Source organism: Xenopus laevis, chromosome 4L (assembly GCF_017654675.1).
Source record: "Xenopus laevis strain J_2021 chromosome 4L, Xenopus_laevis_v10.1, whole genome shotgun sequence".
Classification (NCBI taxonomy): domain Eukaryota; kingdom Metazoa; phylum Chordata; class Amphibia; order Anura; family Pipidae; genus Xenopus; species Xenopus laevis.
This window is the reverse complement of record NC_054377.1, coordinates 116,630,111-116,774,289: the sequence shown is the minus strand read 5'-3', so window position 1 is coordinate 116,774,289 and position 144,179 is coordinate 116,630,111. Positions and strand designations below refer to the sequence as shown.

General features: G+C 38.5%; 3 protein-coding genes and 1 long non-coding RNA gene across 9 annotated transcripts; 2 read left to right on the top strand and 2 right to left on the bottom strand.

The window, feature by feature from the left end:
• Positions 1 to 9,321: 9,321 nt before the first annotated feature.
• On the bottom strand, positions 9,322 to 54,423 carry ddr2.L (discoidin domain receptor tyrosine kinase 2 L homeolog). 2 transcript variants are annotated; one of them, XM_041590692.1, is made up of 17 exons: positions 53,764 to 54,423; positions 27,859 to 27,967; positions 24,906 to 25,008; positions 23,819 to 24,050; positions 23,094 to 23,241; positions 22,866 to 22,971; positions 21,567 to 21,750; positions 20,650 to 20,893; positions 19,471 to 19,533; positions 18,973 to 19,103; positions 17,244 to 17,472; positions 15,167 to 15,387; positions 13,633 to 13,760; positions 13,055 to 13,246; positions 12,418 to 12,652; positions 11,753 to 11,902; positions 9,322 to 10,897 (listed from the first exon to the last, which is right to left on the bottom strand). In XM_041590692.1, the coding sequence occupies exons 1-17, from the start codon at positions 53,791 to 53,793 to the stop codon at positions 10,748 to 10,750; spliced, it is 2,655 nt and encodes an 884-aa protein (XP_041446626.1). In that variant the 5' UTR covers positions 53,794 to 54,423; the 3' UTR covers positions 9,322 to 10,747. The 2 variants fall into 2 exon arrangements, with proteins under 2 accessions (XP_041446626.1, XP_018114282.1); XM_018258793.2 differs by having other exon boundaries at positions 15,167 to 15,390; positions 53,764 to 54,422.
• Positions 54,424 to 58,152: 3,729 nt separating this feature from the next.
• rxrg.L (retinoid X receptor gamma L homeolog) lies at positions 58,153 to 130,766 on the bottom strand. Of its 3 annotated transcripts, none has more exon segments than NM_001095479.1 (10): positions 58,153 to 59,198; positions 62,019 to 62,124; positions 63,379 to 63,470; positions 64,924 to 65,056; positions 66,117 to 66,246; positions 68,325 to 68,485; positions 70,619 to 70,798; positions 80,662 to 80,815; positions 82,034 to 82,284; positions 130,599 to 130,730. In NM_001095479.1, coding segments are annotated over 10 exon segments (1,413 nt in total). In that variant the 5' UTR covers positions 130,657 to 130,730; the 3' UTR covers positions 58,153 to 59,050.
• On the top strand, positions 72,055 to 79,098 carry LOC121403100 (serine/arginine repetitive matrix protein 2-like). Of its 3 annotated transcripts, XM_041590690.1 has the most exons (4): positions 72,055 to 73,871; positions 76,352 to 76,489; positions 77,454 to 78,130; positions 78,807 to 79,098. In XM_041590690.1, exons 1-3 carry the CDS (start codon positions 73,262 to 73,264, stop codon positions 78,104 to 78,106), a joined length of 1,401 nt encoding a protein of 466 aa, XP_041446624.1. In that variant the 5' UTR covers positions 72,055 to 73,261; the 3' UTR covers positions 78,107 to 78,130; positions 78,807 to 79,098. The 3 variants fall into 3 exon arrangements, with proteins under 3 accessions (XP_041446624.1, XP_041446623.1, XP_041446625.1); XM_041590689.1 differs by having other exon boundaries at positions 77,454 to 79,098; XM_041590691.1 differs by lacking the exon at positions 76,352 to 76,489 and having other exon boundaries at positions 72,057 to 73,871; positions 77,454 to 79,098.
• On the top strand, positions 126,067 to 132,767 carry LOC121403101. Its single transcript, XR_005967046.1, has 3 exons — positions 126,067 to 126,445; positions 131,122 to 131,370; positions 132,226 to 132,767. It is a non-coding gene; the product is annotated as an uncharacterized LOC121403101 (long non-coding RNA).
• The last annotated feature ends 11,412 nt before the right edge of the window (positions 132,768 to 144,179 follow it).

Here is a 144,179-nt window from a genome sequence, read left to right as displayed (position 1 = left end):
TATAGACCTTTCTGATAAAGCTTACTTCATTTTAGCCTTTCCTTCTCCTTTAAGTCAAAAACAAATGTTTCTGTAGCTATTAATGAGTTTCTACTGACAGTTAGGAGGACTTTTTTGCAAACTGCTTCAGGATGCTTTCTCCCAACTGCAGTTTTCAGATCTTTGGATAAGTGTTCCTGTGAATTTCCATCTGGCTCATTATTCCTGGGTACTTTGTGTTATTGTCCTGCTGGAGGACTTATGATCTGTGATGGAGACCTAGCTTTCTGACACTGGGGTCAGTATTGTGCACCAAAATGTCTTGGTAATTCCCTGATTTAATGATGTCCTGCACTGACTCAAGCCAACCTGTTCCAGAGGCACAAAAGTAACCCCAAATCGTCAGAAAACCTCTTTCATTTTTGGGATGGTGTTATTTGGTTTGAAGAGTTTGTTTGTTTCTGTGAAAATCAAGATATGTTGTACTGTACCAAAAAGCTCTAATTTCATCTCTCTACAGCATATTATCCAAGCAGTATTTTGGCTTGTTTTGGTGTGTTTTGGCAAACTCAAGTTCGTCATTTCTAATGTTTCTCTGGGAGCATTGGGCTTCCAGGGTCTTCTGTCATGGACCCCCCTTTAATTAAACTGGGGAGGATGCAATTTAAAACTACTATACCTTGTGTCTGACAGTCAACTAGAATCTGTCTGGCTTCAAATATTGCCTGCACCTGCCACTCATCTATTGATCTAGTGATTTTCCGTACAAATTAAAGAAGAAGAACCTGCCCCAAATCTAAATAACACGCTAACAAAAGGGTTACACTGAGCTCCTATGATGTGTATAAGACTGAACGTTGAACCAGTAGAGAATTATATCAACTGGCAGTTATTGTAGATAATTGTCCTATGTATACTTTGCTTCTTGATCAATCACATAAAACTGTGTCTAGCATAGGTTCAACACACAATGAATAAAATGTTATTCTCTATTTAATCAATCACAAGGACCATCTCTTATATGCAATTAGCCTTTATTTCAATCTCCATTTAATACTCCACATCCACTTTGAAAAATAAAAAATACAAAATTGTCAAGTAATGTCAAGTAAAAGAGAAAAAATCTATACAAAAAGTTCTAAAATGATGAAATTAAAGGACAAGTCCAGAAACATGAAAGGGTAGACTGATTTGCTTGTCTTTACATTTCTCTTTAATAGTCATGTCATTGTTTTTAGCATATACTTTATCCCAGAAGTCCACTGATTTCAAATACAACTGATCATTCACCGGACACTTCTAATAACTAAAACGAAAAACCTAATATTATAATTCCAGTATCTGCACACAGAACCGATCACATTATTAACAATATGAATTTACATTATCTAAATGAAGAGAATATATAACACATTTGTACATGGGGTTTTCACTTTACACTTAGTAGACCAAAGTTATTTAAATAAAGCCTATACATAGTCATCTTTGAATATAATACAGAGATATCTGGTGACTTTTTTTTACACAGTAACAGGTGTGAATCCTTTAGCCCCCTGCTTGCACTGAGTTCATTTTACCCAAAACTTTTTGGGGGATTGATGAGCTGGGGATGTTAAAGTTCGGTGCTGCCACTGAACTCTTAGGGGTTATTTATCAAAGTCCGAATTTATCTCAATATTTTCTGCTACAAACTCCGATCAAATCCACTTGGGTTTCTTATGCATATTTATTATTAAATTTTCCCAAAAATTTGAAGGAAAAAAATCAGATTTTCACGGTTTTGTCAGATTTTTCCATCCGATTTTCACGATTTTTTTTGGAATTTTCACCCGAAAACTTCAGGGTATTGCACGAAACCCAGCCGACATCAAAAAATCATTGGGACTTCTCCCACTGACGTATATGCAACCTCGACAGGTCTGAGGTGCCAGATTTTCGGATTCTGACTTTTCCATCCTCAGGGTTTAATAAATTCTGAAAAAATCGTCTGATTTGATAAATGTGTTAAATGCATCTGTGTCAATAAGTCTGGATTCCCCTGTTCAATTATTTGTAAATATGCCCCAAAATTCCACCTATATATTAATTTACATTTATAGACCTCCACTACACTATAGGCATATAGTTACATTCTATAAAAGTCTCATTACTGGTATATTACTGGTTATTTTACATTCCACAATGCTGTTTTACCCACCCACATATTCTTTTTATAAAAAATGAACCTGTCCATAACCTTGCTGTACTTCCTACATTCTGTTCTCATGTGCCATATTCTTTCATAGGTATTAACTTACTTCTCCTACACAGAACCTACACAGAAATTCAATATACCTAAACCTAGTACAGTGGCCACTAAGCATCACTCAATAATAAAAGTCTCTGTGAATGTTCCATAAATCCACCCCCGATACTCTTGTGTACAGGATGAGGTGCATAATTATTTTGCAACTCATTTGTAACAACTCATATACTGTATAACACAGAGTATACAGATCAGGACTTCCCACACTGTTTCCAAGATCTAATTTGACGAAATCAAATTCTGGCCCTAGTTATCTTGTGACTTTATTACACTGAACTGCAAAGCACAAGTTGGAGCTGTAACAATTTACACAGGTTGCCCTTGCTGCACTGGTCAATAGATACTTAGATTTACTAAAGGGTGAAACTGATAATTTGGTGTTAAGTTCACAAAAAATGGACTTCCCCAATTTTCTATAAGGTGACTACAGCAAGTTTGGAGATTAACATATCAGTAGTTACAATTATTTTTGCACCGGCGCAAATTCACAGCTCTTTTCCAGGTGAAATTCCTCCAGTGAATATTTTCCATTTTACATATACAAGGGGATTTTCACTGAGAATTTACACCAGGAGAAAATTCACCAGATTTCTCTTGAAAAAGTGTACTTACGATTTTTAGTAAATATGAGATGTGTTGTGAAAACACACCTGTCAAATTAAGGTGAACTTTGATGAAGTTAGACAAGGAGAAAATTCACACTTAATGTGCCCATTAAAGTTAATAAACCCAGGTTGAGGCTTCTTTTACGGGCTTCTTTATCATACTGTGTAAAACAATGCAAGACAAACGGTGTAAAAAGTTGTTTAAAATAGACGGTAAATTTATAAAGGTATGTATTCAGATCTTGCGTAATCCATTGAAGTCAATGGGAACAATTTAAGCAAGTAAGTTCCAGCAGATCGGAAAAAAGGGGGGGAAAAAAGAGGAAAAAAATCAAATGGAAGAACAACATATGTACGTCTGCTTCCCTTTACACCTTTATGTGTGGTGTTTATACAAATGGCCTGTAGATGTCACTGTGCCCACACTTATACTATGCATACTTCCTGACAGTTTAAAAGTGAAAGTTACTGTTGTGTAATGCCTGCATGACTCTGCTAATAAAGCACTGTTATACTCTACTCATCCTCGGCTACCCAAAACATAACAGTACGCTATCCCTTAAAATCAATACACAGCTTGATAAATGTCTGTTTTTTCCACAGTGGTGCCTGATGATGTGTGGTTTATTTGGTTGTTGTTTTTTTACACAGCCTCATAAATAGGCTCCTTAGTGTTCCTATTAATTACAGTGGGAATTGCAATTGGCTCAGAACTATTCAATAAGATAAAAGATCTTTTGGTTCTGTTATATAGCAAGTATATTGAATTTGTAGTATATTATATGAACAATCATATTTAATACTGGTAATATTGTTATAATTGTTGTAATAATATTGTTATAGCAAACCATACACAGAGTAGACTTTACAGTAGGGGTGTCCAAAGATTTTGCAACGAGGGCCAGATTTGGTGAGGTGAAAATGTGTGGGGGCCGAACATTCAGCCTGACATTCTTTGAACCATTAACATCATTTAATTAATTTAAACAAGGAATCGCATAGCACATTAGTGAAATGATCTGCCACTTGGTCTATATGAAGGTGTTAGCAATAGACACGTACTGGCATGTAGTTTACTGTACTGGCACGTCAGTACGTCTATTGACACCTTCAGCCCTAAAGAAGTATATGAAGTGGAGCATCTCTACATGCCAGTACATGTCTATTGCTATCACCTTCAGCACACAGGCAGCAGTATAGACCAAGTGGCAGATCATTTCACTAATGTGCCCAAATATTACTGCTACGGCTAGGTGATTCCTGATTGAGCTGTGCTGGCAGGCTGTATTATTATTAATTTCATGATGGAGGCTGAGGGCTGGTGTAAATTTGAAGACGGGCCACACTTTGGACATGCCTGCTTCACAGCATGTTAAATTATGCTTTTGATGGAACCTCCAAGCTTATATATATATTTATTTATTTTTTAAGGTTGCAGTATTTCCTACTGTCCCCTTTAGGCTACTGCCTTATATCTGGGCCCTTTTTCGTCTATATGGTAAACAGACCCATGACCTCAGGACCAGAGGTAACAGCAGCAAGTAGAGAGGATAGAGACAGAGAAAGACTTTACAGTGCCAGCTTCAGTGTCAGTAGCAGTGGATGTGAAATACTGTATATTATACTGATAAACTATCTCTACCACTACATAGGGTAAAGTTCACAAATATATACAATGATACTTGTAGTTGAACAACTAAATAAGCAAATTACCTTTTTACATGCATTGTCCGCAGTAAGGAATGTAATAAATTACATATAAACTGAAAAACTGGATATAATACAGTAAGTTATACACAGATAAGCAGCCAATCAGAAGGCTCCCTTTTTGACACACCAATATACACACCATGAAACACTTTCATTTGCTCTGACTTCTGATTTTTTGTCATTGTACTGCTGGAGTACCTTAAAGATCACTATCTAATGTCATTATATTACCAAAATGCAAGTTGATTTCTGCAGTATGAGAAAGCGCATGCACATAAATGGAGTTTTGTAAAAATATCCATTCTCTGATATCTAAATGAGGGTAACATCTAGCAGCTCCTGTTCAACAAGAAGAAGAAAACTCCCAGTCTCTACAGTTACTACCTGGTCTTTGGGAAGTACAGATATGGGATCTGGAATCCAGAAAGCTCTGAATTACAGAGTGGCCATCTCCTATAGACTCTTTATCCAAGTAATCCAAATTTTTTAAAAAATATATTTTTATGCCTGTAATAATAAAACAGTACCTTGTACTTGATCCAAACTAAGATATACTTAATCCTTATTGGAAGCAACACCAGATTATTACTGCTGGAATTTAAAACGTCTACCTAAAATTCATTGTGGGTAAGCATAAAAGAGCAAAGCAGGAATTCAACTAAAAGGAGGATATTAATGTCCATTTATGCAGTGCACATGCACATGTGGCATTAAATTTGCTTAAAGGGATTCTGTTTTCAAAACACATCAGTTAATAGTGCTGCTCCAGCAGACTTCTGCACTGATAACCATTATTCAAAAGAGCAAACAGATTTTTGTATATTAAATTTTGAAATCTGACATGGGACTAGACATGTTGTCAGTTTCCCAGGTGCCCCAGTCATGTGACTTGTGCTGATAAATATCAGTCACTTTTTACTGCTGTAATGCAAGTTGGAGTGATATCACCCTCCCTTTCCCCCAGCAACCCATCAGCAGAACATTAGGAATGTAACTAGATAACAGCTCCCTGACACAAAATAACAGCTCCCTGGTAGATATAAGAATAGCACTTAATAGTAAACATCCAAGTCTCACTGCAACTCCTTCAGTTACATTGAGTAGGAGAAACAGTCACTTAACTGAAAGCCATTCCATCATGAAGTGCTGGCTCTTTCTGAAAGCACAGGATCAGGCAACATGACCTGAGATGGCTGCCTATACACTAATATTACAGCTAAAAAAATACACTTGTTGCTCCAGGAATAAATATATAAGGTAGATTGAATTATTTGCATTATAACAATGTAATTTACAAATAACAACTACACCATAAAAATCATGACAGAATTCCTTTAAAAAGCTATTTTTAGGATTAAAGAATAAAGTTGGTCCTATAACTTTTGCAGAGCTGTCAAGAGAATCCTAGCAAAATGCATGATCACCTTAAAAAAACTTGTGCGACTCTGGCATGCTAAATTCTCTAGCACCACTTTTCCACTGCCATGTCATTTATGGAGTGTCTAGGTGCCTGTTATTGCAATTAGATTGCTGGCACGCAGGAGCCTAGAAACTCTGGAATCTTCTGCTGTCCCAGAGTGGAAATTGGAGGCAGCTCTAAATGCAATGCAAAGTTAATTCTGTGAGATTTCACAGGACTACTTCTGAAAGTAGTTACACACATCAGTATCATAATTATCATTGTATAGAAGCAGGGCTAGCTGTGTTTAGGTATAAGTTGATACCAAAGAGCTAGTTAATCAAGGCACCTTAGGCACACTACAACTGTAATATACATCAGTCAGCCAGTTCCAATTAAACAACTTATACATGCATAGTGTATGAAAAACTGTATATACCTTTACAAAGGATTTTATAAAATATATATTTATGTGTGTGTATATATATTTATATATATATATATATATATATATATATATATATATATATCGCTATATCTCTATATATCTATATATAGATATATATTTGTGTGTGTGTGTGTGTGTGTGTGTGTGTGTGTGTGTGTATATATATATATATATATCGCTATATCTCTATATATCTATATATATATATATATATATATTTCAAAAGTTTATTCTCAACATTATGGCTCCGTAACTTGAGCCGTCTTCAGGACTAAAAACTGTGCAAGCAAACATACAAAATGTTTGTATGTTTGTTTGCACAGTTTTTGGTCCTGAAGACGGCTCAAGTTACGGAGCCGAAACGTCGAGAATAAACTTTCGAAATGTAACTTTGTACAAAGCCCTGTTGGTGCGTTTTTTTCTTTTGCTATAACTATTAATGTTTAACCAGCACACAGGCATTTGATCGTTATTCACCGTGTGCACCGGCTCAAATTGTGCTGATATATATATATATATATATATATATATATATATATATATATATATATATATATATATATATATATATATATTTTATATACAATTATAACTAGCTTTCTTACAAAGTTGCAATTTGGCCATCATTTTCTTTTTAAAGGAGAGCTAAAGTTTAACAGCACATGCTCTGGGCAGCTGTCAGTTACCCCAGCTTAGGCACACAATATACTGTATACCAGTAGAACCCACATTTTATGTTTCTCAGGAGACCAGGACAAAATTCAGGGAATATATAAATGTGTTAGGCATTAGAAATTATTGGAACCACAGAAAACTGTGTAAAATGGGGAACATCCAAAAAAAAAAGGGTATGTACAATTGAGGTGCCACTGTATATGGAATATAAATGTCACAATACAGGGCTAATTAGTCGTTAGTTCAGATCCTCATTACATGGCAGTTCCAAAACCAGTGGAATTGGCATCAGAATTTAATCATCAGCCCTACTGATTATCACATTTGATGATGCAACAACCCCTAAGTTTAGCTTCTGCCCACACCACACTGAGCATGTGCAGTGTTACTGACACAAAACATCCAATAACAAAATCCAAGATTGTGCCCCCCTGTGCACCGTTTTGAAGGCCTGAATCATTACTGTTATAGAGATTATGAAATTTCAGGCTGGTGCAGTAAGTTCAGTAATATAAAATATGGCATTATAGCCATATTTGTTATTAGAGCTTAGTTCTCCTGTAAAGGTTGGACTACTCCCTAAAATGACCAATGAAGTGGTGTAACTATAGAGAAAGCATTGGGGCCAGGACTGTGGGGTCTGCTTCCTATATAGCTGTAAAGAATTCCCTCCTTCCCAGCCCTCTTCTAGCTGCAAGCGGGAAAGGTGAGCAGAAGACACTAGTGAAAGGTAGGGATGGGCTGGCAGGGGGCCTTTTTGAAGATTTTTTTGCAGGAGGGCCTGGCACACACTAGTTATGCCACTGGAATAATGTATTAGTAAATACCTTTCATCAAGTTTCAGATCTGTATATATTAATTGCTTAGGGTCAGACTGCATTGAGAAAGCACAACAAGAAATACATCTCATAAATTGTACAAAAAAAAAAGAAAGCGTCCACTACAGCTTGGTACATGTAAGTAACAATAAAAAAGTGCCCTTATATTACTCTAAAAACCAAATGGATGCTAACTTAAAACATTCCCAACAAAATCTAAGAACATAATAAATAACAATACTATACAAGGCAAGGTGGTTATTGAAGCATAGTGGATTGATGAAACATCCTACATCCTATCTGAACACTACCAACAAGCATTTTTGTTTTGTTTTACCACAGAACTAATAAATGTAAAAACCTATATATAAAAAATACTGGTCAGTTAAATAACTCTAGCTGGCTATAATATATCATAAATAAAGTAGAACAAAGAAATTGTCCTCATTTGCTGTGTAGGGTTAGTTGTGCACAGTCTGCTAACTTATATAGATCCATGGGCTGTTGTCATTTGTCCATTTGAAAAGGTGTGAAAATATTTTCACAGAAGAGTGAAAGACATCTATGTCCTAACGTGCTCCTATATACTATTAATGAGCTATTCGTAAACGAAGCAATAGCTGTTATTCATATAGGAACCCCCAGGTGATTGTGTAATCTGATGAGACTAGATATCAGAGAGATACAGACAGAGCAATATTATCTGAAAAGCCTGACATTATACACACAGTATTGTCCCTAACACTTTAAGGGGCAGATTTATCAAGGGTCGAAGTGAATTCGAGGGAATTTTCGAAGTAAAAAAATTCGAAATTCGAAGTAAATTTTTGGATACTTCAACCATCAAATAGAATACTATGACTTTGAATTCAATTCGAAGTAAAATAGTTCAAGTATTCATATATTCGATAATCGAAGTACTGTCTCTTTAAAAAAACTTCGCAAAATTAAAGTGCTATGTTAGCCTATGGGGACCTTCTAATGCATTTTTCTAAGTCACACATCGAAGTAAAATCGTTTGATAGTACGCTAAAATCGTTCGATCGAACGATTTTAATTCGATTGTTCGATGGCCAAATTTGGTGAAAAATCCTTCGACTTCGATATTTGAAGTCGAAGTATTTTAATTCGATGGTCAAATTTCGATGTATTTTTTTACTTTTATAATTCGACCCTTGATAAATCTGCCCCTAAGGGTCAGCACTGACAAATAAAGATCTATGGGGTCTCTTTAATAAAGCGCGGTAAAAATATGTGCACAAAATATAGACCAATTTATCGACGAAGTTTACTAACCTGCGGTAAATATAAATTTGCGAATTTTCTTGTGCATGAATATGTGTTCGCCAGTTATCGTATTCGCTGAAAATAACGCTATGCACACATTAATGCCTGGTTTACTAAACAGCAAAATGTGTGAACGACAAAATTAACGCCAGAATATTCGCTAAATTTTACGGCCATCTATATAGTGTTGGTAAATAATTTTTTCGCCAGAAAATTCTCTGACGAATTATGGCTAGGAGGGACCAAAGGCTTCGTCAGCCTAGATTAAACTACATTTATATGATGCACACAAATTGATTGGTGAAACTTGTTTATGAAGTTTATGATTCTATTGGCAGGGGGTAAGTCTTGTGACTGGATGTATTGAAATGTGGATTTATATGATGCATACATCTGTTTACTGTGTTGTTGATAATATCTATAAAGTTTAGCAGTTTTGCAGATATCTGGCCATAATAAATGCCATAAAACAAGACTATTTTATAGCATAAATATTCGCAAACTTAATTTGTCACCAGAAACTTTGCAACTTGCAGAAATTACCGCTAACGTAAGCTAGTTCGCTAACTAGTTACCGCCAGTGATCGCAATGACTTCTAATCACATCGCAGTTTAGCAGACTTGGCGGAAACATATTACAGAGATAACATGCGGAAACATATAGGTAAATTTACCGCGCTTTAGTAAACGGACCCCCATGACAGGAATGTCCCCATCTGTCACTGAATTAAGGATAAAGAGGGAAAATAGGTTGCTTAAAGGGATGGTCCATGGAGAAGTTGGGGAATAGTGGAATCATTATCCATTAACTGTCCAATGGCTATGCACGGAATTATAGCAGGGTGAATGTTATGAAAATTATTTCTCTGTAATCTTTATATAAACTCAGGGGGTCTTGAACAGATGTTGACCATAAGTATAAGTATAAGGCCTGTCACTTATACTTCTGAACACTGCTGTTCAAGATATTAAATAACCATCTGTAACATCAGAATTCAGTCTAAAGCCTTTGAATCATGCAACTTTCCGTGACTCTGAATAATTCACATTATCGCAACATAGTGCTTCTTAGATGACTGTAAAGTGCTTTGAATGCCACAATCCCCATAGGAGAGAAGTTCTCTATAGATACTTCTCTTTCTCTTTACTAAAATAGCTGTAGGCTTTGAGTTCCCTAACACTTGCGTATGTACACATTCTTCTAATTCCATAACCTGTATGATGGCAAAAAGCTGCAGGCTAGTAATGTACCTTACTTATCCTCAAACATATTCTAATTACAAATAAAAATGTCATTTACTATATTCCATAGTTAGTACTTATGTTACAAAGACAAGTATACTCCCTATTAAAACAATTAAGACTTTTACAGCTTTGGAACTCCCCAGTGACTTCCAATACCTTACAAATGGACGAATATTATTCTATATATGAATTAATCAGAAGTATATATTTGGTCAATCACCCACTTATCATTTCGCACAGACTCATAAATGGCCTCATGGATAACAAAGGATTTATTTACAAGGGTCCTTCATGCAGACCGGATTCTGACCGCAAACTTAGATATATCTCTTGAAAGCTGGGTCTGTCTTTGGTTTCTCGCCTCCAGCAGCTCAGCATCAGTTTGTAGACACGCTCTGGACAAATCTTTGGCTTAGGAAGGTAAACCTTAAAAAAAAAACAAAAAAAACAAAGTCTGAATATCAGTGTGATTTATTACCATCCCATGACATATTATGGCACATTTGCTAATATTAGATGCTAAAAGCAGTTGCAATCAATCTCAAATTAGTCTACTATAAGTTAGAAAATGATTGCAAAGATCTTATTAGTTGGTATACATGCACCAGTGCAAGTTAGCATCTATGTCCTTAACTCAATCACATTGTGTAACAGAGTAACATTCAAAGCTATTGAACCGAGTCGGCAGGTGAATATTTTTCTATTGCATCAAGAACGACATCTGTGCATTGATATGCCCTCGATAGTCTGTATAGTGACAATTATTATCCAATTATTTGCCCCAGGGGCAAACAAATGTATCAGTGAAAGACCCGCTTGTTTGGCGACCTCGGCAAATGGACGGATCTTATGACACAAGCACTGCAGTGTTCTGCTATAAGTTTAAAACAAGCATTATTCCCAGGCCCAGATTTGTGGAGAGGCCCCAATGGCGGCAAATTTTCAGGGGTAGCATGCCACATTCTTGTTAGCACTGGGGAGCCCTAGGTCCCCAGCGATTAGCCACATGCAGGCTCGCTCTGGGAGCAGGGCGTGCGTGAAAGAAGCAGGTGCTAGGACCTAGGGGCGCCAACTGCTTGATTTCCTGCCACTTGATTAGAAATGGTCATGTAACTCTTTGTTGAATTCTAATACCATGATAATACGCAAGAGCCATAAATATCCTGCAAATTATATCCTTATAAACAGTGCTTAGTCATTGTTTATAATCGGAGCTTAGGGATGTCATTTCTGTCACATGACTCACAAGAAGTTATGTTTATTGCCTTGTGCTTCACATACCTGTTTTCCTTGATCTCGGAAGAACTCCCCTGTGTTCTCTATTACTTGCTCATCTGACATCTCAGAGTATGGCTGCTCTCGACAAAAAGTAAGGGTCTCCCACAAGGTCACTGCGAAAGCCCAAACATCACTTGCTGTTGTAAATTTTCCCTGCATGGAAGGGGAGGTACACTGTGTTAAATGCCACTAGAATAAAAATTAGGGTCCACAAGGAAGATCTTGGCACAACAAGTAGCAAAGTACCCTAGGCCAATTTGTTATTTTAAGGAAGAGGAATACCCCTTGGTTACCTGCCTTGGTTAAAAGCAACTTAATTCATCAGGGGTGTCGAAGAATATGGTAACCCCCATTGGTTTTTTTTTCACTTTACCTGTCCTTTAACAAATTTGACAATTCCGTGTCCCAGAAGATAGATAATAACTGCCTTTTCCCATTTTGTAAATGGCTCAGACAAAAATATAAAGTTGCATTGTTAGTACTATGATAAAGAAGCCAAGGCCTTAAAAATATCAACAAGGCAAATAGATTATGCATGGCCTTTATGCATGGCCTTGATTTACTACAAGGACAATCATGGTGCCCAAACTGTACTGTGTGGCATTTGTCTAAAATTCTTAAAAATGATACAAGAAGCAGGTTATGTGATGATGATAATTCAGGCTCACCAGTAAAATGCTTTCCCATGACATCCAGCGAATCGGAAGTACAGCCCTCCCTTGTATTCGATAATAATCTCCGCTATAGAGGTTACGGCTCATTCCAAAATCGGCAATTTTGATGGTGTAATTCCGTCCCACCAGGCAATTTCGCGTAGCAAGGTCACGGTGTACAAAATTTAAAGATGACAAATACTTCATCCCAGAAGCAATCTGTGCAGCCATGTGCCTGAGATCCGTGTAACTGAGGGAAATAGAGCAGAAGCCATTAATCTAGGGAGATTCAGACAAGTTCTCATATTCCAAAGTACATAATGGTATTACCTCCAAAACACATTTTTATATGTGACAGAATTGTATTCATAAAGATTAATATCTATAAGTAATGGTTTGTGTTATAATATGTAAATAAGTGAAAAGTGAAGTATCCTTTAGGCTAGAGTCACACGGGGCTGATTCTGAGACCCATGCTGAGAATCAGCTGATCCGCTGCTCTGTACTTGGTTCTGATTATCTGTGCAAGGTGGATGAAACATATATAATACTGATGTTATCTGGTCTAAAATGAATGGTGTTGCGTAGTACCCAAACCTGTGATTAGTCAGGTCCTGCCAACTTCATATCAAGGCTCTGTTGTTTAACTTACCTGATTGGAGGGGTGGCAGCAGGCAGTCCCCCTTCAGGCTGGTGCCGGGAGAGGAATTGGTTGAGGTCTCCATTCTCCATATATTCTGTTATCATGCACAGTGGGTCCTCTGCAATACACACAGCTAGCAGACGAATAATATTGGGATCCTTTAACCTGGACATTATCTTGATTTCTTTTAGAAAGTCATTTCTATCAAATGGAAGCAGAATTAGACGCCACATTAGTGTGAGGTAACATGACTATAGTCATTTGAAAGCCGTGCTTATATAGGTATATAGTTCGGACAAAATCCTATGCTTGATCGATTGGTTATAATATTTAAAAAATGTTTAAATATTCATGGCATTTGTTTGCGCTGTCTTATCTACGCTTTCAAGTGAAAGCTCTTGCTGTAACTGTGAATGAAAATTTTATATCAGGGATGGTGGCATTGCAATGAATCTCGCAATTACATGAAATTACATGAGTAGGAAGAAACTCAACTTCTCTGCAAAATGTTTATACAGTACATACACCGGAACCACTCTTGTCTAATCATAGTTATAAAAATGTTTTATCTCTTTCCAGTAACAGACCTGGCATTCTTGTTGGCATCTGCTCTTAGCATTTTCACTGCCACCAGTGTGGGCTGACCAGGGCTAGTATCCAGGATTAAGTCTTTGTCTAGAAATTCCTCTACTCCTTCTGCCTCACAAAGATGCACCTGCAGACATAATGGGAATGTTAACAAAACACAACAGCCTATAGGTCCAGGGTTATTGTCAGGAGGTAAGAGAAAATATATGCTGTACATTAAATTATTTTTCTTATCTACATTTTGGTCTTTTTGTATATTCTCTATTATCGCTATTATTATGGAGCCCTGTAAATTTCTTCTTGTGTATGTAGTAATAAAACAATAGTGCCCTTAGTACCATTAAACAATATGGCAATATTCATTTAATGGTGATAAAAAACATCAGGACCAGAAAGATTCTTTGCAATAGATAAATACTAGACAGAAGCAATCTCCTACCAAAGGCCAGAGGAGCGTTCAACTTTTGCAGTGTTGCCTTGTCAGGGAAGGTCACCAGAGACACTTAGGACCTTAGACTGCGTAAATGAAATTATGTACCTGATTTTACTTATTATTATTATTATTATTATGTATCTATGAAATGTCACTGTAGTAAAGGCACTTATGAGGACCCACTCTAAACAACATGGGGTCTTCCTAAAGATAGTTGTGGGATAAGCTAGTCCTGCCACATTATGTCATGATGTGATGTCATTGCTATATGACGATTCCTTTGGTCATACCAGGAAGGGCTTGCCAGTTCTCTGCAATCTTGAGTTAATGAGTTTATGTACGGCGAGCCAGAAAACAAATCTTTTATTATTATCATTATTATTATTATTTATGAACAACCTTGATTGATTATGATTTGAATTTGACACTTTTGCAGTCCTTGTTTTAAATCCTATTTTTAATAATAAAATCTTTTTATTAAGAAATACGTGTGTGTAATACAACATGAAACAAACAATAATGTACAAAGAATTCTGAAGAATCAACAAACAACAAGGGGTTATTTATCAAAGGTCGAGTTGTTTTTTCCAGGAAAAAGTTAAGTTTTCAAGGGTATTTTTGAGTCAAAAATAGTTTTTTAGGGTTTAATAGCCTTCACGATGTTCACGTTTTTTCAGTGGGTTTTTACGTGAAAACTTGATCAATTTGAGCGATTCAAGTTTTTTCCGCTGAAAACTCGATTAATTCGAGTTTTGGGGTTGTTAACCCCAAACACGCTGATTTGAGTTCTTTACATTACAGTTTTTTCTTAAATTAGAAACCATTTGACTTGTGAGTTCATTCGAGTTAATTCGAGGTCTAAAAAAGCTTACATAGCTCTAAAATTCGACCATTGATAAATAACCCCCCTAAGTGAAACTCATAACCTTGCCTTCTATAATACACATTTTTCAGGACAAACCAATTTTTGGTGCCATTTTGATTTCCTAAACCACTTACATCAGTGCAAAAGAAATGTGAAGTATTTAATCTGCTGCATTTCAGATAAAACAAATAAAGATTAAGCACAATCATACATACAAAATATAAAATGTACTGACCTCTCCAAACTGACCTTCACCAAGTTTCTCTTTGAAGGTCAGGTGCTTTCTGGGAAACTCCTCCACTGCCACCTCTTTACCAGACAGGAGATCCATGGTGATGGCTGGGACAGAATATGTGTTACCACCTGTTACCCCCTGTAAATTTACTATATCTGCCTCAGCATAATGAGGAACTCCATCAGCACTAGCAGGCAAAGCAGATTTTCCAGCAGAACTACCTGCTGAAGTGAAAACAAGAAAGTAAAGACTATCGACTGCCTCATATATTTGTCATGTTGTTACTGCCCCAAGTGGGAGACAAAGTCAACATTTAAAAGCAGAGGATTGCTCACACACGTGGCATTATGTGAGTAATACAATCGATATCCTATAGTTCTTTCCTACTCTTTTTATGAATCCATAGTGCTACTGAGTTGCACAGATCAAATATTGCCATAGTCAACGGTTATATATTCCTGATATGAAAATGTAAGGAACCTACCCCGCCCAGCAAGTTTAGACATTGCACTATGCCACTATAGAACTGCCTACATCAGGAAAATCTCAAAATGTCACACAACCTGACCTCTGAAACAGAACACTTGCTATTGGAGCATTATAGTGATGACTGGCATTAAAGGGGCTGTTTACCTTTGGATTAAGTTTTTGTATAATGTAGAGAGTGATATTCTAAAACAATTTGCAAACGGTATTCATTATTTATCATGTGCAGTTTTTGAGTTATTTAGCGTTTTATTCAGCTGCTGAGGGTCCAAATGACCTGCATAATACAAAACAAAAAACACTTGTGCACAAGTGGGACATTCTGGCACCTTCCTACCAGTAAATCATAGAATAAAAACATTTTTGGGGTGGTCGGAGATAATAAAAAGGAGAATAAGTCAGAATATGAATATATATGTGTAGCCCACCAATGAACATCAAAGGAGTTTTGTTGTTGTTTCTGTGATGTTTTGTATTTGTATTTTATTTCGTTGTATTTTCTTTCTTTTTCATGTTTGTATTCTTTTACTATTTATGAAAAAAAAAAAATCTATTAATAAATTAGAAGTAAAAAAAAAAAAAAAAAACATTTTTGGAGACCCATTCAGAAAGTGTGAATTTATTCCATATAGTTCAGAATGACACCAAATGGCACACCATATGGTGTGCCATTTGGTGTCACGCTGAACTATATGGAATAGATAATCACTTTCAGAAGAACAAGTGGGTCTCCAAAAATTTCTTATTCCAAATTACCCTATTGACATGCACTGATTTGAATAAGATACTAGAATATGAATAGGAGAGGCCTGAATAGTAAGAGAAGTAATACAAAAGTAGCAATAACAATACATCGCCAAACAAGTGGATCTTTTCCCCGATATGCCACTAATGGCAGGTCTATATCGGGGGTAATCTGAACGTTTGGCCCTATGGCCGAACAATCGGATTACGACGAGCACAATGGGCTCCGACGGGTCGGTCGGGAGAAAAATAAAACCTTCCCGATTGATATCATATCCAGATATCGCTCGGAAAGACCCGTCGGAAGCATCCATACAGATTAGCTGTCAAATTGGTCTAAATGACCGATATCGGCAGCATTATCTGCCCGTGTATGGCCACTTTTACACAGCATTTGTTTTTTTAGATGAAGTCGGTGACATCTATCTGCAAGCTGGAAAGAATCAGAAGAAGTAGGCAAATCCTTCAAAAAACTATAAAGAAAAGAAACAATGAAGGTACAATGAAGGTCAGTTGAAAAGTTGCTTAGCATTAGACATTCTATGACATAGTAAAAGTTAACTTAAAGGTGAACCACCTCTTTAAGTGCATGGGCTGACACGGAGTAGTTGGTTGGAATGTAGAACTGCAACTCATGAGAAACCCCTGCAGGATGCTGGGAATTGTATCTTAATAACAACATGTGGAGACCTGCAGTTGCTGATCCAAGGAATGGCCAATAGCACCACTACTTACAGTTACTTGTACTGTATACAATGTGCTGGTCAACTTATTGTGTCTACTCTGATATATATTCTAAAGTAGAGCCAAAGACATTTTGTAGCTCCTAAAAAATGATTACACTTACCAGTTTCTTCCTCTCCTACTGTCTGGGCAGTGAATTCCGGCAACTTTCGTATGAGTCGTGTGGGCTCCTGGTAATCTGGACCTAATGGAAATATCCTTTCATAAGTTGAATTTGACTCCTGCTCACTGGCTGAAACAGAGTCATGGCGGCGATTGGTGTTGTACATGCTGGAATCACTGGGAAGGGAGAGGCTAACAGTTAGCTCCTCATCCAGCATCCGCCTGGAAGCCTAAACAGAGCAAATCATAACAGTTACTACCTTGTAACACTGAGGACAAGCAGGGTAGTCTGAAGTATATCATTTCCTATTGTATAAGTGTTATACATCTTTTATGTGTTATACATCGTAAAAAATCAATGCTCAGGCAGGGGCTTTCCAGATAAGGGGTTTTTCTATAATTTGGATCTCCATAGTTTAAGGGGGTTATTTATCAAAGTCCGAATTTATCTCAATATTTTCTGCTACAAACTCCGATCAAATCTGCTCTGGTTTTTTACGCTTATTTATTATTACAGTTGCTTTGCGGGTAAAAATAAGATTTTTACATTTTTTTCAGATTTTTTCATCCAATTTTCACTAATTTCACGATTTTTTTTCGGAATTTCCACCTAAAAACTCCTAAAACTTTGGGGTATTGCACGAAACCCTGCGAACATCAAATTATCATTGGGGCTTCTTCCATTGACTTAAATGCAACCTCGACAGGTCCGAGATGCTGAATTTTCAGATCCTCTGGGTTTAATAAATTCTGAAAAAATTCATGATTTTTTTAAAGTCTGATTTTATAAAAAAAAAAATCACAACTTTTTTATGTTTTTTGCATTCGGAGTTTAGCAAATAACCCCTAAGTCTGCTAAAAACAAATATTTAAACATTAACTTAACCCAATAAGATTCTTTTTCCTCCAATAACAATTAACTATACAGTTGGAATCAAATACAAGGTATTGTTTATTATTACAGATAAAAAGAAAATAATTTTTTAAAACAATTTGTTAACCCAACAAAACAATATTATGTCTTGTCTTGTTGATCTCACAACAGTTTATTATACAATGCACACACTATACGTCAGGTTTGAGACCTGTTATCCAGAATGTTTGGGACCCGGGGTTTTCCGGATAAGGGGCCTTTCCTTAATTTGAATTGCCATATCATAAGTCTACTAAAAACATGAATTAAACCCAATACGATTACTGGAAGCACATTCCAGTAAGGAATAATTATATCTTAGTTTGGATCAAGAACAGAGAAAAAGGAAATCATTTTTAACATTTGGATTATTTGCATAGAATGGAGCCTAGGGGTTTCTAGATAAGAGATGATGAGATCCCATCCCTGTAATATATTTTTTTAACAGTCCCATTGATTTTAATTTTGGTAATTTGGGTAGTAACTAGATTTATGATGGAGAAAACATAAGAAATAATAAAACAGTGTGATACGCTTTTATGTCTGCTTTCTAGGTCCTCATAATATATTTATTTGTAAGTGATTCTCATTTGTGATTCATATCTGTCACAATCTGAGGTGTCACAATATGATATAAACATAGCATTAGTGCAATTACTATTAGCATTTGCAATGCAGGCAACACCTCTGTTACAGTAACTCATATAGGGAGCAAGGAGAGCATTTGAGTCTCTCCAGATTTGCAAACACACCATCCATTTGCAAAACAAGGGTCATTTTATACATAGTGTCTTAGTCTCTTAGTTTAAGCATTTACCTTCTCAAGCATCTTCTGCCAGAATTGTCTCCAGAGGATGATAACAATAATTGCCACCAAAATGAAAATAATGGCTACTAGGCAACCAATCAGAATGCGGGTATTGCTGTCATCTACTTTAAGAGTGGGATCTGTAATAGATCAAAGAGGGAAATAAAAGTTGTTTTGTATATTTAGGGTATAGTATTAAAGAAAACATTTACAGTTCCTGTTATATGTATATATGTAAGTGATATTGCTAAGGAGCACATCATAGTAAATATACACCTGGTGTAACCAGTAATACCCCTATACACATTACACAGAAGGAGTTTAAACAACCCAAACGTTAAAGCTTTAACACAGATTTTCAATGTAATCTCATTGAGTTACTTTATTCGTTTTTAGGGAAATTTCTCACACATTTAGTGAGATCTCACATTACTTTTTTATTCCATAATTATACGTGCCATTGTGTATACAAAATATTGATACCTACTGGCAAGGATGGAGACATACCATATGTAGTTGGGACACTAGCTGACTGCGGAGGGCTCATTGAATTGTTGTACATGGCAGCATCTATAACAATTTTGAGAAAACAACAGATATCACAGATCTTAAAAGATAATTTGAAGAAGAGTATTTTTGCGATTTTGGCTGCGGAGGCGATGCATCACCCTGTTATAAATATTACTATTTCCTTTAAGTTTGCTTACATGCAGAGGCTGTTTACATTTCCAGCTTACAAACAACACATGGAATGCATATTCACACATTTGTTATACAAAATATATCAAACTTTAGTATACAGTAGGGGACCACAAAGGGCTTAAAATGCTTTTGATTCAATAAGCATACAAGTATAAAGGCCTATAAACTAAACAGTGAACGTAAAACATGAGGTTGTTTTGTCCCCTTGTTTTGAAGACTTCTTATTAGAGGAGAGGCAATCCTTTAATCTCATTGCCCCCCACAGTTTTACTATGAACATAGAGCTCTGCGTTTACCTGTATTTCTTAGTGGGGGTGCCTTATTCCATATATTAATAAAATGTAATTTCTTGAACCATTTTAGACATCTAGGGTCAGATTTATTAAGGTTCGAGTTGTGTTTTTCATGAAAATTAGAGTTTTCGAAGTTATTTATTTTGGTCAAAAATCTATTTTTCAGGTTAAAAAATACAAAATTTTTCGAGATTTATTATACCCTACCTTGGAAATACCTTGAATCCAAAATAAACACCATCTAAAACCAGTCAAGGTCATGTAAGAGTCAGTGGCAGAGGTCCCTTGAACTATTTGTAGATGTTAAAAGCCTTCATAATGTTTGAGTTTTTTCGGAGGGTTTTGCCCAAAAACTTGATTAATTTGAGATTTCGTGTTGTTAACCCCGAACTCACTGAATCAAGTTTTTTCCATTCAAGTTTTTTCTTAAATAAGAAATTATTTGAGTTGTGAGTTCATTTAAGTTCATTCGAGGTATAAAAAAACTCTAAAATTCAACCTTTGATAAATATTCCTCCTAGAGTCAAGGGAAAGAACTGCCAGCTATTTAGGTGTTAGGTCACTACTACTACTATAATCAAATTATTGATGTCTTGACCCGAGACATATTCAACATAGCCTGTTAAGCCTCCTACAAAGTTCTTCTTATCTTGCATACTCAAACCCCATATGTTCTTTAATTGCTTCTTACCAGACTGAAAGGTGATCTCACTAAACATCATCCAAGAGTCAGCAAAGTAGTACTGGCACTTGATTGCCCTTGCCATGTGATTGTGGAGTTGCACAGTTACATAGCGAGCACTGGGGTTGGCATCATCCAGCACTAAAACGGATGAGATGGAATTCGCTTCCCACTCGTTGGCATCAGAGCGGAAGAAGCACTGGACCTCTTTGAAGATTTTGACTCCCTTGGAGAACATATTGTTGCAGTGAACCTAAAATATATAGATAAATGTTACTTCACACAATCCTAGTGGGAACTGTCACAAGTTCTCTTTAGTGGGTCACATAATGTAGATGTTACTTACAGAGAGTTTTTTCTCAACTTTCTGCTCTCATCTGTTGTGAACTATAGGACCCAGCTTACTCACTCTGACTAACACAGAAGCTAGAGGTGTTCCATGGGATGCCCACCCAACCTCCTGACCCTTCTGTATACAGAGGTACTTACAATGTGAACCCACAAAAGGAGTATCCTAAACCTTGGTTTACATTTTCAAACAATAAAATCAATACTGTGTGTTTGACTCTGCTGAACACTGAATAATGATACAATAAAGGACAATATGCCACCAGAAGCATCTCAAAGTCACTTCTTAAGGTACAATGCAACAGAGCAGAGCAGAATGCTAAAGAAAGTACCATTCCCAGAAAGTGCACATTGAAAAAGAAGGGTGTGATATTTTGACCACTAAAATTATACTTTGTTTTCCAGATTTTAAAAGGAATAAGAATAATGGCCACTTCCTCCCAAAAACTGTATATTGATCATTCATTCTCCATCTAGAGAATGACACTCCAATATCATCATAGCAGCAAGGCTATAAACACACACATTTCCTGAGGTATAAAACATTTCACAGGTTTGTGTTACATTCTGCAACAAACCTTCATGGTTGTGAAGTTTCTTATTCTGTCAAATTCAAACATGATTTCCACATAACCATTGCTGAAGCTTTCATTGCTCCATCCTACGTAGTCATACCCAGGCCACATGTGGTACTCATGAGTCAACGTGAAGTCGTCGAGCCCAGCAACACCATCTGTCAGTTGGCCAAGTCCTTCGGTCATACTGAAATGGACAAAACATCAGAACAACTCATAATGCCCACTATCTAGTAGGCCAAAAATTTCAGTGCTTGATATTGACATCATATTTTTGTAATCAATTAAATGCAGGTAATTGTATATCAATTTATATAAATATTAATTTTCATCATGAAGGATTTCTTGTTGGGTGCTGATAATAAAACAGTAAAAATGGATCCAAATGTTGCACTTATTGATCCTCACTCTCATGTACTTGCATCCAAACCTCTCCTTGCATTTAAATATAGATGCTGTCACTGCATCCTTCCTGCTTCTTCTGCTGGACTGTCTGTTAGTGCATTTATTGACCCTGGGGAACCCAGGAATTATCACCACCTCAAACATGGTGGTAATTTCAGGGTTCCTACAGCAGCCACACTTATTCCCCTCCCCATATTGTTTCTGTCTGTCTTGTCTTGCTTATAGATTGTTAGCTCTGTTGGCCAGAGACCTCATTCCACTGTGTATTGAAATTCCTAGCACTTAAAGGGGACCCGTCACCCAAAAAATATTCCAAATCCTATTATATCATGTTAGTCAAGCAAAATTAACTGTATAAATTATTCAAATCTTATTATATCATGTTAGTCAAGCAAAATTAGCTGTATAAATTATTCGAATCTTGTTACCATCAGTCTGGAAACTCATAATTATAGCAAGCAGGCAGGAGCCGTTTTGTGGACACTGTTATTAAGACAAGTCTTGTATCATATCAGAATCTTGTTTGTGCACCAGAATGGGGGACCTGATGTCCATCCCCATGCTCTGGCTACACAATTAAATGGTTAAGAGAACTGGGGGGATTTAGGGAGAGCAGTGACATCCGAAAGTGCTGAGTAGAAACTGAAAGTAATTGCTTGCCCCTCCTCTATTCCTAAGATTGACTGCTGCGATTTTTAAAAGAGTTCACAACATCTATGCTTTAATAAAAAAAAAGAATTTGGATGTCATGTTTAATTTGAAAAGGACTTTTATTATACAGCTTTTTATGTCTGGGTGACAGGTCCACTTTAAATGTATATATAAATATATATACAATGATATTATTATATTGGAATTCTGGGAATGGGGAGATGCAAATAGTAAACTGAAACTTACCTGTAACCAATTGCTCCATCATATATAGTGTCATTCAGGTAAATGGCATAACCTTCTGGGAGAAGGAACTGTTGCCCTGAAGGAGCATTGTATGAAACTAATCCATCTACATAAAGAAATGGACAACCATTCAAAAAGTGCTCAAATCTTTTAGAAAACATTCATGGTATACAACTCTCTCTTTTTCGTTATGATATAAATACCATCATGGATCACTGGGTCTCTTACCAAGCCAAACACAGCCATACAGCTCGACCCTTAAGCAAACATTCATTGAGTGGTCAGTCACTGGGATGAATCGTAGAAATCTAGCTACAATTGGTGGCTCAAGGTCTTTTAAGACAATGTCATAAGGGTTGACATTCCCATCCAGAACCTACAGGAAACACGAGTGTAAAACACAATAGGATATTATATTGCTGGCAGGGGCATCTTAATAATGCACTAACAACACTGACTATTGTAAACAAACAATAAAAGACTAAAACAAAAACAAATGTGTAGTTTAAAAATTTCTAGCTGTTGGAATTTAGAGAAATGCATTTCTTCCGTTACTTGTACAGTGTTTTTAGAGTGAATTTTAGCAAATCCTATTTTATATAATGAATATGTTATAGTATATACAGGGGTTTCTCCAGTTATTAATATATAGTATTTTTACATTTTTATTACTAAGAAGTGGAGGCAGAATCAAACAAAAAATGAGTAGTTATATAAATACAAATAGATTTTCATGCAAGTTTCAGTTCTATTTGTACAATTTTCTGAAGACAAACCTTAATTATAATGTAATTTAGGACAAGCTACTGTATAGACTGTACAGTAGTGATGTTTTTACCAAGACAAAGGAGTGCCGCTTATTTTTGTAGAGAGAAATGCAATATCTGTATGGACTGATCACATCCATAACTGGAAATGCAAATATCTGTAAGGTACTTACGGTGCTTGCCTACCTGTCTACCATGCCGATTCCTCCAAGAAATCCATCGAGTTCCATCCCGACTGTAATTGATTTTGAACATCTGAGCAAACTCATTGCCATGTCCTCCTGCATGTCGCCCTTGGGTGCCCACCAAAGTTATAAAATGAAGAACACGTAGGTCAATTTGAAGAAACTCTGTGAGTTCCTCGGGATCTACTGGCATCTCTGGACACCATGCTCCATCACCTCCCTCTGAATCCAGCCTAAAAGCAAAGAAATATGTTTTATTAATTATGAAAATACTTATGCAGTAACAAACTATAAACGTGTCAAAACTTAAACCAAAATTGTCATCTTTAAAACCAATTAGAATGCAAAACAATTATGTAGTGCATATCTTAGACATACTGTACTGAAGAACCTATTTGTGAAGCTTTCTTCATTTGTATTAGTAGCTGAGCCTTGTGTGTACTGTGATGGTTTAGCATATTTGGTGATAAGTTTCTTAGACATCTTTTCCCCACTGAAATCTCATAAAAATGTATCACATGCTTTGACATTTTCAAAAAGGCAAAGCTTCAATCCCAAACAATGCCAAGACAGATGACTCCATATTTCTTTCAAAATTCTCTTGCTAAAATGTCTATATCATTAAAAATTCATAGTCAAATGTTTCATCCTTACAGATTTCATTCATTACGACTATATCATAATTATTTATAAACAGGGTTGAACTGTCTCATCTTTGGTTCCAGTCATAGGGGGGCTCTGGACCCTGAAAAGGGGAGCTAGAATTTGAACATAGTACAAAAACCCAACATGGAGGTCAGAAACGACAGGTCAGTACTCAATATGGAAAAGCTTAGTTTGTGCTTGCTCTGTTCATGAGCATGTAGCTAAACTTGTAAAGGAAATCTGTCAGATATTGACATGTGATTCAACACACTGGTAAATTACTGGCTAGCACTAAATAATAAACTATTTGACATTTATTTGTTGGATATACCATAGTGTTTGCAAGATTATATAGGTGCATGCTATACACACCTATTACAATTAATGAAAACATAATCTGTTCAATGTTTTTATTCTCTATCTGCACAAAAAAAAGTCCTTACCTTCCATATTTGGCTGCTGTGGATTCTGACCACTGACTGGATGCTGTAATATCTTCATCAGGGATTTGTCCTCCTGACATACCCAAAGGGTAACGACAGACAGCTAGTGAGTATGAAAGTCACAAAAGATAGTTGAGCTTAGATAAAAACAAACATGACATCATGACATATCTGTATACATGAATAAAAAAAGCTTTCATGGGCTTTTTAAAAAAACAGTGAGATTTTTTGTTTAATAAATCTGGTCAATTATTTTACGCTGTAGTAGCTATGGATGCACCAAAATGAGATTTTTACTGGTTAACTGCATTTTTCTTTTTGTTGCTGAGTAGCAGACTAGAAGAAAATGTATATTTCTGTAATTTCATAGAATCCATCTATATATTTTGACGTAAAGTTTAAAAACAAAAAGTAATTTAGTAGATATAACAACATGATGCATCAATTCCTAAGGAAGAAATGGAGGCTATGCATTGCCTAAACCACAGGTAATAAAATACTATTTCTGATGATTAACGTTATTCGAAGGGCAATAAAATGGATGCAAATAATGCAGGTGGTGTTGCTGTTCATTAAAGGTACTTTTGCATAGTTGTGCTAAGCATCATTGGGTTCACCCAGTCTGCAGGTGCAAGTGAATATATATTGATGCTAGGAAACCCTGGAGCTACTACTGCCTTAATGAATTATGGGCAGAGACATGCAAATTACTCTTCAATGACCCAGTGCTCAACCATGCATCCAAAACCATTGGTTAATAGTACAGATACAGCCTAATAATTCAGAACTGTTTGTTTATACATGTAGATATGACTTCTCACTTCTCAGGAGTAGGACTTGGAGAAACCATCACAGTTTGGGTGAAAATGGCTTAAAGGGGCTGAAGAGCCCTTCACATTACAAGACATGAAGTATAATGCCTACTTATAATGAGTTCACATACAGTACAAAGATACATGGTTAATTTGGTCAAGTTTAATGTGGCTCATGCCACACACATAACGCTGCAAAAAACTGAAAGGCTGTAACCCACATTTCTGGGTGGAGACTCCTTAATGTCTCTGTGGCCAACTGTGCATCCAAATCAGATGGTTAATAAAACAAATACATCCTAATAATACACAGCCATATTTCTAAACTTCCTGACAGCCTTTTTTCGTTTCATTAGATCACATCAGTTTTTCTTTAGATATGGTTTATTGAAATGTGTTGAGTGTCTGAATGTACCAGCTCAGGCTGGTGGGCCAAGAGAAGCAGACTGGTATAACATATTGATCAGGAGTGCTGAACTACACTGTATCTTACCCCAGTGCAGAATATTCCACAGTTCATTTATAAATGAAAAGCAAATGGAGGTAAGTAGCACACTCTGGTTTGTTCTGGTCTGGTTTGTTCACTACTGTGCTGATAACTGTATATTGCTTAGTGTTCCTGGCTTTAGCCCTATGACTGTTAAGATTGTTCTTCCTACTGGGTCTGGATATTGCAAGTATAGAAGGCAATAAACTTGTAACAGAATGTAGCAGATACTTAAGATATTTAAAGGGTATTTCATAGCCTTTGTATAAGTGAAGGTACTTCTGAATTCTAGGCATGACTAAGCTTACACACTGTGCCAAATGTCTCTGCTGGGGGTGGAAGGGTTCTCCAGGCACATAGGAACATTTTTAGAAATCTGATACATCATCATTTCTGACCAGAGCAAAAGCAAAGCCCATAAGAGTCACATGCCATAAATATGTAGACTTCACTATTACTGTAATTCCAAACTTTGTAAGCATATACATTAAAAACATACTTGGCATTAAAAATGTATAGTAAAACACAAAATGCTCCAGTTATCCATCCTTATGTTTAGTCATTCCACAGACTGGAAGCCGGTTGTTTATGTTGGCCAGTCTGTTATTTTCTGCTTCTAAATTTTACTCTGTAGGTTTGCTCTGGGGGCCTCTTAACAGGCAACTGGAACTGTCAGGGGTTTTATAGAATTTACAGTATGTAAACTAAATGAATGAATTGTATGAGATATGACAGGTTAACGGTGACATTTATCTTACATTTTATACATATCGGTTTATTAAAAGTTTATTTTTATGATAAATATGTCGATTTTAATTTTAGAAGATTCTGTGTGATGGAAGGGATGGCCATCGTTTTTGTATCAAAATGCACTAGGAGTGGAACTCTGCCTTAGATATATATTTGCGTTTATATTAGAGAGTGTTTCTTTAAGGTGGGGTATTCTAGGAGCTACCAAGCAATTCTAGCCCAATTCCGAAATACTGGTGCCACAGTTTCCTTGGCTGACTAAGAATATATTGCTCTGTAATTCTTGCACTAAGACTTTGGTGCTGTTCTTCCCCACTGTTGTGTGAATAGGGCGTTTTTCACAAACAATTACTCTTTGTATATGTGTTTTGGAGCATACAGGGCAATTTTGGATGTGATTTTTATTGTTGGCTGCTTTTGCCAAACCCCATGAAATTGCACCAAGTGTGAGCTATGGCAATCACCTGCAAGTGCTTGTCAGTCTCTTATTGCTTGGAAACATGGACAGCAAAGTTTTGACGTTGGTTTAAAGCAGTTGAACAAGATAATAATTTAGCAGGCCACTGGAGTGACTTGGGGTAAAGTGGAGCTACTCCTAACCTACTAAAAACTGTGGACACTAAAAAAAAATGCTCTGTGTGCATTAAGCTTGTAGTTTATATATTTATTTGGATTCTTTATTGCTAAAAGATGCAGTTATTTTTACTATTCCTGTAGTTGCAATTATGCAATTATTTAAGCAGTGGATGAAAATGTTTGCTTCAGTAACAGGTAGCTGACTAATAGAAGTCTGGAAGATTTCTTTCTTGGCATGGGACTGCTTTTGACTGACTTTGCTTGCATGGGCCCTTATCCCAGAGAAGTATGCAGACCAATGTTATTTTAAGAGCTAGAAAACACTCACCTGGATTGACCTGAGATTCCACTGAGATCAGGATTAGAAGGAATAAGGGTAAAATGAGTGGAATTTGGCTTTTCCCTTTCATTTTGCGGCACTTCTGCAACATTAAAACCTGCAGCAGAAAAAAAACAACAAACCCTTAACAAAACAAAAGTTAAATTAAAAAGAACATTTAGCACAAGCCCAATTATTTAGCCCATGAAGGCACAAATGTAACTTATCAGCCGTTCGGTACCTGTACCTTAAACTTTCTGTTGACAGGGAGTCATAGTCTGAAACAATAGTGATATATGATGTATAAATTCATAAGGAATTTGAGTATAGCATGAGTAGACTATAGCACATATATGACTTAGGGCTCTTACTGACGAGTGGTTATAGCTGCGCTCCCCTGCGTTCCGTTTTTCTGCGTTCAGCCGCAGGGTAGCGCAGGAATAGACGCATTACATTTTTTCCAATGGGCCTGTACTCATACAGGCGCGTGTAGGCGCTGAACGCAGGTCAAGACGCAACATGATGCATTTTTTCTACGTTCAGCGCCTACACGCGCCTGTGTGAGTACAGCCCCATTGGAAAAAATGTAATGCGTCTATTCATACGCTCCCGGAATGCTGGGGAGTGCAGCTACAACTGCTCGTCAGTAAGAGCCCTAAAAGTGACCATGGACAGGGGCAGTTCTTGTCTCGTGTTTGGAGGGGGGGGGGTGCACCTGAGGCAAAGGGCTGTTGGAGAGGGGTTGTGTCTGGGACAGTGAGCCCGGCGGGGTGTGGGGGCCCCTGATGCGGCTACCCGGCCCAACTCTGATTGGAAATACTTGCAGAAATTCATAGTAGGCAGCAGTGCAAACCTCAACTAAAAAGCCTTTATTTTCACATGCAGGGCAACAGTGATAGCAACTGCAATAGCAAATCCCTCTGCAATAACAAAACTATTTCCCACTTTGGATCTTGCATCATATTCAATCAATGTAATAAGAAAAATAATAGCAAACTTTGCCCAAGTTTTTGCATAACCCCACCATGCCAAGTGGTTTTCCACCTGCTACAAAAAAAAAAAAAAAACTTTCCACCTCATGTGAATATCTACAATCTAATATTCGGACCATGGGTTTTATTTTTCAATCAAAGGAGAAATAAATCACAAATAAATGAGGCTAGGAATACCAGACTGATTGGTAATTGGTGTTCTGTATAGAGAGGTAAGGTGTTTACTGAATATTTAAAGTCTGAACAAATAAGTATAGAGAAAGAGAAAGTGGCCTAATGTTAGAGCAAGGACACACAGAGCAAGCTGTGAAGAAGTCAACAACCACTAAGGGGTGCAAGGGGGCTGACATTATGGTTGTTATACTACTGTCCCAAAATACCCTGCCATTAAACATCTAACAGATTGTGTGTGCATATCAGTGGCATTTTACAAGTACACTTTGTCCTCTCTTAACACTAGTTAGAACAAAGACCTTAAAAACACAGGTCTATAAACAGTCTGGCCAGTCAGTTTCTTTCCCATATATGGTGCCACAGTTTTGTAAAAATCACAATTGGGGGTAGGCCAACAACACTGCAAATTATAATACCTTTGGTTGTGTCTCATACAAATTCTCTGAGAATTCTCAAGAGAATTTATTCCATAAAGAAACAATATACATGGTACAGGTATGGGACCTGTTATCCAGAATTCTCTGGACCTGGGGATTTCCAGATAACGGATCTTTCCTTAATTTGGATCTTCATACCATAAGTCTACTAGAAAATTACATAAACATTAAATAAACCCAATAGGCTGGTTCTGCCTTCAATAAGGATAAATTATATCTTAGTTTGGATCAAGTTCAAGGTACTGTTTTATTATTGATATAAGAAAAAAACAAAGGCCACCGCTCAAAAACTCACGCTCCCTTAACTGTTCACCAACAAAGGTCCGGGTGCTCAGGCCACAGCGTCCCCACTGTGCATACGATTTCCAAAACCAAGAAAGGACAATAAACCTACTTTACTTCGGAGTGCCGTCCTTTCTTGGTTTTGGAACTGTTTTATTATTACAGAGAAAAAGGAAATCATTTAAAAAAAATGGATTATTTGGATAAAATGAAGTCTATGGGAGACTCTGTAATTCAGAGCATTCTCCATAACGGGTAACAGATCCCATACTTGTATATATTATCATGGAGGAGGAAATATAGATGATAAAATAATAGATAATAAAATGCAAGAGTGAATGCTTCATCTTTATAATGGCAGTTTTTACAGTCTAAACCTGGAGAAATTTGCTCTTTGTAAATTGGCAAATATTCAGTGGCAAATTCTCACCTGGGGAAAAATGTGAATGGTCGTCAATGCAAACAGAATTCACCAATGTGAAGTTAATTCGACAAAACTTGGTGTTCTCACCTTTCAGCAAATTGGTAAATTTGTGGTGAATTTTTCATTTTGGTGAAAGTACCCCAAATTGATCTTTCACCCTCTAGTAAATAAGCCCCCACATTTGAAATAGCAGGTATGACCTTAAATGACACAATGCCATGCAAAAATGATAAACACTGGCCTAGTTCTTTCAGGCAACCAGGTCCCCAGGTGACTATGAGGGTCTGACTCACATTGCTGCCAAATTTTAAACTCATTTCCAAGGACACATTGTAACGTTTTGTACCATGCAAGAAACTTATTACAGAGGACACACAGCACTACACCCATCTTATATATCAAACAATCATGCATGCTTATTACTAGGGGTAGGCAGCATAGGCAGATGCCTAGTGGACACATGGAGGGGGCATTTATAAGGGAGGGCACTGAAAAATTGACTGGTGAGTTGGGACTGTGACTGAGTTTGCAAGCTTCTGCAAGTAGCTGTGAGGAGCAAGATTGGAGGAGGTGGGTGGTGGAAGGGTAACCAATGAGGGGTGAGTGTCCAGGGGAGAACGGTAGAGGGGAAGGTGGGGGAAGTGCTAGGCCAGGTGCAAAATACTTCTTGACCTTGGGTACAAATATTTCTTGACCTGGTTTTGCTTATTACAACTGTATTTCATTTTAAACATCCCTTATTAAATACCTCATGGCTACAGAGCAAGGGTTTCCAAACTGTCTGATTGGTCCTTCCTGGGGGCTTGGAGTAGTTGCAGATAGGGATCCTCACAAAGGCTGCTTATAGTGACACTTTTGGAGTATGACTATTTGCCTCCTCCAAGATACTTTGAAAAGACTAGCTGAAAGATGGCTTTTACTCCAAAACTGTCCTATATTTTCAACCTTGTTATGAATGAAGGAGGAACCTGAATGAAGAATGGACTTCCAAATGGGTCTGAACTAAAAATGTCCTACACAAGCACTGCTGTAGAGGAGGGCAGGATTCTAATGGGCAGTGGGTTACCATTAACAGCAAACAAAACCAAGGACAATTCTAGGGGCATGTGTATTTTTCTAAAAGAAAGCAGAAAATGTGCCCAAGTGTCTTACAGGTAAGGAATCCATTATCCAGAAAGTTCTGAATTACAGGAGGTTCATCTCCCATAGACTCAATTTTAAACAAATAATTCACAAAAATAAAAACCATACCAATATGTTTTTATTTTTCCAAACAGGTGACTAGTGACTGCTGATTTGTTGCTGTAGGGGACTAGGCCTGTAGCAAACCTTGCACCTTTTATTACATAATCCTCTTTGGATCAAAACCTGGCCCGGAGTGATATAGGGACAGTTGTCAATAATGATCTTATTTCTAGGTATAACAAACAGTATTAATTCTAAACATCAAGACATTGAAGGGGTTGTTCACCTTTGAATTATCCACACAAGAGACAATTCACACCTGATCTTCATTTCTCATAATTTGTGTTTTTCTTGAAGTATTTAGCTTTTTCCTGAATTTCAGCAGCTATTATCTGTTTGTTAGGTTGCTATAACATTCTAAACTAAGGTAACTATGCCTTTAACACAACAACGCTTTCCAGCCAACTGACCTGATTTTGCTGGGAATGTCCATGCAAACAGACCCTGGAAGTGGTTGGCAAAAACAAATCAAGGACATGGTCTGAAACAGTGATCCTCAACCAGTGGCTCTTGAGCAACATGTTGCTCACAAATCCCTTGGATGTTGCGCTCAGTGGCTTCAAAGTAGGTGTTTATTTTTGAATCTAGGCTTGGAGGCAAGTTTTTGTTCCATAAAAAAACAGATTTATGGGCAAACAGGACCTCCTGTAGGCTGCCAACCCCCATAGGTCTGCCAAATAGCCAATCATATCCTTTATTTGGCACCCACAGGAACTTTTTACATAATTGTGTTGCTCAACAACTCTTTTTACATATGAATGTGGCTCACGGGGACCCTTGGTCTAAAACATCCTGAATATTTTATGTATCCATGCAGAAAACAATCACAGAAGGGGTATGATGTAACTGTAATTCAAATAAGGCACAATTCCAGGGTAGGTTGAAGCATGCCTCTGTATGAGAGTTCTTTCAAGCCTCCAAACTTTTGCTTTACTTTCACTACAACTGCTTTACTAGAACAGAACAACCATACAGCAAACTCCCTGGGATTTTGTTTTGAAGAAATGGAAATTTTTACTTTGCAGTCATCTGATCTGTAATTCAGCACTTTTAAAGGAAAATAACAAGCTGGATCCCAGGGTCTGGTCACTGTTGCTATATTACATTCTGTGAAGATGATTTCACACCAAAAAGACTCTCAAAGTTCCCATGTTGGTGTTTGTTTTTCTCTTGTTTTTAAAATGTCTCTAAGTTACTTCATTAAGGCCTGCCAATAATATTTTTATGTGGTTAAATAACATCATATTCTTCTGTGATGAAGTTTTCAGACTTCTTATGTTGATTACATTTGACCACAAGCAACATCTGTATTATACAGGTTTTTTTTTTTTTGTTCAGAATAAATCACAGTGAATAAGAAAAATAGCTAAGTGGAATCGGACAGTATTAGCTATTGGGCAGACTTTTATACCCCTAGTTCTTAAAGTGCCCATACAAGATGTCATCACTATGTACTGTATATCATCATTAGTCTATGTTTATTATCATTGGCTCCTAAGGTGTTACACTTATTGGCCAGAGGACATTTATTCTGCTTTATCACCATGCTGCATAACCTCATAAACATTATACAGGTATGGGACCTGTTACCAGAATGCTCGGGACGAGGGGGTTTCCGGATAATGGATCTTTCTGTAATTTGGATTTTCATACCTTAAATCTTCTAGAAAATCATGTAAACATTAAAGAAACACAATATGCTCGTTTTGATGCCAATAAGGATTCATTATATCTTAGTTTGGATCAATTACAAGGTACTGTTTGAATATTACAGAGAAAAAGGAAAATTTTAAGAAATCTGGATTATTTGGATAAAATGGAGTCTACAGGAGACGGCCATTCCGTAATTTGGAGCTTTCTGGATAACAGGTTTCCGGATAATACATTAGTCTAAGGCCAGTTGGATGATTTCTGAAGCAGCTTGCTCAAATAATAAAGTACATTTTAGAAAAATTGTGTAGACCATCAAAGGGCCAGAGATAGAGAGATGAGTACCCAGGACACCCCAGCAGTCTACAAGAAATGGTTATTCCAAGAATATCACCCATCTGACGAGTCTGCCGAATAGGTCTCAGGTGGCAAAGCAGAGAACAGAAATGATAAATCATGTGCAAGTTGCTGTACAGGCTGTGAAAAGTATCAGTGTAAGAGTCACTGTTTGTTCGTGTGTAGGTGTAGGCCTATAAGTAGCACCTCCACAAAGCAGGTATTAATTCCTGTGCTCCCTTGTGTCCATGCATCCTGTATTTTGCATCTTGTATGGAATTCATTAGAGCAGACAGAACCAGTGGATCAGTGATATCAGTATGCGGATTTGCACTTGTGTTTGTAAATGAGCCCTATTGCATTTCTACAGGATTATGGCGCTGGAAAGCTCAAAGCTGAACTGATGAGTGTGATAACTCACCCTGGTGGTCTAGTGGGAGGAGGTCTGCAGGGACGCCTGCAGCCTCCTCGGCGGGGACGCCCGCCACGCCGCCGCTCCTCTGGGCCGCAAATAAAATAGTTAGGGTGCGTGGTGCGCCGCTTACTGAAATTTGAAAATATTTAAAGCCAAAACGCATTTCTACACATTGCCTGTTATAGGATCTTGTTCCTGGTGCTTCTGTGCTTTTGAGCTTCTGATTATTCTGTATTGATTCCTGTTGTGACCCCCTGCCTGGCTTCTGACTATTCTGACCTCTGGATTCTGACCCTTGCCTGAATACCGACTACCTCTTCTGCGTAAGCCCTCTGATTGACTTCCTGGTTTGACCCTTGTCTGCCTGACTACGTTTATTCTCTGCCTGCCCCGACCCGGCCTGATCTGACTACTCTTTTGCCTAACGTCTTGTACCACAACCTTCTGCCAAAAGACTTTGCTAAACAGTCGTGCCCCTCTGTCTATCTAGAACCTCTAGCTTTGCACCTCTCGTTTAAGTCCTTGTGGCATCCAAGTAGCTGAGGGCTCCTCCCGAGGCCAAAGGTGATCACACTACAGACCAGGGTGCTTACCATTTGTTCTGGTGTTGGGTGCCGACCGTGACAATGAGCATGTCTCAGCTAGCCCTAGAATTTATAATTGCTGACACAGGCAGACTATTTAATGGGCAAGTCAACCCCAAAATAAAAATTTGCCTAATAATATAATACATAATAGTAAGCAACTTTCCAATATATATGCATTGCAAATTTTCAGTGATAAGTTATTCGTAAAAAAAAAATTGCTATTGAAAGCAGTATTGGCTTAACTCCCAGTTGTTACTTTTTAAACAATGTTGCAAAAGTCTTAGTCCCCCAGCAAAGACAGGTCTGTTAATCACCTACCTTGTTTTACATTGTAGCAGCAGTCTTAAACATCAGGACAGAGAATAGAAAGGGACACACAAACACTGCTTTCAATTGCAATCCATATACAAATAACTTAAAAACCGTCGAAAAATTGTAATGAATGTATATTGCAAAGTTGTTTCGATTAATGTTTTCTTTTATTTGGCAAATTTGTATTTTGGGGTTGACGTGCCCTTTAATCATTTTAAAATTTCTAATTATCATGTTGTTATCAGAGTTTATGATGGGTGCAGCATTACACAGGGTCCTATGCAGCCTATAAAAGGCGTTATGTCTACTGTATTACGTTGTAAAAAGGTAGCTTGTGTGAGAAACATTTATGAGTATGTATACTGGTATATAGTCACTGTACATAGTGTGATGTGCCCGGCTTTACGGCTTCATGCCAGGCTGGTCCTAGCAATAGATTTTATTTGTGCTTACCTGCTTGCTTGTTTTTACTCATAATTCCGCGCTGTATGCCTTTTAGCCTTGGCCAGCCAACTCATTAACATATCACAAACACATGTAGGTGACTATGATTTTCCGGCGATCAAGAGCCATTGAACATTTCCAAGCAAAGGGTGCCAACAGCTGTCTCACACTGAACGTGTGCATGAGATGTGGGAGATGGTGCACACCATGATAATACCAGTTTTGTTCCCCCAGTGACCACACGTTAGCTATAGGGGGGATGTTAATTTAGCAATGGCTCCATGGTGTGTTATTCTCAGTATATCAGGTGCATCACATACACTGGTATGTATTATATCAGGGTTGAAGTCTGTAGGATATCAATAATCTTGAAATGAACAAACTCCTGCAGGGTATGCAACCACCACCACCCCACCGCCATGCAAAAACAATAACAAACCTTTGAGGCTCGTTTACATTCTCACCATTTTTTAAGCCGCACAAAAAGATACTATTTGGCCATGCAGAGAAATGTGACATTGGACTCCGCTGCAGGGATGGGGTTAAGCAATATAAGTACAGGCAACATCAGAAAACAGTCTTTGCTTGTGGGGACCTTTTCCAGGAACAAAGAGGCTCTGTATGGAGCCTGCAGCGAGATTAACACAGTTCCACCAGGTAACTCTCCAGGAAAAGCAAGATCACTCGCAAATATTGAAATCTCACACGTCTAAAAAAATATGCAAAAAAACGTTTGTGAGGGGGACTCTTAAAGGCCAAACACAGGGTTTACACGAACAGGCCCCATTCAATGCACCAAACCTGAGCTTCAGCTTCTGAAGGCATTTTTTAAATTCTGCAATGCCCCCTTGACCCTCCCGCAGTTTCTGATTTACAAATAGTGTTTGCTTGGCATTATACGTCAACAATATATGGATATCTAACTGTATAGTAATATGTACATACAGGGGTGTATTTATTAAAGGAAATCTATACCCCCCCCAAACAATGTAGGTCTCTATAAAAAGATATTGCATAAAACAGCTCATATATAAAACCCTGCTTCATGTAAATAAACCATTTTCATAATAATATACTTTTCTATTAGTATGTGCCATTGGGTAATCATAAATAGAGAATTGCCATTTAAAAAAATAAGGGCCGCTCCCTGGGATCGTAGGATTGACTGTGCACACATACAAACCAAATAAACCATACATGTTAGGTCACATGAGCCAATTAACAGACAGAGTTCTGTCTTTTGCTTCCACACTTCTTCCTGTTACAGTTAGAGTTGTAGTATCTGGTCAGGTCAGAGGCGGGCCAGGCTGGCTGGGCGCCCTAGGCAACCCAGCTGGCCAGCTCGCCCCCTCCTTCCCTGTAGCTCGATGTGTGCTGACTCTGGCGCACGCATGAACGCCGATTTTAATGGAATTTTTTTTGGATACTTCGACCATCGAATAGGATACTACGACTTCGACTAAGATTCGAAGTAAAATAGTTTGAATATTCGACCATTCGATAAGTCTTTAGAGGTCGAATTAAAATCCTTCGATCGATCGCTGAAATTCGATCGAATGATTTTAATGGCCAATTTTGCTGAAGAATACTTTGACTTCGATATTCGTAGCTTATTTTCTACTTCAAAATTCGACCCTTGATAAATCTGCCCCTAAATCTACTAAAAAATAATTTAAACATATTATCCAAATAGTATTGTTTTGCTTCCAATAAAAATTAATTTTATCTGAGATGCAGGTACTGTTTTATTATTAAATTACTCTATTATTATTTTTTATAGAAAAGGGAAATCATTTTTAAAAATTAGAATTGTTTTATTAAAACGGAGTCTGTGGGAGATGTCATTTCCGTAATTCTGGATAATGAGTTTACGGATCCCATAGTAGGCTTGCAATTAATACTTGTTTTCTAAGTTGGGCAAAAAAGTCTTTTATGACCCCACAGACAACAGTAATAACTATACCTAGTGAGCTACACATGGTGGCTGCAGCTCTTCTGCTGAGACATAGGCCTAATAATATTATAACAAAAACTTTAATGTAAATGGAGATTATGGTATGGTATACATTTTTTATTCTTCGTATATTATTTCTATGGAGTCAAACTATTTATTCTCAGCTCTGTATGGAGATGTTATTCAGGCACAGCTATTTTATAAGCATATAAAAATATCATAATATACAAGCATAATATATTATTAAAACAAATTTGAATATAGACGTTGAGTAGACTCAGTATTTATTTTTCTATAAAATAGAAGCGTATTTAAACATTTATCTGTATTTATTTTATGAAAATATGTGAATGCCTTTCTGATTGCTTTATCAACACAACATGAAACAGTATAAATATACTCCAAAGAAAACCTGCACTTTTAATTAGAAATACATTATGGGAGTACTCCTCGTGCAATCAGCAACAACTCAAAGTAAAACATCAAAACAGTTTATAAAACGTTTATTATAGTGCCCCTTTAAAGGAGCTGTTCACCTTTAAATTAACTTTTAGTATGATGTAGAGAGTGATATTTTGAGAATTTGCAATAGGTTTTCATTTGTTATTATTTGTTGTTTTTTAGCTTTTTATTCAGAATCTCTCCAAATTACCCTAACAACCATGCACTAATTTGAATAAAAGACTGGAATATGAATAGGAGAGGGTCTGAATAGAAAGATGAGGAATAAAAAGTAGCAATTACAATACAGTTGTAGCCTTATAGAGCATTTGGTTTATAGATGGGGTCAGTGACCCCCAATTGAAAGCTGGAAAGAGTCAGAAGAAGGCAGCAAATAATTCTATATTCTATAAATTCTAAATTATATAACATACTTAAAGTTAACTTAAAGGTGAACTACTAAAAAACCTGTTTTGTTTTAATGGAGAAATTTGAACTATTTGTGGAAAACAGAGTCTGTGGGAGATGACCTTCTTGTAATTTGGAGCTTTCTGGATAATGGGTTTTTGGATAATGGATCCTACACATCCTACAAGGAAGCAGGCAATTTAATTTTTTTTTTGTTGTAACTTCAAAGATTTATATTTTGTTATTTTTAAAAAGAAGCCAGGACTATTATTAAAAGCCAGAGGGAACGATGATTATGTTTTTCCATGTGTTTAAAGATGACTTACAGTAAATGGCTTTTATCCTTCTCTGACATTAATGTACAAAGCACTATTCCCACATCAAGAGGGGCATTTCTGTTTCTGTTCTCCAAACGCTGAACATGATTGTCAAATATAAACCCCTCTCTGAAGAGTTTATTCATCTGTCATGATTCAGACTAGTATAATATTTCTAACCAAAGGGGGAAGAGTTACAGCTAAGGGTAAGGTTACACTGGGAGATTTGGGGAGGTTTAGTCACCCGGCGACTAATCGCCTCTTCTTTGGGGCGACTAATCTCCCCGAACTGCTTCACCCTGTCTTCTGCCTGCTAGAATGAAAAATCGCCTGCGGCATGGCACTCGTGGCGCTTTGTTTTCGGAAGTCACACTTAGTTTTCCTCGGAAAATGAAGTGCTGCGAGTGCCATGCCACAGGCGATTTCTAGCAGGCGGAAGCAGTTCAGGGAGATTAGTTGCCATAAAGAAGAGGCGATTAGTCGCCGGACAACTAAATCTCCCCGAATCTCCCAGTGTGACCTTACCCTAAAGGTAACAAAGCTGAGTTAATGCTAGAGTGCCTAATCAATCATTGCTAGACAAAGGGGGTGACTTTACAAAAACTTTTATCTCCCTGATGATAACACTTGCACCAAACCTCCATTGAATGCGAGTGAGTGACATGTTTGGCTAATTCTACCTAATATTAATTTTGCCTGCCACATTTCAAATGTACATGTGTTTAAAGGGATAATGTCATGGGAAAACATGTTCAAAATGCATCATTAATTGTGCTGCTCTAGCAAACTTATGCATTGAAATCCATTTTCAGAAGAACAGATTTTTTTTTATATTTTATTTTGAAATCTGACATGGGGCTAGACATGTAGTCAGTTTCCCATGTGCCCTCAGCCTCGTGGTCTCTTTACTGCTGCACTGCAAGTTGGAGTGATATCACCCCCAGCCTTTCTCCCCAAGCAGCAACTGGAAGGTAACCAGATAACAGCTCCCTGACTGTCACGAACGGCACCCTAAATCCAGAACCCAAGCTAAGCTCCCTTGTCTAGGATCCCACTTCTGCCTATAATCGCCGCCTTTCACCTCGGCCAGGAGCAAAGCCAATGCAAAGAGAGGAGCAAAGCCAATGGTTCTGGACGAGCAAAGGGGTATGATCGTCTCACCAGGATGGAGGAACGCCACTTGGAACAGGCTGGCCGGGCCAGCACAAGAAGAGATTAGTCAGACAGGCCGGAATCAGGGTTAGAGAGCGTAGAATAGTCAGTGGACAGGCAAAAGGTCAAGATTGGAGAGTTCAGAGTTATCAGGCAGGCTAGGGTCAGGATTGGAGAGACCAAAATAGTTGAGTAGGCAAGCAAGGGTCAAAACACAGAAGATCAAATAAGAATATACACCCAGGAACTTTACTAATATAACCTAACAACGGGCAAGGATCTGCACACTGATTTTCCTTTAAATAGGGTTTGAATTTCATGCCATTGGGTGCTGACGTAATCACACCAGCGTGAATGCGCCTATAAAAACCGGAAGTGCACGCGGCACGTGCCCTAGAGGAAACCAGCACAGGAGATGCATGCGGCGGGCTTCCCGGCTAAAGGAATGGCGGGCGCCCCCGCATGCCAACAGATAAACCACTGGACCACCAAGGTAAATCCTTACACTGACACAAGATAACAGCTTCCAATAGTAAAAATCCAAGTCCCACTGCAACTCCTTCAGTTACATTGAGTAGGAGAAATAATAGCCTGTCAGAAAGCAGTTCCATAATGCAGCACTGACTCTTTCTGAAAACACCTGAACAGGTAAAATGACCTTAGACGCTGCCTACACACCAATATTACAATGAAAAAAATACATTAGTTAAAGAATAAAATTTTTAACTGTAGAAGGAATTATGTGCAATGATGACATAATTCCTTTAAATCCTAAAAAGCTAATTAAGTTTGCTAAGTAGACCAATAAAACATTCCCTGTTTTATTTGATTACAAACATGTCTGATATATTATCTTGTTGCAAATACACTCACCAGTGAAATAATGTCTTTGTAAAGCAATATATAACTGTATTATGGACACTGCAATATACACTTTCTGTATCTGTCAGGTTTTTGTTTCTTCTTCAGCCCCTACATTCCAAAATAAATGGGAAGTTGGACAGGATTTTCTCTCTCTTATATACGGTCTTGAGATGCTCTGACAAAAAGCAAAAGAGGTTCTTGAATATGTTTATTCTGTACTGAATAACTTCTCTTTTACTTCTTTGGAGAGTTCAAAAGTTTAGCCCTGGAGACAGCGTTGACCACAGGATCCTCTGTTCTTGTGATTGAGGCACATTCTGACAACTGATCTTCACCGCAGTTCATTGTGAGCCTTCCATTCTTTACTCTGTTTACCAAGTAAAATCAATACTTGCAAATGTCTCTGGACAGTTGAGACAAACTGAATCAGCAGAAATATTGTGGTTTTGCATGACATAGTCCAAACCTAATTCTGGCTCTTTATGGTTTAGTCAATTCTTTAACTATCCCATAAAACTGGTGGATAGCATTAAATATAATATTCTAATTAGGTACATGGGTATTTTTCCAACCTGGTCCTTAAAATATACAACGTAACATAGTCATTTAGTTTGTGAAGATTCTCATTCATCGAGGTCATGGTATATCTGTAGAATTCATTCTAAATTGAGAAAGCCAGTTGGATGACTGGTGAAACATCATCAAGAAAAAAACACTGCAAATCCGGTTGATTTGACTTATTTCTATCCATAGTAATTTAGGTTAAAAAGAGAAATAGCTTGCTGAAGTTCTACATTTCCAGAATAGGGATGTAGCGAACGTCGGAAAAAAAGTTCGCGAACATATTCGCGAACTTGCGCAAAAACGCGAGCGGTTCGGGAACGGTTCGCGAACCCCATAGACTTCAATGGGAAGGCGAACTTTAACATCTAAAAAAAAAATTTCTGGCCAGAAAAATGATTTTAAAGTTGTTTAAAGGGTGCAACGACCTGGACAGTGGCATGCCAGAGGGGGATCAAGGGCAAAAATGTATCTGAAAAATCTGCCTGTGTGTGCTTGGAAGAGATAGTGTAGGGGGAGAGCTGTTAGTGATTTCAGGGACAGATGATAGTAAGTTTGCTGGCTAGTAATCTGCTTGATACTGCTCTGTATTGGAGGGACAGAAGTCTGCAGGGATTTGAGGGACATTTTAGCTTAGGTAGCTTTGCTGGCTAGTAATCTACTGTTCTCTTTAAACAACTGCCATACGTTGACCATGTAGGCATTGTTTGCCCAGTTTTTTTGGACGCAGCCACTGAAGCACAGTTGCCAGAAAAAATATGCCATATAAATGCTGAAAATAGTCATTTTTCGCCATACGTTGACCTTGTAGACATTGTTTGCCCAGTTTTTTTGGTTGCAGCCACTGAAGCACAGTTGCCAGAAAAAATATGCCATATAAATGCTGAAAATAGTCATTTTTCGCCATACGTTGACCTTGTAGGCATTGTTTGCCCAGTTTTTTTGGTCGCAGCCACTGAAGCACAGTTGCCAGAAAAAATATGCCATATAAATGCTGAAAATAGTCATTTTTTGCCATATACGTTGAGTCAACGTATGGCAAAAAATGACTATTTTCAGCATTTATATGGCATATTTTTTCTGGCCTCTGTGCTTCAGTGGCTGCGGCCAAAAAAACTGGGCAAACAATGCCTACAAGGTCAACGTATACACTACTACAGCGGTGGATACGGATTACGTAAAATATATTATGGCTGCTTGAAAAAAGTCACTCCGGTGTTTTTTCTGGAGACGGTAATATTATGGATATTTAGACAGAATGTGAACAAGGTCACACAGCTAGATGGCGGGTTGAAGAAAACACTGTGCAAATAATGCCTACAAGGTCAACGTATACACTACTACAGCGGTGGATACGGATTACGTAAAATATATTATGGCTGCTTGAAAAAAGTCACTCCGGTGTTTTTTCTGGAGACGGTAATATTATGGATATTTAGACAGAATGTGAACAAGGTCACACAGCTAGATGGCGGGTTGAAGAAAACACTGTGCAAATAATGCCTACAAGGTCAACGTATACACTACTACAGCGGTGGATACGGATTACGTAAAATATATTATGGCTGCTTGAAAAAAGTCACTCCGGTGTTTTTTCTGGAGACGGTAATATTATGGATATTTAGACAGAATGTGAACAAGGTCACACAGCTAGATGGCGGGTTGAAGAAAACACTGTGCAAATAATGCCTACAAGGTCAACGTATACACTACTACAGCGGTGGATACGGATTACGTAAAATATATTATGGCTGCTTGAAAAAAGTCACTCCGGTGTTTTTTCTGGAGACGGTAATATTATGGATATTTAGACAGAATGTGAACAAGGTCACACAGCTAGATGGCGGGTTGAAGAAAACACTGTGCAAATAATGCCTACAAGGTCAACGTATACACTACTACAGCGGTGGATACGGATTACGTAAAATATATGAATGCTGCTTGAAAAAAGTCACTCCGGTGTTTTTTCTGGAGACGGTAATATTATGGATATTTAGACAGAATGTGAACAAGGTCACACAGCTAGATGGCGGGTTGAAGAAAACAGTGTGCAAATAATGCCTACAGGGCAAATAATGCCTAAAAGGTCAACTTATACACTACTACAGCGGTAGTAAAATAAAAAAAGTAAAATAAAAAAAAATGAATATTAAAAAAAAAAAATTAAAGTTGGTGCTGCTGAACTACTAGGAGCAGCAGATTAGCACACCAGTCCCACTCCCCAACACTGCTAGACTAATAGCACTGGGCTCTTATAGTAGTAGTAGTAGTAGTAGTAGTAAAACAACAAAAAAATAAATAAAAGCAGTCCTTACAAGGACTACTGTTATTGCAGCAGTCAGCAGATGAGATCAGAAGCAGGACAGCTGCCCACTGCAGCTACATACAGAGCACTGCAGTAGAAGGTAGATTACTAGCCAGCAAAGCTACCTAAGCTAAAATGTCCCTCAAACCCCTGCAGACTTCTGTCCCTCCAATAACAGAGCAGTATCAAAACGATTACTAGCCAGCAAACTTTCAACTGTCCCTGAAATCACTAACAGGCAGCAGCTCTCTCCCTACACTATCTCTTCAGCACACACAGGCAGAGTGAAAAAACGCTGCAGGGCTTCGGTTTTTATAGGGAAGGGGAGTGGTCCAGGGGAGAGCTTCCTGATTGGCTGCCATGTACCTGCTGGTCTGGGGTGAGAGGGCAAAAAAAAGCGCCAACAATGGCGAACCCAAAATGGCGAACGTCGCGCGACGTTCGCGAACTTCCGGCGAGCGCGAACACCCGATGTTCGCGCGAACAAGTTCGCCGGCGAACAGTTCGCGACATCTCTATTCCAGAACACTCTTCAGCTTTACTACTAGTGTGACCCATTTCTTAAAGAAGAACAAAAATTAAAATCACCGGGGGCCAAAATGCTAGGCACGACACAGTGATAAAAATTGCTTACTTGATACTCGGTGCTCCTGTTTGCTAAAAACTGCACTGACTCTGGGTATTGCTGCAGAAATCCATTGTCGCCATAGTCTGTCTTCTCTGTGTTTGAGTGTCTGGATAAGCTTCACATACGCCTGTCCATGCCAAAAGGAAAGAAGACAGAAGAGAAAAAAGATTGCACTGGATCATCTTCTACAGGAGTAACCGGGCCAGTGCAGTTTTGCCAACATATTCTGCAACACTTTCTAATAAATGGGTTTATACATTGAACATAAAGAATTGCATAAAAAGCAACCAATAACCAATACGCAAGAGGTGCATCCTCTGTGCTGCTGTCAGTTACCTGAGCTCAGCAGCTGACTCACAACATACTGTATATAGAGAATAGAAAAGTCACAATACAAGGCTGATTAGTAATTAATTCAGATTCTCATTACGTGGCAGCTCAGATTATTAGAGTTAAATCATCAGCCCTGTAGTATCAACTTCCTGGGCCGCTATCAGGTGGGCACAGGGGGTACGCCTGTACTGGGCCTAAAGGGGGGGCCTGGCTGTGCTGCACTTTTCAAAATAGCCGGACCCCACATGACAGCGCCGAAGCCCTGCTGCCTCTTCTGAAGTCATGAACCGACAAACTCCAGAAGAGCCGAAAAGCGGAAGTCCCGAACAGCCAAAGTCCCGAAGCCGCGAAAAGACCTGAAGCCACGAAAAGAGCTGAAGTTGAAGTCCTGAAGCCACGAGTTCAGTTCTACTGAACACCAATGTGTGTTTGTTTTTTTTAAACAAGTAAAAACAATTTGTTTATTAGTATTCACATGTTAAAAAATAGATACATACTGACCCCACATGGTTCACCTTACACGATTTGTACCCTCCGACACTTAGTCATTAGTTATTCCGGAGGGTACGAAATGCGTAAGGTGAACCATTTGGAGTCAGTATGTATCTATTTTTTAACATGTGAATACTAATAAACAAATTGTTTTTACTGGATTCAAGCCTCGGGATATATATCTTTGGATATAAATATTTTGTGCTGATTGCCTATTGAACCGGGGCATGTCCCTTTGGCTGGGCTAGAAGACATATGGACTCCCAACTATATAATGATTTGTGTTTTTTTAAACCCCTAGCCACCAATGTATTATTTTAATACTCCTGCCACCAATGTTTTGTTTTTTTTAAATATTCACTGGCGCTAATGTTTTTTTTAAAAAAACTTTTAGGGGGGCCCTGGCCACCAATGATTTTTATTTTCTTCCAATGATTTTTAAAAAGCTTTTATGGGGGGACAGTTTTTTTTGTTTTTAGGGGGGCCCTGGCACCAATTTTTTTTTTTTTTTTAACTTGTAGGGTGGCCTTGACCACCAATTTTTTTAAAAAAAGCTTTTATAGGGGGCCCTGGCAACACAGTTTTTTTTAACTTATAGGGGGGCCCTGACTATCAATGGCTTTTTACAACGTGTGTGTGGGGGGGTTTTACTGTTTTTAGTGCTGATATCTGTGTGGTCTTTTAACTGTGGTGTGGAGTGAGTGGGAACTGGGGTGGGGCTTGGGGACTGGGGTGCACCGGGTCCCTAAAATTTTGTTGTACAGGGCACCGTGATTTCTAATGGCTACCCTGTCATATATATATATATATATATATATATATATATATATATATATATATATATATATATATATATATATATGAATATGACACGTGAACCTCATTTTCTGCTTGATGATTTGCAATGTCCTGTAAGCTTGGCTTCTCAACTGCTGGACAGAGCACACTATGCTGTGCGTGCCACTGCTAATCCTTACAAAATCCAAGATATTGAGATTACTGTTAAGAGACACAGTTATTTATCTTTTCGTTTAGGAGCTCTCCAGTTGCTCCAGTTGTTCTCCCTTGCAACCATGCATTGATTTGAATGAGACTGGAATATAATTAGGGGAGGGTAATAAATATTAGCAAAAACAATAAATTTGTAGCCTTACAGAGCATTTATTTTTTAGATGAGGTCAGAGACCCCCATTTAAAAGATGGAAAGTGTCAGAAGAAGAAGGCTGACGATTAAAAACCTATAAAAACTAAATAATGAAGACCATTTGAAAAGATGCTTTAAATTGGTCATTCTATAACATAGTAAGTGGGTTATTTACTAAACTCTGAATGCCAAAAACCGAAAAATTTCAGTTTTTTTAGTATAAAATCTGAATTTCTAGTGAAAAAACCCACAAATATTTCAGGATTTATTATACCCCAAGAATGAAAAAAGTCTGATTCCAAAAGTCTGGCATCTAAGACCTGCCGAGGTTGCATATACAGTAAGTCAATGGGAGAAGATTTTTTGATCTGCGCTGGGTTTCGTGCAATAATCCGAAGATTTCTGAGTTTTCAGTCAAAATCAGAAATATTTTCGGGTGGAAAATCCGAAAAATTCGTACTATTTGTATTTTTCACAATTTTTTCATGTTTTTTTCTCTGGAAAAATTTATTAATAAATAAGGCTAAAAAACGAGAGCGGATTTGGTCTGAGTTTTTTTCAGAAAAAATTTAGATAAATTTGGACTTTGATAAATAACCCCATAAAAGTTTACTTAAAGTTGTACCACCCCTTTAAATTACTTTTTTTTATTTTAGAAGAGCAATACTAGGAGGAAAAATATGGTAGCAGAGAATTATTACTCATTATTACTCATTTAGCACTGATATCATAGTTTTACATTTTCCTTCATATACTAATTATTACTTAGTGGTCTCAAATGTTGTAATTACTTCCATCCTTGAAATAAAGTTCTGCCAGCTCATGTTCCTTCCATCCAGATTCTGAAGGTAGAACTTTAAGTTGATTGCTAGTGTCCTAACCACACATTTCCTCATAAGCCCAGTAAAATCCATTCTGATGATCCAGCTGCCTAGTATAGCAATGCCAAACTGCATCCCACACCACAAGACCACCTGGAGGCACTTTTGGAAATTTCTTTAGAAACACTGCCTTATATCATGGTAGATTATGGATCACCTCCCAGAAGAACTTTGTTTTTTTTAATGTATAATAACTATGATTAAAAAAGATGAATGCATCTGGAGGAAAAATGATTAATTATTTGAAGATTTTGAGATTCTTAAAAAGACTTTATTTTAGTAAATGAGAATTGAAAGACCGTTCTGTGAGAGCAAATGATGGATAATGATAATGAATGGTTTTTTGGTCTTTCATGGCCAATAAGTTTCAAGACACCGATATGGTTCCAGGGGAAGTCTGCTAATAAATAGGCCAGTTGTTGAAGTGTTAATCTAAGGAATAACTGCACTTTCTGTTGTACAGTAGTTACAGTATTTGCTAGTTGAGCCGGTTATAAAATTAAATGTCACAGAAGAAATAAATTAATGTTAAAAAATGACATTGGTTATTGCAGACATTTTTTTGTGAAATATACATTTATTTGAACTTCTTTCATAGGCTTTACTTGCTAGTACTTAGCTTACCCTACTGGGTACTGCTGATTATTCATTCTTTAGACACGCTCATGTGTTGGAATGGGGTGTTGGGGGCCCACCAAGAGACTTAACGGAGATCTAAACCCAACAAAATTAAATGATTGCACTTTACATTAATTTTAAATGTTTTGTGGTATCTGAGATATTAGCATTTTTAGATTGCTTATAGGGCCTACTCGAGGGAAACAATACTATTTTAACCAGAAAACGCCCCTAGCAAGCACAATGCTGCCTGCACCAAGAGAAAGCACCAGGTTCAGGTGACCATATTGAGACTTAAACATGCTTATAATGAGGAGTGCACCACTCATAGGAAGAAATACACGATTTAGCTTGCAGTGAAAAAGCAAAGAGTCCTTTTTACAACGCTCAGCATAGCACCTGGTTAGCACCACAACACACATTTTGGGGTAGGTGTATAACCCAATGTCTTCCTAAGGTGCCCTGCTCGTTATGTACTTGCATGTAGATTTACCATCTGGCCTGTATACCTGCCGAGGCCTAGGCCACTATTACAAATATACTTGCTGGTGAATTTGTAAAATTGTTTCCTTGCAAACCTAGTCCATCCTCTTAAACCTTGATCCACCCATAGGCTTTCCTAAGTTTTTTTGATCGAAGGATATTTCTTCGATCGTTTGATTAAAATCCCTCGAATCGTTCGATTCGAAGGATTTTATCGTTCGATCGAAGGAATAATCCTTCGATCGCACTAATTTGCGCTAAAATCCTTCGACTTCGATATTCGAAGTCGAAGGATTTTAATTCCCAGTCGAATATCGAGGGTTAATTAACCCTCGATATTCGACCCTTTGTGAATCGGCCCCTTAATGTTAAAATGATTATCTAGCAGACTTAAGGTGCAAAGATTCAAATCATGGAAAGATCAGTTATCTGGAAAACCCCTGAGCATTTTGAATAACAGGTCCCATACCTGAATAGTGTCTTGTTGTGCCTCTTATTTCACTTAGATAACATACAGCTATTGGGAAGTGTCCCAGCAGTTACGGCTTGTTTAGATATTTTATTGGCTGATTCTGTTTATCGCAAGACATAACATATTTGGCAATTTGATATATAGTCCATCATATGTGGCTTGTTATGGAGATCTCTTCTTGTCTCTTGTATGATGACAGATGCCATGCTGTACATCAGAAAGACATTTGTATTCCAGCAAGGGAAACACAACTTCTCATACTTGGACCCATGACTCTTCACCATACATTAATCTTATACACTGGTCTGGATATCTGGGGTTCTCCGTCTTAATTATATCTAAAAACAGCATTAGGCATTACTAAAATACGGGCCCTTATTTTCCCTTATAAAATACATGATGTAATAGCCTTCTTTGCTACAATAAAAGCTCTGTTACGGTGTCATTTAAACACGTACAATTCAAATACGTGGCACACCTTCATTGCCTTCATAAACTGTATTAGAAATATTTAATTTCTTCATAGTAGCTGAGGATGAAAGAAGACACAAGTTCATTATATTAACTCTTCTTTAGAAACTTTTAATACTGACCAATGGGAAAGAAAAGGAAGAACCTTCCTAGGTCGACACTACCATTTTCTGCTTCATTGATAGACATGTTCTTTCAATAGAACATGTGAGAAGGTGACTTTTAATATAATTTCAGTGAGTCAGACACCCATTATAGCTGATGACATCACTAAGCATTATTTATAAGGATATATTTTACAGGATATTCTAGGCTCTTGAGTATTATTTACCAATAACCCAAATGGGGATTCACATTAAGGACAACAATAAACTTTTTTTCAATATCCTGTCAACTTCCATGTTTTTCTAGATCAGATCATTTACATCAAACCAATTATTCAATGGTTTCCTTTTTGTGATTTTGATATCTCTGGATTTTTATATTTTATATTATTCCACTAACTAAAAGTTATTTTTTAAGGGCTCTTGAGTGAATGTTTCTGGGACCTTAAGAAATATTAACTAAGCTGTGAAATGTCGAATTTGAAGTATATTTGCTGAAACCCCCAAAAACTTGCCATAACATTTGCAATTTACAAAAATGCAAGTACGTATGTATATTTTGCCATATTAATGTTATACTGCCGAACATTATGCATTTAACCTGACATATTTATGCTACTGTAAAACAAACTATGCTCCAATTTATCTTTTAACCAAAATGAATATCTCCACATCAAGGCTGGTGAACTACCATTATAAATATACAGCAGTCACTTTACTATTTCATTATCTACATCATATCCTCTATGGTAATATCCCCCCACATGTCATTGCCATATGGGGAAAAGTGGCCAACGCATTTTTCGCATTCAATTGTATAGGGAAGATACACTGGCAAATTTCTGAATGATTTTTGCTGGATGAGACCTGCTAGGCTTATTCTCTCTTTCTAGGTGGGTTTGGTTAAAAGTAGTTTTTTTGTGTCCCATTAAATTTACATATAAAACCTGGGTAATCTCAAGAGCATTATTAGGGTCTGTTAGAACGGGTTGCGACTACCCAACAAAATGCAATGTAGCGGTGTGTCACGTTCAAGTAAAAAATGTTGGACTTTTGGCACAAACTAGGAATACGTTTGGGTTAGAGGGCTGGTTCACCTAACTTTTAGAGGGTTATTTATCCGAATTTATCTCAGTATTTTCTGCTACAAACCCCAATCATATCCGCTAAGGTTTACATTTTCCCGAAAATTTGTTTTGCGGGAAAAAAATCTGATTTTCGCAATTTTTTCGGGTATTTTATCTGATTTTCACAAATTTTTCAAATGTTTCATCCAATTTTCAGGATTTACACAAATTTTTCGGATTTTTCACGGGAAAACTTTGGGGTATTGCATGAAACCCAGCGCACATCAAAAAAATCTCCCACTGACTTATATGCAACCTCGACAGGTCTGAGATGCCGGATTTTCAAATTCGGATTTTTCCATCCTCGCGGTTTGATAAATTCCGAAAAATTTGTGATTTTTTAAGTCACACTTAATAAAAAAAAAATCACAAATTTTTGTGATTTTTGCATTTGGAGTTTAGTAAATAACCCCCTTAGTATGTTATAGAATGGCTAGTTCTAAGCAACTTTTCAATTGGCCTTCATTTTTTTTTTTATAGTTTTTTAAATTATTTGCCTTCTTCTTCTGACTCTTTCCAGCTTTCAAATGGGGGATCACTGACCCCATCTAAAAAAACAAATGCTTTGTAAGGCTACATATTTATTGTTACTGTCACTTTGTGTTGCTCATCTTTTCAGGCCTCTCCTATTCATATTCCAGTCTCTTATTCAAATCAATGCAGGGTTGCTAGGGTAATTCGGACCCTAACTGCCAGATTGTCGAAATTGAAAACTGGAGAGCTTCTGAATAAAAAGCTAAATAACTCAAAAACCACAAATAATAAAAAAAAGAAAACTAATTGCAAATTGTCTCAGAATATTACTCTCTACATCAAACTAAACGTTAACCAAAAGATGAACAGCCCCTTTAAGCGATGAGATGCCAGCATCACTTTAACACAATGGTGCTTCTAATAAAGCAATGCATATGTGTGATGTACTTGCACTGCTGTCTATCACCAGTTTTTGCTAGGAGGCAAATCTTTTCCATATTTTGCAACAGAACATCCCCACAGGCTATGCATTGTGCAGCTGTATGTTATATGTAAAGATAGCAAAGTCTGGAATGTGCTAACTTCTTGTGTTAACAAGCTGTAAGAACACATACATATACAGGTATAGGACCTGTTATCCAGAATGCTCGGGACCTGGGGTTTTCCGGATAACGGATCTTTCCGTAATTTGGGTCTTCATGCCTTAAGGCTACTAGAAATTCATTTAAACATTAAATAACCCCAATAGGCTGGTTTTGCTTCCAATAAGGATTAATTATATCTTAGTTGGGATCAAGTACAAGCTACTGTTTTATTATTACACAGAAAAAGGAAAGCATTTTTAAAAATTTGGATTATTTGGATAAAATGGAGTCTATGGGAGACAGCCATTCTGTAATTCAGAGCTTTCTGGATATCGGGTTTCCGGATAAGGGATCCTATACCTGTATTTCTATTTAATACAGCAGATATGAAGAAAACAGTTCATATGCAGCTACTGAATCTCCAATCCAGAATGCTTAGAACCTGGGGTTTTTTTTGGATGAGGTTTTTTTCTGTAATTTGAACAAGTAAAGAGTAATTCACTGGGAGTGACATGTGTTAGGCACCCCCTCCAGTACATATCATGTTAACCTTAGATTGGCCAGGGCGCTATTCCTGCTGCACACCACCATCAGTGTCCCAGAGACCCTCTTCAGATGTCCTGGATACCACACATGCGCAATAGAGTAAAGATGGGACATAAACTTTACCATACCTCCCAACATTTGAAAAACAAAAAGAGGGACAAAAATTTGCGGTGAACATAGCAACAGTTTATGTCACGCCCATTGTATGGCCACACCCCCTAATTCCCATGTCCATTTTACAAAATTTGGCAGGTTATGAAATTCTGAACACATTTTAGGAGATTTAGTGCAATGTTTTATGTGTTGTAACAGTTTTGCTAATAAAGGAGGATAAAGCTGCTAGCCTCAGTTCTCCCAAGAGACCTGCTTATTTTAAATTGTTTCTTTGTTTATCCTAAATTATTACAAAAGTATACAAGAACAGCTGCTGAGTGTCCTGGGCTCTCTGCCAAAAAGCCTCTTATTTTAATTAAGTTTCAGAAACTTTGTATCTTTTTCTCGAGTCAGTGCAGGAGATCAAAGACAAAGTCGGGACATTAAAGTAAGAAACTCTGGACTGCGGGCTGAGCTGTCAAAACTGTCCCTCAGAAAACGAGACAGTTGGGAGGCAAATTATACTCTGCTGTGCATGCCAGCTATCCGGAAGCATCATGAAAGCTGACAAAGTGGTTTGGCAGGAAATGTACCCTGGGCTGGTTCACTTTTCAACAGACAGAAGCACTGGCCTTGGGTTGATATTCATTTGGGGGGTGCCTAACACCTGTAAACATGAAATATACCCAATATGATTGTTTTGTCACCAACATGGATTTATGCAGCTACTGTAAGTTAGAGTGAAGTACAAGCTACTGTTTCATTATTACAGAGAATAGGGAAATCATTTTTTTTTTAAATTAAATCATTATTCTCTTAAAACGGACTCTATGGGAGTGGTCTTCCCGTAATTTAGAGTTTTCTGGATATTAGTTTCCAGATAAGAAATCCCATACATGTAACAGGATTATATTAACATTCCCTTAAAGGCTACAGGATGCCAGTTTTCTAGAGCTGGCTACATATTGAATATCAATACACGGAATAATAATGTCAGATTCTAGGCACTCTCTGCGAGCGGCTTGTTATGCCTGCCATGCAAACATCCCCTCCTTTTTAGTCCACACTTGATGCCTCAGTTTAACAGTGCGCACCTCATAGGATCACAAGCCATGAAAGCGTTAAACACAGATTTGTTATACACAAGAACACGTATATACACCAGCTTGTACACCAGGGAAAGCACAAAATCCTAAAAAAGCGACTAATTGCAGAGAAGAAATTCCATAAGCACATACACTATTATCTCACTCTGTACCACTATGCAAACCTCTGTGTAATTCAGTTTATCACATACAGTAGCTGAACAATAAATATAAAAATGCTGAACTCATGTCCCAATATTAAGGAATTGTGAGTTTCAGACAGAGAAGCAGCAGAGCCTTAAACAGTAAACGTGACACAGGAGAACTGGAATTTTCCTTCAGGCACCCGGAATGAAATTAGCAGCAGAAAATGTACCCAACACTTTCATAGAAACAGCAGGTAAAGCTGCGGTATCTGGGGTTAACTGTAACCTCGAAATTCTCTTAATATGAGGCAATAATGAGACGGATTTCACATCAGTGACAAGTGTATGTTGACTGTGATACCTGCTCCCACTTGGCATTAGTATTGAACACGTTTCCACAATGATAGTAGGGTTCAGAACAGGGGCGATCCTGGCCTCTCCGCCACCTGAGGCAGCAGCAGTTGCTGCCCCCCCCCCTCCCCTGGAAATTCGCTCTTAAAATACCAGGAGCAGCATTTTTGCTGCCCCTGGTACCTAGTAGGGCTCTGCTGCCTGAGGCGACAACTCAACTCGCCTCATTGGCGAAGCACCCCTGGTTCAGAACACACAGAATGATTATAAAGAATATCAGTAACTCTCTAAAAATCACAGAGAGTGGAATTAGCAATGGCTGATGCCACTACCCCTTATTCTGTGTCTATATTGCTGCTGATTTAATCACCAGTTCTGCAAGAGGATCCAGCCACTCCATGCCAAGCAGAATGTTGCCAGCTTAACTTGTAGAATAGGTGGTTGCAAAGGCACTCAGTTCTACAGTCAGTAACGATTGGGCAAAAAGATGGGATGCCAACGGTGCATTAAAAATACAGAAATACTAGACTGAAACACAGTAAAACTATATTTAATACCATAGCAAGAGTAAAGCATACATACCGTATCCAGAACTGGAACTCCACTAAGCATACACAGTCTCTACTGTTAGGATCAGCAGGAAAAAATCATATTTTTAACAGATTTCCCCGTCCGTCCATTTCTGTAAAAGAGATGGTGAAGTGGCTACTCCAGGCTGTAGTTGTCAGCACATATGTGAACCATCCACCTTTAATGCCAATGTTTCCTTGCTGCTGCACAGTAATCTCTGATAGTCCTGTCTTCTCTATTATAAAGCACTTCCATGTATTCCATTAAGCCTTGGGTCCCAGTGCCTTCTGGAGGTGACACATTTTTTCATCAGCTGGTGAAATTTTCTGTCTATTTGCAGCAAGAGATATTTCATCCGTTTTCTGCATAAAGAGAGGGGGAAAAACCAGAGGAGGAGCACTTTCCGAAGGAAACGTCTGCGGGGAGGTACTGTACTGTGCCTGATGTAAGCTGTCTTTGAGAAAAGTTTAGTTTCTGGCTATTGCAGACTGACTGCCAGAACTCCCAGCATGCAACCTGAGCAACATTTGGTTTCAATTAAAGGGGGGGGGGAAATAGTAGCTCACAATCACACTGGCCTCTCTCAGGTTTTTTTTCTCCTGACCCCAGAGATGTTTACAGTGAAAAAAAAAAAAGCCATATATTAAAATCGCAAGGCCTGCAGTTTCTCTTTCTTTCAGGAAAACACAGGAAATTACACTTACCAGACAGACACTTACCAAATGGCGGTTTCTAAAAGATACTGGAAACAATGCCAGTTCAGCTTGAGAAAGCCTTGTGTTGGGAAATAAACAGGCAGTAGAAAATAATAGATGGAACACGTAAAATAGAAGACAGGAAGAAGTAAACAAAATAATTATCTGAAAACAGAAGCCAATTATAGTGGGTGGGTGAAGCATCTATGGGAAAAATAAAGGGGATTCAGCCAATTTGATGGCTCCCAGGCACTAGGATTTACGGGAACCCCATGCATACAAAGAAATAAGATGGCCATGCACTTTAAGGTCTACTTGGTAGGCAGCTTGCCAAAAGAGAGGATTTTAACCTAATTTTGCCACCAACAGGCTGGGCTAAATTGGGATGATTCAACTGTTCAGCATCCAGTCCTACATTTGGATCTCAACAGGCTGAGATTCTAGTGCGGATTTAAATGATTCAGGAGCATCTGGTTATGCCTTCTCCATTTTCATCTGCCCAGGTAACAATCTCTTCTCCAGGCACAAATTACTGACATGAGGGGGTAACTGGGCTGTTACTGCAGATGCCCAGTGAGGCAGGAAAAACTAGGATGACCCACAAAAATGTTATGTTATAGGCATGGAAATGGGAATTAGGAAGCACTGTACATTTATACAATACCTTAATACTACAGATAGAGAAAACACACTCTAATATATAAACAGTTACAAAACTACAGTTTAATGTTTCTTTGAGGAAGCCATTATGTAGCCTTACTTTCGGATTTATATGGCAACCCCCTTGATACAATTGAGGGATCTGTTACCTGGAAACCCATTATCCAGAAGGCTCCGAATTACCATCTTAAATAAAAAATGTTAAAATTGATTTCCTTTTTCTCTATAATAATAAAATATTACCTTGGATTTAATCCAAAGTAATAAACCAATAAACCTTACCGGAAGAAAAAAAACAATACTATTGGGTTTTATTCATGTTTAATTTATGTTTAAATAATTAGTAAACCTAAGGTATTGAGATCCATTTTATTGAAAGATGCTTTATCCAAAAAACCCCAGATCCTGAGCATTCAGGATAACTGGTCCCATACCTGTACAAAGGTTTCAGGCAACTTGCATTCAATTCTTACGCAAGTCAGTTTAATTTTTTTTAATTAAAGGACCACAGTTTCTATCATCAATGTCAGGCTTAGAAATTTATTTGACTTGTGCTGTTTTGATAAATTATCACAATCCCTAAGCAGCACAGACCACACTGAGCATGTGCACAGTCTTGGTCTTGCAAAGATGTTTAACAAAGTTACAAGATGGTGACCCCCTGTGGCCAAATTTGAAAGAATAAATAATTTGTTGGATTAGGCTTGGGGTGCAGTAAATTCATGTTTATGTTTAGTATACAAAATACAGCATTTCTAGACTTATTCTATTTTAGACTTCCCCTTTTTATTTTGGCAAACTGGTCACTAGGGTCCATAGCAACCATACATTGATTTGAATAAGAGATTGGAATATAAATAGGAGAGGCCTAAAAAGAAAGATGAGTAATAAAATATAACAATAACAATACATTTGTAGCCTGACAGAACATTTGTTTTTAGATGGGGTCAGTGACCCCAATTTAAAAGCTGAATGGAGTCAGAAGGCAGCAAATAATTAAAAAAAAAAACTATACACATAATGAAGACCAATTGAATTGGTCTTTCTATAATATACTAAAAGTTAACTTAAAGGTGAACCACTCCTTTAAACTAAAGATGTTGTGCTTTACTTTGTCTTTTTCTTTCTAAGGAAAATATACTAATGAATGCGTGTTCATGTAATATCGCATGTACATGTATGTAATACATGTTATATGTAAAGACACTGCTTATTTTGCTAATGTTTGTATGCAGTAATGATAGTCATCATAATCTCAAGAGAAGTCAAGTTTTGATCATTGTTCCCCAGATACATGTTGAAGGTAATTCTGGAATTACTAGTGATTAAAAGAGCCAAAAAAAATCTTCCCAAGCTGACTTCTACATAGTGAGTTAGGTTTGAAAAAAAGACACACGGCCATCAAGTTCAGTCTTTTAAGTCTATATATAACGTGCCTAATTTCCGATCTACTGAACTGAAACACCCTGAAGCCATGTATTATTGTAACCATACAAAAGACAGGTACAAACCACTTGTAGATGGCAATGAACCCATTTGGAAGTGGATCCTGATTTCCCAGATAGATTTGTTCCCATTCTTTTACACAGGATACGAGAGTTTATATTACTTATCATTAACCCTAACTGATGGGAGGTGATATATTACCTGATCTGTGAGTACATGGTGCCTGATGTATTAGGGAAATGCATTGGAATAATTCCTAACTTTCATTTAAAAATGGTTCCTCCATGCAGAATTCCCAGCAGCTGCCTACAGGGAACGTTCTCCCATACAGTGTGTTTGCATTTACATTCATAATAAAGGTTTGTTTAGTAATTTATTCTATGTTTATCCTTTCACTGTTGTTTGGGTTCTTCTGCAAAACTTTCCTCGTCCATTCACCACTACATTTCCACTGTTGTACATGAGTTTCATCATCACATCTGGAAGTTCTCGAAAATATTTTTTCTTTAGACCTCTCCACTTGACAAAAGATTGCTGTTACAGCTGTGAAACTTTCATGTCCATGCTTTTTCCTTTACTTAAGGCACTGAACACTTCTCTTTAGTGCTCTGCTGTTCTCATCTGGCTTCATATTAGTCAAGCAGTTTAACAGAACTGTTAAATACAGCATAATGACTGGATATATGTTTAGTGACTCACTACATTCTTTCCATTTGGTAGGTTCATTTCGCATAGTAACATTTCGCATTTGTCCTTCTTTTAAAGACAGCAATAAGAAAAGTATCTATCCAACCTGGGAGCATGGGCATAAAAAACATGAATGAGCATGTAAGACTATAGGCATAGATTGTCTCTTGCACACTCTCTATAAGAATGTTTTTGCTTTGACCAGAGCTAAAAAGATGGCTTGGACTTACAAAGGGGCTCTTCATTTTTGAAGTCGCTGGCTGTACCAGGTGAGGTGCTCCAATGTCCAAAAACTGGTGCTCCAACCTGCATACTTAGTCAATGCTCTTTTGTATGCAAGAAAGCATTTTATTTGCTTTAGTAGCCACTGACACTACCTAGAGTTAAACAGAATGTTATTCACAAAATGTTATTCATTGTGTATCTGTGTTTTGGTATTTCTATGAAGGTATTCTTTCATCCAGGTCATGGTATATCTAGTAGAAGATGTTTCACTACTTCCAGTTGAACTGGAAGCTGCTCGGATAAGTAGTGAAATGGCTTCAATGATTAATCAGCAAGTCCAGTTGCTCTAGAGTTACTTCTACTAGATTTGTTGTCAGAATATCCAGTACATCAGAGATGTCCAGCCTGGATGAGGCCTCCTGTTCTCATGTTCTGCCCTAGGAACAGACTATGACTAACAAACATTTAGCAACACAACTTTAAACACCTCTTATTTATAAGCATGGCCTTCAACATTACCTCTTGTCTTGAAAACCAAGGACACAGGTTTAATAAAATACTATACACTGACGAGTTTATGTTTAGCCCTAGTAAAGATTGTTAGTAGGGATGATAGCTACTAATAGTAGAACTGTTTATGAACCCATTACAAGACAAGAAATAAATAAATGTTTATAAAACAGACACCCAACTTATGACTGGTTTAATAGATAATTATTTAAATGCTTTAAATACCATCTCAATGAGCTATTACAGGATTGAATGTTAAATATGCAGCGTTCTATAATGAGCTGTATTCACTGATTCTCTTTCTTAAAAGTCATTAGAGTCTCCCATACAGATGTTTTGTCCCCTCCTTTAGGTTTCCTTTTCTGATAACCATGTATTTAACCATATGTGCAGGGCTTTACAGGGAAATACAAATCTTTACATGTGTATATGTTACATTTTTAAAATTACATTTGTAAAAAAGCCACTGAACAATACATAACAAGATAAGTTTGTATCCACTGGGAGACTGTCGCATATTAAAATGCAATCCATAGAACGTCCAGCAATACCATTCAGAAAATAAAATAAAGGTCAAAAAAGTTCTCTCTCTTAGCCGAGGCTGGTTAATGTTTTCCGAAAGCATCCCAACTGATAAATAGATTTTAGATCATTAATCTTCTCTCTTTACAAGCCAGGTTCTGGCTCTTCTTCACTGGCTGCAAAATACCAGTTAAAAATACATCCCATGTGCCATGAGCCTAACAGTATTGCAGCTTTGATACACAAATTTGCTGTTACAACTCAAGCAGTGAAAAAACATGGGTGTTTGAATGCAATGGCTTTAACCCTCCGCACTAGCTCCTACTTTCTGCACAATGCAGGTGACCAGGATACAGCTATTGAATATGACACAACTGCAATGTCTGTGGTGTGCCAAGACAAACATAGGCAAGACCACTGTCACATCACTGTGGTACATAACCTGTATCATTTCCACTGCTAACCTGGAGATGGAGCAATTTGCTTGCAGGGATAACCAATGTATGCAAAGCTTTGTTACAGGTCCTTGTAGACTGAGGTATGAATCCCAATCATCATGAGATCTGGTGAGGTGTTTCTAGCATCTCCATAAGGAATGTATCAATGGGGGTGTCTCCAATGAGCTTGAAGAAGAAAAGGTGCTCCAGGCATTTAAGTCCAATAGATCTCAAAGCTGGAAGTCTTAACAGTAATTTTGCAAACCTGGAATGTAAAAAGGACCTTTAGGCACTTGGACTAAATAAGGAAGATATCAAACGCCTATTAAAGGTAAAACACAACTATTATGTGTGCACATACCTCATTCCAGTAATAGTTACCAATGAACTAAATGTATGACTATAATTATGGATATCATGACCTGCAGAACATAGAATCTGAATTATGCTGTGCATTGGGGTATCAAACTTTCTAAGGACACAGATAAAGGGTAGCAAATAAAAGTGATTTGGTAACGGACAGTGCAGAACATACAGGTGATATATAGAGGAGTTTTCAGATTGCTTACAGAATCTCCACTGCTACAATAAAACTAGGCAGTATAGCTGCATTTAGATTAACGTTTGTCGTTTTCTATTGGAATACAATAAGAGAAAAGAAAGGAATCGCAGGGAAGTGCAAAATACATTAATGTAGATACATTATTTAAAGGGTAAGAAATATGTAACTATGTAATGCAGCACCAGCCTGAAGGTCCAGAAGCTAAATGACAGCAAAGGTTCATGCATTTTTTGTTATAGATTTCTAATTATTTGCCTTTTTCTTCTGATTTTTTTCCAGCTTTCAAATGGGGGTCACTGAGCCATCTAAAACCAAATGCTCTGTAAAGCTACAAATGTATTGTTTTTGCTAACTTTTATAACTCCTCTTTCTACTGAGATCCTCTCATATTCGTATTTCAGTATTTATTTTTTTTATAGTTTTTTAATTATTTGCCTTTTTCCTCTGATTTTTTTCCAGCTTTCAAATGGGGGTTACTGACCCCATCTAAAAACCTAATGCTCTGTAAAGCTATAAATGTATTATTATTGCTACTTTTTATTAATCCTCTTTCTACTGAGATCCTCTCATATTTGTATTTCAGTCTCTTTTTCAATACAGTGCGTGGTTGCTAGGGTAATTTGGACCATATCAACCAGATTGCTGATATGCCAAACTGGAGAGCTGATGAATATAAAGCTAAATAACTCAAAAACCAGATTGCCGATATGCCAAATTGGAGAGCTGATGAATATAAAGCTAAATAACTCAAAAACCACAAATAATAAAAAATGAAAACCAATTGCAAATTGTCTCCAAATATCACTGTCTAGGTGAAAAACCACTTTAAGCACCATAGCAACAGGGCTGCTGAAATCACCAGTACATGGAGTTGTGTATAACTGCTTTGGAATCATAACAGTTGACAGTTTAGAGAAGTCCCTGTGTCTAAGCAACACCATTTCCAGTGTAATCCTTTGTTAGTCTTTACATGACAAACTGAAATATTCACCAAGCTGCTTATAGAAAATTCTAATGTCTCCCACAGCACCCAAAACTCTAAAAGTGGTGATTATAGAGAATAAAATCCTTTTGATTTGTTAATATAATATATCTAAAGTGGTAATTGTTATTATTAGTGGTATTGGTTATTATTTTGACAAAAGTTTCATTATGGAGTTTAAAACAGTAGCTATTATTGTGTTTTTATTAATCAAATACTTGTGCAAAGGGTTTTCACTTGCCTTGCTGATAAAACAGGTTCTATGGTCAGGGCTGGTATTAAACATTTTGACAGATTCCTGGCATGCCTATTCAGGGAAAGTTACTGTAATGCCTCCCTCCACCCCAACCCCTGCTCCATCTGAACCCCAAGGTAATTTTGGTTAGGAAAATTTGGCCACATGAGTAAAAAAAATAATGTTTATCATCTGTATTAATGTTTAGCTAAAATGTGCAAATAGGGATAGAGAGTTACAGAGTGCGTGAGTGCGAGAGTGCCCAGTTGGCACTTGTGTGGGCGGATTATTTATGCAGTACTCATAGATGCCCAAAAGATGGCAGTGTTAAATAGTAAAAAAAAATATATGAAAAATTAACCACTTTCAGGCAGATGTCTATAAGAGAAACCAGCCAGCACCCATGGACATATCTAGTAAAATAGTAAAAAGAAAATTATAATTATTCTCAGGCAAAGTAGGTAAAAGTCCAATAATAATATAAACACTTCTAATGTTCAAAATACCCAACAGTGTGTGCTCAATATATGTATTTCTAACTAGTACATGATTCATGATGAGGTTCTGCCTGTATTTAGAAGAGCTAAACACAAGTGATGCAGTTATAGGTATAGCAGTGCAAGATGGCAACAGCAATGCAAGATGGTGGCAGGCACAATTGTCAACCTGTAGTTGAAGAGAAATAAGTCAGACCTATTAGGAGTCATTCATTACATCTAAAAGCTTTCATTTCTAAACCAGTGATCCCCAACTAGTGGCTCACAAGCAACATGCTGCTCACCAACCCATTGGATGTTGCTCTCAGTGGCCTCAAAGCTGGTGCTTATTTTTGAATTCCAGGCTTGAAGGCATGCATTTGTTGCATAAATACCATGTGTAATGCCAAACAGAGTCTCATGTAGACTACCAGTCCAGATAGGGGCTACCAATGGTCAATCACAGGCCATATTGATATCCTCAGAACTTTTTTTGCATTTGAATATGAAAAAAGTTTGGGGACCCCATGTTCTTATCTCATGTACCAAGCCTTTTTTTCCCAGGAATTTTAAGGGCCAGTTACAGTGCAGGCAAGAGATGGCATTTGGCCTCCCAAATGGCTCTCTGTAAATGAACTCAACACAACACTATAGAAGCATGTTTGATGACATAATAATAATCTATTCGTCCTGTGGAAATACCACCTTTAAAAAATGCCGCACTTAACCATATGACAGTGACATCTCTCAGCACAAGGTACCACAACTCTATATAAAGCTGTCTATACAGCATCCTTGTGATGAGTATACACAAAATGACCACTTCTCACCTTCCTGGTTGGTCTGGGTACTTTTGCTTGGTGTAGGATTCAAGAGTGGCATAGACTTTTTCACGCAGTGCTTCAACCTCTGCAGCATTGGACAGGCCCTTAGCATCTAAAGATCAAAATGAAAGGGCCCAGTTATCTCTGTCCCTTGGAACATTCACGGAACAGGGAAACAGGGAAATACAAAAATCCTTTCTGGAAAAATCAATATTCAAATACATTGCTGGGAATCCAAGGTTGAAGTGAAAAACAGCCGTGCAATGTGTTTGCAATTTATATTCCAGAAAACTGGCTTCTGCAGAACATGCAACTACAAATGACTTTTACAGGGAAGCCAGGTACATTTGCCAAACCAAACATTTGGAGTGCTGAAGGGAGAAAACTGGCTGCCAATGAGTTAAATAAGCCAAACAACAATCTTTGCACAATATGTTAAATAAATGGGGCTTAATGCCAATAACGTTCCATATTGTGTACCAGAGAGGCTTGTTAGTGAATGCTGATCAACACTGTTCTTTGGAAATACAAGCGTAAGATCCATTATCTAGAATGCTTGGGACCTGGGGTTTTCCCTATTAAGGATCTTTCCATAAATGAGATGTCCATACCCCTAGTCTGTTGAAAATCATTTAAACATGAAATAAACCCAATAAGATTATTTAGCCACCAACATGGATTCATGCAGCTTAGTCGGGATCAAGTGCTAGGTGCTATTTTTATAATTATTACAGAAAAAAGGAAACAAATAAAAAAAAAAAAATTATTTGTTTATAATGGAGTCTGAGAGAGCTTTCTGGATAACGTGTTTTCGGATAAGGAATCCCATACCAGTATAATTAATGCTTTGCAAAAGGGAAATAAAAAAAACTTCTATAATTGATATTAGAATTCGAGCAGATCACCCTTACAATAGAGGAATGGGATCTGATCATTGTCGGACTGGGACACCATGAGCCCACCCAAAAACCTTAGGCCAGGGGCCCACTCTCAGTATTATAATTCTTCCTCTCCTCACTCAACCTCTATTCTCCTAGTCTCTTTTCTTAACATACTATAATACTATAATCTATTATTCCATCTATTTAGCCCTTTTGTTCTCATAGAAATAAAGAATGGCCATTAAATATGCCACATGTTTAGCAGCATGAGGGCCCACTGACACCTGGGCCCACCGGGAGTTTTCCTGGTATCCCGATGGGCCAGTCTGACACTAGATCGGATACCTGGAATTCTCATGACTTGTACAAAGGGTCTTCCTGTGATGTGAAAGTGTGAAAGACCATGTCGTAAGGCTAATAAAATCAATTTAAAGGCTAACAAAATCCCATAGCTGTACTTTTATCACTGAGAGGCAAAGTCTTACCTGGATTAAACAGAACAATAGCTCTCAGGCATCCCAGCTCTGATTTATCCATGTCCATGTCTTTCATTTTAGAAACCAACTCAGTTAGCACCCTGTTCATAGAGATTGAAATGCAAGGGTGCAAGAGTTATTGCCTTTTATACAAATAAATCAACAGGATCTTAATGTGCATTTTATTTTTTGCTTTGAGAGAAATTTTTTAACAAGTCTAACTAAAGTCCATGTTTCCACTCTCGGATATTATTTTGTATGTACATAACCCGAGCTAATTATGTAGGGTTCATAGATGCTGGTCATTATTATTATTATAGTCGATACGGACATCTATTATTGTCTGTATTGGTAAGACACTGAGGCTCATATACTAGCGTATTCAGGTCTGCACTAGGCATCATTCCTGCAGGCCCCCCGCATGACATCAGCAGATGAGACGTCATAGCGCAACACATGTGAGTGACATCACTTTCCCCTAACCCCCCCCACCTCTGCTGCCGGATTTAGTAGAAAAGCATCCGCCAGCATGGGAAGTATGTTTTTTTACCATATTGGCACCCAAGGGCCGCCCCTTAAAGCTGCTGCAAGACACGCGAGTGAATATATGGTAAATAGGCCCTTGACTATCAAGGGTGCTAAATTAAACCAGCGGTAACAATAGCAAACCAACCAGGGTTTAGTGTTGATCAGGCTATTATAAGTTAGAAAATGAAAGTAAAGATCTGATTGGTTGCTACAGAAAATGTACTGGTGCAATGTAGCTATTTTAGTTCAAAATAGTAAAAAAAAAATCCTACAAAATAAAAACTGCAGGTTATGGCCCTCAAAATAATGGGAACATAGTTTCAGAGCTGTCCAAAGAGGTTAAGCTCCGAAAACCCCTGTTTTTGCTGCTCAGAAGGATTCTAGGGATAGGTGGGTGAGACACAAGAGGCTAAGAACAGCATATTTTACAGTTTTCAGGAGGTCCCTGCTATTGGGTGTCATAGTGGTAGACAGTGGGGCTCATTAATAAACACCAGGCAAATCTGTATCTGGGCAGTATCCCATATCAACCAATAAGTGATTAGGTAGAACAATGAAAGCAAACATCTGCCACAGGTTACTGCCCAGGTGCAAATTTTCTTAGCAGTTATATGATTGCCTGCACTCTATGGCCATGCACCAGATGACAGCACCATAATCATATAATTTAACTGGACTGTATTGCTTCTTTCAGGATGCAAAAATCAGTATACTCAGTGGCGTAACTATAGAGGAAGCAGACCACGCAGTCGCAAGGGGGCCCAGACTGTGGGATCTGCTTCGTCTATAGCTAATAAAAAAAACCCTCCTCCCCAGCCGCTCTCTTAGCAGCGGAGAAGAAGGGCGGCACAAGTCCGGGGCGTAGTCGGGGCAGGGTGGAAGCGGGACATAGGCAGCAAGTGGGCGAGAGGATGAGGATCAGAGTGTGCCAGGCCACTGTAGTTAAGCTACTGAGCATACTATTATTGTTATGAGATGAATGTATTTTCTGAACTACATCGCTACTACAACTAAAACTTCATGTACCTGTCAAAGATAGAGCCTACTCCTGCATTGTGTGCGCTGCTTCTGTGCACATGTAACCCAGTAGCCAGAAGAATGCCATCCTGCACAGACACTGAGCGGTGCGAGAAGGAAGCTATCAGTAACTCATTCCAACCTGCAATGTAAAGACAGCACAGCTCAACCATCTGTTGACATGGCAAGCATATGTTTTCCAACACTGATACACACACGGTGCTGACTGTGTCTTTTACTATAATATATCTGGCACCATGTTAATGTTAGACCTAAGACACATATGCAGCAGGTAGTGTGATCCGAGAAGTTACAGAAGAGAAATGGACCAATGAAATTTCAGTCTAAAATGTTACCATATTTTGCATTTATGTGACTTGTACCTGTGATACACTGTAGCATCCCATAAATGCAGAATTTGTCAGATTGCTTTCACCAGCAAAGTTTCTGATTTGTAGAAAAATACGCACACTAAACACTTATAATGCCAAATATCATTAAATAAGAATACCTCCTATTTTAAGGAGGGGAAATTATTATTACATGGAAAACTATAATTGTGCCTAAAAATGGTATAACTTGGAACTTGAAGTCCGTGCTTCCCGTGCACCAGTGCTAGCTGTAAATACTGGGGTGGGAACATGGATTGTGGGGCGTGAGCAGGTTATTGTTCCGTACCAGACTCCCTCTATCTGTGGGCACCCCACTGTAGCAAGGTCTGCACTTCAGTTACATCAAAGGTGTATTGGGCTTTTTGAAGAACAACTCCAACAAGGTTTCATAACTTTTCTCTCAGGAGGGGCCCACATTAAGTCTGGGAGTCAGATTCAACAAACAACAACCACTTCCAAATCACAATTTTGTCAAGGGGAATGATGTTGTTTATGAAATGAAGGGGCAATTACTTCCCTTTAAACCTTTATGCCTGTGCTTTATGTATTTGCTCCCACCCAGTTGAGGTGTTCAGGCAGGCCCGGATGTGTGGAAAGGCCACAAAGACCCGGCGGCAGCATTTTAGGGGCGACATGCAAACGAGATAAGTCTTGTGTATGTGTGCTCATGAATATAAAGGGGGGAGGCTGATGGGGAAATGGGGGCAACAGCTCTACCATATGAATATTTAATTTATGGTAGGAGTCAGACTTATATATAACGCTTGTCTGCTTGTTCTTGCTAATGTTCGAGAGGCCTGTTATATTTACCTGCTCGCAGCAGAATGACTTGGTCTTCTAAAGGCAAATCTGAAAAATATGGAATTCTTTTCGCCCATTCAACCAGAGTAAAGAGCTGCTTGTCTGCGGCGTGGCATATATTGGTGACTGGGTCATTTGTCTGTGAACACAGAGCATAGAATATGGAGGTGCAAGGAAACTGTGAACATGTAAAATGTATGAAAATGAAATGCTTAGCAATTTCATTTTATGGTTTCAAAGTTATGTAAATATAATTGTTGTAAAAAGCAGTATGTGTGTGGCTGTTGACATTCTCTGCACTCCTGGCTCTAACTGCTGAAACAATGGCGCAGGTCAGCGTTCATTCCAAATCTCTACTAACCGAACTGGCCTTCAGGCTGCTTCATCCCTTCCTTTGCTTTGAGGCAAACAAAGTTTTATGGTGAAGAAATGCGTGGTGATTCATTGCAGAGATTCGCTGCAACTTTTTAAAAAGCCATGATCGCGACAACTAAGTGGCCATAGGATAGTGTACAAGTCACTGTGGTATTGCTATCAGTCCCCGCCAGTTCATTTCAAAAGTTGCACCGACGAATCGCCACGTGTGGTAACAATATCTATAACTAAATTTCACAATAGACCAGGAAGCTCTGGTTTGTGAGATTTCGAATTACTATGAAACTGCATCTGTTTTAACACTCCTCGAGTTCCTGGTAATATTTAGTGTATTTACACTTCTGAGTTATGGTCTCATGACCATAACATCTAAAGAATGCTGTTACTTGTCTGTTCTGTATTGCTTTGCATGCAACAGATTATGTAGAGCTGGTCCTGAAACAATACAGAGAAAACCACTGTTTCATGCTAGTACTGAAATCCATCAGTTGTAAAGACCCAATAACCATCACTTCCTTGCTAGAAAAGTACACCTATCTGAAGAGAATAGGCATATTTACTAAGTTGTGACTTTTCTCCTTATCCTAACTCCGCCAAAGTTTTTGCCAATACACCAGTCATATTTTTGCATCAACATTACATATAAACAATTTTGCTTTAACATAGTAAGTTAGGTTGGAAAAAAGATACACGTCCGTCAAATTCAACCTTTAAAGTCTATAAATAACCTGCCTAACTGCTAATTAATCCAGAGGAAGGCAAAAAATAAACTTGAAGCCTCTCCAATTTGCTTCAGAGGGGGACAAATTCCTTCCTGACTCCAACTTGTACTATGAGCTATCTTCCATAACCCTGTATTCCCTCACTTGCTAAAAAGCCATCCAACTATCTAATGTATCACGTATATGTGTGTGTTGGATATGTTGCAACATTATATATATATATATATATATATATATATACACACACACACACACATACATACACACATACATACGATCAAAAAGACCGCACACCAAGGACTTTTTGGGTGAAACAAAAAGTGGTTCATTTCAACGTTTCGGCTCTACTTAGGCCACCCATCCTGATGACGGCCTAAGTATTAGTGCCGAAACATTGAAATAAACCACTTTTTTGTTTCACCCAGAAAGTCCTTGGTGTGCGGTCTTTTTTGACCGTATGTATGTATATCGTTGACCTGCACACACACACACTATGAAGCAATTCCTTATTGGGATATTAGCATAAAGGATATGAAAGGGATACGAAAGCATCTTACACATTGACAGCCTAGATAAATTGCAATATTTTCCAGTATCAGTAATAATGCCTGGTGAAAATGTCAATGTTTGTCGACAAAATTTGTGTGTTTTGTGCCAAATGTGGTGAGATGTGATTTAAAAAAAACTCACATGAATTAGAAATTCGACCTTTAATAGATGTCTATATGTGCCCCTAAGTATAAATACTTATAATCCATTCTCTGCACAGATATCAAACATTCTACTTGCAGCTGTCTGTGAGATGCAATTAGAAACTACATTGCATGGAAACAAAAATGGAGTATATTGTACATATACCTGAATTGGTATGTTTCAGGAGACTGAACCACCTTTATGTCAATTTATAACCGACACAGCTGAAAATCCATGTTTAGTTTTTGTTGTTAGCCAGGTCACTAGCTTTCCTATGTTGCCAAAATATATTCCATGCAGACAAGACCCTGAAATATTTTGGGTGTATTTATCATGCCCCTGATAATATTATTTTTGCAGCTACAGGAAGGTTTTCCATGGGAAGTACAACCTGAATCTCATGATTATAGGTGAGAATAATCCTTACAGAATTTGGCAATCCAGCGTCTCCAAATGCTTCTATCTTTGGATCCACTGCCAGCTCTGCTTCCAGAATTCTCTCCACTGGCATTTCCTCACTTGTACTGCTAGTAGATTCTGCCTCTGTATCACTTTTCTCTCGGCTTCTTTGCCTCTCCTCTTGGACTGCTGCCAGTAAGAGCGATATGCACAAAATCAGTAATTCCACAGAATGTAAAGCTAAAGAAGTTGTGGCACATAGAGCCCAATCAGTGAGTACTGTGCAAGCGTATTTTTGTTTGTATGTGTATCATACTTGCCCTACTCATGATCTAGCTTTTCTCACGTGTTGCACGCTTCCCTACAGTCTGTTTCTGCCCTTCACCTTTCTTGTTTTCCCCATAATCTAACTCTATTCTCAACTGCAGCATCTACTGTACCTAGAGCTTGTCTGTCTGTCTCTGGAATTGACTACCATGAACTATCACTATCTATCCTTTAACTCTAAACCAGGGTTGTCAGGTCTAATTTTCAAAACCTGCCAAAGTCAGCTTCAAAACCAGCCCAAAACTAGTCAAGTGGCACTTCAAAAGTAGCCCAAAATAGCATGTGAAATGTGCAGTGAAAAAAAGTCTAAAAAAATAAATGAATATACGTATATGAAAATACGCCTTCTTCAAATTTACAGAAGGGGGCCCAGGAGGTATAGGGGCCCCATAGGGCCCTAATTAGTGATGGGCGAATTTGCGCCGTTTCGCTTCGCCAAAAAATTCGCGAATTTCGTGCGAAATTCACGAAACGGCGAAAAATTCGCGAAACGGCGCCGGCGTCTCGTTTTTGACGCCGGCGCCCGTTTTTTCAGCGCCGGCGTCCGTTTTTTTTCGGCGAATTTTTGCGGGCGTTTCGCGAATTTATTCGCTGGACGCGAATCGCGCAAATTCACCGCGAATTCGCGCCTGGCGAATAAATTCGCCCATCACTAGCCCTAATACATATACAATTTTTAATAAATATTGGTAAAGCAGCTCAACCTCTAGATATGTTGGCAGCCTGCACATTTTTGCCCCAAAATTGTCTGAAATTTAAGAAAATGCAAGAAAGCCTAAGAAGGGCGGGAGACTGGGGTACAGAGCCCAAAGTCTGGCAACTCCTGACTTCTACACAAGTTGGTCCCATTGCATGCTGGGTATTTTAGTCTTACCTTAAACTTTACAGTTGCCAAATTGGTAAACAAAAACTACATTACCCAACATGCATTGGGAGATGCAGGCTTGGCACAAAATACAAACCAGCCAAAGGCCCAAAAAGTATCCCAAATCCGTACCTTGGTAGTCTGTACTTTCAAAACCTGCCTGGGCTTTAAATTAGTAGCCCAATTTGGCTGGAAAACAGCCAACCTGGCAACTCTGCTCTAAACCTTCAAATGCCTCCTAAAGGAAGACCTGTTAAACAACTTTATATCATCCTTCCCTCATTCGTTTAGGCTACAAGCTCTTATGAGCTTATAACGTTATTGTTAAGCACTATGTAAGTTGCTGTCCTATATCAATAAACTATGGTGATAAAATGCAACAGTCATAATTTGCACAATATAGAAAAGTATAGCTTTGGGCTTTCTGTTGAATAAATTAAAAGGGCTGGCACTCTATATACATGTATTTTTCTATCTTAACTGAAGGCATACAATTGCTATTAAGTCTGGTGGCCTCACACATGTATTTATTTTGGAAGGCATTTTCATGGGACATTTTAACCACCACCGGTTTAGGAATTTGCAAACAAGGACAATGTGGCTTCATTTTGCCCTTTGGCTTTGTGGTTTCTAATTTCCTGCCCTAAGACATTATTTTAGTAACCTCATGAACCTAGTGGTGTTCTTTAATTTCCAAGGAAAGTCCACTCTAAACACACAGGGGAGATTGTTAAACTTAAATAAATAAGAACTTGGATTGCCAAGAAGTCATACAGCATTTAAAAGTAGTTTATACCATTTATGTGATACCTACAGTTGCAGTAGTCCTCAAATGTCCTCGTTTATTTGATTACAGCAGTGGGAACAAAGTCAGTTCTCAAATGTTGCCAATAATGCAGGTTCTTTGAGAAAACTCACTTGAGCACAAGTAGATAAAACAGTAAAAGAAGGATCTAAAGACATACTCAGTATATTCACTCTTGGCAGAGCCTCTGCCCTAAGCAGTAATGACCATTTTTAGATGGGACTGGATGCTTTGGAAAATAATGATGAGCATTTTATTATTAAAAAATAAAATGTTTTAATTCTACTTTTGCTGCCAGTGCCAGATAAACGAAGTGCAGACTCACCTTCCCGCTTCATACCCATGGCTAGACACTTCTGATATCGGCAATACTGGCAGCGATTACGCTGACGCTTATCAATCAAGCAGTCTTTGCTGTCTCGACATGTGTAAACCAAATCTTTCCTTATTGTGCGTTTGAAAAAACCTTTGCATCCTTCACAACTGTACACCCCATAATGTTTGCCTGCAAATAAGCAGAAATGACAAATATAAGACACTTTATCCAAGATTGCTCCATGTGCTTCACAGCACTCACAGGCGCTATCACACTGCAAGACACAAGTTGTGCTAGAATGCTTCTAAAAGATAAAATACATTAAAGAGAGTCTGGAACACAGATGTGTCCTGTGACTACTCACTTCTCTACGCAGACCACTTTAATGGAACCTGTAAAAAGAGACCTCTGAAATAATATTGCATCACTTTGAGTGGTACAATATAGGTAACTGGAAATACCGTCTATAGTAGCAAATTATTAAACTGGGAAACATTTTAATAGGGATTAAATAAAAATTAGGCATATGATGTTACAAACAAGGGAAAGTTTTGCTCACCACAAATTTTTAAAACCATTAGGCGGGGGTGCAATGAGGGTGTGACAAATACAAGATTCCTCTGCACTCAACCCATTATCAATATATTTAAGACAGAGACATTTTGTGCATACTGCTACTGAAAAATGCCTTTCCCTTTAAACAAAACAGGGATTGTTTGTCCATATATTGCAATATATTTAAGATGGCCAACTACGTCAAAGTCATCCCATATCTGGCCAGTCCTATGCTAAATTTTCATCTGATACATTAAGAATTCTATTGCTTCATTATACATTTTACACAGGGACTAAGTTTTACTTGCAACTTACTTGCTGCTTTCAAAGTAAAACTCCCAAACTTGGCTGCCCTTTTATTAGACACCAGTGGGATCACCTGACTATAGCTGGGAAGGGTGGGAGCTACAACATGGAGCTGGTCACTGCTCTTGTATAACTATAACAAACAAGGGAAAGTTGTGCTCACCACTAATTTTTAAAACCATTAGTAGCAGTATGCACAAAATGTCTCTATCTTAAATATATTGATAATGGGTTGCGTGCAGAGGACCTCTTGCATATGGTGTTACCACAACTGAGTGTTATATTGTTAGGTTTAAGGGCAAGGCCAGACGTGGCGTTTTTTGTGGCATTTTCACGTTGCATTTTTAAAAAAGAACAGCCAGGCGTAAATATGCTACTGAAACCACATGCAACCGTCAACATGCGTTTTTCAGCACGTAGGATTATTTTCCCAGCATGCACTTCTCATTGTTCTCATTGAATTTGGACGCCATATTTAAAATACTCTACGTATTTACGTAAAGTGTGGTTTGAATCATGCAGATCCCATAGAGTCTATTGTTTTGGTAGTTTCTGGACGTATTGGCGTTTCTGCTAAAAAACGCCAATACTGGCGTCCAGTAACCCAATGACACAGGGCACAGCCTAGGGAAGCAGGGGCATGACAGAGCTAGAGGTGGAGAAGCCCCTCCTAGTTGTTTGTAGGGGATTGGGTAGCTAAAGGAGCGGGCAAAAGTGACGTAGGGCAGGATAAAAGGGGGGGGACTGAGGTTGCCGCCCCCCACTCCATTTTGTAGCAGCAAAGGAAAACTCTGCTTACCATGGAGGTGAACCAGGAGCTGGCTGATCTGGTCAGGAGATTCCGAGACGCAGCTTCTCAGCAGGATCCAGGATGGCTACAGCAGCAGCTGCAGGATCTTCTGGGGAGAGGTGAACCCGCACGACCAGCCACCCGCCCAACCCGTCGAACAAGACCCCCAGCACGGCTAAGCCCCCAGGGCACTGGAGGATTGCGGAGTCGAGCCAGGAGGATCAGTGCAAGCCCAAGCAGGGGAGGACTGACGCTCCGATCCACGGTACCTGCTGCCAAGATGAAGCCGACGGCAGCTAACACGCGTCGCAGGGGCCCAGGAAGCAGGCAAGTAACTGAGCCGGCAGATCACGTGACGCAGGCAGCAGTGAGAGGAAGGAGGGGTAGAAAGCCTGCTCCTCCGGCAGCAGCGTCTGCATTAGTTACGGCAGACAGGCAAAGGGCTGTCTCCCCCTCCTCTCCTCCAGCAACAAGTTCAGGCCCATCCATCAGGCGTGTATGCGCCCTCTCACCGCACGCAGCTTCTGCGGTGGAGGGAGGGGGGAGGGGGAAGGAGCCCGCTCCGCACACAGCAGCAGCAAGGGAAGATCAGAGAGTAGGGCTCTCCTCCTCCCCTCATTCATTAACCATCACGGGCACAGGAATTGTAGAGGGATGGGACAGCCCCAACACACGGCAGGGGGGAGGAGGGGGAGAAGCACACTCCAAAAACGGCTGCAGCAACAGCATTAAGGGATGAGCAGCATGGAGAGCTTTCCCCCTCCCCTCTTCCAGGAGCAGCCACAGCTGATATAGACATCAGCCCCAGAGCATCAGTTCTCATGGACATAGAACGGGGGGAGCAGTCCATTCCATGTTCCCCCACACATTCTAACCCCTCCTAGGCCTGTTCCACTCCCAGCCCTAGCACATCAGCAAGGCGTCGGCTAAGCCCTGTTCGGCCAAGGACTTCACCACCAGTCAGGAAAAATGATTTTACCAGGCCAGGGAGGCCGGCATCCATGTCAACGGCTGGCCAGGCACAGGGTGGCAGAGTAATCACAGCTCAGATACACCACCGGGAGTCAGGAGAACGTAGGGTGGGCACGCCAACAGGGAGGCGAGGTTGGCGTCAGGACCCAACTTCCGCACGTAGAAGCACTGTAAGGGTGTCCAGACAAGGCAGGGATCCCATCACCCCCACAAGGGAAAGGTCACCGGCTCCCCGTAATAGAAGCCGTTCAAGAAGCAGGGATAATAACAGGAGAGTACGGCGGGAGCATAGCCATAGCTCTGTCAGGAGCAGCAGGAGGGACGTCACGGCTCAAGCATGCTCGCAGGCAGCTCGAGTCAGTAGGTGGGAACGCAGTAGTAGGTCTCCCTCTAGGAGTTACTCGCACAGGGAGGGGCACTCTTGCTGTCATTTTTCTTGCAGGAACAGCCCAAGAATGTCTGAAAGGGAAGCATCGCGAGCAAGGAGCGTAACGTCCAAGGATGGGACACGGAGGAGGCGGTCCACCAGCCATGACAGAGTTCAACCAGACACGGTTCAAAAGCAACATCCCCCCAGGAGCAACAGGATGTCGAGCAGCTTGACGGCCCAGGGCGCAGCCACGGCCAGTGGGCCTGGAGGTGAGCAAAGTGTACCGCACAAGTCACACAATCAGGGTACTGAGTCACTATTGCACAGCATTCAGCAGATTTTGTCAAGCTGGGAAAAGGGTAACTCAGGCGGGCCAGCTAGGGCATGGGCACCACTGCACACAAGGGAAGAGTCAGCCGGTCCAACTGTGGGTCAGGCAGGGGTGGAGGTCAGTACGAACACAATAGAAATGGTGGCCACAGGGATACCAGCAAAGGGGTCAGTTGTGGCATTGAATGAGACAGAGGAAGGTAAAAAGAGAGAGAATCGGAAAGAGATGCCATAGCACACGGGATCCCCGATACAGCCCGGCAGAATGCGTACCTATCGTTCGCAGGCCACTGGGGGTGCATATTAAGGCAGAGGTCAAGGAAAAGATATGGAAAGGAGAGTTTGTAGAGATTTTCTCCCTCCTTCCACTGGAGGAGATTATCGAGCTAAAAGAAGACGACAAAAAAGATAGTAAAAAAGAAGAAGAAGAGAAACAAAAAAGATATAGAAAGCTCCCCAAAACATTTGGTAACTGGCTCCGAGCCTTTTGTATCCTAGCCAGCATTATCGGGGAAAAAGCTCCTGAAAAATGCTCAGCTCTTTTTTGTTACGTAGATGGTATCTGGGAGGCCTTCCGGGTTTATGGTGGGTTGGCATGGTGGCGCTACGACGAACAATTTCGCCAAAGGCTAGCGGCCAACCCAACCATGAGATGGGACCAGATGGACATTACCCTCTGGCTCAAACTTATGATGGCGCAAAAATCATCTCCCTTTCAGAGGGGGGCCGGGGCACAGCAAGCTGGCACCTCGGCCCCGATCAAATTTGGATACTGCTGGCAGTTTAATGATAGCCAATGCAAGTGGGGGAATTCATGCAGGTTCAAGCATGAGTGCTCCGGTTGTGGGGGCTCACACTCATATAGCAGGTGTTTCAAGCGGGGAAAGGCATCAGGAAAGCAGGTTGAGGCTACCAAAGGGCAAGACACCAGTGAAGTTAGACGTGATGCTGCCTTGGCTAAACCGCTACGGTAAGAGAGGGGACGCAGAGGCCATTGAACAGGGTTTTCGGGAGGGATTCAGGATACCATTCAAGGACAGAGAGGTCTCGGGGCCCCGCGGAATCTCAAGTCCGCAGAACAATTTCCAGAGATAATCCACCAAAATTGTTTAAAGAAATTGAGTTGGGCAGGATGGCGGGCCCCTTTTCTAGCCTGCCCCTGCACAACTTGAGAATTTCACCCTTGGGTGTGGTACCAAAAAAGGAGCCGGGTAAATTCCGGCTGATCCATCATCTGTCACATCCCAAGGGTAGCTCAGTTAATGATGACATTGACAAAGACCTAAGCTCTGTGTCATACACATCATTCGATCAAGCAGTAAAATTGGTACAGAGAGCAGGATGGGGAGCCCTTATGGCAAAAGCCGACATTGAGTCGGCTTTCCGATTGCTACCTATACACCCGGATTGTCACCACTTACTGGGTTGTTGGCTTGATGGGGCCTTTTTCGTAGATCTCTGTCTGCCAATGGGATGCTCTATCTCCTGTGCCTATTTTGAAATGTTTAGTTCTTTTCTGGAGTGGGTTGTCAAGTCCACGGCAAGCTGTTACTCCGTTGTGCATTATTTGGATGACTTTCTATGCATCGGCCCAGCCAACAGTGATATGTGCTTTCACCTCTTGCAGACATTACAGGAAATAACAAAGGCATTTGGGGTACCCCTAGCTAGGGATAAGACAGAGGGACCCACTACATCCATTCAGTTCCTGGGAATTCAAATTGATTCGGTAGCAGGGGAATGCAGGCTCCCAACTAACAAAGTTATTGAACTACAACAGGCAGTAGAGTCAATGAAACGGGCAAATCGGGCCACTTTGAGGCAGATTCAATCACTGCTTGGTAAATTGAATTTCGCCTGCAGGATTATTCCAGTGGGCAGAGTCTTCTGCAGGAGGTTGTCTTTAGCTACAGTTGGGGCTCGGGCCCCACATCATCATATACATGTTAATAAGGAGGTTAAGGCAGACCTAGCAGTATGGGGACACTTCCTGAGAGATTTTAATGGGACACTACTTTTTCAGGCCAAGGAGAAGTCAGCACAGGACATGCAACTTTTTACAGACGCAGCGGGGGGTTTTGGTTTTGGAGCTTACCTGGCGGGACAATGGTGCGCCGCGCCATGGCCATGTGAGTGGAGGGAGTCTGAACTAGGCTCCAACATAGCGTTTTTGGAACTGTTCCCAATTGTAGTGGCTATGTACGTGTGGGAACACATATTAAGAGACTGTAGGATCGTTTTTCATTCGGATAATATGACAGTAGTTCAGGCCATCAATAGTTGGTCCGCATCATCACCCCCAGTTCTGAGATTATTACGGACACTGGTCCTCCGGTGCCTTCAGTTAAATGTACATTGTAGAGCAGTGCACATACCAGGAAAAAAGAATGTCATCGCTGATGCACTGTCTCGCTTTCAGTGGGAGCGTTTTCGGGAGGCAGCGCCGGAAGCAGCACCGCGGCCATGCCAATTTCCACAGCAGCTTTGGCAGCTGGCGAGCGTAGACTGCTGGAGCTTGTAAAGGTTTCCTTAGCCAAGGCAACATGGACTGCTTATGGTAAGGCGTGGGAGGAATGGAATCAACTGACTGGCTGGGCTGGCGGTTTACTACCAGGGAGGATAGGCGCGCTGGTCTCATTTGGTATGTGGTCTGGCTCACAGAGCAGGGTAAGTCAGCAGCTTTTATTGATAAGCGCATGGCAGGACTGGCGTTCCAGTTCAAACTGCGAGGCGAAGAGGACCTGACAAAGGAGTTCATCATCAGGCAAGCGCTAAAAGGGGTTAGAAAAAGTAGACACTCCAAAGATACACGACGGCCCATATCATTTCAACTGCTGACACGGCTCCAGGGAGTCTTGGATCAATGCTGTTATTCAGGTTATGAGGTGCAATTGTTTAGGGCAGCTTTTGCACTGGCATTCTTCGGAGCCTTCAGGGTAGGCGAGTTGGTCAGTCAAAGCAAAACCTCACAAGGTGGCTTGTTGCTCCAGGATGTCAAAGTGTTTCAAGATAAAATCACAATCCGTTTGAGGCAGTCCAAAACGGATTCATTGGGAAAAGGGAAGGATATTGTGTTGTTCAAAGTTGATGGTGGGGCAACCTGCCCAGTTGGCTGTGTCAGTCGTTTTTTACATTTGCGAGGAGTGTGTGGCAAAGTTTTTCTGCAGCATGAGGATGGGATGCCATTGACCCGTTTTCAGTTTAATAACATCTTAAAAAAATCTTTGGACAGTGTTGGAGTTAACCCAAAAGAGTTTGGGACACATTCATTTCGCATAGGGGCAGCGACTGAAGCAGCCGGTCTCGGTTTAGGAGAGCGGATGGTCATGAAAATTGGGAGATGGGAGTCCAAACGTTTCCTCAGCTATATACGGCCAGGCTTGCTGGTCTAGGAGGCTCTACATGGTTTTACACAGAGCAAGTCGAATCAAGACACTATATAAAAAAAAAAAAAAAAAAAAAAAAAAACATTTGTTGGGTTTTCTGTTCATGTCACTCATGGTTATTTTGTTGTGTTTCAGGTGGCAAAAACATGGTATGGTTGTTGGGACATTCGTTCATCAGTCGGGCCAGAAGGAGAGCCGCAGTTCTCCAAGGGACCGCATTGCAGCTGGGCTTTCCGGAGGACCGCATATCAGTCAAATGGTTTGGTTTTCCTGGTCTAAGATGGTCAGGAGTATGGCCTACCCTAGTCAGGTTGGCCAAGGTGGAACAGCGTCCGGATATACTGGTAATACACGTTGGGGGGAATGACCTGGGCTTGGTTGCACAAAGGGATCTAGTCATCATGATGAAGCAGGATGTTGATAGAATTCGGTCACTGTTCCCCGGCATAATATTAGTGTGGTCAGAGATAACCCCCCGGTTGGTATGGAGGTTTGCACGGGACATACCAGCCATAGACAGGAGCAGGGGGAAGGTGAATAAATTACTCTCCATCTTTATACGTAAGTCAGGTGGCATAGTTGTCAGACATAGGGATCTAGAAAACAAAACAAAGAGTTGCTTTTCCACAGATGGGGTACACCTCTCCGATATTGGTATGGCTCTCTTTACTTTGGCCATCGCAGAAGGGATTGAAAGGGCCCTGGAGTTTTGTTTGGCGGTGCGCGGTGCTCTTAAGGTGTCAAGTGCACGCGCGGGTGGCGGGATCATGGAGTCCAGGAACCAATAGGTGTGTGAGCACGGGAGTTGCAGGGTTAATGGGTAGCTGGAAGGCCTGTCACCTCAGGGGTAACAAAACACCACACGAATAGCATTTGGTTGGGTAGCAGATGGGTTACAGGCTACTATGGCAGCTGGCAGCGCTGTTGCGTTGTGCAGTTATAAAGTTCTACTACAATACGTAGGTATTCAGGTTTACTGTTTGTTATACAAATACTATTGTGATCGTATGCTATGTTAATATGTTATCATTTATAGTAGTGTGTTTTGTACTACAATACTACTTGTTATAATAAAATTGTTCTGCGGCCTTTTCATCCAAAAAATGATTTGTTGTATTTTATTAAAGGGGGACTGGAGGAAGGGGGGTTGTTGGTTAGCTGGTAAGGGCTGATACAGGTACCGACCTTGCCTCTGTCAAGTAACCCAATGACACAGGGCACAGCCTAGGGAAGCAGGGGCATGACAGAGCTAGAGGTGGAGAAGCCCCTCCTAGTTGTTTGTAGGGGATTGGGTAGCTAAAGGAGCGGGCAAAAGTGACGTAGGGCAGGATAAAAGGGGGGGGACTGAGGTTGCCGCCCCCCACTCCATTTTGTAGCAGCAAAGGAAAACTCCCACCCACCCTCCCCTATAGATATTTGATTGGATAAGGATACGGCGGGATCATGGAGTCCAGGAACCAATAGGTGTGTGAGCACGGGAGTTGCAGGGTTAATGGGTAGCTGGAAGGCCTGTCACCTCAGGGGTAACAAAACACCACACGAATAGCATTTGGTTGGGTAGCAGATGGGTTACAGGCTACTATGGCAGCTGGCAGCGCTGTTGCGTTGTGCAGTTATAAAGTTCTACTACAATACGTAGGTATTCAGGTTTACTGTTTGTTATACAAATACTATTGTGATCGTATGCTATGTTAATATGTTATCATTTATAGTAGTGTGTTTTGTACTACAATACTACTTGTTATAATAAAATTGTTCTGCGGCCTTTTCATCCAAAAAATGATTTGTTGTATTTTATTAAAGGGGGACTGGAGGAAGGGGGGGTTGTTGGTTAGCTGGTAAGGGCTGATACAGGTACCGACCTTGCCTCTGTCATGTGGTGGATTTCAGCTTGCAAGCGCCCTGTGTGAATTGCCATAGTGCTTTTTCCATTAGTTTCAGGGGTAGTGCAGTTTCTGCATATTTACGCCTGGCTGTTCTTTTTTAAAAACGCAACGTAAAAACGCCCGCAAAAACGCCATGTCTGGCCTTGCCCTTACTCATACCCAGTTATGGTCTTGGTAACGCCACCCTCCTTAATTATACGGTGACGTGATTATAAAGAGATTCCTTTTGCAACACAGACGCTGGGGGGCCTGCACTTTATCAGTCAAGCAGGGACAGAATTGTAATCTACCTATGAGCCTATGACTAAGGCTACAGTCAGATATGACTGTTTCTCAGTCTATGGATAAACACATGACAAGAAACAGCCTGACCACTCACCTCCGCTCCATAATGTTTCTGCACCTGCAGGTACGGAGTAAGCCTGGGTTCAGGCACATGGAGCTGATCTAGACCATGTGTTTGCACGCAGGCCAAGAAATAGCCATGTTTGGCCGTAGTCTTGAGACCAGTCAGGTGTCTAAGATTTTTTTAATGTTTCTTGATTATATCCCCTCCCACTTCAACTTGGCCCTTGTGCGTGACAGTTGCGCTATCTAGTTTCACCGGGAGTTACCTTCCCAAATCATGGCATTTTCTTTAATATTATATATTATGCCTTTTAAAAGAGTAATACTGTGGCTATAAACATAGTGCTCAAAGATATAATATTATACAGGTATGAGATTTGTCATCCAGAAAGCTCCAAATTGCGGGAAGGCCATCTCCTTTAGGCTCAATTTAAAACAAATAATTACAGTTTCTAAAGATAATTTCCATTCACTCTGTAATAATAAAACAGGACCTTGTACTTGTTCTAAACTAAGACAGTGCTGCGAAATATGTTGGCGCTATATAAATACATGTTAATAATATAATTAATCCTTAATTTCTTAGATTTGTGTTTAATTATTTCTCTATTTTTCAGCAGCTCTCCAGTTTCCGCAGCTATCTGATTGATCAGGTCCAAATTATCTTAGTAACCAAGTTTGAATGAGAGACTGTTATGAATAGGAGAGGACCTGAATAGAATAATACGTTCTGTAACAATAACAATAAAATTGTAGCCTCACGGAGCAATCATTTTGTGGCTGCTGGGGTCAGTGACCCCCCCATTTGAATGATGGAAAGAAGAAGGCACATACATTTAAAAACTATAACAAACACATAATGAGGACCACTTGAAAAGTTGCTTATAATTGGCCATTCTATAACCATGGTAAAAGGTAACGTAAAGGTGAACCACCACTTTTATTGAAATTTTGTGAGGCAAAAATACAAAGTACAGGCTCAATCTTTTCACTTGAAGTGGAAAATAATATAATGCATTTATTCATAAGGTAATATTGCCTATTTATTCATAATATCTTATGGTGAGATAATATATTGCCAAACAACTGGAGCAGACACTATGTAATACCTGAGGACCTGTCCCCACAGATGGCACAGATGTGTTTGGTTAATGCCCCTGGGCTGTTGCAGGAATAATTGTTCATGCATGGACTCCCAAGGCTGCTTAGACCTGGTGGAGGCTTTATGTCTTCCGAGCAGCTTACATTGTTCAGGATGTTAAACTGGGGGAAAAGAAAGGAGGAAAAGAAAGGAGGAAAAAAACCAAATTAACAATCAAATGTAAATATTTAAACTATTTCTCAAACACATTCCATTAAAATCTATACAAAACTTTCTATAAACTAGCATATTATGCTTCTCATGTCTTAGTAACTGTAATTTTAGTGGCAATATGCTACGATTATCACATATGACACTGCCTCCCATGTTTTGACAATGACATGGGGGGGGTTCAGAAGGGGTATAAGGCTGACGTTGACCAAATACTTTTCAGAGAGAGAGAAGATTAAATAAATAAGACATTATATCACTACAGGTATCTGGAAAGCTTTATCCAGAAAGCTCTGAATTAGAGGAAGTTTGTCTGTCTCCCATTGTCTCCATGTTAATTAAAAAATTCTACATTTTAAAACATATTTCTTTTTTCCCTGTAATAATAAAACACTACCTTGTACTTAATCCAAACTAAGATATAATCAATCTTTATTGGGGGCAAAACCAAATTGGGTTTATTAAATGTTTAAATGATTTTTAGCAGACTTGATGTATAAATCACAGAACTACCCCTCATTCAGAAAACCCCAGGTCCCATACTTGTACTAAAGCCCAGTCCAATGAAGACCATCTTGGAAAAGCAAGAAGGTATATTTGATATGATTTACTGAAGAAGTGCAAATAATTTGCACAAGTTTTTACCCAAAATACAACTCAGCTCAATAATTTATACTCAATTCTCAAACTTTAGTGTCACCACTTTGAGGAAAAGTGCATCACATGGTTGCAAGTTGTACCATTTGACACACATTAATTGTGTTCTGTTCAACTGTCACAACAACAAGCCTCTTATGGTGGCCATGCACGGGCAGATAAAGCTGCCGATATCGGTCCTTTAGACTAATTCAGCAATTTATCTGCCTGTGTATAGGGGCTTCCGACGGGTCTTCCCAAATGAGATCTGGCCACGATATAAATCGAGAAGGTTAATTTTATCCGCCGGCCGACCCGTCGGAGCCCATTGTTCCTCAATGTAATCCGATCGTTTGGCCCTAGGTCCGAATGTTCGGATTACCCTGCCGTTTGGCCAACTTAACACAGAAACGGATGTTTGGGCAAAGCAGGTTGTGAACTTGGACTGAAATATTTTCTGGCACAGTTTAAGAATAAACACCTAATGTGGCTCAGATGGGACTTGGAAGGAAAATGCAGTTAGAGGCACTTACTGGTGGACTCTCATGGCCAGGGTAATTGAGGATTGTTGGAGAAGGCAGGGAGTGTGGTCCCATGGAAGATGCAATCACTCTGTATGGAGGGCCGATGTTGTTGCCTGGAGAGCACATAGAATTCATATTTGTTGTCATAGACCTGGGGCCATTAAGAGAATTTCCCATGTATCCTGGGTGCGTATCTAGAGAATTCATCGCTGCCAGATTAGAGGAGCTGACTGACGTTGAATGTGCATGAAGAGGAGAATCTGTGAAGGAAGAATAATGCAAAACGATTACAGTAGAACCCCCGTATTATGTTTTTGAGGGGACCAGAAAAAAATGGCGTAACATCCAGGGAAATGTCAAATCAGGGAAATGTATTTTGCATAATATATAGGTGGGACCACAAAACAACAATGTAAAATGAGGGGAAACTTAAAATCAGGGGATATAAAATTGAGATTTCACTGTATTTTTAGTTTCCCCCATAAGTCTTTTTTACCTGTACCAGTGTTTTCACTTTTCCCATTTCAACATTTTTTTCTGCCCATATGACATTGTCAACCTTCCCCACTGTGCCACTGTCACCCCATGTCCCCATGTATCCACTGAGCCGATGCTCCGTCTCCCTCTGAGCCATTCTATTATCCATTCATTCTATTATCCTATCTCCTTCCATATTTCCCATTTTGGTATTAACCATACTTTCCACACAAACCACATTTGTTCTACACACACAGTATTGGAAAAGTATAAACAAAACCATTCACAGGACATTTATGTGATAATTTCCCATTTATGCCAATACATTCTGAGACAAGGTTTTCGGTAGCCCACCACAGTAAGTAATATGAAAACCTGGGCCGCAATTCGAATTGATTACTATCAAACCTGTAACCGAATCCGAAACAAGATGTTGGTCTTTCTAATGAATTCATGTTTTAAGTTTCATCTTTGCATTCCGATTCTAAGGATTTTATAGGTACAGGTAGGGCTTATACAAACTCACCGGGGGCGTAACTACAGAGGAAGCAGACCATGTGGCTGCAGGGGGGACCCAATTCATATACAATTTGGTAAAACAGGACAACCTCTAGACTGGAAAATTATTTGCTGTGGAGCCCAGTAATATCTAGTTACGCCACTGAGCCTCACCTAGTATTAGTGACATAAATACACATACACACAAATTTGTTTGTAGATACAGTATAATACAGCGGAGAATTACAATGGTTCTGAACTAAGGAAACAGTTGATAGTACAGTAATGTGTCTATTTGTATAATCAGACATTGTTCTAAAGGGAAAACACTACTTTACCAACACTGAGAATTGAATCTACAAAGGCACACGAGGTGAAGAAGTTTACCTAGTAAACATTCCCAGCACTGTGAAGCAGCAGGCATGCATTTTGATGACATTTGCAAGCCATACTTATTCAAATTACATGGCTGCCATTCTCCACAGAGCCAGGACATTGCTTGATAAACATGAGTGCTGCCTGCTCACCTCAGAGCTAGAATTACATGACTGAAAGGACATCTATTTTCTTGTGCCATGCACACAGAGGGGGAGACATGCTGATAAATATAAATCCAGGCCAGCCACTTACTCCCACAACAAATGTAGCCAACAGCAAATGTGCTACAAATAAATGCTGAAAGCCTTTAGCACCTTCCTACTATTTCTGTCGTGCCAGATTTATAGTAATCGGGGTGTTACAAGCTGTTACAATGATTTATTTATATCTTCAACATAAAGTCATTTCACTGGTCCGTGTCCATGTTAGTACTAGACAAATTAGCTCCTCCCTGTAGAAGGACCTGCCCCCAAACAATTATAAGTCATATGTTATGGAAGATGGTGAATTCTATTTCTGATAAGAGAATTTGTTGTAGCTGCTGATTCATTTCACACTAAAACAACAAGTTTGTAAATGAAATCAGTGATCAGCCATTCTGGTTGTTAAAAGGTTAACAGGAAGGCTGCATCATTCCCTTAATCACTTAGAATTTCTTCTCCTCCTCTAACGCACTCGGCCGCCTCTCTCAGGAATTTGCTTTGGCTGTTGACTTATGACTTATTACTAAACACACCCTCCAGCCTAACAGCCAATAAAGAGATAGCATTGCTGGTTCCCATAGAAACCTAACCACCTCTCATGAGCTCAGCTTAACCATTACAGTGCTTAACCCATCATAGTATGTTGTGCCTATGTAAACCTGCATCATTCTGCATTGCATAAACTGAAAGGAGTGGTTCACCTTTAAATTAACTTCTAGTATGTTATAGAATGGCCAATCCTAAGCAACTTTTCAATTGGTCTTCATTATTTATTTTTTTATAGTTCTTAAATTATTTGCCTTTTCTATTTCAAACTTTCAAAAGGGGGTCACTGACCCCATCTAAAATCAAATGTTCATTAAGGCTACACTTATAGGGGGTTATTTATCAAGTCCGAATTTACCTCAATATTTTCTGAAAAAACTCCAATTCTGCACAGGTGAAAAATCAGATTTTCAAGATTTTTTCGGATTTTTCATCCGATCTTCACGATTTTTTCAGATTTTTCACCCGAAAACTCAGAATTTTGCCCGAAAACTTCAGGGTATTGCCAAAAACCCAGCGCACATCAAAAAATAATTGGGACTTCTCCCATTGACTTGTATGCAACCTCGATAGGTCTGAGATGCCGGATTTTCAGATTCAGACTTTTCCCATCCTCAGGGTTTTATTAATTTCCGAAAAATTCGTGATTTGTTAAAAGTCAGATTTTAAAAAAAAAACACGATTTTTTTGTGATTTTTGCATTCGGAGTTTAGTAAATAACCCCATTTGTTATTGCTACTTTTTTATTACTCATCTTTTTATTCAGACCTCTCCTATTCATATTGCAGTCTCTTATTCAAATCAATGCATGGTTGCTAGGGTAATTTGGACTATACAACAAAGATAGGGACATTTTTTATATTTTTGATATATATTTTTTTTATTATTTTGCATTTGTTTTATCATTTTTTATGCTCCTGCAGTTTTTTTCACTTTTTCTATTTTTTCTTTCTTTATTAATCATAGATACTGCTAGCTGCACTACGAATATATATGTTTGATGTGTTTGGCATTAAGAATTACCACTATGCATTAGATAACGTGGAAATTATAGTTGCAAATTATAAAAAAAACAAAATTAAAAAAACAAATAAAAATAGTTACAAAACGCATCGCCACATATAGAGTATTTTGATTAAGTGGTTACACTTGCAGGTGGTTGCTTTTCACATTGGCGGATATTGTATGTCACTTTACACTGGTTCACAGTATATAGGCCTTGTTCAGTGGGGCATGTTATGCATCACATATATTAGATTATAAATTAAGTTATGTAATTAATTGGAGATAGCCATCATATTTTCATGGAGCGTTGATGTAGATGATATAATCCCCCCCCCCCATATAAATAGAAACACCACAAAATAACCCTCCAAGACCCTAGGAGCAATACGGTTCGTGAGGCATAATATAAGATAAGAAAAAAAAGGGGGCTACTAACACTAGTGACCTTAGCAACCATGGAGTTAATGCTCTAGTTAGTTACGTTGAGGGAGTGAAGTCATAAGCTTACAAGGGGTTAAACCACTGGACCAGAAATTATATATTTGCATCACATAGGTTTAGCTCTTTATTTTTAATTATTTTGACTGGTAGCCAGAGATATCAATTAAAGATCGTGTATTTCAGCTCCTGAGTTAAACCCAAAAGCTACAATTTGTAACTAACTTATAATCATACATTATTGTATTGATACAATATTTGTTGCTATTTTGAGAATTGTTTTTAACTTGTAATGTTTTTTATGGATAATGTTGGTCAATTATTTGGGGAACATATCTGAGAAAATAGCATTGTATCACATAGCAGGAATGTTTTAACTTTATGGGGGGTTAATGATGTTTAGCATAATTATATGTCATTTTGACACTGTGGTTTCCCGCCAGAAATGCAGATTTAAGGCATACTTGCTATGTTTCAGTACTTTTAGAAAGGCCTTGGATAGGGCTGAAACGTCAGACTGAGGTTCTGTAAATAAAGACCAATTTTATTCATCTAGAGTCCTGAGAGTGCGGATTCTTTTCGAGGTATTATATATATATATATATATATATATATATATATATATATATATATATATATATATATATATATATATATATACACACATATACGGTATATATATATATATATATATATTTTCTGAAAAGGGCAAATAATTAAAACAAACTATACAAACTAGAAGACCAATTGAAAAGTTGCTTATAATAAGTCATTCTATAACGTATGGAAAGTTAACTAAAAGGTGGACCACCCCCTTTAATGATTATTTACAACCAGAACTATTTTTTACCCCATGTAGATTCTGCGAATGACATTGCGATTGATGGACACTTACTCACCTTATGATATATAGTGAATAAAGTACCCCCTCTTGTAAAATATATGGATATTATAAGTTATCGAGGAGTTTCATGACCATATACAGGTCATGGAACTCCGAGGTAACTTATAATATCCTCATATTTTACAACTGGGGGTACTTTATTAATTATAATACACAAATTTTAGTGAGTCATGTGACAGAAATTACATCACTACTCACCGTTTATAACTGATGACATCACTACTTACCGTTTATAAGGATATAATTTACAAGATATTCACGGCTTTTGTGTATTATATAGTGAATAAAGTACCCCCTCTTGTAAAATATAAGGATATTATTAGTTACCGAGGAGTTTCAGGACCATATAAAAACACGAGGCCGAAGGCCGAGTGTTTTTATACAGGTCATGGAACTCCGAGGTAACTTCTAATATCCTCATATTTTACAACTGGGGGTACTTTATTTATTATAATACACAAATTTTAGTGAGTCATGTGACAGAAATGACATCAGAACTCTCCGTTTATAACTGATGACATCACTACTCACCGTTTATAAGGATATAATTTACAGGATATTCATGGCTTTTGTGTATTATAATGAAATATTTTTATCAATACAAGTCTAACTTTCAGAGACAAATGTATTTTACACTGTAGCATATTTACCAACACTCTAGTACACCTTTCATTCAGTATTCTCAGTTTAGTAACGTTCCTTCATTTAATTATTACTACAGGTAAAGGATCTGAAATCTGGAAACCCATTATATATACAACTCAGAATTATGGGAAGTCCATCTCCCGTTGATTCCATTATAATTAAATAACTTGAATTTTTAAAAATGATTTTCTTTTCTCTCTGTAATAATAAATCCGTACAGATGTGGGATCCATTATCGAGAATCCTGTTTTCCAGAAGCTCTGAATTATGGGAAAGCCATCTGCTTTAGATGTAATTTTAAAGAATTAAGTTACATTTTTTAAAATTATTTCCTTGTTCTCTGTAATAATAGAATATTACAGGAGTGGCCATACTTTACTAATGCAAGGTCTACTTTTAGTGATGTTGTCCCATTATGATCTACATCCATAAAAGCATTGTTAGCATTCTGTTCCATGGAAAATATTATTTCAATATTGATTTATGAGAAAATGTATATTGTTACAGTATATTTAACAAACAACTATTCCTTATGTGACCTAAACATAATAAATATCTGAATGAAAAGAATGAAATAGGAGGGTGATATAGACAAGCTGTTCATTGACATTGTCTTGAGATCTACTGATCACCAGCTAAAGGTCTACTGGTAGATCCTGATCAACCTTTTGGGGCACCCCTGGAATAGTACATTGTTATTGGTTCCTTATTGAAACAGAACAATTCTATTGGATTACATTCATGTTTAAATGATTTTTTTTTGTATACCTAAGATAGGGAGATCCAAATTACATAATCATCCCTTATTTGGAAAATCCCTGGTCCCAAGCATTCTATATACTAAGATAATATACACATCATCCTAAAGGCCCTGAAAATCTCAATGCCCAGTATATGGGGCCCTCCAACAGGCTTCCCCAAAAGTCAGCCAGATGTCGATTGGCCAGGCTTAAAAATCCCGTTGGTTAGAGGACCGCATTGTTTCGGTGATGAGGTCCTCGATCCGACTGGCTGCTTTCTCCTCATTGTGATTGTTGGGCCCTAGGGCCCAGAGGCAGGAACATTGAACTTTAAACTTCAATTTTGGGAAAACAGTCACAAACAAAAAATGTAAAGCAATTGAAAAAAAATCTTCTGGTAAAAAACCTAAAAACAACAGAATTTAAAAAAAAAAAGTTGGTTGGTTACTAGAATGGGAGTAAATATTGTATCTTTAATGACACTGCTGCTTATACATATATCACAAACCTGTTGCTGATCCTTTGCCTAAACTTTTACTTTTTCTCAGCAGAAACTCCTGATGCTGTATATGTGTTAGTTCAACTTGAACTAGAAAGTCAGCATCATTATCTGTGGGACACTCCACACCAGTCTGTCAAATGTTTTGTTTTTTTGAACACTAGGGGGCAGGTTTTGTTAAAACTAGTGACGGCTGAACATGCCCTTAAAGCAATGCACTCAAGCCACACTGACTGTAAGGATTTCTGCCACTCAAGAGTGAAAGATCTCTCAGTGTAAACCACTGGTGCAGAGATTCTAATCTGATTCTAAACGACACGTGTCTGGCCAAGATTTCCATATGTCACTGCTCGACTTCCTTTAGGTAAGTCAGAACTACTTAGCCTCTGATTAACTAATTGTCCTTAAGCAGGTATATCCCTAATGCATTGTAGCAAGTAACAAGACTATTTGTACATCAATCATCCTATGGCATGTGCAATAAAAACACTATAATGGATGAGATGGAACGTACTGTAGTATCAGGAGGGATAGATGTTAATGCAAGTAGGACTTTATGATAGGGCAGGTGATGCAGAAATCATGATGGGGCAGATGATGGTATACGGAGTATGTACTGAGATCAGATAAGGCATTAAAGGACACACAAACCCAACATTGTGTTCCATAAATAATTTGATTACATAAACAATTCAATGTCACTTTTGTTTTAGGAATATCCCTAAACAACAATTCTAATACACAAGCTAAAAAGGCATTGACAATGTCACTATTAACTGCAAGGGAATAATTAGCCTGAAACGGTTATCGTCGACTCCATACACCGCAAACACAGCAACCCACTTTCCCATTTGGTCTGTCCTTATAGTATCAGTTCAACAGTACATCACAGTAAGTGATCACAGTAAGTGTTGTACACCAACATCCACAGAGAGTCTGTCAGTAGAACAATTGTTTCTAGAACAGCAAACAGATATGTGTACTTAACGGGAACTTACTGCTGAATCCTGCAGGAAACTTCATGATTGGCTGGTACTGTGTATCCATTTTCAGTTCATGATTAAAGCACCACTCTTCCTCTCTGGCACAGGGTAAGGGGGTATAGCCCTTGTACTCACACGGAGCCTAAATTTCTCTCCACAATTGCGCCTCCTGATCAAAGCAGCCTGATTTGTGTATGTATTGGGCTGGAGTCAGGGCTGCCAGCTGTATCCAAGCATCGCTGCTCACAGACTTCACACACTCACAGCTTTAGCACAGCCACAGAGACACAGAGCAGGATGATGTGCCTAGTTCATAGGGGGTGGGAAAAGGATTAAGGCAAGGGAGGAGGGCTCAGTTTCTTGCTACTCAGTGCAAAACCAGGGCAAATCTTGTTAGAGAACCTGAGAAGGGTCAGTACAACTTGTGCTAAGCCTCCACACTCAATATTTTGCTACTTTCCTTGAACTTAAGTTAAATTACTAATAAGGATACATTTCCTTCATTTAGATTTCACATGATTGCCCCTGTTTAAAACACATACAAGAATTGGCAAATATTATTTTTATTATTCATTTATGGAAGCAGATTATTAAGGGTTTTTTTTGCACATGCTTATGGTGCATGTTGCTTTAGTTATGTAATAGCTTTAGCAAAGGTAAGAACTACTTTAAAGATTACAAGGTACAACAATGCTAAGATATAAAAAGCACACCCTGCCATACTTGTTCTGTTCTTAAACTACATTTCCCAGAGTTCTCTACCAGCCGCCGCTGGTGTCTCTAAATTACAATGAACAGGGGAAACTGCAACATGAAACAGGTTCATAACATATACTGTAATCAATGGGACAGTATAATGCAAAAATGGCAGCTTTGCAACAGTGTATGTGTCTGTGTGTGGGGGGTCATTTACAAAAAGTATGGACATTTTATAAGTTCTAGGATCTGGTAAGAATGGTGGATCATTCGAGTAAATTATATATTGTATGTACAACAAGCTGGTGTTAATTAGAAGCTCCTGTGCTGAGTGCATTTGGAATGAATCCAAGGGGCATTTATGTTGCTCTATGCATTAACTACCTAACCCCATGACTCTAAGGGCTCTTACAGACGAGCGTTTGAAGCTGCGCTCCCCTGCGTTCCGTTTTTATGCGTTCAGCTGCAGGGGAGCGCAGGAGTAGAAGCATTCCGTTTTTTTCAATGGGGCTGTACTCACACAGGCACGTGTAGGCGCCGAACGCAGGAAAAATGCAGCACGTTGCGTCTCAACCTGCGTTCGGCGCCTACATGCGCCTGTGTGAGTACAGCCCCATTGAAATAAACTGAATGCTTCTACTGAACGCATAAAAACGCAATGAAAACGGAGCACAGCTTCAAACGCTCGTCTGTAAGAGCCCTTAAACTATTCCCATATATAAAAGATATTATTACATTAGCAACCTATGGAGAATCTAGCATCAAAAATAATCAAACCCCAACTAAAGCTATTGCTTTGAGAACTGAGATTTAATGTGTATGTCATAATCCAGCTCTGAACATTCGCTGCAGTTTCCCAGCTGCCCAAGTCATAGGTCAAGATGCGTTGGCTTAAACCAGATGTATATCACACTTACGAGAATCAAAAGGTTCGAATTTCTCACCACACATACAATTGTGTCAATGATAGTCTGTGATTCATTTATAAATGTAAACAACCTCTGCTAACAGTTAAGTTATTATTTCCACTTCCTCGGGCAGCAGTAACTTCCACTAAACATTCCCTGTAGCCATCGATCAATCTCTATCATTGGCTTTGAGATATATTGTTGGCTATATGTGCATTAGTTGATAAGCGGTTTGCACTTATATTTTTATTGCTTTGCTTTAGTCTTACTAAGGAACGTGACTAATAATTAGCTCTGGGAGTCTGAATTGCCCAGAATAACAAATACATCAATTTTTTTGGCTGCTCTGTACATTTTCCAGCAATGTTTGGGCTGGAGATTCTTTTCAGATGACCTAGCTTCTAGTTATGCTTCAGGTAAAAGAAGGAACTTCTTTTCTAGACTGTTCCGATACAAAAATGCAAAATGTTTTGCTATCAATTCCTTGAATGTCAAAATGGCTAGCAAAATGTACTTGGCATCCTCTGTATGTTTGCTTTTAAACAGGTGACCAATAAATGCTACCTGCTAACTGGTTGCTATGGGTTACTGCTCCTGGGCAAATTTAGTGCTTTTTATTACATAACCCCCATAGTCTTGTACAGGGTCTCTGGAAACTCTTTTGGACTGTGCTATGATGAGTGCCCACTAACTGTTATAGAAACCAACCTCAAAATCCTTTTTACTTTTACAAAGATATGATCCACCTCCTCATTCTAATCACCCAGCTAGGTTATTATATGTCACATAGCTTTTTCCTGGCAACCATTGTACATGTATGGGATCCGTTATCCAGAAACCCATTGTCCAGAAAGCTCTGAATTATGGGAAGGCCATCTCCCATAGACTCCATTTTATCCACTGCCTATTAAAGTCTTCTGCCTAACCCTAGTCTGTGTTCACTGCCTTTAGTCGCTCTCCTTGCCCTTCCCTCTACTACTGTGCATGCAGATCAGATTTTCACAATTTTTTTGGATTTTTCACCCGAAAACTCAGATTTCTTATGCTTTTTTTTGCATGAAAACGCCGAAAACATCTGGGTATTGCATGAAACCCAGCACACATCAAAAAATCATTGGGACTTCTCCCATTGACTTATATACAACCTCAACAGGTCTGAGATGCCGGATTTTCTAATTCAGACTTTTCCATCCCCCGAAAAATTTCGTGATTTTTTAAAAGTCTGATTTTTTTAAAAAAAAAAAATCACTATTTTTTCAAGATTTTTGCATTCGGAGTTCAGTAAATAACCCCCTAGTTACTAGTTATTTTTTGCCACTAGATTATACTACATAATACTATTATTACAGCAGTAATTACTACAGAATAACAGTACCCCATGCTTCTAGGCAAAGCTACTGTAGGCATGGTATTTATTAAAGGGCAACTAAAGCCCCAAGGAGAAGATTAATTTGTCAATAGCAGAAGACTGCTGTACAGATTTTCACAGGTACCAGCTCTAAGTAATTAAGGCTTTGGTCCCTTGATCCCTACCCGGTGCTTGAGGAATACTTTTAAAATCATAAGACTGTCAGCACAGAATAACCTACATCCATGCACTTCTCCAGATATTTAAAGCAAAATATACAAAAAAATAAAACCCTTTCTTAAGGAGAGTTTATTTTCCTCTGTGTTTGTTTTGGTGTTTTATTTGGATAAATTGCTTACTGGCTGCTATAGAAGTCATTAGCCTGGGGAGGTTATGATGGAACATTGATATCAAATGAAAGAAGTATCAAGCCAAATCTAGTTGCCCATTACATTATAACATAAGAGAGACGTGTTGGGGCTGCGAGGAGCTTTATAGAAAATAAAGCTCTTAAATGCATTTTAAGTATACAACACTCCTATTCCCAGCCTCAAACAAGGGGAGAAACCTATGTGACACATGTGATTTTGTTTTATTTTCCCTGCAGCGATCCTTTGGCAATTCTGTGTCTGACTGCTTGAAGTTGTCTCCCAGCTAACTGTAGTGGAACAGAACTCATAAATACTTCATGTGATCTGAAACTGCTAAAGACTCGCATTCCGCTGGAGCTTGGGTTCGCTGACTCTTTTATTGTGCATTTCTTTTAACTTTTCTTTTAAAGGATGGGGGTGAGGGAGGCAGAACAATAACAACAATAATTAATAGATTAAATACAGAAACATTTAAATACAATTAGATGATTAAAGAGCAATGCAAACCAAGTACTAGGCTGTATAGGAAGTATTGCTGATTTTATAGGTCAATTGTGTCTTTATTTTTGAAGGCCCTGGCAGCAGAGAGATATTAAAGGGGAAGTTCACCTTTGAACTTCCTAGTCTTCCTCTTACCAGCCTGTACCTGAAATGCCATCTAGTTATGCATCCTCGGTTCTGACTTCCAAATAGCAATTAAGCCCTAGCAACCAGTCAGGATTTTTAATTCCATAAATACAATGGCGGATCAAATAACTTGTAAGTCTCGTGGATATAAAAAATTACTACTAATGTTAAATCTTTAAATATCACTGTGTATACGCTACTAATGGTAAAAAATCCAAATTCTCTAAAAGGGGGTTACCAATCTGTAACCTTGGACCAGCCCATTATATGGCTATCGGAGATAGTGGAGTAACTAGTATGCATGCTACTTTTCAACAGTAAAAGAATAAATACAACATGGGGACTGGTTGCTATGGGTCACAACCTGGAGAAAATTTTGAAGTAAAGTATGCCAAAAAAATAAATGTTTTAAATATGTACTGTATTTTTTATTGCTATCACATGCCATTCGTAATTGGACAGATGCAGCTGAAATACAGCTCCCAGAACGTTCAGCTGTCAAGTTGATGGGAGTCATAGTTCTACAACATCTGGAGAAAAATAGGTTTCCCAGCATTACACAAAACGACTTCCAAAATTACTAGGGGCAGAATCGTAGAATGATATTAATCAATGGAGTTCACCATTTAATAAATATGCTTTTAAAAATCCCATAGGAATAAATAAAAAATGAGTGAGTTTTTCTGTGCTGAGCTCTAAATTCACACTTTGATAAATCTGCCCCTAAACCTACATAAGAGCAGTTTTCCAAAATGTTCTGTTCTTCTTTAGATTTTTTTCTCCCAATACATTTACGGTGAATTATACAGCTGGAACCAACAATAAAGGGAACAATAGTTCTGCTGTTAGGGCATTGGAATATGGTTTGCAATTGATGGAAGGGAACCCTTGAAGATGGCAGTAGCTGTAGGGTTTCATACCCCCCAACTGTCCCCTTTTTAGCGTGACAGTCCCGCTTTTGACAGCTCAGCCCGAAGTCCCGCTTTTGTACTGGAAAGTCCTGACTTTCTCTGCACTGAACAGCCGAAAATAAAACAAAGTTTCTAACTTAATTGGTTTTTGCCAGAGAGCCCAGAACAGCTAACATGTACAAATAAGATACTTTGTAACAATTTTGAAATAAGCAAATAACTTATAGTAACAATTTAGATAAGGAGGGCCCTTGGAAAAAGCCAGACTCACAGCTTAAAGGGCAATTCACCTTCATTAGCAAAACTGTAATAACTGAAAAAAACACAGAAATATGTTCAAACTTTCATAATCTGCCAAATTTTGTAAATTGAACATGGTAATTAGGAGGTGTGGCCACAAAATGGGTGTGGTCAAAAAAGTTTTTTTCTTTTTTTTTGTCCCTCTTTTTATTTCCAAAATGTTGGGAGGTATGGGGTTTCCTCCGTGCATTGCATCAATAGGCTGCAATGTGTGTTTAAGTAACAACACCCCAGCATTTGGATTCGTTTTGTCAAATCAGACTATTGTGTTAAAAAACATGGCAAATTGCATCCAACATGAGACTTTGCACACTGCACTTGTAGAAGGAAATTACCCGTCATGTGATCATGTAACACGTAATATATTTTGTAAGAGAAACCCAGAACCTCAGCTAGAAAAAAAAAACTCCCTGACGACACCAGCGTTTAACAATCACAGCACTTGATAGGGGCCAGAACGGTGTAAAAAGACTGATACAGTGAGCTGAGCAGAGACAAATGACACACACAGAGCACAGAGGGACAGAAGGAAACTGCCAGGCTGCTAAACAGAAGCCACATTCTAAGCCAATGTTCCACTAACTTGCAGCTAATACATAAGTGTCTAATTAGGGATTAATCAGACCATGTCAATAGCTCACAGGAGTGTTCATTTACTAACTTTAGGGGACAGCTCTGAGGCTTAAGTTCTTGTCATTAAATCCTCTTTTATACCTTAATAATGTTTATCTACTAAGGACCCAGCTGGCAGCTAATGTTTGGAGCTAAACCCTTCTGGATCCTCTGGTGCTAAAACTGAACGGACATCAAACTCTTCACAGTCTCAGTAATAGGTTAAACTCTGGGCAAGGCACGGCTATCGATTTGTGCAGGAAAAAAAAAAGAACATAGCGGAGGGGCAACGTTTGAGCTGCCATTTTACCATTTTAAAAGGTCTGAACACTTCTGTGTCATAATAAGCTTTGTAGGTCAAAAGGCTTAGGGAAGCTAAATAGTCATGTCATTTGACATACTCACAAGGCAGAAGGAACATCACGTTAGATGCTACATCATAATAAAAATCTTCATTATAGACTGACCTTATAAATTCACATTTATTATAAGCAGGGCACAAGTGCTGGAGAAATAAGGGCTGCAAAGTTAAACCCATACAATTACTACTTATGCCCCTGCTTAGTACTGCACTGGGTGCCTGTGTTAGAAGACACCAATGGGCAGATGTATTAAGGATTGAGAGCTGTGTTTTCCATGAAAATGCAAGTTTTCAAGGTTATTTTTTTGGTCAAAAATCAATTTTTCGGGTAAAAAAAACCCCTCAAATTTATCGAGATTTTTTATACCCCAACCCTGGAAATAACTTGAATCTGAAAATACACCTAAAACCTGTCGAGGCAAAGGTCCTTTTAACCATTTGAAGATGTTAATAGCCTTCATGATGCTTGCGTTATTTTCAGAGGGTTTTGCCCGAAAACTTGATCAACCCTGGTTAACCCTGAACTCACTTAATCGAGTTTTTGAATTTTTTCTTAAATAAGAAACCATTCGAGTTGTGAGTTCATTCGAGGTATAAAAAAAATCTAAAATTCTACCTAATTGATAAATAAATAATCCCATAAATGTAGCATTTATAGGCACAAGGTGATCCCTGTATCTGACCTGAACATCTAATCTGAGCGGGCATTAAGTGCAGGGTGGCATTGCACCTTATTGTGTCCCCAGAATCATGTGCAAGTAACAGAGAGGTGCAACAGTCTATGCAACATTCGGGGAACTTTGTGCCTTATTTTTTCTGGCAATAAACATTGAATATTTTTAAAGTTAGGCATTCCTTAACAGTGACAATGTTCCCCATTGGGGGTTTAGGCTGACTGGTAACTAGAGTCTCTGGGTGCTAGTTTTAGCTTATAGAAGGGTGACTGTTACCTCATAAATCTGTATCTTTGTTTTGAGTAGGGTGGGGACCTGGCTAAATGTTGTATGGGTATGGGATTTGTTATCAAGAAACCAGGTATCCAGAAGGATCCAAATTAAGGGCAAGGAATCTGCCACAGACTTGATTTAATCAAATACTTCACATTCTCTGTAGTAATAAAACAGTACATTGTAACTGATCTTAACTAACATATAACTAATCCTTATGGGAGGCAAAACAAGCCTATTGGGTAAAAGGAACAGTAACCACAAAAAATAAAAGTGTTTTAAAGTAATGAAAATATAATACAGTGTTGCCCTGCACTGGTAAAACTGGTGTGTTTGCTTCAGAAACACTACTATTGTTTATATAAATAAGCTGCTGTGTAGCAATGGGGGCAGCCATTCAAAGGAGAAAAGGCTCAGTTTACACAGCAGATAGCAAATAAGCTCTGTCGGTCTAATGGTGTTACTGTATCTGTTATCCATTAGTTAACCTGTGCCATATAGTAGTTTTTCAATTTCCGCCATTGCTACACAGCAGCTTGTTTATATGAACTATAGTAGTGTTTCTGAAGCAAACAGATCAGTTTTACCAGTGCAGGGCAACAGTACATGATATTTCCATTACTTTAAAACACTTAAATTTTTTGGTGTTACTGTTCCTTTAAGTAAAATGTTTCAGTCTTATAAACTAGATTTAAGTTATGGAGATCCAAATTATGGAAAGACCCCTTATCCAAATAAAACCCAGGTTCCGAGCATTCTGTATAACAGGTCCCATACCTGTACCTTGAAAAGTATGTAAATCTCAGCCAACCTACGCTTTGCACATGCTGGTTTGTGTCTTCTTTTCTATTTGCCGGCACCCACAGCTTTTCTATTTGCATTCTCTCAAATGGACCAAATAGGTTCTTTATACATTCGGGGGTATTAAAATAGTGGGAGAGATCTAGGGGCATATTTACTAACACAGAAGATAAATATCTTGCTCATAGCAAACAATCAGCAATCACATTTGAACAGTCACCTACAAGTCAAAATCAATGATCTGACTGTTTGCTATGGGCAAAATCATCGGCATTTTATTTATACCTCCTTAGTATGGACACATTACAAATGGCAGTGAATCATGCCCACCCATGGGAGTCAGCATGTGTTTCACTACATGAATGGCAGAGATGCCCTATAGGAAGAAGGAAAGCAACAATACAGTGTTCTCCGTTTATTAGATTACGGAATACCCGTTGAAGTACATCACAAGCAAATTCATGAGCCATCCTTGTGTTATATGAAGTGATGTACAATGAAAGCAGAAGAGGTCTTATTTTCTTGTGATCTATAAAATGCAACTGCCAAGTACAAAAGGTCCTGATCTGTAACCAGACATCTTCAGTAAATTAACTTTCACATTTGTAGGTCCACCACACAACAAAGGCAAGCTCCAACAGTCATTAGCCACATAAAGACTTTTTGTCCTCCTTTCCTGACATTACTCATCATTTCAACAGCAGACAAATGTGCTGGCCTTGATATGACTGCTCTAAGGAACTTTCTGTAAATGAGAACTTTGGATGTGAGAGGCTGATACACATATAAAGGATATCTGAACTTCCAACAATCATGTTCTTTGTACAACTAGAATAATTGCTATATATGTTCTAACAACTCCTCTACTGTTAAGTGAAATACACCAATGAACATGTAGGTTTATAGACGCGTCCCCTGAAAGATGAATTATTTCTAACGTATATTTGGCAAGTTTATAATCTGTCCCTACATCATTGAAAGTTTTTATCATGTAGTCACAACTGGTTACATATATTATGACCCTGAGCCATTAGGGCCTATGGTCATAATAAAGCTTGTCATTTTTCACGGGTGCACCAGGCAACTTCAGGTCTTAAAGTCTTGATTTTATTGGTTACATTAATATGAGTCAATCATCGGCAGTAGTGAAACAACCCCACGCGTGGCTTCAGGCCACTTCCTCAGAAGCATATGGTCATAAGTAAACAGGGGAGGGCATACGGCTACACTTTATTTCCAAATGTAACTTGATAGAGTAAAGTCAAATGTCAGATCTCTCAATGGATCAAATAAAAAAACTAGCCAGTCCAGGCATGATTAATGTGGTGAACTGCCTTAAATACTTTGCAATATGTGAACAAAAATTTGAATTGATGATTAAATTTACCAAGCTTTTTTTCTCACTGGAACAAATTAAAAAGTATTTGTCCCAGTTGTTAATCCTCTATCAGGGATTAATGATTTCGAGTGGGTTATAGAGCTCAGCACTGCTGCTGAGCTCTAACACCCGATAGGACAGAATGTTATCCACAGCAGTCAAACATGTTTTGACAACTAACCCATCTGCTTTGATAAATGTTTGTAAATGTTTGCAGGGTCAGATTTGCCCTGTGGGCACCCGGAGGCATCCTCTGTCGCCCGCTCCCTCACAAAGGATAGCTCATATGCTCATCCTTTCTTCTTACCAGAGCACTAACGCCTAGGGTTACCACCTTTTTAGCCTGGTTGAATCAGAGTAGGGGGGAGGGGCCATGATGCAATGGGGCGGGGCTGTAATGCTGTGGTGGACATGGCAGTTATGTCAAGGGCAGGGCTATGAGGCGACGATTGGCAATTAGGAATCCTACCCGGTATTCCTAATTTGGAAAACCGGGCAGGTAGTTTTGATCCGGGTAGCCCTTCAAAAAACTGGGCTGTCTGAGTCAAAACCGGACAGCTGCCAAACCTATACCCTTCTGAGGCAAATATCCCTCATATGCTATGGAATACCCAGGATTGGCATATAAGGGATATAAAAACAAATCAAATCTCTTGCATGTCCCCAGTGCTTCAGACCCAATTTAGTTTAGATGCTACAGGGTGACATGCCACCCCTAAAATCTTGTAATGATTGGTATTCCCCAGTTTATACTTTAGTAAATCTTTGCTCGATGTGGTTAAAAAACAAACAAACTGGGTTTTGTGCAGAAGTCTTTATACAGTAATTGCTACTGAGGCATTGGGTTTAAAAGGGGCAGATTTAAACTCAAACACAGATTTTGCCACTCAAAATAAAAACAATGGAGTCTCTACACAAGATTTAATGATGCAATTTGTGTTATAAAGAGAGATACTTATATGAACAGTATTCAAAAGATTCTCTTAATTAATTACTCCTGAATACTGGAAGGATGTAACCTTTTATTGAACAGCATAACCCGCACACAAATTCATTTTGTTGCTGCTTATTTGCTCGCATTTCTCAGCAGTGAAACTTCCAAGCTTCTTGGACAGTTCCAATCTTTTGTTTAAATAAGCTCAGATAAGCAAAAAAATTGTGGCTCGTTAGTGGTTTTGGAATTGCATTGCGGCCATTAACCTAAAAACCCTTCTGTGTGAAGCTAGCCTTGATGTCTCTTCTCCTTAAATACCATGGAGGTCTACGTACAGACTGTTTGTCTGTTTGTAAAACAATTGCAATTAAGATCTGTACCACAGAATTATCTAGCAATGCTGCCTCTCTATGGAACACTGAAAATATATATATATATATATATATATATATATATATATATATATATATATATATATATATATATATATATATATATATATATATACACACACAGGTATCCATTATCCGGAAACCCGTTATCCAGAAAGTTCCAAATTACGGAAAGGCCGTCTCCCATTATAATCAAATAATACAATTTTTTAACAATAAACCAGTACCTTGTACTTGATCCAAATTAAAATATAATTAATCCTTATTGGAAGCAAAACCAGCCTATTGGGCTTATTTAATGTTTACATGATTTTCTAGTAGTCAAGGTGTGAAGATCCAAATTACGGAAAGACCCATTATCCAGAATGCCCCAGGAACCGGGCATTCTGAATAATAGGTCCAATATATATATTTGCAACCCAGAACTGTGAAAAAAACACAGTTTAGCAAACTGTTATAGTTGGATCTAAGCAGCTAATTGCTTACAATAATTAAGTTAAAAAATGAAGAAAAAGGACACAAAGAGAACATGTTTCTAATACCTTCATGTTAAGGTGTGTAATGACACAGAAATATAACATAGAAAAAAGTTACATTTCTTTATATCGATGTTACTTACTGTTTATTTGGCGCTGGCAAGTTAAAAACAAAAAGTTAACCTATTAAATTTAAAAGCAGTTTATCAGTTAGTTTGTCAGTGCAGGTACAGGATCTGTATCCTATGTACAGTATAAAAACAAGTTTTATTGTTTCACTGATTTGTTTTGTCTCTTTAACAGTATCTTTTACTTTATCATAACTAAACCATCTTGAAAATTTGTTGATGGGAAAAATATTCCCATTGGGAATGTTTTAGAAGCCATAAGGCCACAAGGATCCCCTATCAGGAAATTCCCAAGTTCAAAGCTTTCCAGATAACAGATCCTATATCTGCATGCAACACTGCCTCATTCCCTATGATCATTAGACTTACTTGTTCTATGAGCTATGCATTTATTGCATTGGAACGGTTATTAACGTTATTCTACTAGTTGGCCCTTAAGGTGCAATTTCCTGTTTTCACCTTCTTTTCAGTACACATTTTCACATACATACAGTATCTTTGTAACTGTGTATATTATATATATTTATAATATACCCAGGATACAGTTATATTTATAATCACTATAGATGGAAGACACTTAGCAGTTAAAGAGCAATATGAAATACTGTAGGTGCTAGGTCCATAACAGCCCCCCCCCCCCCAGCAAAGTGCAAGAACATACGCTAAAGGGACTTATTAACATTTGGGTCTCTTTTTTTTCACAAATTTAATTTTTTCTCTAAAACCTGTTTTTTTATTTCTCTAAAACAAAACTTCTCCTAATAAAAGCAGTTGAAATCCCATAGAAGTCAATGGGAGCTGCAGTGATCCTGTTGGAACTTTTTTTTTTTTTTTAGACTTTGAGAGGGTTTTGGATTTTTTTCCATTTATATTTCTCAAAAACTAACATTTTTAGAGATATTCGAAGGGGTTATCAGATTGTTCTGCACTTTCTTCTGTTCATACTTTTTACATTCAAATCTTATAATAGCTTTCATGGCAGTTGTTTAAAGTTTAATCGTGGTTTCAAAAATAATACCCCTAAAATGCGTCCTTCCATAAATGGGTCTCCCCGTATATCAATACTGATTGTTCTCACTGAATAAAAATGGAAAAAGCCTCGGGATGGTAGATCATAAAAGGTTTATAGTCTTTATAGAGAATTAAAGCATTGCAATGCCATACATCATGAATAGCGCACAATGGAAACAACTTATATCAAATCACAGAACATGCCACCAAGCAAAAAGAAAGGGGTATTCCGTTTGATGCTGTTAGGATCTCTAGAATACAAAGATCATTGGCCTGAATATATTCTGTCCGGTATTATTTATTTTGGTGGTATGTACATTGATTTGCTGCAATGTTTTTGCACTGGCACAATTCATGGTAAATGATTGGGTAAAGCTTTCATGCTTTGAAATAACGTTCTATAAAGATGATCTTTTTGCTATACTGAGTATTTTGATTTTTTTTGTATTTAGTATGCAGAATCAATATTGTATAGTATATTGTAATTTCTATAATGCTCTATATACATTTTTTTTCTGTTGACCTTTTTACTCCTGCCCCCCCCCCCTCATCCTTCATTGCAATGGTGGGGTCTGCTTGGAAAAAGGTGAGTGAATAAAATCTGCTCACAGTTTACCAGCATGAGTAGAATGGAGAAAGCCATGCATTTGGAGTAATATACTGATGCCAACAGGAGGCATTTTCCAACCCCGGATAAAGTGCCATTCCTTTTATTTTCCTCTTCACAATATTTGGAAATGTGCTTTTATCAGTGCTGCTGTGATACTAAAGATGTTTATCTTCTAACAGCGGAACCATCCCAGGGGATCACTTGTCAATTCCCATCACCAACCCTTGTATGAAACTTCCTATTTATAGCTCTTGGATTGTTGTGCTCTATCTGGGGCTCCAAGTTCAAGGTGACAGAGCTTCTTCCCCAAAGGGACAAAACAAATACTGTTGCATCTGTAAACAGACAAGCAACTGTGAAATGCACATATGCACCAATGAACAAACGGGAGCAGAAGGATACTCTATATAACCCAAATCTGCAGGTTTCCTTCATGTGAGGAAGGCATACAGTTCTAACTATAGAAGATGTCCCAAAAATATTATAAACTGTTACCCGTATATTTTAAGGGACAAATAAAATTATATCCATGGGGTATTAATGTGTTAGGCACCACCCCCCCCCCCCCGTGAATATAGAGCTAAACTTTGACCCCCGGGTCTGTGCTCATTTTTACTCTGTCCACTGAAAATAATAGCAATCTGGGGTACTTTTCCTGTCACACCGACATCTGAGCTCATGCCCAGCGATATCTCTCCGGTGTTCCATCCCCAAGTTGTTAAATTTGGGTGGCCAGGGTAATCTTTATTGGAGCTTTGCAAACATGGATAACTATGAGGCATTTGTCAACTGTACTATAAAATATATTTGGAATAGTTCTTCTTCTTATTTATATAGAGAACAATAGTCTCCTGCACTGCTTTACAGAGAGTAAGGGGATTGTTATACAAGACATAATTATTACATATACAGACATACATTTCGAAAGAATAGATGTACGTTACATGCATGGCAAGGGTAACCGGTGTGGTTGTAGAGTTCCTGTTGGTTAGGATAGTAATGGTAATAAGTGCTTAGTAAGAGATGAAAGAGTAACAGAGAAGAGTTTAGGGGGTTAAGGAAGATGATCAAGTTGCTGAGGGCAATTGAGGTCTTAGGTTATAAGTTTGAATGAAAAGGTGGGTTTTAAGTGATCGTTTGAAAGCCAGGAGGTTCTGAGAGTGTCTAAAGGGACAGGGACAGAGTAACAGAGGTTGGCTGCAATATGTGAGAAGTCAATGCGGGAGTGAGAAGAGGTGAGGAGGAGAGAAGGAGGTCATGTACAGGCTGAAGGTTACAACGGGGGGTGTACTTGTTAATTGGAGAGCTAATGTATGGTGGTACAGCATTGGTGAGCACTTTTGTGAGTACATGACTTTTCAAGAGAATTCTGTATGACAGGGCACCAGTGCATGGACTGGTAGAAAGGGGTGGCACTTATGAAGCAGGAGGATAGGTGTGTGAGTCTGACAACAGTGCCCATGATGGACTGGAGCAGGGGCAGTTTATACAGGGGGAGTCAACAGAGCTGTGAGTTACAGTAGTCTCTACAGAATATAACAAGGGCATTGATGAGAGTTAAAGGGGACTCCTAATCAGCAAATTTGGGGTACTGGGGTTATATGGTTGTTTTTTATAGTGATGTCAAGCATGAAAACAGAAGTTGAAGCTGAGATGATAACTTGTTCTGGTTTGTCCATGTTGAATTTAGACAATGACTGAATCCCCTATTGTATAATAGAAGGATATTAGAAGTCACAAAACAGTGTAAATGTACGTGGATGCAGGCCTTAACAAGCTCCAAACAACACTACACACTAAACTAACATCACTAGACACTTTATCAAGATATAACTCAACAGCCATGAATATCCTGTAAATTATATAGTGAATAAAGTAAATTATAAGGATATTATAAGTTACCGAGGAGTTTCATGTGACACATGACATCACTACTCACTGTTTATAAGGATATCATTTACAAGATATTCATGGCTTTTGTATATTAAATACTTATAAACGGTGCTTAGTAATCTTAGTCTGTCATGTTTCATTTGAACTTGTGTATTATAAAAAAATAAGTTCTCAACTTTCATAAAATATGAGGATATTAGCAGTCTCCTCTGAGTTCAATGACTTTTATAAAAGCACTTGGCCTTCGGCCTTGCGCTTTTATATGGTCTTGAAACTCCTCTTTGACTTATTATATGATTATATTTTATAATAGGGGGTGTTTTATTCACTATATATTTTACAGGCCATTGACAGCTTTTATATAATATAAAGTAATTATATGATTCTGCCTCCAATAAACTGTTTCTCTAATAGTGTTAATAGTTTATCTAACAGTGCCAGTGTTAAAAGAAAAAGAAAAGATATAAGAAAATTAGCTTTTCTAGAAGAATCATGTTGCTCAGCTCGCACTTCGCTTGTTTAAACAGAAGAGTTCCGACTACAATCAAATCTCCATAATGTTCATGAAAACAGAGCAAAGTTGCAGATTTCTTTCCCCCTGATAGAAGTAGGGTTGCAGTTATAAAGCTGCCTCTGCCACTGACCGTTCTCTGACCTCCAACTCTCCTTGCGCAAAAATTAGCCGAAATCTGTCACATAGGAAAAATGACATACACCAACAAAAGCATGGAATAAAAGCAGAATTATGTGCAAGCCAGTCATTTGCCTTTCACTCAGCAGGTACAACAGGAGGCCAATCATGTACTTGCAGATTCCAAAGCTAAAATAATAAAATGTTGCCGAGTGGCACTGTGACGGCCTTGCTACACTTATCCTGATGCGCGGCCATTTCTGGAACAAATAATGTACCAAGTTATGCGAACCACTTGTATTTAAGGCACTCTGTGCTAAGAAGCTTAGCTTGCCTTCTGTGGAAAGTCAAACAGAGTCCTTCATCCATTAACTAAAGTGGCTGCCCACATTGTACACATACTTTATCTGGGCACATTTATCTCACAAGGGAGGCTCATTTCCATATGAATGGGGGGCATGAAAAGTAAGCCAAAAAAACATGTTGATATTTCAGTGTACTTTGATGTTGTCAATGGTTTAGAACAGATTTATATAGACAGAAAAAATCCTCTGCACTCATTTCAATTTATAAGGACTTTACGCTATAAAAACAGCAATTAAATTTTAAACAAACAGGATTGATTGTATGTCCATATATTGCGATATATTCAAGCTAGCCAACCCATATTCAGCAACATTTAGTGGCAAGCACAACTTCCTCTGTTGCTATTAGATTATACCGGAGCTGGGATCAACTTATTGAAGCTCCCATCCCATCAATTCCTTTCTGGTGATCCCTGCACTAGAGTCCTTCTTTAGGTTGGGTAAATGCGGAATAACTGACAAAAAATCAAGCTGAGTGTCATAATGGAGGAGATTTTATAGATCAAACCATATCAAGATAGTTCAGGTCTGGTTCAGGGCACGCGTGTGATGAAGTGACACCTCTGCCCTGTATACGTCAGTGATACTTTACAACATCATGCATGTGTCTCTGCCATTTTCTGTATACTCCCAATTAATTCCCAGTGTGTAGCAGGTCTTCTTGTGTCAAATTGCAGGTTGTGGGTCCAGGTTTCAGAAACAGGACTACAGTATGACTAATTTGCAGTGTCCAATAAAAAGGGAATTATTTGGAAATTTTCACCTTTTAAAAAAAGCAAGTTGCAATTAAATATAGTCACTGTAAAAAATGTATAATGAAATTAAAGAATTCTCAATCATATGTAGGACCAGACCATGGAAGACGATGTAATTGGCCAGCTTAATTATATACAGTTAATGCACAAGAGCCATGAATATCCTTTAAATGATATCCTTATAAGGGCAGAGACACACACTGCTATTTTGGGAGATTAGTAACCCAGCGAAAAATCGCTTCTTCTTTGGGCGGCTACTCTCCCCGAACTGCCTTCCGGCTAGAATGTAAATCGCCACCGGGATGGCACTCAGATCGCTTCGTCTTTCTGAATCAGCACGAAGTTTCCTTGTGAAACCATGCTCATTCCCGAGTGCCATCCCGCCAGTGATTTACATGCTAGCCGGCGGGAAGGCAGTTCGGGGAGATTAGTTGCCCAAGAAGAAGCATTTCTGACTAATCTCGCGAAATAGTGTATGTCTCTGCCCTAAATGCTGCTTAGTAGTGATGGGCGAATTTATTCGCCAGGCGCGAATTCGCGGCGAATTTGCGCGATTCGCCGCCAGCGAATAAATTCGCGAAACTCCCGCGAAAATTCGCGGAAAAAATTCGCCAGCGTCAAAATTTTTTTTTTCTGAAAACGGACGCCGGCATGAAAAACGGGCGCCGGCGTCAAAAACGAGACGCCGGCGCCGTTTCGCGAATTTTTCGCCGTTCCGCGAATTTCGCGCGAAATTCGCAAATTTTTCGGCGAAGCGAAACGGCGCAAATTCGCCCATCACTACTGCTTAGTGATGTCATCAGTTATAATCAGTGCTTAGTGATCTAATTTGTCACATGATTCACTTCCCTTTGAAAAATATGAGGATATTAGAAGTCACCAGTTTCGTGACCTGTATAACAGCACTAATTAGGTGACCCTCAAAAACGATTGAACTATTGAACAATAAGTTTTATTTAAAAACAAAAAGATATCTTGGGCCCGTTGATAATTAAAATTATTTTCAGTTTATAAATAACTTTAAAGTTGTTTTTAAAGAAAATGTCAAGGACATTATCTGATTTTGGCAAATTTAGAGGAAAAAAAATAACACAAAAAAGAAAATACATTTTTTTTCAATTAAAGTCACTGACGTGCTTTAAATGTCATGGGAATATAGCAACTTTTAACTAATGTAATTCCTATTCGGATATTTCATCTGTTATGACAGAAATTTCCAACTAGAGCTAGAGCCCAAGTATTACACTTTATTGGCATCTTGTAGGGCTGCTAACTGTCCAGTTTTGATCCAGACAAGCCAGGGCTGTCCAGATGAAAAGTGCCTGCCCGGTTTTCCAAATCTGAAAATCTGGACAGGACTCTCCTTGAATGGTGCAGCGATCAGCCAATTGCTACATCATGACGTCACAAATCTGTCCCTGACACCCATCCCTCTGCCTGACATCCCCACCACACCCAGAGTTATCAAAAAAGAAAGGAGGCAACCATAGCATCTTGTGTTTTTCCAAGTCAGCACTTGGCATTATAGGGGTACAGTGCACTAGTGATGTGCGATTCAAGAAAAATTCCCCACCACCAGATGATAACCCGATGCACCTCCGACTTTATAGACCCACGCCCACCTGCCAAGATGTCACTGAAGAGGGTGGGGCCAAACAGGTGTGAGTCCATAAAATGTGTTCATTGGAGGTGGAAGCTGGCATGGGAAGGTCGGACAGCAGAAGAGCAAAATGAAGAGCTAAACCCAAGCTCAAGCCGATCCTGCCTGAGACCCAAACATGCCTGAACCCACCTGACCTGCACGTAAACCCACTGGTCCCACAGGTGTCGGGCCGCTCATGCAGTTCATGAAGAGACGCTAAACCACTGGGTATGAATTTATGGACCTATTTTTTTGTAGCCCACCAAAAATGAAATTGCAATGAGTGGGAATTTTATTTTTTTAGTTATTTTATTTGTGGTATTTGAAATCTTTGCATTGATATACCTAATACTATTTATGTTAGCATTTTATTTTGATATAATCTCTATATTCCTGCTATGTATGGTAACAACAAGTATTAATCCTCTTTCTCCTATAGCATAACCTGAAACTTCGAAACGTTTGTGCTATATCATTGGCAGGCTTGCATGGAGATGATGTAGCAGAAACACATACCTCCCAACTGTCACGTTTTTAGAGGGACAGTCCCTCTTTTGACAGTTCAACCTACAGTCCCTCACTTGTACTGGAAAGTCCCGTTTTTCTCTGTACTGAAAAGCCAGAAAAAGAAACAATGTTTCTAACTTAATTGGCTTTTGGCAGAGAGCCCAGAACAGCCACAGCAGAAGATTAAGATACTTTTGCAACAATTTCTAGATAATATGGCAGAGCCATGATTCTTAAATGGTGTACTGTATATGAGTGATACCAATTCCTCTCCATCACTAAAAACACTTATTTGTGTAACAAGAGAAAATGCAATTCTAAGTAACTTCCAAAATATACAGGAGTTAAACAATTTCAGTTTAGGAGCTATTTGTAAATGTAATCGTTATTGAAAGCAGCATCTGTCTGGCTGTGTATATTCTCTACATTCCTGGCATGTATGTGGCGGTGATTAACAGACCTGGATGAAAACGGACTTCTGCTAGTTTGCATTGAGTCAAAAACCAGAAAAGATAGGGAAAAACAAATACAACTTTAAGTTGGAATTGCATTTACTAATAACTTTAAAGTGGTTGTTTGCCTTTGAATTATTTTTTATTCAAATGTAGAAAGTTATATTCTGAGATAATTTTCATTTTTTTATTTATTTGTGGTTTTTGATTTCTTTAGCTTTTTATTCAGCAGCTCTTTTTTTATGCAGCAGTTTGCAGTGTCGGCAATCTGGTTGCTAGGGTGCAATTTACCCTAGCAACCATGCATTTATTTGAATAAGATACCGGAATATGAATAGGAGAGGCCCTACAAAAAGTAGCAATAACAATAAATGTGTAGCCTTACAGAGCATTTGTTTTTAGATGGGTTAAGTTACCCCCCATTTGAAAGATGGAAAGGCTCAGAAGAAGAAGGCAAATAATTAAAAAACTATAGAAAAATAAACAATGACAACTAAATTAGGGATGCACCGAATCGGGGATTCAGCCAGGATTCGGCCTTTTTCAGCAGGATTCGGATTCGGCCGAATCCTTCTGCCTGGCCAAACCGAATCCGAATCCTAATTTGCATATTCAAATTAGGGGCAGGGAGGGAAATCGCATGACTTTACAAAATCCAGCATATGCAAATTAGGATTCGGTTCGGTATTCGGCCAAATCTTTCACGAAGGATTCGGGGGTGCGGCCAAATCCAAAATAGTGGATTCGGTGCATCCCTAAACTAAATGACAAGTTGCTTAGAATTGGCCGTTCTATAACATACTAATTATTAAAGGTGAACCAACCCTTAAAATTCACTGAAACTTCACATAAAATATATATATATATATATATATATATATATATATATATATATATATATATATATATATATATATATATATAAATAATATATATATATATATATATATATATATATATATAAATAATATATATATATATATATATATATATATATATATATATATATTTACATTGATTTTAGGGTTGCCACCTTTTTTGCCGGTGTAGACCGGGCAGCGGGGCATGCCGTAATGTCAGGGGGCGTGGCTTTGATACAACCATTCACTAATTGCCGTGTCAATCATGGGGAATCCTGCCTGGTTTTCTTAATTTGGAAAACCGACTGGAAGTTTTGCCCTGGGCAGCCCTTCAAATTACCGGGCTGTCGGGGTCAAAACCGGACAGGTGGCAACCCTAAGTGATTTGCATGCTGGAGACATTTTACAATTTAAGTTCACAATCAGTTCTTTCAAGGTGTAGAGGGAAGTTGCTAAAACTCAATGGCTAGCAAAGCGTCCAAATCAAAATGTAGCATTCTTTCCAGTTAACAGCACATCTCTTCCCAGAATTACCCTTGTGAGTTGCATAGCTGAGAATTAGGAGTTGAGTCATAAATCCTTCAAGTCAAACCAAATCCAAAACATTGTTAAGCCAGAAGCCGACATATTAACTGTCTCATTTCATTTGCTTCCAATTTTTGCTCTGATAGCATAATAGTAGTTTTACTGACAGCAAAGGTGAACATCCCCTTTAAATTTTATGATGTGTAAGAAATCAGAAAGGAGGTGGCAGCATAAAGGCCAACTAGAATGATGCTTGATGTGATTACTGGCCTGGAACATAGCAAACAGAATGTTAGGTCCTGCAGGAACCTTTTTAATGGTGTTAAGGCAGAGGCTTAACTACATTTAAAAAGATTAATCGCCTTCCAACACTTTTCTCAGTTCAGTTGTTTCAGATAGTTCACCAGCAATAAAGGCTTTTTTCAATTACTTTTGATTATCTATTTGTGACCGTTTGACTAATACAGGTATGGGACCTGTTATCTGGAATGCTCGGGACCTGGGGTTTTCCGAATAACAGACCTTTCCATAATTTGATTCTTCATACCTTAAGTGTACTAGAAAATCATGTAAACCCAAAAGGCTGGTTTTGCTTCCAATAAGAATTAAGTATATATTAGATTGCATCAAATACAAGGTACTGTTTTATTATTATTGAGAAAAAAATAAATCATTTAAAAAAAATTGGATTACTTGGATAAAATGGAATCAATGGGAGATGGCCTTTCCTTAATTCTGAGCTTTCCGGATAATCAATCCCATATCTGTAGTAAAATGTATTTCATTTTCACCTTCTTATATCCATCTAAAGCAGCTCTGGGAGGGGGATCACTGACTAAACTGTTCTAAATGATATATTAATTGATACATTTGTTATCTTTGTCCCTGCTGAGCAGAATCCCTGAGTTTCATTAAAGGCAGCTGTTAGAATTGATACCATAGTTGCTTATACTCCACAGATGCTGCGGAGAAATGGATCAACTAATGGAGCAAATTGTAACAGTTCAAAATCTGCACCTGAATTACTCAGCTGCCAGACTGAACCAGAGACACCAGGAATATTCAACCTTAAATTTACATTTTGGGGAAATGGTAAAAAAAAAAAAAAAGATAAGTAATTGAAAAAAAGATGTGTAATGTATAATGTGAATAAACTGTATATTGTAAGGTGAACAATCTGAAAACAACTGAACTGAAAATAAAGTGTTTGGAAGGTGAACAACCCCTTGAAGGCTATTTATGGGGGGCTCTATTGTAAAGCAGAAACAGTTTCTCTTCAAGGGAAACCATAGGGTCCATAGAAAACAAGAGTCTAAGAGCCCAAGATCTAAGATTTCAGTGTATCATTTCTGTAAGCTCCACAATAAAATTTAAGGATCTTCTTTCTGGTCCATCACTACTCAGTAATTCATTTTATATAAAGTATGGACAATGGAATGTGCAATTTTGTAGAAATGGTAATCTATACTGAAGCCACCCAAGAAGCACATGCCTCTTATACAGAGCAATGGATTTAGGAACTGCACATGGAAACTTTATGTTAATATCTTTTTTTTGTACAAACAAAACACTGGCAGGAATAAAGCCTCAACTATCTCATGCTGCAAGTTTGTGTGGTTTGCAGTAATAAATAAAGAATTATGTGAATTGCTTATTCATATTGCAAGGGGGAAAAGTGTTTTATGATCAGTGATGGGGCTCAGTGCCAGCTGATTGTGTTTAAAATCCAAAGGTCGTTCTGCATCCACTTTATTGCTAATTTATTTGCAAAAGACTCACACTTTTTTTTTTAAAAAGCAAATTCTGGAAATAGACCGCTTTTCTCATAATTGGTCATTTCTGCAGAAATAAATTGGTTATATTTTGAAAAGAAGCAGAGGGGCAAAAGCAGAGCACAAATAACAGAACATTAGCTTACTTTAAATGATTGCAATTATAGACATCTTAGGTCCAAGAGAATAATATACTTGCCATACTGAAATTGAGCCTGTGTGACTACATCCATTAATGATTATAAAGAACAAGGTGTTGGTACCTCATTATATGCCTCAGTAAGATCCCTGTGTACAGGCTAAGTGAATATGATTTTCATGACATTGTTGCACCATAAGTGTAGCACACACATTGACAATGAGCTTATCACTTGCTTTTATTTGTATGAATAATGGCTGTACAAGTATGGGACGTATTATTCCAGATTTCACTGGACAAGAGGTTTCCTGATAAGGATTCTTTCTGAAATTTTGATCTCCATACATGAATTCTACTTAAAATCTATTTAACATTAAATAAATCAAGTATAATTGTTTTGCCTCAAATAAGCATTAATTTTATCTTAGTTGGTTTCAAGTACAAGATGCTGTTTTGTTATTACGAGAAAAGGGAAATCACTTTGAAAAAACTGAGTTGCTTATAATGGAGTCTATGGGAGATGGCCTAGTTCCTGTAATTCGAAGATTTCTGGATAATGGGTTTACAAATAATATAATATAATAAAATAATATACTGTTTAAAGCAGCTGGTCACCTTTACATGTAGGTTAGACAAAGTGCTAACAAATGTACTGTTACATTGGTTGCACAGAGCATTAATGATTTCTGTTATTGTTTAGTGTATAACCTGGGTTCAGGCCACCCTTGGGTCACGCTTACTGATACGTAAAAATGCAGCCATACCAATAATCCCACTTTAGTTCCAAGAAATTATTGATTAGAAAAGAAGTGCTCACCTCAGAGCTGCCCTACTGGCTTTCAAGAATAATCATGACAATAAGGAAGCTCTGTTTCCCCCTTCAATCGGTTCCACCTGTCAAAACTGCATAGTTACATAGCATATAAGGTAGAACACAAAAAGGGAAGCCTCAATCTTTCATGTCCAAAAAAAGACATTCTCAAAAAAAGTAGTAAAAAAAGAGTAATTGGACCAATCATCTTTGTCAAATAAATTCATTAGCTTTGTATTTCCTTACTAGTAATTCCCTTTCTTGAACCTACCTCATGTGTCTGCCAGCACCACCAATCCAGAGAGAGAAATACACAACATCACGCTTGTGTCTAGTAACTCCATTGGTTAGTATGTAGCATAAGGATGATCAAAGTGACTGGAAGGAGTGACTTTGGGAGGAAATAAAAAGTGACACAAGCTACCAGCTAGCAGTACCTAGGATCTTATTGAAAATTAGGAAATTGTTGAAAAATATATTTTTACATAGTGGGTCAAATATCAACTGAGCTGCTGCCAAAATGTAACAAAATAATGAGATCATTCAAAGAAGTCTTCAGTGAATTCGACAGAAATAGATCTTAAAATTTATATTAATATCATGAAAATACTACCGACCAGTAGATACCAAGAACTGCCCCTTCAAATTCTTTATGACTCATATTTAACCCCTTCTAAACAATACAGATTAGATATAACTTCCTCTCATATATGCCCGAGATCAAAACAACCCAATTCAAATCTTCTGAACTGTTTTTGACTGTGTCCCGTAATTCAAACTTTTTGGAGAAACATCAAAACTTACTGAAGGAACCTTACTAACAAATTTCCAACAATGGGCCGGATTCAATTCAGGGAGAAAAAGTTCTCTCTTGGTTTATCACGTGAAAACTCATGGACAAGATTCAATTTGACCTTTTCTCCTAATTTACTTCCAGTTTTTTCCCCATAAACTTCGATTGGGTTTTTGGACGATTAACCGTGAGATGTTTTTCTGAATTGAATTGCAAATTGAATCTCGTACAAGAGTTTTCACATGGTGAAACTTTTTCTCGCTGAATTAAATCTGGCCGAATATCTGCAAAATGGGCGTTATACAGTAAACTCCCACTTGAACACCATCTATCTATCGGAAAAATACACTGAGATTCAACTGGCTGCTGCTACTAGGAGAAACATTTGACCTCAATGGCTAGCAGAACCCCCCCATCACTAGACCTTGCCAAGACAAAACCCATAATCTTTTTCATATGGATTGGTTGGAAATAGTGACAAGAATATAATTAAAAACATAAATTTTATTTAAAAACCAGGTTTACCCATATCTACACATTTATACAACAGATGTGAATCATAACAATTCAGACCCTTCAATTCACATATTGGTATACTATGAAAACAATACAGCATACCTCCCAACTTGTCCCGTTTTCAGCGGGACAGTCCCGCTTTTGACAGCTCAAACTACAGTCCCACGTTTGTGCTGAAAAGTCCCGACTAGGGGTGAGGCCACAAAAATGGGTATGGTCAAAGAATTTTCACCATGCTACGCTCAACAACTTTTTTGTCCCTCTTATTTCCAAAATGTTGGGAGGTATGTATACAGGGCAACATAATAGTTGCAGAAGCAAATGAACATTGGCAACAAACTTATCAAGATACCCTAAAGATATTGCAATTACCCCACAGCATTCATGGCCAGTATAATTGCAGAGAAAACTTCTAAAACGTTGGCCATAAGTTTGCATTCAGTAGAATGGGAAGCATTTGCCAGTAGTTTTTGTCACAGTTCTCTCTAAAACAGTCACAGCAATCTGAGTGCATTGTGTGACACTGTCTTTACACTTCACCGCTTCCATGTTATTTACATGACGCTGTAAGGGGCATATTTATTATGGGGTGTTATAATGGCGGGATAATACACCACACATCACTGGGCTTCATCATGTAAAAAACGGCATAACTTTTTTATTTGTTTTTTGTTAAGATTGACTTCTGCCAGAAGCAATGTAAAATAACAGCGGGAAATCTGGCGTTCGCAATGCGCAAAATAAAACATGCCGTGATAAATTTGCCATTTATCTTACACAGATTTTTACATCGTTTCTGCGAATTTTGTTTTACACAACATAATAAATATGACCCTAAATGTAGAGTACGATAAATTCAGCAGTCGTGATTGGCTGATCTTATTATTACTGACTTTTATAAATACAAAAATGATTTTCTTATTTCACTAATCATACAAAGTTCTGAGTTCAGTGGTGGCTAGAAGTGATCATTCATATAACAGTAAGTACCATGCATAATAAATAACAAGCCAGCATTCTGGCATGGGTAGAAAGCAGAGAGTTAATGTGTTCCTTACCTAAAGGCCATTGACTCTTTCTGTTTATCTTTTGGTGGACCCCTGCTCAGTCCAGCTGCTTCTCCCTTAACCCATGAAGTAGACTGTTCATTCTCAGTAGTGTTCTGTACTTCACAGGAATACTATGGGGTAATAGACTACTTGAAGTTATATGTTCTTAAAACATGCATTCTGGCACGTGGGCCCTTGGACAGTAGCCAAGATTTCACCTGACTCTTTGTTGGGGTAATGTCACAAAGTCTGCAGCTGGGTTAGAAACCTATAGCACTCAATCAACAATTATGGGGGAATGTAATAAATGTCGGTAACGGAAAAAATATTCACAATGTGAAAAGTTATGCCTCTGTGCGAACAGGCCCGGATTTGTGGCAAGGCCACATAGGCCCGGGCCTAGGGCGGCACAATTTCAGGGGCCGCCCAGCCGCATCAGTAACTAGCACTGGAGACTCACGTCAGTCTTCTAAATGGCAATGTGCAATTAAAATTCGTAATGTGTAATAACAGTTTAAGGAAGATTATTACATTAAGAAACAAGACTTTTTCAGAGAAAAAACTAATCGGATTTTTAAAATTCAAATAAAATTTTATTTGATTTTGATTCAAGTTTGCGGCTCGATCCTATTCACCCGACTTTGAAAAATGCGATTTTTTACAAATAAATTTAGATTGGTCAAATTTCGAGTTCATGGGAGTTTATTGGCATTTTAAATAACTCCCATGAACTCAAAATTCGACCCTTGATAAATCTGCACCTTAAATTGTTGAGTGCTTGCTTTGATTTTCCAAGCAACTGTCCATGTGGCATTTTCTCTACTGGCAGAAACAATGTCAATATGGCCTGCTACCAACCCATGTGTGCTGTAACTGGCATGAAAGGCATCTGCCTCTAGTGTGCATTTTCTGGTTGATATCCTCTCCATGCATTGAGGAGGATGCATTTATCCAAGTCACGTGTGATATATATTCCTGTATACACATATACAGGAGTGGGCAGTGCACTTATACTGCAATTATACTGTTGCCCCTGCTGGAATGTGAAAGGGTTTGGACAAGATATTTTCCTACATGGGTCAGAAAAGCTCAACCCGACTCTACTGACTTTTGCGTGACCAAACAGTACAGCCACCCAACACCATGGCATCAAGCATGGCACCTTTGTTGCAGGTGAGTTTACTGTACAACTCTTATTGAAGCAACATCCCTGGAAGAACCAAAAAGAAAGCAAGAAACAAACAGCAGATGTAACAGGTAACTCTTTAGCAGTACTATAAACAGGAAGACCAAGCAGCCTTCACACAGGATTTCCTACTAATTTTAGTGATATACAAACACTTTTTGCCTTCTGAAACCATTTATTTTCAACAGGACTTTGAGTCTGCTCAGCAACAAACTGCAGCTGGCACTGTCTATTTCATCACAGATGTGGTGTGCCCTCTATAATGTTACACTTATTGCTGCATTGAGAGATTAGTTAATTTAGCAAGCCTTGCCCAACACCCCCGCTATCTATACTGCTGTGCAAAACTGAGCGTTCCACAGAGTCTGATGCAATTTTACATCATTAATGTCTGGCCCTAGCTCCATATGTATGTTTAAAGACATAGCAGAATCTTCTGCACAATGAAAGAACAGGGGGAAGGAGACACTTGGGAGGAAAAGGAAACAAACCATAAGATGCAGCCTTAGCTTTGCGATAAGGAACAGCTCACTCTGGGGTAAGGACTGATGTGAATGATGTACTATACAATTTCTGTAAAGTGATGTTGTTGGTGCTATTTAAAAATAAAACGATACAGAGGACGAATCTGGCTGGTAATTTGTTTTCTTATCTCCCAGAACAAGAAAGTATTAAAGTGCTGAAAATAGTTTAATTTTCTTACTTAGTGCAAGGAAAGACGTAAACAATAAATATTTCTAAATTAAAACAATAGCAAAAAGATATGTCCAGGCACTCTGCCTTGAGATTGTTGGATGACGCTTTATTAAAGACAATAATAGCGACCAACCCACAGGTAACAAACTCCTCATAATTGATTGCATTTTCCTGTCAATATGTTAACATGATTTAATGTGACTTCCAAAATTTGCAAGAGATTGTCCTTCTTTCCACCACCAAAAGGGTTAAGGCTAACAGCATTATGCAGCTGGACAGAAACGCAGGATGAAAACTATATATGTGGTGGCAGCAGTCCAAGTACAGATATGTACAAGCAATTCATGGAAGCATTCTTTAAGCAAGGAGTGTTCTGAACCAAGACACAACGAAACAAAACTGTTAGATTTGGTCTGGTGACAGCAGACGCTTTGGAACACTGGTATCTTTTAATGCAACACACAACAACACAAGAGATAACATGAGAATGTCCATTACTGTACATAAAAAAGTGACAAAACTACTGCATGAAGTTCCTTCAGAAACACACATCAGCAAATACATGGCAATATGTGAATAATAACTCCCTGACAAATTGCAAAATGTCTCCAAGAGAATTAATATACCTTTGCATCTGGGTTTGTGTTACATTCACTTACTTAACAGTTAAAGGGCTAATGGTATCTGTGTGCAAGCAAAGGACAGAAGAAAAGAATATGATAATGTCGAGCAGGGGTCCCTAACCCTTTTTTTGTTTTTCCCTGTGAGGCACATTTAAATAAAAAAATAAAAAAAGTTGGGGAGCAACACAAGCATGGGAGTGCCCAAAAAGGGCTAATCAGCTATTTGGTAGCCCCTTTGTGAACTGGCAGTCTACAGGGTGCTCTGTTTGGCAGCACACATGGCCTTTATGCCTCCAAAACTTGCCTCTAAGTCAGAAATCCAAAAATGAGAGTCTGCTTTGAGACTTGGTGGGCAACATGTTGCTTGTACGCATCTAGTTGGGGATCACTAATGTAGAGTATCAGAGGTACACTAATACTTTTTGTTTACCTTTGTTTTGTGTTTTAGTAATGATGATACAATATTCATGTTGGCATTATTTCCCTAGATATAGCTGTTACTAATGATGTTTGAGGTCCACATTGTCCTAGTACAGTGCTGTCCAACGTCTGTGGTACCGGGGGACAACATTTTACTGGCCTATGTGGTGGAGGGCCGACAATTGAAGTCAATGTTGGCCACTCCCCCATTTAAACCACACCCACTGTAAACCAGACGCATGTTACCACACTAACTTTTAAGATCATATCCACATTAATGATGGTAGCACACCAAAAAACCAAATGGTTGGTTGGTGCTCACTGCAGGGAAATCCCACATCACTCATATGTGAAAAATTGAAGTCATGTTAAAACATACCCTTAAATCCATATGCCTCCTCCTCCCCTGTGGATAATACAAAACCCCCCAACACATGATTAAACACCTTAGGGGCCCTTAACAACAATTTCTAAATGCTAAAAAAAACCCAGAACAAACTCCTAGCAGGCTTACATTCCACAGGTAGCATAGGGCAAGCAGAGAATGGTACACACAAGCAGCACTGGGCAAGCAGAGAATGGCACACACAAGCAACACTGGGCAAGCAGAGAATGGCACACACAAGCAGCACTGGGCAAGCAGAGAATGGCACACACAAGCAGCACTGGGCAAGCAGAGAATGGCACACACAGGGAGGGAATGCAGAACAGAGCAGGAGACAGGGAAACATATTCTAATATGTACTACATACAATGACACAGTGCTGGTGCCCCATTAGCATTTTGTATAAAGTGTGAACAATGTGGGCAGTTTCAGTCTGGGTCTCAGGTGTGAACAGTACAGGGTTTTAGGATATAAACAATTGAGGTGTCACAAGTGTGAACAATGCAGGGGGATCACAGGTGTGAACAATATAGGGTATTTTTCTGAATTTGGGGTTTAAACAATGCAGGGGAAAATTAATCTCTGTAGTGATACCTTTTAAATCTTTCATATGGTAATCAGACACAGCATATGGGGGGCCACAGAAGGGGGGGGTCACGGGCCGCATGTGGCCCGCCAGTTGGACAGCCCTGTCCTAGTACAATTCTTGCCTTTGCCCAAAGTCCACCTGCATCAGGAATGTAGGGAAATAATAAATAGCTTCCAAAGCACTGACTGGTGTTGCACATTAGAGTGCAACAATTGCATTAATCATATAAAGTCAACATTCCAGTGTTAGAGCCCAAAAAGTTGTTCGTTAAATCTCAGCTGTCTAGAACGACAGCACAAGTCCTTGCAAATCGGGCTAAAAAGAGAAGATTTACAGCATAAATACCAGTGGTGCATGAATAACATCATATTGGCAGAAATGACACTGCCATCACATCAAAACTCATCAGCACAGAAACCATGGTCTTCTCAGCACACATATTATTACACCCCTTATCTACACAATAATTGCAATATTAACACATGGTCTTTTTTTTAGCTTAAAACACAGAAAACAAATGGACTGACCAGAAGAGATCTTGCTTAATATGAGTGTATAAAGTTAATATGTCTCAGTGGGCCAAACAGACAGTTATCTGGCAGAGAGCTTTGCTTCTGTAGCAAAACTGTTTCTCAATTTTCCCTGCTATAAATACGTTTGAGCTGGCAGAGAAATACACATTAATCTTGCATAAAAGCTTTTATTCATTTTACGTATGCCATACAATGTATATATTATCAGCCAGAATCTCTGACTCCAGGCTCTGTTTTGTTTTACATGTGAGACATTTACGAAAGAATCTTGATTTTTTAATAAACCCAAATCCTTAACTTTCTCATTACAGCCAAACCTGGTTCACCTCTACTTTCTCTTAAACCTTTCCTATAGAAGCTTCTGTTTCAGATCATGGTGGTGAGCTGGAATACTTCATCCTTGCAAATTATCTTCTGTATGAGTAAATTTACCAGTTTTTGAAGACTTTTTAAATGCACCTTAACTCTTTATACCTCTAGTTTTTTTTTTATATTGTGTCTTGATTTGTATTTTTAAGTAAAGATAGAATATTGATTTTATAATTGGTCCCTGCATTGGATTAAGCTTCTTATTTTAGCAGGCTCTAGCCTTTTTTATGGGTTCTGTTTTTATCTTATGTTATCATATATCTTTGGTTGATATTTTTGCAGGCATATCTTATTGTGTCATCTGTACCAATTGTATAAAACAACAGTAGCCTGGCCCAGTATCTCATATCTAGGCTTTGGATCGCTCTACAGCTTTTGACCCAACTAATCACCTACTCGTCCTAGATATTTTTAATGTATTTGCATTCATTAAACTTTTTTTCTAATATTTTCAGTTCTGTCTCCTCCTTACTCTATTAGCATTCCTCAAGGCCAAGGCAATGTATTGGGTACCTTGCTCTCCTGACTTTACATCAAATCTCTAATAAAATGTCTACACCAGGCCTGTCTCTCCTGGATCACAGACTGGCTTTCTCCTCCTGGATGTTACAGCACTACCCTAAAATGCTAAATTGTTTTAATTTAATTTTATTATCTTCCCTAGGCCCTCAGATTAAATTTATTAACAATGTCTCATTTTATTCAACATTATTACCCAAGAGTAATTTTTGACCCCCACATCCAAACCCTTGCCAAATTTTGGCACTTTTATCTGTGCAACATTACCCAAGTTTGACATTAATTCTAAAAATTGCCCAAACACTTACCCAGTTTCATTATTTCAAGTAAAGAACTTGACAGCTAAAAAGAAAATATTAAACAGGGAAAAAAATCTTAGTACCGCTTATGCCCCTTTCCCTCCCAACAATTTTCAAGTGTCTAAAATCATAACTCGGGCCTATGCAGTCCCATCATTACAGTTGGTAGCTAATTAGTAGCTAGTTGCTAGATAATAGCTACCAACTCTGTCTAGAGGGACCTAGTCAGCTGCTAAAATTGGACCAGGTCTGGCCAGCTTTATACTGACAACACACTCTATATTATCTAATCTGTCATTTGCCAGGAACTGCCATAAATACGTTTATTAGGCCCACAGGCAAGGGTTTCTGGATGATGGCACTAGTTAAGTCACACAAGGCTCTGTTGCTCAAAATCTCCTAACCAAGAATCTAATTTTTCTTGCTTATAAATGATATTTAACAGAATAAATAACTTAGTGGATTCCAGTAAAGCTCTGGTGGATGGGGAGAGATAAGACTATCAATGAGTTTTAGTAACAAGGAAACTTCCTTTCTGTCTAGTTACAAACGTACCCATGTGTGACATAAACCTGTTATTATGGGACAGATTTAATAATGGTCGAGTTGTTTTGTCCAAACAAATGAGTTTTCAAATTTGAGTTTTCATGGGTATTTTTGAGTCAAAAATCTATTTTTCAGGTTAAACAAAATATAATTTTTTGAGTTTAAAAAAAAAACCCTAAAATTTTCCAATATTTATTATACCCAACCCTGGAAATAGCTCAACCTGAAAAATAAAACTTGTCAAGATCAAGAAGTCAATGCCATTGGTTCCTTGTACTATTTGAAGATGTTAATAGCCTTCCAGATGTTCGAGTTTTTTCGATGGGTTTCTCTAGAAAACTCGATCAATTCGAGCAATTAGAGTTTTTTCACACAGAAAACTCGATCAATTTTGGTTTTCATGTTGTTAATCCCGGATTCGCCGATTCGAGTTTTTTTACATTTGGAGTTTTTTTCTTAAATTAGAAACCATTTGAGTTGTGAGTTCATTCAAGGTCTGAAAAAAAAGCTTTAATAAACCTTTCATAAATAACCCTCTATATGTGGGAACATCTTCCTTCTATAATTTTGTGTTTTTATCTAGCAAAGTGCAAGTAACACAGACATACTATGAATCAGAACCCCAAGAAACATTTAAAAGAATACATAAATAAAATCTTGGTATAAACACAGAAAGCAGTTGCCAGTTATCACCTGTAAATATATGAAAGATGGTATAAACGTCGGCCTAATCCATATTGCTGTTATAGATCACAATGGTCAGCCACTTTCTTACTAACAATCATGCAATGTATAGAAGAACATAAAAGTGTTTTCCAGAGCTTTCGGGACTAAGGGAGAATAAAGAATTTATTCAGTTGTGGGTTGCTTACTCAGCAGTATGCCAAGCTCAGAAATGATTCCTAGAACAAGTCATACACTGAGATAAGGGACATGGGAATGGCAATGTGTGGGTTGAATAAAAGTAATTGTCCATTGAATTCAGATTTTTACTGCAGTTCTCCCCATTATGCCTTGCGGGTACATTTTCAACCATACATGTCACTGTATCCATTACCAATTATATCACACCCCTGCTGACCTAAGTCCCATCTGCAGAGACATTGCAAAGATCAGAATCATGATCATCATCGCTTGCCTAGAAAAACAGCTGAAAAGATTTTTCCGACTTTGGTCAGCTTGTAGTCTACTTGCTGCTGAAAACAATGAGGAGCATTCTTATAAGGGGGCAATTTACTGTACCAGAGCACTACATGCATATTGGGTTTAATTTAATTCTATAAGTTTTGTTTCCACTCAAAATATATTTAATTTTACATCAAATCCATCAGTGAGTTCAACTAACTGTATATTTAGTTACATGTGCCAATATCTAAGGCCTGCAGGCCCAGATTTGTGGGAAGGACACAAAGGCCCTGGCCTAAGGCGGCAGGATTTTTGGGAGCGGCAGGATTTTAGGGGCGGCATACCACCCATTGGGTGCATCCACATTGGTTCTGAAGGGTGGTGGGGGTGACGACCAACGGGGGGCCTAGGGGTGCCCGATGAGTAAATCCAGCCCTGATTAGCCTTTTAAATATTTCAGTATTTATTAAAAACATCAACTGCCCATTATTAGAACCAACACTGTGCATCCATCTTGTATACATATAACCACTCCCATATAATCACTCACTGCAGTGAGTGGTTATATGTATACAAGATGGATGCACAGTGTTGCACTGATTGGTGGATTTGGGGATAAAAGGTGCGATTCACTTTTAAACATTATCCTGATGACAGTCCTGTGCGGACCAAAATGCGTAGAGATGTGGTTGGAGGAATAAAGATCTTTTAACTATTTATGGAGATTGTGCCATGAGTGCTTTCTATTCGTGAACTATATATATAGTAACTCTAATGCAGACTTTCTCCAATTAGTGTGGGTGCAGGGTCAAACGTATTTAAAATAGATTTGTTGAAAAGACCCGCACAGTGTTGTATTTACTTCAAATATATATTTACTTCAATTATATATCTATCTATATCTATATCTATACTGTATATATATATACCTTCCAAAAAGCTACCTCGTAGCTGCCCTTGTGCACGTTAAATTAAGCCTATGCATCTGGAAACAAAGATTGTCTTTTTTATATGAACACTTATGGTCCCTGCACCCCTCTTATTAAAAAAATCTCTTTTGCAGTATTGGCCTTTGGTTCACACGGATTCTGAAATGACCAGATTGGTACATAAAGATCTGAGTTTTGGGTACAGGCGCAATATAAATTTACCTAAAATGTTGGCTTCAGCGGATCCGGTAAGCAAATATGCACGCAATACTGCTACTGGTCATTTGAAATGTGGAATATACAAATGTGGAAATTGTGTAATGTGTAACACCTTGATCACTGGAGATAAATTCCACCATCCACATAATGGAAAGGCATACCAGATAAAAAACACAGATTGACATGTCTGTCACAAAATGTCATGTATATTATCAAATGCCGATGTGGGCGTCTGTATTGTGGAAAGACCATTAGGCCACTAAAAGATCGGATTAGTATGCATAGATCGATCATACAGGCAGCCCTGGATATGACCAAAAGAAGGTAAAGCAGGACATATCAAAGCAAACAGTAGCACAGCACTGGTTTCAAGCCAAACACCCCATTTCCACATTTAAATGCATGAAGATTGATTGCATCAAAACCCCGCGAAGGGTAGGGGACATTAACCGTTTATTATTACAAAAGGAAGCCTTAGGGACATATGAACTAGGGTGTGTGGCTCCTAAGGGATTGAACACTGCGCTACACTTAAACTGCTTTGTTGCCAGTAGATAATTTCTGGAATACCAACATCTGTTTCTGTAAGGGGTTGATCTGTTTTTTCTAGGTGAGGGAACCCGTTCTTTTAAGCAATTGAATGCTGAGAATAGTTATTTATTACAATTGAGAGACTTTTTGTTACATTCGAATATATAGTGAACACGTGGACAATATGATATAGGTTTCAATGTATGTATCCACCCAGGTAACTGTATGGCAAAGATTGTTTTTAAGGCAACTCTTTTAGCACTTTTATAACACCAATTTTAGCACAGTATTTATATGTATCACCTGATATATGTTTATGGATCAGAGGAATTTTACCTTTTAAAATATACACTTGCTAAATGTTAATCCGCTGGTTTATAGCCAGCCATACAAGAGTTAACTACACTGTGATGTCACTGGCACACAACTTACAATGTGGGTGGAGGTTTGAAATGTGTGTGTATACCTTGAAAAAGGTCCCAACGGGGACCGAAACGTCGGTTGGGCATACCATGCCACAATACAATATATTGTGTATATATTGTGTATATATATATATATATATATATATATATATATATATATATATATATATATATATATATATATATATATATATATATATATATATATATAAATAAGTCCATATGGGCAGCACTCCGCTCTTGATGTTGAGACTCAGGTGCAAGGTAAAGAAATCAATTATGTAGATAAATGACCAGCAACACCGAGATTTTTCGTGAATAGTTCAAGTGTATTCAAAAAAACATGCAAAGCCGACGTGACGTTTCGGTCCACTCAGGGACCTTTCTCAAGGCTTGAGAAAGGTCCCTGAGTGGACCGAAACGTCACGTCGGCTTTGCATGTTTTTTTGAATACACTTGAACTATTCACGAAAAATCTCGGTGTTGCTGGTCATTTATCTACATATACATATATATATATATATATATATATATATATATATATATATATATATATATATATATATATATATATATATATATATATATATATATATATATATATATATATATACACACACACACACACACACACACACACACACACACACATATATCACAAGACCATGTGATAACACATGGAAACTATAGTATGTCAAGGCAAGTATTTAACATGTTTCTCAGATATTAGCCAGTATTAATCATGAATTATTATGACCTATTTCTGTCTGTAAGCCTGGCCCAATTTTGGTTGGATTGACAATATGTGGCATATGTGATTTTCTGAGCTCTGACTGTTGGGTGAACATTTCATTACGCAGCACCTTTCATCCATAATAATTTATAACACTTGCATCAAGTATCATGTGAACCAGCCAGGTGGCAACCCTAGACACATGTGACTGCTATGTGGGGTGCAGGTTTTGCCGTACAATCCTTCTGGTTAGCTCCAGTTCCTGTCAGATGAACTTAAATCTGTCTGGACTGTTAGATCTGCATGAGGCCTAAGGCAAGATATTAAATGTAATGGCCCAGATGTAGAAGGTGGTAACATATGGCCACCGTTGAAACCGAATAGGAAGTGCAGTTTATGACACTGATAACCAAACACAAATGGCTGCCTCCTCTCCCAGAAGGGAAAGAAATAAAAGCAGAGAAAGGTAACTGGGTACATCTAACAGTCACCTATTACCTATATGCTAATGTCCTGCAGAGTATTGTGAAAGACTGCCAACCTTTATTGAACAGAGACTGGGCAACAGATTGAAACATCCCTAGAACCATCAATACTGCAATGCAGACATCTACCCAATGTAAAAACAAAGGATTTCACAAACATACATCAACAAGCCAGTAGCTTATATCTGTTGAACACGAAATCTGTGTATAAACATGGAAAGGGTAATGAATTGATGAGGCATTTGAAGTTTTACCAAGGACATACCTTCAATTTCTTGGGTTTTCTTTCTTAAATCTTTGCTAGAATAAGAAGGAATCAATGCCCCATATGAACACAGGCCTTGGGGCTAGTGCCTAAATTTACAGTCCCTCCAGTAGAACCCATTTTTATGGACTGTGTGATAACTGTGTAGCCCCCTTTTTCCTATTAGCCTGCGCACACACAATGTGCCAATTCATGGTGTAAGGTACCTGTGCTCATTCTTTGGCTGGGGAACTTGGGAATAGTATTTGCTGGTGTAATGTACTGAAAGAATTAGGTCAGTGTCTGATTGGCGACATAACATGATCTGTCAAAGAGCAAAAGATAACAGAGATCTGGGTTGGGAAGGGGCAAGAGGGCATGTTGATCAGCTTATACAGAAGGCTTCTGACTGGAGACACTGGGAATTGTGTGTTGTCATCTGGTGCATTTTCACATGTTCCACTAAACAGCAACACAAGCATTAATGGTTCTCGCACTGCCCAGAGGATTTGTACCCATGACACCAACTTGGAACACAGAAAGAATTGATCAAAATCTATATTTTCTTCACTCAGTATTGCTGTTGGATCCTGTAGGTCGGTACCCACATGGCAGAATGAAATCACTTAGCACACGTATTGCCAATGGGTGCAATATATACAATTTCAGCCAACATTGATCTCAATTACATCTATGCCCATGGTGAGAGTGCCTGCGGAATACAAGGGGTAAGCTTGCGGAATTAAAGGCGTGGTTCACCTCTAAGTTAAGTATGTTATAGTATGGCTAATTCTAATTAACTTTTCAAATTGGGCTTTGTTTTTTGCTTTTTTGTTTTTTTTATAGTTTTTGAATTATTTGCCTTCTTTTGAATCTTTCCAGCTATCAGTTTGCAGTTAATGACCTCCATCTAAAAACAAATGCTTTATAAAAGAGAAGAAAAGCTACAGAAGCAGTTTATTGCCAATACATTAGCCACAATAGTGCAAGCTATAACACTACATTTATTCTGCAGAATGCTTTACCATACTGAGTAAACAGCTCTAGAAGTTCTCTCGGTTTGTTTAGGATAACAGCTGCCATATTAGCTTGGTGTGACATAATTTCCTGTCTGAGTCTCTCCCTGCTCACTTATAGCTCTGGGCTCAGATTACAGCAGGGAGGGTTGAGAGGGAGAGAGGAGCAAACAGAGCATGCTTAAGCCGTACGCCTGGAGATTTAAAGGGCATGTAAAGGCAAAAAAAAAATCCCATTTTTACTTTATTTAATGAAAAAGAAACCTATCTCCAATAAAAAATGTGTACAGTTTTTATAAGAAACCTGACTGTATCCAGTGAAATTCTTCCTTCATTTACTGCTGTGGATAGGAATTCTCAGACAGTCCCTAACTGCTCTGCAGGAAAACAATCATACTTATGAACAGCAGGGGGAGCCCCCGCCTTACTTCCCAGCCATGCAGAACTCAAGCAGCTTTGTTTGTTTCCCTGTAGAGCAGCTGGCGAAAGTGTAGAGATTTGTATTGTATTTTATTTTTGCCTTTGCATCCCATTTACTGTTTCCAACTCCAGGTGCAGGGACAGAGATCACGGAGTCCGTTTTAAACAGGGATTCTATTAGGAGGATTATTTTGCTGCAGCCACTGGGTCTGCAGAAGTGGAGAAAGTTTGTGTTAAACAATACAAAAACTATAAAATCCACATCAGATTACATAACAACACAGGACCCAGTGCAGTCTGAATATTCTGATTATTAACCAGTCTCACTGTATCGGCTTCTGGCAGATATTATTTGATTTACATAGTAATATAGTAAGGTATTTTGAAAAAATGACACGTCCATCAAGTTCAACCTTTTAACTTTTTTTAACCTCCCTGTCAATTGATCCAGAGGAAGGCAAAAAATCCCCATCTGAAGCCTCTCCAATTTGCCTCAGAGGGGGAAAAAAATCCTTCCTGACTCAAAAATGGCAATCGGACTAGTCCCTGGATCAACTTGTACTATGAGCTATCTGCCATAACCCTGCATTCCCTCACTTGCTAAAAAGCCTTACAACCCCTTTTGTATCAGCCTATACAACTGATTCAGGGAGAGAATTCCACATCTTCACAACTCTCACTGTAAAAAACCCCTTCCGAATATTTAGGCGGACTTGTGCCGTTTTGATAATTTATGACGATCCCTAAGCAGCCCAGACCAAACAGAGCATGTGCACAGTCTTGGTCTTGCAAAGATGTATAACAAAGTTACAAGATGGTGACCCCTGAAGCCAACTTTGAAAGCATAAATCATTTGTTTGATTAGGCTTGTGGTGCAGTAAGTTTATGTTTAGTATACACAATACAGCATTTTTAGCCTTGTTCTTTTTTAGACTTTACATTCCCTTTAAGCTTGAAACAGATAGTCAGAAGCCCATGTGTACACAATGGAAGGAAATAAATGTGGTGTTTTAGCCTTTCCTTCTGCTATAAGGCTACATATTTATTGTTACTGATCCTTTTTATTACTCATCTTTCTATTCAGGTGCTCTTGTATTTATATTCCAGTCTCATTCAAATCAATGCATGGTTGCTAGGGTAATTTGGACCCTAGCAACCGGGTTGCTTACATTGCAAACTTGAGAGCTGGTGAATAAAAAACGAAATAGCTCAAAAACCACAAATAATTAAAAAACACCATAACAAATTTCTCATTTTACTAAAAGTGAATTTATATGTGAACAACCGCCTAAACTTCTGTGCCCCCAGTTCTAGAACACTGCAGGAGGGGGAAAACTTAAAGTCTCAGTTTCTCCAAAAATAAGTAAAAACAGAAAAAAAACATAAAATCAAAATACCAAAAAAGGATATAACTCCTTTAAACAAATTAGAGCAGGTACAATTAAAAACCTTCATGTTTGTAGGGTCAAGAGGCAGGAGGGCCAGAAGTGCCCCCGAGTAGGAGGCAAAAAGATCCCTGATTTTCACCAAAAGATTACATTGCTGAATCCATGACAAGGATGTGGCTCAGTAGTGCAGCAACATGAAGCTTTCCTTAATCAAAGATACCAATAATATTGATGTTGGCCTAGTAGATGCAACAGTATTTCACTTTGACTATATAGCCATTAGACTGATTACATTCTCGTACAGGGTATGGGATTCTTTTTCCGGAAATCCATTAGCCAGAAAGCTCCAAATTACGGAAAGACAGTGTCTCATAGACTCCAATTCATCCAAATCGATTTTTTTTTTAAAAAAAAATTTCCTTTTTTTCTGTAAAAATAAAACAGTCCCTTGTACTTAATCCAAACGAAGATATAATTAATCCTTCCTGGAAGCAAAATCAGCCTATTGGGTTTATTTAATATTTACATGCTTTTCTAGTAGACTTAAAGAGCAAGTCAAACCCACAATAAAAAATTTGCCTAATAACATAAAACATGTCAACTTTGCAATATACATGTATTAAAAATTCAGTGCTCATCAAAGTTATTCGTAAAAACTATTTCTATTGAAAGCAGTATTTGCTCAACTCCTGGTTGTTACTTTTTAAACAATGTTGCAAAAGTCTTGGTTCCTCAGCAAACACAGGTCTGTTAATCAGCTGCCTTGTCTTACATTGTATCGACAGTCTGAGTCACCAGTGAATAGAATAGAAAACGACAAACACTGGATTCAATAGCAATACATTTACAAATAACTGAAAAACCATCAAAAATTTGTATTGAATGTATATAGCAAAGTTGCTTAGAATTAGGTTTTCTTTGATTAGGCATTTTTTTTATTTTGGGGTTAACGTGCCCTTTAAGGTATGAAGATCCAAATTATGATAAGATCCGTTATCCATAAACCCCCAGGTCCTGAGCATTCTAGATAACAGGTCCCATACCTGTATCATAATTGCTCCTTCGCTGTGTTGTAAGGCTGAACTTAGTAGCTCCATCCCATTGCTCACAGCAACTAAGTGGGAAAGAGGAAACACCTGTACCAAAGCAGGATAGACATTAAAGGAGAAGTTCATCTTTAAAATAAGTTTAGTTTAAGCATTAATTGCTTAATTACTGTTTTCATTCTACCCTTCTCCAACCTGGAATATGGATTTAATTGACTATTGTTCAAAGGTGGGTTAAAATCAACAGACAAGCTCACAGCACCCAAACTAATTCTGCTAAGAAAAATTAAATAAAAAGAATAATAAAATGTAAAAATGACATTTTTGGACTAGCTGCAAACACTGTGAAAGCTTCTCCGTATGATTCAGTAAACACTTCTTGTTGCTCAGAGCAGAGTACAAACTAACAGGTAAAACACAAATAATCTGCCAGAAGTCCCAACCCAATGCAAGTTTACATGTTAAACCATCAAAGTGAATGATGCACCCCCTGATAATTTATGTACAAGATCACTCTGTAACAGTTTCTGCCCAAATGTTCCCTGTGCCTCACGTTCTTGTGTCCCATTAACCCCTCTGCAACTGACTACATTAATTGTACCTTTAACGTACTAATAATCTACAGTTTTTGCAGTCAGTATCATGGCAGAAAAGACACATGTGAGTTCAAGCAGAAACTACAAACATGGCCATGATGTATCAGCGCATGGATTCTGTGAATAACGCCACAAAGATGTGCATTTACTTAGGTGCAATAAATGCAGAAACACATAGCAACCATTAAGCAATTACTCTAATTGAAGAGTTACTGCACTTTGCACCTTTGTTAGTAAATGCATATCTGAGCACATTGGTGCAGCAGGGCTGTAAAATGAACAAGTTTTAGACTATGTTTGAGCTTCTTATAAACACTTAAGAGGCTGATGAATAAAATCCCTGTGATGTACAATGGAAAGTTCAGCCCATGACTGAGTCTCATTGAAATATGTAATAAAGTGAGTAGGAACTTACTGAAGTAAGTGGAGGAGTACGTAGCCATGGATGGAGCTGTCTCAGTAGCAAGATGCATCCTACAGACAGCCAGGCTGCGGAGGGTAGAGCAGAGTGGGAGCTGGACTCCCTCACGGGGCCCTCTCTGTGGGAGGAGGAAGAGGAGGAGATGAGGGAGTTGTGTGTTGGGAGGGAGGATAAAGGATGGTGAGAAGTCAGAATCAGGGGGAGAGGTGTAATGTGTTGCAAGCTTTCCAAATGATATCTGCTTGGTGTTGATTTATAACACTAGGGACCAGATTCACTAAAGAGCAGTCAGAATTTCCTACCTTTCCCTGGCTACAGAATTGTGAGTCTCTGAGATCCACTGAACCTTACGGGCTTCATTTGGTACAAGGAAATAACAAACCAAGGGAATAAATTATAAAGCTGTGTACACATGATGTCAAAACACATTGAAAAAAAGTGTACAATTTACTTGAAATCATTTATTACATAAAATAATCTGCATATTTATAAATGGGTGTGTTTTTTTTAATTCCAGATTAAGCACCAAAAATCAGCAATTTTGTTTTGCGATATCGGATTTGATCAGCCCTGTGCCGAACGATCGCATTACAATGAGGGGTTGCAGGATTGCATCAACTAGCCGATGCGGTCCTGGATCAAGGAAAAAGTCAAACTTGCCAGATCTTTGGCCTGATATCGATCAGGAGGGACCAGTCGGAGGCCCCCACACACGGCAGATTAGCTACCGAATCGGTCAAATATCGGCATCTTTAGTCTATTCCGTGTATGTCCAGCTTTTTGCATCATTTCTTTTGTAAAAAATCTGGTGTTAGATGTTGTGTAATAAAGCTTTTATTATGTAATTTTGCAGTTTATGCCTGCAGGCGTCCCTAGGCCCAATGTCGTTCGTCGTCCCGTCCCCTCCCTTTTATTCAATCAAATTTTCATAATTTTGACCAGAGTAATGGGGATTGGCATACAGGAAATTTTAAAAATTATCAATCTCCTGTGCTTCCCCAGTGTTTCTGAACCAATGTGGGTGTGGTTGGGCAGCATGTCGCCTCCTAAAATCCTGTCGCCCTAGGCCTGGGCCTTGGTGGTCTCTCCACAAATCCGGGCCTGTATTATATACCCCTTTTTCATCTTATTCTGCATCATTTAACATAACAGATTATACATCATTTACATCAGTCCCTGCCTGAGTGGAGTTTACAATCTAAGGCCAGTTGTATGAGGAGCCAATCAACCTGCGTGTATGTATGTTTTTATAATGCCCTTATGCAATCACAGGGACAACATAAAAAGGGTCAATTCCTATGACCCCACAAACAAGTGCTAAAAAGTACTTGTGTCCAGGGTCTGTCTGCACTCTGCACCTAGTACCCTAATGGAAATCTATGGCTAGGTGCACATCACAGCGCCATGGGCATAAAACAGCCCTGCCCTTACCTCCTGTCATAGTTAGTATCTGCCCCTCATGAATTCAGCATTCCTGACCACAGGCAGCAGTGTATTAATTGGGCACACACTCCAAAATAGAGCAAAGATAACTGTAGCTGCTGGTGCAGGGAATGGTGATTTGTGACAATTTTGCATTTTGCCCTGCACTTTGTAAATAATCCTTACTAATTTCTTGCAGAACACGCCAAGGCTAGAATCAAAGTTTGGACCCCAGACCTGCAAGGCAGCACAGCAGTCACCATTATGCTACAACATACATGACACAGTGTTCTGAAGAACGTATGCAAGCACTAAATCAGGCCACATTTTTTTAACAAATTGTTGTTAAACATTATTTTTACTAAATTGCAATATTAAAATAACAATATTCTAATATACATGAACATTATATGAACATTATACACCCCAAATGGAATGCTAGCCCACCGGAAGAGACTACCAACTGGGCTACCTGCCATGCCGGCCACCTGCCTTGAGGTGGGCAAGTAGGAGCAGGAAACCATAAAACCAAAATCCTGGGACCCTCATCCGAGGAAACCATAATCCACCTGCCAAAATGGGGGCATAAGCCCCCCACCCCTGGCAAGCATTCCTCCGCCACTGTGTCAAACAAATCAATCCACCATGAAATCCATCCTCCATCGAACTTCACCCTAAACCTAGGGTCGGTGGGTGGCATGCTGGTCGTCTTTGTTTTACACCAGAAAAGAGGCAGGTACTTCCTCCATTCTATCCCCTGTCTTATACCTACTGTAACTCCACCCTGCCCCACTTCTTTTACTTGCTGCCTCCCATTCCTTACCCAGCGAAGGCCCTTCCTCTCATTAAGTTTGGGCCCCAGGAATCAAAATCAGCTCAGTGTTCACCAGTTAGCTGCTTAATTCTCCACAAGGTTGTGCCATAGTTTTTCCGGCCTGTCACTACATATGTTTCTAATGTTGAACTGAAAATTTCAGAATATAGGGGATATCATTTAGTAACATTTGGTGATACAGCTTGGTATGGGACCTGTTATCCAGAATGCTCGGGACCGGGGGTTTTCCGGATAACGGACCTTTCCATAATTTGGATCTTCATACCTTAAGTCTGCTAGAAAATCATTTAAATATTAAATAACTCCAATAGGCTGCTTTTGCTTCCAATAAGAATGAATTATATCTTAGTTTGGATCAAGTACAAGGTACTGATTTATTATTACAGGCATAAAAATATATTTTTTAAAAATTTGGATTATGTGGATAAAGACTTAATAGACTTCGGTCTACTAGAAAATCATGTAAACATTAAATAAACTCAATAGGCTGGTTTTGCCTCCAATAAGGATTAATTATATCTTGGTTGGGATCAAGTACAAGGTAATGTTTTATTATTACAGAGAAAAAGGAAATCATTTTTACAAATTTGGATTATTTGGATAAAATGGTGTCTATGGGAGACAGCCTTTGCATAATTTGAAGATTTCTGGATAATGGGTTTTTTCTTTTTGTGACTGTTTTTTTAATATTACAGTTTAAAGTTGCATTATTTCCTGGTGAACAACCTGAAAACAACTGAACTGATACAAGTGTTAGGAACATGAAAAACCCCTTTAATCTGTTGCTTGCTTTATATCTCCCCACTGGAAACAGCTTCTGCATTGAAGTACCAGTTACCCGAAGAACCAATCTGAGGGTGCTGCATGATGGTGCAAATGATTTGGGGGCAGATTTACATAGGGTCGAATATCGAGGGTTAATTAACCCTTGATATTCGACTGCCGAATGTAAATCCTTATCGAAGTCGAAGGATTTACCGCAAATAGTACGATCGAACAAAAAATCGTTCGATTAAAGGATCGATTTTAATCCATCGATCGAACGATTTTTCTTCGACCTAAAAAACATTAGAAAGCCTATGGACTTCGGTAGGTTTTAGGTGCCGAAGTAGGGGGTCGAAGTTTTTTTTAAAGAGACAGTACTTCGACTATCGAATGGTCGAATAGTTGAAAGATTTTTAGTTTCAATCGTTTGATTCAAAGTCGAAGTCATAGTCGAAGGTCGAATAAGCCAATTCGATGGTCGAAGTAGCCAAAAAAATCATTCGAAATTCAAACTTTTTTTTATTCTATTCCTTCACTCGAGCTAAGTAAATGGGCCCCTTGGAGTCAATAGGAAGGTGTTGGCAGTTTTCCCTAGTGCAAAAACACCTAATAATAATTAGCAGTGGAGAAAATATTTGCCACTGGCAAAAACATAAGGTCCACTCATCCCTAATCAAAATGATATGGAATACAGAGATGACCAACATGCCGCCCTCCAGCCGTATTTCTAACTTGCAGCACCCTTCAGCAGCCTTTGTGTATATTTTCCCTTAGTTGAACAATATCTGCTCTCCAACACAAAAGTTGTAAGATCAGAGGCGGAGACATAATGAAAGTTAAAAACAGGATTGTTTCAGCAGCTCTTGAAGAGTTGTTTCAGTGGCCCCCTCAATAAAGGAGGTCAGATGGGAAAATCAATAGTTCAAGAGCAAGCAAACAACACAGTATTCCAAACAGCATTTGGTAACTCCAGATAAAGTAAAGCAATTTGGAATCAATAAATCCTAACAAACATTGCCCGATCAGAATGACAAGTCTGCACCACCCCAGCCAGTGGATTAAAGCCCAAATTCCATATAAAAAGCTGCAAAGAGAGGTAAAATATAGCTGTGAAATCCCCAGTGCAGCATTTGTAACTGTGTCAAGATTAAATTCGGCTGCTCTCCTGCAGTTCAGTATTATTGTTTCTTTCACATTCCCCTTTTGTTACAGACATATGTGTTTATTCTTCCTTTTTGTTTTACAAACTTTGTTCACGCAGGAGACATTTTAGGCCAGATTCTAACATTTATAAAATCAAATCTAATCCCATGTGGTTCTCAACTGCCAAACTAAACTGCAGTTCATTTCTAATTTAGTGGCATTGTGCCTTAGACAACTGATGTATAGTCACCTGGGGAGCAACAACTGAAACCCCATGTCACCACCCATAGACTTTTCACCAGAATGCAACTGCTTTACACAATACTCATTTTTTTTAAATGTTAGAAGCACAAAATACATTTTTGACACAGAATGCATTTTGTCAACACAAGATGAATTATGGGAAAATTAAATCAACCTGGTGGCAACAAAATGTATTTTGTAACCATAAAATAGTTTGTGTTCACAGAATCTTTTTAGTGATACAAAAATGATTTTTGTATTCCCAGAAATAATTTTTTTTAGAAAATTCAGTGGATAAATAATATATTTCAAGGTAAAAACTTGTATTTTGCGAGCTCAAATTAATTCTGTGGTTTGGTTTGGATCAAAAACATAATTTAGTAAATACTGGATTTCTTTTTTTCTAAAATAAAATCATTTTTATGCTCACAGAATTATTGTTCCTGTTGAAACCTATAGTGGCTAATCGGATTGATTTTGTAATGAAGAACTTACAAATTGTGTGATCAATAATAGTGATGGGCGAATTTGCGCCCTTTCGCTTCGCTGAAAAATTCTTGTGTTAGGCTTTGGCACATGGGTTGTGTTGTAACTAATGTTTTTCAGCTGGAGGAGGAGGGCATCTATGCACCAGGCTCAGACTGGCAATCTGTGCTCATGCCAGAGGGGTTTGTCCTACAGCCACTAGAGGGCTTCAGTTGATAATAAGGGGCAGATTTAGAGTTTATGGGAGTTTATATAAAATTCCATAAACTCGATTTTCGAAGTTAAAAAAATTGAAATTTAAAAAAAAAAGATTATATTTCAATTCGGGTGAATAGGATCGACCCGCAACCTCAAATCGAATCAAATTCGATTTGAGTTTTCTCTCTGAAAAAAATGAGATTTTTCAGATGCCACCAAACAACTCCAAATTGATTCCAGGATGTCCCCCCCATAGTCTAAAACATTAATTCGGCAGGTTTAAAGTGGCGAATAGTCGAATTCTTAAAGGGCCAATACATGATACCTTTTGAAAATAGAATTTTTTTTAAAAACTCTAATCGAATTTTAACTATTCCCTAGTCGAATCAAGCTAAAATAAACTTGAAAATTCGAATTTTCAATTGGACCCTTGATAAATCTGCCCATATGTGTTTCTGTGGTTCTTACTGTCAAACTCTTGTTTGTTCAGGAACTGATATTCAGCCATGAGGCTCAGCTGCTGTGTACTACTAAGTTCTCATCATTGTGAGTTTACAAAATAACACATGGGGGCATATTTATCAAGGGTTGAATTTCGAATTGAAAAAACGAATTAGAATTCAAAAAGACCAACCAAAATTAAGTTGAAGGTTTTTTTTGGTTGAATAGGTCCGTTTTCGATCAAATAGGTCTGTATTTGGCCGAATTTGAACTGTACATATCGAAGGAATAGTGCATTCGATCAAATTCGATTCAAAGTTTTTCCCAAAAAAAATTTTGATTTTTCAAAGTCCACTAATTGACTCCAAATAGGTTCTAGGAGGCCCCCCATGTGCTAAAACAGCAATTTGGCAGTTTTAGATGGCGAATTGTCGAAGTAGAATTTTTAAAGAGACATTCGATATTTGAATTTCCGAATTTTTTTCAAATTCAAATTGAATTTGGACTATTCCCTAGTCAAAGTACACAAAAAATAGCTCGAATTTTTTCGAAAATTCACCTTGACCTTTGATAAATCTGCCCCATGGTGTCAGACATGCACTTGTGAACAAGCTACAGCTCCAGTCATTACAGTGTCAGCATGGATCTCCTGAAACAGCCTCCTGAACTGAGCACGCAAGATAATCTACAGCAGAATTGGGCCAGATTTAAACAAAGATTTCTGCTAATTCAGAGAGCAATTAAGGCACATGATGTACAGAAAATTGCTTTGTTTCTTACTGTAGCTGGGCAGGAAGCCATTGATATATACAATACTTTTCACTTTGCAGAGGCAGAGAAGGATCATTTTAATGCAGTGCTTAAAAGATTTGAGAACTTATGTCTTACAAGAAAAAACATCACGTGTGAGAGAATGTGTTCAGTTCTAGATTGCTGAAAGAACATGAAACAATTGATGAATATGTGACAGACCTCAAGGGTCTAAAGAGTCATTCCTGTGAATTTGGTGCACTGACTGAAATTGCTCACAAAGACAGATCTCACTTTAGACCATGCTATACAAATGTGTAAAGCCTCTCAGATCACAGAACTTCAGCTCAAGCAAATGGAACAGCCTAGAGAAAGCTGCTCTGTTATGGAGGTGTCATCCAATCAGACCCCACTGAAAGGCCACTACAAAGGCAGGTTGCAGAAAACCTCTAGCTTTTCTGGCTTTAAAAACAAGAAAGCTCATGCATTTACATGCTCCAATTGTCAGCGTTGTGGACAGAGTAAGACTGGCGCTGGGGGGGCCCATCGGGTTACTAACCTCTGAGGCCCCCATGCGCATGTGCGAACATTGGAGCGCATGCCTGCGTGTGAACACTGACACGCTGCGTGTGCGCATACCCTGGTGCGCATGCACGAATTACAGCGCGCATGCGCTACCAGAGTTGAAAATTCTTTTATCTCTGGGGGCCTGGAGATCAGGGTTGGGGGGGGCGAAAGATTGGGGGAGGCCGACTGGGTTGGCATGGGCCCATGACGGCAGGGGGCCACCGGGTTTTTTCCCGGTGTCCCGCCGGCCCAGTCCAACACTGGTTGTGGACAGTCACATGTATACATGCAATGCCCTGTAAAGTTGTGGCAGAGCAAATCACTTTCAGAAAATATGAAGATCAACCAGACAAAAACATGCAGTACAAACCGGCACAGATAGTGATGAAGACTTTCACATGGCCACCATACCAACATGAAACGGTGGTGTACAAAAAGCTTAATTTTAGAACCAAGAGAAATGAAGTTCATGCCAAACATTCCAGAGAACGTCTACCTTTGAGTGACAATAGTAGAGTTTGCATTCAAAGTTCCAAAACGTAGGATGTGCCCGCCAATGTGATTCACAGACTGAGCCCAAGGTCATATGTGGTTTGTACAGATACAGGGCAGACCCTCGTAGGAATCGCAGACATCTTTTACAAATTCTAGAGGAACGTGTACCCTCTGCCCAGGTCATTGAAACCAATGTTAGCACAACAGGTTCAACACAAGAGCCACCTCATTCTGTGGAAATGTCTACCACAGGAAGACATAGGTCAGTTTTCGATTGAATAGGTCCATATTCAGCCAAATTTGAATCAAACTAATTGAAGGAATGACGCATCCGATCTAATTCGATTCAAAGTTTTTCCCACAAAAATTGAAATTTTTCAAAGTCCACCAATTGACTCCAACTTCTAGGATGTCCCCCGTAGGCTAAAACAGCAATTCGGCAGGTTTTAGATGGCGAATGGTTGAAGTAAAAATTTTAACGAGACAGTACATTATAAATTTCGATATTCTAATTTTTGATTCGAATTCGAGTTTTTGATTTTTTTTTTCAAATTCAAATCAAATTTGGACTATTCCTTAGTCAAAGTGTATAAAAAATTTAATTTTTCTTCATTCGAAAATTCACCTCGACCTTCGATAAATCTGCCCCCTTGTGTTCCATGGGCCTTAAAAAGCTTTCCCAAAAAAATAGGAGGGATTAATTACATCGGGTGGCAGCTAATCAGTTGCATGCTGCATTTCCTGGTTCACTTCAGGGGACATAGATTAAGCTTTCAATAGACTGAATGTACTGATCAATGACTGATTCAGCAGTAGGTAGGTAGAACTTAATATGAAGAGTCCCTCAATTTCATATTAAGGGGCAGATTTATCAAGGGTCGACATTTCTAAATTCGAATTTTGAGTTTATTTTAGTGTAGTTCGACTAGGGAATAGTCCAAATTTGATTTGAGTTAAAAATAAAAGTAATCAAAAATTCATCATGTACTGCCTCTTTAAGAATTCGACTATTCATCTAAAACCTGCCAAATTGGTGTTTTAGCCTATGGGGGACCTCCTACAACCAATCTGGAGTCATTTGGTGGACTTTTGAAAATCACATTTTTTTTTTTTTTTTTAAAAACTCAAATCGAATTCAAGTTTGCTGGTCGATCCTATTCACCCAAATACAAAGAGTTTTTTAATAGATTTTTTTAATAGATTTTTTTAATAGATTTTTTTTTTCGAGTTGATGGGAGTTTATAGAAACTCCCATGAACTCAAAATTTGACCCTTGATAAATATGCCCCTAAATTCTGCATTATATTGGAATTACCATTCACCTCCTTCTTCATCACTTGCATTGGAGATCTATTTGAGACAGCTCTGCATTTCTATCATGGGGAGGAAAGAAAGCGAAGATGTATTTCCAAGAAGAGATTTGGAAAACAATGGCCTGTACTATTGAATTCTGTAGGTAGTGATATAATAATATTTAGGAAAATGTTCTGTTGAATAATCTCAGAAATCAGCATGCATTATGCGAGGCAGAACATTTACAAATGTATGTTACTTGTTTATTATATGTTGTTGAGTAAATGTGTTTTTTTTCAAATGCTTTTAATACAGTGTCACATACACAATTACTGGGTATATTATGTATTTAAAGAACTTTTTTGAGTCCTTAACCAAATGTTTTCCTTTTGTGCAGCTTCAGCATGTAATGCACTAAAGACAATCAGCATGGTTGGGTTGTTTGCAGCATCAAACAAATGTTAGGTTGTGAAATTCCACTAATAAACCATATTATATCTCAAAAACAATCTTTAAAAATCTATTTGTCAAACTACTACAGTTAACTTAGAATGTTTTCCAGCAACAGATCCCCTTTAATCAGGGGAACTTGCCACTAATTTATAGAGAAAACTTAAAGGTTATTTTTCAAATTATTCAAAATCCTATTTTATCACATTAGTTAAGCAAAATTAACTTTAATTACACTATATAAATTATCTGAATCTTGCTTACTTCAGTCTGGGATTTTAAAATTATAGCAAGCAGGCAGCAGCCATTTTGTGGACACTGTTATTAAGACAAGCCTTGCATCATCTCAGAATCTTGTTTGTGCACCAGAATGGGGGACCTGATGTCCATCCCCATGCACTGGCTACACAATTAAATGGTAAAGAGAACAGGGGAATGTGTGGGGAGCAGTGACATCTAGGAAGTGCTGAATGGAAAGTGAAAGTAATTGTCTGCCCCGCCTATATGCCCAGGGCAGACAATATTTGATTGATAGCTGAGATTTTTAAATGAGCTTACAACAGCTATGAATGCTTTAATAAAAAATAGAAATTCGATTTCATGTTTAATTTGAAAAGGACTTTTATTATACAGATTTTTGTGTCTGGGTGACAGGTCCAATTTAATCTTAGCATATAGACAGAGACGTACAACTCAATTTAGTAAGATGTTAGGACTTACCATACAGTTTTGCCTTGATGTGGCTGGTAAGATTAAATAGTCTATGCCCATATGACACTAAAAATTTACTAACTATCCCCTCACCTCCCACTATTTAAATCACTTTAGATCCTTGCAAGACTCTGTTTTCTGGCCAAACCAAGGTATCAAATGCTTGAAGGATCTCCTTGAAAATCACACCTTCTCCACCTATCCCACATTGCAACAAAAGTGCCACCCAAAACAAATTCTGCCTCCAATTACGACATACCTTCCACTCCCAATTTAGCACTCTTGCTCCCCAGCAATCATCCCCTGGTCATTGAAGAAGCCCTCCATGATCCCAACCCAGAAAAACTAGTGTCCCGGCTCTACCAACAACTCCTTTTATCCGGCCCAAACCTTTTCGCTTAGCAAAAGAGTGGTGGACTAGCAAAATTGTAGGCCTTGAACAAGATAACTGGGACGAAGCAACAGAGCACATATACATTGGCCTGATCTCGTTGAAGGACAAACTAATACAGTATAAAATTATGCACCATGTTTACATAACCCTGTACGACTCAAACAGATGGGCCAAATTCCTTGTGATTCCTGTCCTTGGTGTCAACAACTGGCTGCGGATTTCTTCCATTTAATCTGGGAATGCCACCACATATTAAGCTTTTGGACACAAGTCATAAACTATCTAGCAGATAACCTTGACTTCCCGAGAGTAATTACACCTACTGTTTGCCTTTTGGGGGTCCTAGAAGAGATAATCCCAGCCAAGTATGTTCAAATTTGTTTCAGAATCCTACTTTTTTATGCAAAAAAACTGTAGCCCTCCACTGGATGGTTAACCTCTCACCCTCTTTCAGAGCTTGGATACAATTGGTTAATAGTGTAGTACCCCTCTACAAACTCACCTACGAAGCTAGGGGAACGCCAATGAAATTTGATAAAATTTGGATCCCATGGAATGACATTGACCCGACCCCTCTATAGTGAGTCACTGTTAAGTTCATCTATTACCATTTAGTCCACCGAGGCTTGGCTCTCCTAAATACTCTCGAGGTCCCAACATAGCCTTAAGCTGTAATGTACATCTATGTTTGAAAATGTCTATCTCAGCCGTTCAATAACTGTAAAGTATTATGCTAGGTGACAGCTTGTGTCTTATATCCAGTCTGCCAACTTTGTATAGATTAGTCTCCGTATGTACTTATCTGTTGTATGTATGATTGATGTGTGTTAAAAAAGGAAATAAAACTTACCTTTAAAAAAATATATACTAATATAATATATGATATATAATATATAACTAATATAGTACAGCCATACAAAATATGAGCAATGAAAATTACTTATTGTCATCTGCTTCAATATTGTGGGCCATAGTTTCTACAGTATTGATCAAATAGCAGCACAAACAGGATTTTTCTGTGTTCAGTGCAATGTCCCCTCCTGTGGTTACAGTCCCACAATGCAGGCTAAAATCTACATATGTTGTATGTAGTGAAAATGCACCATACATGAAAAGCAGTGTGAGTTGAATACATTCAAACAGAAAATGGCTGCAAGGGATGAAGGTCTTTTGCAAAATTGCTTGTTTCAGTCTCTTCTCCTGTGTCTTCATTACTACAGTTTTCAGGGTTAGCCTGTTTTCAGAGCTAGAATGTTGAATAATATATATATATATATATATATATATATAAAAAACAAAATAAAGTCCAGACAACTTATCTTGTGAAGAAAACGAAAATTCTTTATCAAGCAAAAAATGCAAGAATATGCAACGTTTCGAAGCTCCCGCTTCTTTGTCAAGCAATCTAGTATACAATGTTCACACATCCTTAAAAAGGTTACAGCTGTAGACACACCCCCCTAGGGGGTGGTACAAATTAAACACAAATTAGTATATAGTATTTAACCCATTTGGGCATTATACATAGAAACAATCATAGAATTACTTAAATATGTCATACAAGATACACAAGCAATCTGTGTTACAAAGTATATGCTGAAAATATCACATTAATTCAAGGATGCATTTATGTCCCAACCTCTACTCTATATATGACATAACCTCACTATATAAAGGCATGCAAGTCGTACTCTCTGTTTAACCCTTTAGGGTATAGTGTCTGCAAAGTATGTATCCAAAATTTCTCTCGTTTCTGGAGTTGTAGGAGTCTATTGCCCCCCCGACGTGGGGGGGCAATAGATTCCAACACAAGGAATCTGAGGGTTGCTACAGAATGTCGCGCCGAATGAAAATGAGCTGGAACTGGTAATTTGAGTACTTCCTTTCGAATTGTGGACTTATGCTGACTAATGCGATCACGTATGGGTCACTCACAAGGCGGCACCCAAGAAGGGACTTCAATCGTGATTAACATCTCTAAAAAGGTACTGTCACAATCTGAACTGAATTTGTTACAGAAGGGTTTATCTTTTTGTCCATCCTCTAAGCTGGATACCTTTTCGCTGGACATTGACCTGCAAAGGTTCTATAGACTCTTACGTTTAAAAGTTCAGTTCATGGATAAAGAAGTTAGAGGGACTAAGGCTGATATTGGAGCATTAACTCCACAACAATTTGATTTGTATAAAAAGAGCAAATACCTTCCCCCTACTTCTTTTCATCCGGTGGAAACTGTTATATCCCTTATGTCTAGGGATATTAATCAGTTCATACAAGATCCCAAGGGGCTTAGAAATATGCGGTATAATAACAACTTAACTCAAATTGAACGGGAGTCCCTTAAAGTGTTGATGGGAGATAAAGATGTGATATACAAACCAGCTGATAAGGGGGGAGCATTGGTTATCTTGGATAGGGAATACTATGTACAGGAGATATTGAGCCAATTGAGTAATAGAGATACCTATATACAGCTTGATAAAGATCCCACTGATGAAATTTCTGGCTTAATATCTGAAGTATTGTCTCGCTATCATGAACAGGGTGTAGTGACTGACAGTTTGAAGGATTACCTTACAAAAGAATTTCCATGTATACCAGTGCTCTACACCCTCCCCAAGGTACACAAGAATCTTCAATCCCCTCCAGGACGTCCCATAGTGGCCGGCGTTAATTCGGTCTTATCCCCGTTATCAATCTTTTTGGATAAAGTACTAGCGCCTTTTGTCCAGTGTGGTGAGTCATATGTTAAAGATACATCTCATTTTTTACGCCTAATTGGGGATATAGACTTGGGAGAAGGTACTGTGCTATTGGCAGCATTTGATGTTAATAGCCTGTACACTTCAATTCCGCATGATTTGGGCTCACAGGCAGTACGATTAACCCTCGAGGGTACACAGTACAATACGGCGGAGATTAACTTTTTCATGGAACTACTGGCCCTGGTTTTGCATAAGAATTATTTCTTGTTTCAAGATACTTTTTTTCTGCAAGTGCAGGGGACCGCTATGGGATCCAACGTCGCCCCCACCTATGCCAACATATTTATGAATTACTTTGAACACAATTTTGTCTACAACAATGAATTATACAAAAAACATTGTTTAAGATGGTGGCGCTATATCGATGATTTGTTGGTATTATGGGGGGGTGACGTTGGATCCCTCTTGGAGTTCAAATTACATATAGACACATGTGTTCCCACTATAGGATTTACCCTCACTCATAGTGAGGAAAGAGTGACATTTCTAGATACCAGTGTGTATCGCAAGGGCAGACAACTATACACGGACCTATATGTCAAATCTACAGATCGCAACAACTTATTATGCTTTGACAGTGCACACCCGAGGGCTAACATTTCCTCTCTCCCCAGATC

Coding starts and splice junctions, on each gene's coding strand:
- ddr2.L (XM_018258793.2), bottom strand. CDS start 53,793: ATGCTTAGTGGAGTTCCAGTTCTGGATACG. Junction 15,391..17,243: donor AGTAGGAGAGGAAGAAACTG/GTAAGTGTAATC, acceptor TTTTCACTTCAG/CAGGTAGTTCTGCTGGAAAA. Junction 13,247..13,632: donor GATGCCAACAAGAATGCCAG/GTCTGTTACTGG, acceptor TCCATTTGATAG/AAATGACTTTCTAAAAGAAA.
- rxrg.L (XM_018256898.2), bottom strand. CDS start 130,656: ATGCATCTTGCTACTGAGACAGCTCCATCCATGGCTACGTACTCCTCC. Junction 70,799..80,661: donor CTGTGGGGACAGGTCCTCAG/GTATTACATAGT, acceptor GCTTATTTGCAG/GCAAACATTATGGGGTGTAC. Junction 62,125..63,378: donor TATTGTTCTGTTTAATCCAG/GTAAGACTTTGC, acceptor TTTGATCTTTAG/ATGCTAAGGGCCTGTCCAAT.
- LOC121403100 (XM_041590690.1), top strand. CDS start 73,262: ATGTCAACGGCTGGCCAGGCACAGGGTGGCAGAGTAATCACAGCTCAG. Junction 73,872..76,351: donor CACGGCCAGTGGGCCTGGAG/GTGAGCAAAGTG, acceptor TCTCGCTTTCAG/TGGGAGCGTTTTCGGGAGGC. Junction 76,490..77,453: donor GGCAACATGGACTGCTTATG/GTAAGGCGTGGG, acceptor GTTGTGTTTCAG/GTGGCAAAAACATGGTATGG.